At 38.2% G+C, this 122,519-nt stretch overlaps 1 protein-coding gene across 3 annotated transcripts; it reads left to right on the forward strand.

Annotated features, from left to right (window-relative positions):
• Positions 1-434: 434 nt before the first annotated feature.
• PDSS2 (decaprenyl diphosphate synthase subunit 2) lies at positions 435-111,244 on the forward strand. 3 transcript variants are annotated; one of them, XR_007628927.1, is made up of 9 exons: positions 435-849; positions 47,017-47,148; positions 70,871-71,069; positions 87,492-87,566; positions 94,136-94,309; positions 95,925-96,056; positions 99,735-99,770; positions 106,788-106,890; positions 109,036-109,181. XR_007628927.1 is itself a non-coding variant. In XM_050315503.1 (8 exons), exons 1-8 carry the CDS (start codon positions 623-625, stop codon positions 109,192-109,194), a joined length of 1,134 nt encoding a protein of 377 aa, XP_050171460.1. In that variant the 5' UTR covers positions 435-622; the 3' UTR covers positions 109,195-111,244. The 3 variants fall into 3 exon arrangements, 2 of the variants coding, with proteins under 2 accessions (XP_050171460.1, XP_050171462.1); XM_050315503.1 differs by lacking the exon at positions 106,788-106,890 and having other exon boundaries at positions 109,036-111,244; XM_050315505.1 differs by lacking the exons at positions 99,735-99,770; positions 106,788-106,890; positions 109,036-109,181 and adding an exon at positions 96,358-97,437.
• Positions 111,245-122,519: the final 11,275 nt, after the last annotated feature.

The following is a 122,519-nucleotide window of genomic DNA, read 5'->3' on the forward strand; positions in this document are numbered from 1 at the left end:
CCCAGCAGCAGATCCAGACGCCTCTCAAACACCTCCAGGGATGGTCACTCCAACCTATTCCAACGCCTGACCCTAACAGAGAAGAAGTTTTATAGAAAACGTGACTGTGTAGCCAAGGACTACAGGCTGAACACTTCAGGTGTGAACCTGAACTCTCTTCCCCGCCACTCTCTCCACACAGCCCCGGGGCGCAGGCTGAGCACATCTTGTTCTGCGGGACATGCCCAGCCAGCCAGGAGCCAGGCGCGGGCAGCGCTCCCTGCCCAGAGGCTGCGGGAGGCGACAAGCACATAGCGGGGAAGAGAAGCGTTGTCCCTTTCCCCGCCGCGAGGGCCGAGGATGCAGGAAAACCAGAGCCTCTCCCAGCGAGCGCCCAGATCCCTCGCCCGCCCACCCCGCGCTTTACGGCCCGGCGCGGTTTGCGACGCCCAAGATGGCGGCCCCCAGGGCAGAATGAGCCGTCTCCGGCCGCCGCCGCCGCGTGGGACGCGGGCCGGAGGCAGGGCTGGCCGGGGCACAGCCGGGGCGCTGCTTCGCGAGGGGCACTCCTCTGTGCCCGCTCGGCGTGCGGGGCCCCGCCGGGGCTCGTAGCGGGAGAGCGGGGACTCCCCGGGGAGGCGGCATGTGGGGCGCCCTGCTGCGGCGCGGGGTGCGCGGCACCGGCGGGCTGCGGTGCCTGTCGTCGGGCGGCCCGCCCTGGAGCCAGGTGGTGTCGGAGGCAGAGAAGATCGTGGGCTACCCGACGTCCTTCATGAGCCTGCGGTGCCTGCTGAGCGACGAGCTCAGCAACATCGCCATGCAGGTCCGCAAGCTGGTGGGCACCAAGCACCCGCTGCTCGACACCGCCCGGTAAGCGCCGGGGGAGCCGGGGGGGATGGCTCGGCGGGACCGGGGCCGCCCGCAGCCCTGGGAGGCTTGTCAGAGCTCGGGGGAGTTTTAGGCTCTGCTAGCTGTCGGGAGGCGGTGGTCGTCATCGCCGCACGGCGCCCGGAGCCGGGGCCGTGCCGGGGGTGTCCCCGGGGACGCGCTGCCCTGGGGCCGTGAGGGTTCGCCTCCGCTCCGGGATCCTCCTTCTTTCCCTGCCGCAACAGGTTTTCCCTGCGGTTACCCGCTGTCATTCGGAAGTTGCTTCGTTGTGACGCCACGTGCAATACTTCCCCATGCGGTGCAAAAAAAAAAAAAAAAAAGATTTCCTTGAAAGCGGGAAAAGTGCGGCTGCCTCACTAACAGTTGCGCGTTGGGTTGTTTGTTTGTTTGTTTGTTTTTGTTTGGTTGGTTTTTGTTTATTTATTTATTTATTTATTTATTTTCAATATTAAGAACTATATTGCAAGGAAAACGGTGGGGGAAAAGCGTGAGAACTACTCGTCTTAAAAACTCAAAATGGCTCTGGCTCTGAACTGTCTATTTTGTTACCAAGAAAACATTGGAGGAAACATTGTCTGTTTTGGAATATCCAGCTGGGACCTGCGAGTTTTTTTTACGTTGTTGAGAATTTTAGGGTTGTTAAGCTGTTTATCCACTCTTTCAGTTTTTAAAGCAAACTAATGGAAGACTTGCATTCCTGCCAATAAGCGGAAGTGGGGATTGTTGAGCAGTGTTTTCTTCGATTGTAATACAAGAACTGATTGGCAGTGTGTTTTGTTGTTTTGGCTTTTTGTTTGTTTGTTTGTTTTTTATATATATATAAAATTAAACTCCAGAAGCTTACCAAAATGAAGAGAAAAAAAGTGCAATTTTCCAAGGGCTTTTTGGCTGGGGATTTGAGTATTTTGGTTGGTTTTTTTGGTATTTTTGCTTTGATAGAACTGTGTTTGCTGTACCTGCAATTATAGCAAGATTAATAGAATCCAAGTTGAGTATGCACAGTATTTTTGAACAGGTGTAAGACGAAAATTAGCATTTGTTTAAAGCAGATGTTCTACTTTTCTTTTAAAGAACAGACATTGTAGCTGTGTAGTGGTCCTTAGCAACTCCACAATCATGGTGTAATGATACAATACAAAGATTTGTTTTCCAAGCTCTTTGTCTCTAAATCTGGTTGTCTTGAGTGAACAAAATGAGTACGGGGACAAACATAGCTTTTTTAAAGAAACATGGTTTCCAGGAAGGGTGATTTTTATATTTAAGTAGACTTTTCTGGAAAAAACAAATCAACTTGTCAATAAAAATGGAAAATACCTGACTTTAGAAAATGCTAGTGGAGGGGAGTTTGTTAAACTGTTTATAAATGGAGGTTGTGATATTATGATAAAGACGAGGGACAAGAGGAAAATGTTTTTCTGTCTTTGTAAGGTCAGTTGATGGAATGAAGGGAACAGGAGGATCGAAGCACAGTGTATTTGGGCTCTTAAATTTCCACCACAGTCATAGAAGTATCATAGAGACCTGCAGTCCTAAAGTGGAACTTCAGTGTTAGCTTTAGATTGTCTGTTCAATGTGTGGTAGTTGCTGGTTTATTTGTGAATTAAATTTAAATGCAGTATTTTGGGGAATGGTGGGAAGTTTTGTGGTGGAGCTGTGATGTAAGAGTTTATTGGTAGGGTTTTCTTTGGTATTTTAAGTGGGCTACTTCAGGCTTAATTCTGTAAGCCTGTGGCTCTTGGGGCATTGGTAGGAATATAGTCATGCCCAGGGTCAGCAGGATTAAAGCCATTCATTTTTAAATTTAATTTTTAAAATTCATGTATGTCTCAGAGTACACTACTGACTAACCTGATCTGTCATGCTGGAAACAAAAAGTATTTTCTCACATAAAACTGAAACGCTGTGCCCTTACTTTGGATGTTCTTATTTGCTTCACTGGTATTGCCAAAGGCTTCGATGCAGATGTGTTTCCAATGGCTTGACCTTTGTATTATACGAAGAGTTAATGTTCTGCTGACAAGTTTTAGTACACTGATAGCAATGCACAAATTGTACCTCATTCACCTTGTTTTATGGTGTGATTTTGCAATAAGGTGAAATTTGACCTTGTTCTTTCTTATTAATCTTGATATTGTTGACAATCAAATTGTGATTGCTTGCTGTCATGTCTAAACAATATTAATTTTCCTTAACTTTCTTTGACTGGTGGCATTTTGTCATCAGTGGTTTTGTGTCTACCCTCCCTTCCTGCTTAAAGGCTTTGCCAGCCTTTGAAGTCTTCCTGAGACCATTTCTTAAAGCAGAGGGTTTTCTACCAATACTTACCTGCATGGAGTAGGTTCTGATCTGAGAAAACATAAGTAAGTCATAATTGCCACCACACTGAAAGCCTTTGGTGTGATGGGAGTGTTTATGAGTGGTTTTACAATTTTGCTGGGCTTTGGGTCACCAGGGTGTTGCAATGCAATGTCTGTGCTGAGAGCCTCGAAGAAGGCAGCCGAAAGATGAGTAACTGTCCATGTGAGATGGGCCATGTGGAGAAACAGCTGTTGGGCCAGTGTACGTTTCTCTGATGATCCCATCCATTTCTTCCTCTTGTTTGGATGCGGCAGTGGCAGCTCCTGGGTATAAGTGCCTGCCGTGAATCAGGACTGCAGCAGGTGTTGTGCTGGGATGATGTGTGACCCTGATACCTCCGACCGAGCCTGCGCCTGACCAGCAGCTTTAAACCTGTGAGCTATTGCTGACTCTGCTCTTGGGAGGGCACAGATGGGTAACTGAGCCCTGCAGAAGGATTTGGGAGTTCTGTAATTCGTGCAGTGAAGTAAAGGTTTTTTTGTTTTGTTTTGTGGGTTGGTTTTTTGTTTGTTTGTTTGCTTGGGTTTTTTTATTTCTGAGATTTTGGGGTTTTAAAAGTCAACCACAAGTAGTGAACGTCCTTAGTACTGGCTTTGTCAGATTTGTTAGAAAGAGGGTGAAATGTGAGGGAAAGGTTACATTTTGTTTTAGAAAGGCTAATGTCTAGTGGTTAATGGATCATTGGAAGCCGAGCTATCTGGATTAGATTCACAGCTGTGCTTTTGGCGCTCTGACTAGAGCAAGTCACTTAATTTTTCATACTTACATTTACTTATCTGTGAGATGAATAATGTAGCATCTGTTTTCTGGAGATGTTACACTTCATTCATTACAGCCTATATTGATCACTGTGATCTTTGAGTGGAAAATGGTGCATAAGCAATATTAACAAAGAATACTCTAAAGAAATGCTATCATTAAAATATTTGCCTCTAATGGATACTCTGGAAACAAAATTGCAATCTGACTACTTCTGGATCTTTCTGTTTGTAGTCCTGTGAGTCACTGTATGGTTTTTCAGAGCTTTAAGGTTTCTTTCACTATAATGAAGTGTCTTCAGCAGCTACTCAAAACTAGCTTTTTTTTTTTCTTTTCTTTTCTCTTCAGGCATTGCTGGACTAAAGGAAAACTTTTTCAATGTGTGAACGTATGACCCCCTTTTCGGCTGAGAAGCAAACAGATCTCCAGTCTTCTCTTTCCTCTCTCTCTAGGCTAGCACACATCCTTCTTAGTATAGGAAAGAGTCTGTAATTGGCACAGTGATCTACTTTTCTCAAATACATAGTGTGAATAGCGTTTTCTTGATTACTTAATCTCCCTTGAGAAGGGTATAGCTTGCTGCAGATTGTAAACAGTAAATGTTATGGCCAATGCATCACTTTTATAATATCACTAAATGAAATGGAACACTTCATACACGTAAAATTATTATGGGATACCGTTTAGCTCCAGCCATTCCCTCATTAGCCTGCGGGAGGAATGATTATATTTTAGTTCTGTCAGAATTGTTTGTTGGTGATAAATGCTTAAGTAGACTTAGTTATGGTTTTCCTCGATTATTACAGAAATAAAAAGACTGGCTAGACCAGGTTTTTTTCTGTTGAAGCCCGCTCAGTGTAACTCTCTACCCATTTTAAGCACATAAAATGCCATCCAGAGATCGCAAGATTACGTGCTTTTTGTTTAAAATGTCTGATAATGTTGGTTTCCTGGTAATTCTGTTTCTTTGTCAGCTTGAAATGGTTTAGTTCAGTAACAGGTCTTGTAATTTCAGGTGTGGTGTGCATCTGAGTCCCCTATGTGGGTGACCGTTTTCAGAGTGGACCTAGGGATTTGCTCCAGCCTGTTGTTATTGGAATTCTTACTACCAATTTGTATTTTGCCTTAGAAGAACACTGACCTTAAAGATGTCCTTTTTTTTTTTTATAATTGTAGGTGCTGTGATTGACTAGGAGTAGCTTTTTAGCAACTTGTTTCAAATGTTAATTAATTTTTTTTTCTGGACTAGAAAAACCATAGTGTCTGTTTACTTGGCAGTGGCTAATGAGGTACCTTTCTCTGAAAACAACAGGCAGCCGGACACTCAAAGTGACAAGCAGAGGGTCTGGCCAACTTAGAACTACTAAAATTTACTACAACCTTGTAAGTTTTACTGAGTTGCCTAATCTGTAATGGGCCTGTAGTCATAAAGTCTCTCCTGCACTTGCCAGATTAGAAGTTAAAACACATTTGCATTCACTAAATTTTATTATATTTTCAACCTGCTTTAACACTTTGTAAAAAATATTTTTGTGGTAGAGGGTGTGATTTTTATGATTGTGATCAGAATGCCTGTGAAGTCATCTATGGTACAGCAGTTGTGTAATTTCCTATGTTTGCTGCAGAGATCTGTTTAACTTCGTGAAAGCCACAGCTGGCACTTCTGCAGAAAGTAGGGATGTTAGAAATACGGAAATGTTTTTCCTTCTTCGTGTGTTTGATACTACTTACAAAATTACCAAAATACTAGTGGTTATTGGAAGCCTAGCTTTATCTAGGAAGACTTTTTCCTGAAGTATTGTGTATAGCTGATGGAATCAGAGGTTTTTTCAGGAAAGCTCCAGTTGATTGAAGCACTGGAGTTATATTCTTTCTTTGACTCACCTCATCAAGAAATCTTTCTCTTTCAAGAAAGGCTGGTCCCTCTTAGCTAAGTTGGGTTTTGTGAATATCTCCCAGTCAGTTGTGACAGACTTGATTAGTAATTTCAAAAACCTTCATGTTACTTCTCTTGTAAATGTTGGTACTCCCTAGGGGTTTCTGTTACCATGCTCACTATCAAGTAAACCCTTCTTAGAAACAAAAAACAGTTTATTGTGTATTTTGACTGAATGAACTCACAAAGAGCTATTGTGCAAAAGTTAACTTTGGAAGGTAAAAAGACATGGAAGAAGTTAAACCATTGAAGGTTCATATATAGACTGGAACTTCCTTTTGATTACTTCCATATTATTCCTTGTACCTGTGGCTTTCAGTGTGGCTCTTAATACTGTCTCATACACCACTTAATACTGTCTTGTACAGTTGAGAGGAAGAGACAATCCATTTTTGTAGGTCACACTCTCCCTTAATGCTGTAGTAAGGTAGAATGGGATGAATGGTGTGTACTGTTTGTACTTTCTTCCAAATTTTGTTTTTTGTTTCTCTTTTTGCATAAGTTTCACCAGTGTATTTTTTTTATTTTAGTTTTCTCCACCAACAACTTTACATTCATATACTTAAATGCTCATACCTGTCAGTTATTATTACTCTTTTGAAGAGCTGCACCAAAATTTGTACACTTGGGCTTGAGGCTCACAGTTCATGTTTATGAGACCTTAACTGTCTTGGTTTTTGTTATTTTAAACATTACAGTTTTTGGGTTTGGCAGTGGTAATCTCATTGTTGAAGGTAAAATGTATTAGCCAGTTGTGTGTATGCGTGTGAACAGATATATTTAAAAAGAGTATTTACTCAAGTTTGGTGCTTTTATTCTCAAAGACTCATTCCTCTTCCCTCCCCCCCCCATTAGTAAACCCTAGCTCAAGAGGTACAGGCAGTCCTTGTCATACGTGGGTTTACTACAAATGTTGAGAGAGGCTGAACTGATGATTAAACAGCCAGTTTCCACTTCTAGTGGTTCTGAGTTCTTGTCATTCATTGTTGGTATTTGTGTAGAAGATTTTATGTAAAGGATGTTTCATTGTATGGTACAATTTTCTGGTGAATATTTTGCCGCCATGAGCAAAGTAGGATCAAGTAGCTAATCTGCAGTATGGATGTGCAAAAGCTCGGCTGCAAATTAAATTTTCTTGCATTTGAATAATTGCTTTTTTGCGATGATTCTCATTTAAATATCTTTGCAATGGTTCTCATTTAAATATCTATGTTGAATCCAGGCTTCTGTGCTTATGAAGAATGTATTATCTCAGCATATAGGGTGGTCTTTGTAAGCAAAGTGTATTCAGTAGGTGATGATTCTCTTTGGGATTTTCTGATGGAATTATTTATGGTGAAAACTAATATGGTGTCCTGATGTTGGTAAGTTATGGTATTTTTTATAGGGAATATGAATCTGAAGATTTCAGCAGAATTTCATGTACAACTCGGTGTGATTAAGTGAAAGACCATGGAATTTCTTAAGCTTGGGTTTCAAGCATGTGACAAACTGAATGTACAATGAACAGATCCAAGTACCTGTCGATCTTGAACGGATGTAGTATACTACACCTAGAGAAAACTTTGCTTTACTTTGGGCTTGCAGTAACCTAAAATGAAGATAATTTTTGAAGTTCACATCTGGTCTTTCCTGCTTTCAAGTACAATTTGTAATGTATGAGAATATTGAATACCAAGTTTAATGTACTAGTGAATGACTGTCAGGTCAATGTTTGCTCTGTGCAGGAAAAAAATACTGAATAGGTGGAAACAGTTTCAAAGTAATTCCCTCTGTAACACAGCAAAGAGTTGCCAAACATGCCTTTCTATAAAGTGCAAATGAGAACCAATGTCAAAGAGTAACCAAAATTAATATTTCGGTTACTGGAAGTGACTTTCACTCAGTGTATCTTCTATTTGGCTATGATAAGTTAACTTCTTTGCCTTACAAGAATAAGGGGAAAAATACTTTTCCTAGAGTTTTTTCTCTTTCTAAGGTCTATATTTTGTAGCTTGCAAATAGTGTTTTCCCCTGCTCAAGATATTTTCCTGCTCTGCTGCCTTTTTTGTTGATGCTGCCTCCCAGTTGACTTCTTTCCTTGCTTTGGAGGTCCTGGCAGTGAGACCTGGCAGAAGATCCAGTTAACCACGAGCATTTTCAGAGCTCCTCCAAAGACCATGGGTAACACCGTATGCTCTATAGCACTTCCTAATCTATTGAGGAAAATACAAAGCCCACCAAGGACAAATGTAAGCTCAGCAGTTAGATGTTTCCATACTTACACTATTGCTTTCTCCTAGGGGTGGCAGACCACTGTCTTAAATTGTTAATATCTTTCCTTTACCCCACATCTGAGTGTCTTAGTTTCCCTCAGGGTAGGCAGACTGTCTACAGTGCTTGCCCTAAAGGAAGTACTGCTAGAGACAAACCTGACAGACTATAAAGGAACACTATGAATTTAAAAATCCGATCTATTACAAAAAATAAGTTTAAAATCTGTAGCAGCTGCTTTGCTGTCCTTGAATTGTCCCTGCCAATTGTCTGGCATTGACAATCACTTTAGATTAATTTTTTTTTCTTTCTTTCTTGCTGTACAACAGAATTTCATTTAAGGAAAGAAAAACTGATCATATAGGGAAATTGGTGAGACTCATTATATGTGTAAGCTTTTATCAAACATATGCTGTGAACTACCTAGGCTTTACTTATAATGATAAGATAAGGCTTAGAAATCTGACTCAATATGTTACTTAACTGAGAAACTCTAGGACTTCTTCAGCCTACTGGAGGTTCTTCAGGTGAGCCACAGTCATCTTTTCTTCAATGATCAGCTATTCCCAAAGAAACTTCAGGGGCTTTAGCTTTTGCGTTCATCTTTCTCATTTCTTTTCCACTTAAATTACTAGTGATGGTTGTTCCCATTTGCCTTCTTGTTCCCCCAGTTCTTTTCTTCAAAACAACACTAGTTGGTTCTTCATGGCTGCTCTTCCATTTTAGGGAATAACAAAGTCCTACAGGTAATCCTCTGTTTCTTAATTAAATGAAAGTTTATAGTTTGTTTGTTATAGTTTGTTACTTCTAGTTTGTTTTGTTCCCTTCTTCTTCCTAGCTAGGAAAGGGAGTCATACATCTAGGAACTACTGATTCATTATTATTTTTGTAGTTAAAAATATGAACAAGCAAACCCTTTATAACCTTTACTCCCAATTTGTCTCAAAAAGTACTGCCTTTAGAAGGAGCTTTCTTCAAAATCAAGTGGAAATTATTTTTGATTACTTGTTAGTTAAATGATCCTATAAGCATGAATTGATTGACTTGCTAGCATGTCACTAAATGTGCAAAATTAATTCATTTTGTAGAATTTGAACTCTTTAAAGAAAAAATCATTCTCCCTAATTATATTAATATAATAATTATTTCTTTTCTAGATCTTCACACTTACTATGCAAACTTGCTGGAATGACAGGTATCTTTTTCATGAACTACCTGTTCAGCACACTTCACAAAATAATCATAATCAAAGGGTTGATATCTCTATATGTATGTTGTGGTCCTTGAAATAGCTTACATATTTCACCTTAAAAGGTTAAAAAAAAAACAAAAAAAGAAAGAAAGAAAAATTCTATATTTTAGCCACAAGGTCAGTCTGGGTCTATAACAGGATGTGCTTGTGGAGACCCATCCTGCAAATACATAGTCCTGATTAAGGCAATTTGAGAGTGATGGTCCGTGCCAACTTACTTTGTGTCTGGTTTGTATCTGGTTGTCATCAGAATGATTAGCTAGTATAGAAGCACCATAATTAGTTGATTTGGTTAGAATGCTTTTAGCCAAAGTTTACAGAAAAGTTCAACTTGTTAAGAGCTTAATGAAATAATTGTTAGGCCGAATACACAAGTAAAGCCTCAAATGGAAAAATTGTCTCTTTTACTGATTTGAAAAGTGACTGTGCTAGCATACATGTTTTTTTTTCCCATAAAGATGGTTTTTGTTTCTGTTAAATTAGTGTTAAACTTTGACACTGAACATTATGGACCCACTGTGTTTTCCTATTGTGGAAATTTATATGTTCTCACACACTAGAAACTAAAGGTTCCTATAATATGTCAGTGTTCATGCTTTTTTATACAGAGTAAAGTTTTTGCCACTGTAACCTTCCAGTCTCTGATTCTCAACTGCTTTCTATTTAATGTGGCTTGTGAAGATGAAGGTATACTGTGTGCATATTTTAAAAAGATTTCAGTGATGTTAATGCTACGTTATGAATTTCATATTTGGATCACTCTTTTAGAGGTTGAGTTCTGAATGTGATCTGTCTGGTACGACTGTATTTCATTAATTGAAAATTATTGTACAGGAAATCATGTCTTCCCCAAACCTGTGTTGCCTTGTGGAGGTGAAGCTGAAGTGTTAAAGAGCCTGGAGATCAGTTAATCATCTCTTCTTTATCCCTGGTTGTTAAAGCCAGAAATAACAGGGAAGGATTTGTACTCCATGTTTTATTGTCCACGGGAAGAATTTGTCACCTACTGATTATTTGTAAATTTAGATAGTATGGGAGTCATTGACAGGCTCTGGAAGAAATCAGATGACATCTCTCAGTAGGAGTAATAATGTGAAAAGATCCCTTTCAGAAATGAGGCTCAGAAAACTTGAGAAAACTTGAAGTACGGAGACCTTTAGGGCAACCCTTCTTCCAATACACATTTATTTAAGGAATGGAAGGCATTAAAGGAGTTTCTACTCTTAGAATTTACAGTATATTTTATGTGTCTTTTGTCCATAATATAACTTCATAAAACTGAAACAAATAGTCTTGCCAGTTGGAAAGTAGGGAATGAATCCATATAATGACTATAACGTGTCATAGCAACCAAGTTTTAAAATAGTCAGATTCCAAAATAATGTTATAAAAATTACATCAGAGGTGGGAAAAAAAGTACTGTGTTATGTTATAGCAACAGAAACATGGCCTTGCTTGTTTGTTTGTGAATCACTTGAGATCACATTGCTGCCTGAGGATTTTTTGGGAGGAATGGGGCCAGAGTGTATGTCCTAACACATAGTACTCGTTCAAGGGGATGCATGAGGTTATATTTTTTTTGGCCATCCTTGTTCCTGTGACACTTTTGAAAGAGCTGAAGTTAATTTTTCCTGTTTTGAATTTATTTTCAGATAAAGTACTAACTGAATATTCACCTTCTTGATTGCTTTTCTGCTTTTAAGACTTTGAGTTCCCTTCTGTCTTTCTGGGTTTTTTACCAGGGAATGATTAAGTTTTAGTGCAAAACATTAAGAATGAAACTTCAAAAGGTTGTGGGTTTTTTTCTAATTAATGCAAAATAGCATTGTTGGTGGATGCCGTCCTGCAGCGTGACACCTCAGTGCTTCCCAGAGGAACAGCAGTGGATGTTTGTGCTTCTCTCTCCTACCTTGAGCGTGCTCAGGACTCTGAGCCTGGAGGAGCTGCTCCCTGGGGGTGAGCTAGGCTCACTTCCTACCCGAGTGCCAGCTGGACCACAGTCTAATAACTGTGTGCATGTAAGTGGCCAGCAGCACAGCTCTGTGTCGGATGCAAAGCGTGGACCCAGAAATGGCATGGGCTGTCTTGCTCTGCTTGCACAGGTGTAGTTCTTTATGGGATTAGTGCTTGCAGTTAGCTCCTTGGAATATGTTTTCATTTGAGGGCTTTGATTTTAGGGTTTGGCAGGTCTCATTTTCAGTCTCCAGTGTTATTTCAGATATATCTTCGTAATAGTTAATTTATAATTTAGGTTATATTATTTCTATTATATTAATATTATTAAGATATGATTATACTTTTAACATTTATAAGTTAATTTAGTAAAAAAACTTTTTCAGGTAACTGTTAAGAATTAAACATGCATTGCAACTAGAAGTTGAGGTGTCTTCAGAACTAGAATTGTTCCATTCTCTTTCCTTCTTCTGTTGTAATTGCTGGGTGACTTCCTAGAACTATCAAGTCTGGATTAATATATTGTCCCTGGGTGGTACCACTGCTTCAGATTACCTTGGTGTACATGTAGGTATTAAATATTGAAAGCTGTTTTCATGTTGTCATGTGGTGGAGCTCTGTGTAAACAAGTTTTATTTACTGAGCAGTTTGGGAAGCATGTACACACCAGTTTGCCTTAGGAAATCTGCCATTTAAGCCTTCATCCTGATTTTCTTTGGCTATGGTAAATGGAGTGGTAGACAAGGAACCATAGTGTTATTGAGAGGAAGAACCGCTGTCCTGAGGTTGTGAAGAAAATCTGTTTAAGCTCATGAATAACTTAGATGCTTACCAACTACTGTCACTAACCCTCATAAAACATTTTTCAATCCTTTTTTTTTCCCAGAGGAATTCAAAAGCAAAAGTCTCTGATGTTGTATAAAATAGTATCTTTGCTTTAAAAATCTGTAATCTGTGCATTCAGTCTGGAGACAAACAAAGATAAGACCTTCTTATAAATATTAGGAAAGGAAGAAAATATGTTGAAGAAGATTGTAGACATATTAATGCTTTAAGTCTGCATAAGAATTAGTGTTGCCATGCTGTAGAGTGGAATGCAAACATATGAAACCTTTGAATGGTGTTGCTAATTTCTGAGAGTGTAGTTGTATGCTTCACATTTAAAAAAACCCAAAACAACCAGCCAAAAAACCCCACACCACTTCAGAGAGCAATGAAGTGGAAACTTTATTTATTTTCTTATTCCAAATATATATTATTAAGGACAGCAGATGCTCAAACCTTATATATGTTTAACCCTGTCCTGTTATGAATAATTTTAGACATTTTTACGCTTCTGTATCAAGAATTGGAATTCCTTTCCTCATTTGAGTGTTTAACAAACATTTCAGAGCTGGTCTGGCTCTAGAGAGTTAGAGGAAGAAAGAGCAAGCTACCTCTCTTTTAGCTTCAAATTCCCCATTTATGATTTTTATGAATTCACAGATGATTGAATATTTATTTATTTTTACCACTGAGACACAAAAGGCAGAAACCTGCAGGCTGGTTATGGTGTGGATACTCTATTGTGTTTCCATACCTGATGTATTTTATTTAAAAACTGACTTTTGCATTAGATTACCTTAAAAACATCATCATTTGTTGATGCAAATAATTTAAAATTCTTCCCTTCCCTGTGAATGATGAATTATTCTTTCACAAGAGATCTAGATTATTTTAATTAATTACTTTAGGCTTTAAATCTTTAAATTTTAAATTAAGTTACAGGTGAGTTAAGCTGTTCCCTGAGGAGCTTTTACTGTGTTAGCAGTGGAGAAGGATAATATTTGCTGCATAATTCTCTAATGGGCTGTTGTACGCTGCTCCGTTGAACAAGTCTGCTGTTTTGCTTTTGATTTCTGGTCTGTATCCAGCATTTCAGGGATCAACTTGGACAATTAAAAGATATCACCAGAAACATATTTTCCTGTCTGCTGTGGAAGAGAAAGATTAGGACCCACTGAAATATATTGCTTTGTGAAGTTGTTGAGGAGACCGCAGAAATTTAATGTAAAACTAAATGAGGCACTGATAACTGCATATAAGAAAATTTAGTAGACAATGGGCAAAATACAGAGACGGGTTTATTGATGTTAGTTTCATATCCTGATCTCAGTACATATTCCCTTTGCCTGAACTATTTTTTTGTGTACATAATGTAACCATATACAATTACAAAAGGTAACCTAATTGTCGGTTTATGGGCTGTGGGGATTGAACCAATGCTTATTTTCCTCTTCTTGAGTATGATTACTTGTTGAAGATGTGATATATGTAGGTCATATTTGGCATGTATTTAACCTGAGCCCAAGACTGATTTATGAAAATGGGGGAATAACAAACCTAAATTGTGTTTTCCCATGTGTGATTATTGTAGCCAAGCTGCAATTTATTTTGTAGTGTCTTAAATTACAATAAAAAATACATTCATAAAATAAAGTAGGGTAAAGAGTTCAGCCATTAAACTTTTTTATTTTTTAAAGTTAGCTTTCATCACTGTGCCTTTAATTGTGTTAATTACTTCAAAGAATTCTTTTGGAGGCCAGTTGAAGAGCAGAATCAAGAGGGAGGAAAAAGTGCCTTAAGCAAAGACTTTTTTGTGAGAACATTCTTACAGTGTCTTATGGGAGAGATATCACTAAAACAGTCTCTTTTAAAATCCCCCTGTCTGCATACTTTTTTTAAATCTTAATATTTTTGGTTTCCTAGTAATCTTCCAGAATACCAGATTTCAATGCCTGAAGCCAATGGGAGAGAGCAAAATTATCGTGTAATTAAAGTTTTCTCATATATTTTCATTTTTTGTGTCTTTTGAAAGCGGAATGCTGAGTGAGATGAATTCAGTTGTTGAATTTGGTGTGCTCTCCCAGTGCTCAGTGCTTGGAGCGCTACCCTTTCCGCATAGGAGGCCCAGCCTGGGTTCTTCATTCTGCCCGTGTGACTGTTGGCAAGTCTTTTTTCTGGGCAGATGGTGGCAGCTTGATGTGCACAGCACCATTTAGGAGTATGGATTCAGAGCCTGGTAGGAGCATATCACCCCAGGTACCTTGAGTTCAGAACACGGGTGTACGTTCTGCTTCCCACTCCTTGTGTTGTGGAAATCCCCCTGGGGAGGCAAAAAAAAAAAATTGCCCTAGCCTGAAGCCACTGTTTACCAGGGTGAAAGAGCTGAAATATTAACTGAAAAATTTATGAAAAACTTAAATGTGGGTGACTGCAAGTGATTGGAAGTTGACCATGATATTGTGGAACTGATATACTTCAGCTATTGTGAAGTCTTCCATTCAAACACTACAGGCAGGTAATTTGGCAAATGCTTAATTTTTTTCACTACAAATTATATAAAATTGCTTTGGTTATTACAAATTCAATATAGCTGTAAGTTATTAATATAAATGCAGTTTGGGTTGTCGAATAGTGGCAACATTATTTACAGAAATGCTGAAAATCATAATGCTAAGTAAATGGGAACTTTTATTTGGCACCCTGTGATACTGATAAAAAAAAAAAAGTATTTGTTTATTTCATGTGTAAAGAAAGTTACATCCAGCCTGATTTATTTCTTGCTTCATATACAAGTGGTCCTAACGCATTTTTATACTGAGGCAGAAAATAATCTCCAGGTAACAATATTCTATGCTATTTTAAGGATGCATGCCCTACTGATGGTTTTTAAAGCACAAAATAATGATGACATACCGGGCAGAGGTTCTTGCTTGCCTGAGGCAAATGATCTGAATTGCACTAGATGCAGACTTCTGTTTGCTGATGGAAGTGTTGAAAAGGTGCTTGATTTCATTGTTTTGTGGTTCTTTTTTGTGTTTGTTTTTGTTGTTGTTGTTGTTTTTTTAAGTAACATTTATTTCTTTTAATTTGCTATTAATTATACTGCATTCGATTAACAGCTGAAATATTTTATACAGAATAAGAGAAAAAGCGTAAGGTCACCTAGGAAAGAAGTTTGGTGCTTAGTTTTGGCAAAAGTAAGGTTCAGTTGATTGCTTGATAATGGCAAGAATGCCAGGCAGTTTGGATGAAGGGTGCCAAGCCAGGGGCAAGGTAGCTTTTCAGGCAAAGGAAAAGGGTCCTGACAATTTCCCAGCAAGTGGGGAATTGGAGTGTAACCATAACCACTACATTATTAGAGAAACAGTGAGGGAGGGAGGAAGGAGTCGAGAATGCTAAGAAACCCACAGATTTCAGAAGGAAAAAGTAAGGGTGTATGTTACAGAAGTCAGATTAAAGAGGAGTCAGGGTGGAGTGTGTGCATGCTGAGGGCTGATCACAGTGAGGTTGTTAGAAGTGCATGAAACGATTCCAGTTTGCATCCAGAGTCTTGCAGTAGTTTCAAGAGGTTTTTGGCTGTGTAGTGCTTTTGAAAGCTAAGCACCATGTATGCTCTTTTCATCACTTTAAATTGAAAGCAACAGAAAGATGGAGTTCAGCAGACAAGCAGCTCCCCTTATGGACAACAGTTCATGAACTTCATTTGTCTTGCAGTGCATGTCTGCATTGTGCATACACAGTCTGACAGCCTTTTTTCAGTATCAGTGCGTACCTGTCAAGTAAAACTGGAAATACTTGGTGTTCCTAATACTAATCTTCAGGGAATACATGATACATAAAGGAATGTGATGTGGCTCTTTTTAATTGAAGAGGTATGTGAATAATATACTAGTAGAACTACAGGGAGGAAGAACCTTTTTTAATTAAAAATATGGAAGTGATGGTGGTTTTTGAGCAGGCGAATGACTGAGCACTGGCATGTTGCATATGTATTTTTATGCAGGAATAGGAAGTGCTTTCCTAATCTGTTGGGACTTAAAAATATTTAGTGTAACAGATTTCTATTCTGTAGTGAAGTAACTTCAGTTTTAGGCTCATGATTTGCTGAGGGATTTAATACTTCATCTGAAATCTTGCATTGACTCTTGTAACAACTCTTGCAATTTGAATCTCTGGAATAGAGGTATTAAAACTCTGCAAAGCTTTTCCTTTGGCAAGGGAAGTTCTTGGCTATAGTGGGCCCTGATAAGTTTTATTCCTGTTGCCTTAGTTATTACATTCTTACTTCTCAATATTGTGGTTCAAAAAAGCTCTATGGAAGAGGAAGAAACGTGTAGCAAAATGGGAGAGAGCAAGAAAATCCCTAAGATATGTGGATTTCCTTTTCCTGGAGAGCAAATGAAAGCTTACTGAAATTGAGAATTATTTTGGAAAATGATGTTTGTGTCAGACCACTGTGTCTGTCACTGTGCCAGTGACACATAGTCACTAGAGTCCAGAAATAAATCAAACCAATTTTTTTTTCTTTTCCCAGTTTAGTATCAGGATCATTTGTTCTGTATAGGGATAATACAGATATAGGGATAAGATATATATGTTATTGCTGTATTATTGTTATTTGAATTTTAATTGCCTCTTTTGAGAAGAAAAAATTTTAAGGTGGGAAAAAATGTCTTTGTACCTACAAGATGATGACTAATACTTTTGTGAACTTGTTTTTTTAATGATTCAGGAGGAACTTGTAGATAAATTGTTTTATTAACTAAAAATCTTTCTGGATATATTGCATAGTTATTTCAGAAAGCATGAAAGATATCTCCTTATTTTAGTCGACCGTTAAGCGATGCAGTAAGATAGTTTTAACAAGTGGCTTAAGGCTCATTGTGTTGGGTGAAAGATACAAGATGGGCCAGAGATATCTTGGATTGTGGTTTCCCAAGCAGCTGAGTTAGTTTGATGTCTTTTGCCGCTGGAAGGGAGATGATGCTCTTTTCTTCCCTGCTCTTGCCTGTGCCTCCTGTACATTGGCTGTGGTGTGGGTCTGGCCTTTCTGTGAACTATTGCAACTTCTTAGTCCAGGAGAAGAGAAAACCTGATGTTTTCTTTGGTTTTGGTTTGTTTTCTGTTGTGTTGATCTGATTCATTGATATGGAGGTGCTTTAATGTTCACTCTCTTTCAATGCATGATATTTAGGTTCTGTAGTGAGGCTGCCTTGTTGTGGGGAAGTGACTGCTTCCCTCTTTGTGTTGGCAATTTGTAAAGACACTCTTGTTACAGTGTCTGAAGTAGCAGCTGAGCTTCCATGTGGCACCACATGTGGTTCCTCTAGTTCTCTGCTAGTTTCTCCTTTAGCCAAAATGAAAAAAGCTTTAACAGTTCTCAGTTTCTCTCCTTGATTCCAAAATATGGGTGGATGGCCTTGCATATTGCAGTTGTCCTTCTTTGCTGTTACTATTAATATACATGGGTTTCATTTATGAATGTAGTCCTGCAAACAGGCAATGAGGAGTGGTATCAAGCCATGAATTCAGGTTTGTGTTTGGATTTTCTCTATTTACCCGTTCACTTCAGGATTGAGCCAGTAAGGGAGTGGCATCTGGTAGGAGCAATCCTGCTCTATTTCACGATAATTTCATCTTAATACAGAGCTCAGTGTAGGAAAGGATGTGTTTGTCTTCACAGGTTGTCTAGCCTTGTGAGGTGAATACATGTCAAATATGCCTCAAACATTTTAACAACTGATTTTGTCTTGACCATAAGAAGAGAAGGTTACAGATCTATTTTCCTTTTAAGAATAGCCAAGGTCATGCTGAGTCACCTCTATATGTTGTCTGAAATTTAATTTGCCTTAGTAACTGAATGCATTTCAATGCTCTTTTTAAAAACCTTCTCTGAAGAATCTCAGATAAGCTGAGATGAGAATGGCTGCCCTCCCAGACAGGGTAAGTGGGATGCTTAAAATCTTCCAGCTGTTTGTCAGATACTTAACTCTGAAACTGCTGTACCATCTGTCTAGCTAAAAAAGGTGAACTGAGCAAGAAGAAAGTATCTTTCCAATTCAGATGAGTCTGCTGCCTCCTGTGAGATAATCAAGTCACAGATGATTATGGAAACAGTGAATTCTAAATTTTATAGGAATATAAACCATGAAAGATGAAATTGAATGAATTCAGCTTTTGAGTATCTCAAAGGAGCAACATCACACCATTCTAAGTTTAAAGTCACATTTTTGTCTGCTATGAGAGTTTGTTTGTTATTCAACCTTGTGTGTTGACAATAGGTTTTGTTTCCTCTGTTAAATGTGTCATTTTATTTAAATTACTGGTGTTATCCATTCATTATTTTATGTAATCTATTACACATGCCTAATATTTGTTGAATAAAGATTTTTTTTCCTGAAATTTCTGAGAAGAGTTAAAAGGTGCAGTAAGAGGACAGGGTAAACTTTATAGGTTTCAAATAATCAAGATGATTAAAACATGAGTTCTACAGAGTACAATTCAATGAGGAGGAAATGAATGCAGTGTAAAAGGCCTCCGATGAGAAAAATATGAAAGAAATTTCTTGGTCCCTAGTGCCATCTGCAGGATTGCCACTGGAACAGGCAGGGTAAGTAGGGGAACAGAAATTTGGGTGACAGTTTGATGAGAAAACAAGAAAATGTCACCTCCAACAAAACCTGAGAAAATGGAATTTCTTTGTCATGCTAAATTACATAACAATGCACGTGTCACTTTGTTTTCAGCTTGTGAGCAGCATTAGGTTTGTTGGGAATACACCATGTCATGAGGTTTCTCCACACGTTTTCTGCTTCTGCACTAGCAGGTGGCTTAACCAAGCTTGCTTTCTTTACACTTCTTGAAAGAAACATCAGTTATGTAAAACCATACATCCACTGGGAACCATTTCAGAGATAACTGGCCCTTCGGCTATGCTTCCTTTTTGAAAGCTGAGTCCTCAGAGAGGAGGATTGGACCCTAAATATTTTCCTAATATTCCTTCCATAGGCATTTATGTTAAGGTACCTATCAGAAATAATGATGCAGATCTGCAGCTCTCCTGCCACGTCTGTTTTTGTGGTATTAGAAAGGGATTATTTTCTCCAGAGACCAGTCAGCAAGCTGACTGTAGACACGTGTGGTGGCAGTAGGCAAGTGATGTATACGTGAAAGGGCATAAGTAACAACCAGGAAGAATCAAAACAGGGGTTTTGGAAAAGAGGGAGTGAAAGCTGAAACCAAATGTGGGTAAGATGGAGGTGACAATGGTGATGGTATCTAGAAAATTGCTAAGCCCTATGAAGTTGCCATACAGACCTGCTGTTTGGCATGTGGCTCTGTTGGGAGTGTTCCCATCTGCTCTGCAAGAGCTGAGCATTCACCAAGAATGTTTTCTCTTGCCTCTCGCTGACGGGGAAACTCTCCCTTGTCAGAGGCCGACCTGACCTCAATTACCTACCTATTCATCACTTTTCTCCTGACTATTGTAATGTGATACTCCTGGGCACAAAGCCTGCAGTTCCTCTGAAGCTCTAGCTGGTTTAGGGTCTTGTTGTGTGTCATGTCGGCAGCACTGGTTGGCACCAGGGTGAATCTGACCTTTCTTTCTATGTTGACTTTCTGCAAAACAGTGAGCTAAGGTATCTGTCCTTAATATTCAGAGTGCTTGCTGTTTGGGGCTCAGCATGTGTAAGGGGCTGCAAGAAGCTGCAGAGGGAAAGCTGTGGTTGCTTGCTTTGCTTTCTTGCATACTGGAGCCCTTTTGGAGTGAAAATGATATTTAGCAGGACATTGTTCAGGACTGGTCTCTCACCAGAGAGGTAGGTTCCTTTGGGCCTAAGGACCTCTTAAGCCTACATTGGTAATTTTCTGGTATCTGTTGTAATAGGAAGTTAATCATGTAAATTTTTGGAGTATAATGGACTTGGGAACAGAGGCATCAGCCTGTGTGTCCATCAGGAGTTAGTTTTCACTGTGTCAATGTCTGTATAAGAGCTTGTTGCTGTGGACAGCCTTTATAATGAGCATAGGGAAATGAATACTTCAGAAAGCGCCATCTGTGGCATCCTGTACTGTGTTACTAAAGTAAGTTTGATGGATGTCTTTTTGAGGAGCTGTGCAGGAGGGAAGTGAGTGATGCATGCTGACACTGTTTCAGGTCTACAGGCATCGCTACTGAGTCTCTGAAGTTCAGTAGTCACTTTATTTGAATGAGTCTTTGGATCAGTGTAGGGAAGAGACTATTGTGAGGGAAATACCTGAAGTCCATCAAGGACTTTTGGAGATCAGACATATGATGGTAAGTCAGGCATATGAGATTGGTCTTGTGAGAACCTGAATTGAGATATTCTCTTAATATTTCTCTTAAAAAAGGAGAGCAGATTTTTTTCCCCAAATATATGCACCACCAGAGGAGGGGCACCAAGGCTTGCACAACAGAAGCTGGGTTAGTAAAGTGGCTTTAGCACTGAAGGAGTATCTTTTACACATGATGTTGTCCTCACAATGAAAGTCAGCAAAAAGTACTGTAGCAGGACTAGGGATAAGAAGAGGCAAAGGCCTTGCTTTGTAAGGTCCTTCTTACTAAGTAAGCTTTTGCTTGTTTAAAAAAAAAAACCAGAAGAAAAAGCTGTAGTAGAACTATTATGTGTGTGTTATTGAAAAACTATGCCTCTCTGGCCTGATTAACCTGTGTTTTAGAATTCTAAGAATTTTGCAGTTCTGATCAGTTCTTTTACTTGAGCCAGACTAAAACTGAAGTTCTGAAGTGAGTTATTGCTCCTACGAGCCACCAGAGGAAAGTAAACAAATAGAAATCTTAGCTGTTTTGTGCACAGTCTTTGTTAAGATGCACGTTAAAATAGTAGACTCCTGGCCAGGAATGGTTTTTATTCTGTCCTTTTTTTCATGAGTAGTAAAATATGAAAACAAACTTCTGATGTAGAAAAGGCATTATCATAAAGCAAGGATATGTGGAAATGGTACTGATGCTAAATGAACAAATCACAGCAATGTTGCCATTGGGCACTTTGTCATTCTTAGCATTTGAAAGGCAAGTGTCTGCTCATCTGAGCATCTGTGATGTTTCCACACAGAAGGAAGCATCAATCCATTATTTGTGACAGTAGTATTTTAATCTGCAAGATAATGCTGACTCTCCTTGTCACTTGTGTTCTGTTTATTTTGATTCCATCTCTGTTCAGAATGTTATTGGTGTTTAGAAAGCATGCAGGGATAAAGAATGGTCTCAAACAGCAGGTTGTAGTATGTGACATAAGTTCTGCTTCATTTAAAAAGTCCACTCAAATATTTTACAAGTCTGAAACAATCAGTATTTATTTGCTATTGCTTACTAGAATAAGCAGGAATCATAAACAGTTTGAGATCAGTAGACCAGTTTGGGCATAGCAGAAGGTGTTTCGTTTTTTGAGGGTATATGTATTGTTCTTTACTGTTCTTTAGCTGAACATATATGTATATAAATTCTCTCTCAATTTATTTCCGAGGACTTGTGGAGAAGAGGATAATTTCATTAGGCAAGCTCTTGTAATGAAAACATATGTACTTTTGGCCCAGATTCTCCTCTAATTTGAGTTATTTTCTTCAAAAAGAATTTGCCTATAAATGTGTACACACCGAAAGCGAGGTTAGTATGAGTGTAAAAGCAGATGCCAAAGCTGATCCTTGATTAGAAGAGCTTTCCTCTCAGTTTTAACTAACATGATTGCTCCTTCACAATGACACAGTGGGGAAGGTTTTCAGTGCAGCCTGCAAGAGTTCAACAATGAGTTCCTGTTCACACTGGGAATGGTGTAGTTAAATCGTCATGCATCGTGCTGAATGTCTGACACATCACGTCAGTTAAAGGTATGAACCTACTGGGCAAGCTCTGAGAAATTCAGAGGGTTGCTGTAGACATTATTAGGACCAATTACATATTTTGGAAGTGAGCTATACATGTATAGTCATTACTTGTTCTGTGCTGTGCTCGGATTGCAGTGAATGAAGTGGCTTTTTAAAAAAATGCATGCATTTGGATGCTTATGTAGCAGCTTAAATAGTCAACATTTTGATGTCTTTATTTCAAAGCAGGAACATAGAGGAAGATAAGAGCTTTTTTTCTTTAATCCTTGTAAGATAATTTGACCAAAAAAAATTTTTCTTCTTTTCATGGTTGTGGAAGAGACTACCTGCACTGTGAAAACTTTGAGTTCTGGGTTTTGGTTTCATCTTTCTTTTTTTGTCTTTTCTCTATGTGGATTCCTTGTTAAAATGTAAATTAAGGTGCTTCCGTTTCCTCTTACTTTGTCTAGAACCCTTAAAGAGGCCCTGTACTACAGAACTGTGGCTTGATGGGATGATGTTTTCTCCATTTTTGTAAAAAGGTACGTCATTTGAGAGAAGGAATCAACTCTCTTAGGACACCTTTTACTCTTCACTTTTTTTCCCTCTCCTCCTTTCTTTGCTTCTTTCTGCAGCACCTCCTGTGTTCAACAGTTGCATATTGTTCAAAAGGTTTCTGCAACAGCTTTCCAAAAGGAAAAAAATGAAGAGCTCTGACCAGGAGCAGAGGAGATTTTACTGATTGTGGACTACTGTGCCTGTCTTAGGACCTCCAAAGATGTGTATGGATCCATGCAGATTAAAATACTTATAAAATGGACATTTGGATCTGGTAGAGTTGAAGGATGTTCTCTGTAAGAACTGGATCTTTCCAAATGTCATGAAATTAATTTTGGTGTTCGTTTGGATGCAGATTGTAGGAATATCTCACTTGAAATGGTAATCTACACTTACAAAAACAGTGTCATTTTTGTAGCCAATCCAACAACAAAGTTAATTCAAATACTACATGAGAAGAACTGGGAAGATGTTAAGCAGACTCCAGGTGGCCCATAGAGTGAAAATTCTATAAATTCCTTCCATGGTTTTAGTGTGTATTTAGCTGCACAATACTGACCTTTTTTAAAGGACCAGAAAGACAAAACCACGTGCTAAATTTTCAGGTTCTGCCCATTGTATTGCCAGTGGTAGTGTACTGTAATTGTACATTGTCTCAACACGTGATTGAGCCTTAAAACCGAAATTGTGGAATTGTTTATAAAGGGTGTGCAGTGAGGTTAGTGCTCCTAAGATGAACGCTGAATGATGTGCATTCACATAGCCCAAAGCAAATGCAAAATAATGCAATGTAGATTGACCTTTTCTTATTGCAGGTTAACCTGATTCTAATTATCCTGAGTTTGCCTCAGGCTAAAGTGGACAGGAATCACAGTTTGGCTGAGTAGAAACTTTTTAACTCTTAGTAACTTGCTTCGGTGTTTACGTTCTGTGCTCCTAGGGGGGAAGTAAAGGAACTGGGGGTAGAACAAAGGAGGACAAACCAAAAATGCTTGTAGCAGCAGTGGGAGTCACCTACTATAAATCTTAACTGAAATTCCAACACTCAACATCTGCTGGGTGTTGTGCAATCTTCAGTAACTTAAGAGTCCAAACAGTTTTAGGACCAATCCCAAAAATAAAAAGGAATCAGTATCTTTGTATCAACAGCACTGGCGTTTTCTTTGGTGTTTCTTTGGGTGTTGTTTGGTGGGGTTTTGTTTGTTTGTTTTGTTAATTTGTTTGGTTTGGTTTTTGTGGGTTTTGTTGTTGTTTGTTTGTTTTGGTGTGTTTTTTGTTTGTTTTTTTCCCTATTTGAAACTATCAGAAAATTAAGCTAAATTGTAAATGAATAAATTTATACGAGTGTTTAAAGTAAAGATCTGAAGTTTTAATTTTGTTTGGCTTCGTGATATTGGGTGAACTACATCTTAAGTATCACATCTATTTATTTAAATTTGTGTGACTTTTATTAACAATTATGAAAGTGATTTCATTTCATAAGTCTGTTTTCTTCACCGACTCCAAATAAGGTCACTGAACTGTGGATTCGCTGCTTCAGGCTGAAAGTTTAGAACAAAGAAATGCCAGTTTTGAGACATTTGTGTTTTCTGTGTTCTCTAAATTCATAAATTTGTTACTTTGGTCTGAGAGTACTCTAGATAGGGTTAAGAATTAAACTCTCAGTGGTGTGCTGAGGTAGCTGTTTTGGCAACACACTTTTGGAACTTTCCCTTCCAAAATGTGAGTAGTAGGTGTTTTCTTTTTTTTTGAATGGTATGTGCTTTTCTTGCTGTGTGTTCTGCGTGAGAGGTCATTGCAGCTTGAGATACCAGCTGAAAAATTTGTAGCTCATACTATTAAGTCACATCCAGAAGTTCGTGCAAATTGTTGAAGTTCATTTTTGTGCCATGTGTAGCTGAAAAGCAGGAGTTTCACTACCTCATTGCGATTAACATGTAAGGTAATGAAACTAAGAATTATACAGCAACATTCTAAATTGGCAAAATGACATATAGCTCAGCATGAAAATCGATTTCACAAGCTATTAAAAAATTCACTGTGTAAAGCTTAACCCACACTTACAAATACCTTAGTTCAGCTAGTGATGAAATACACTAGGTATTCTCAGTTTGTTCATACCTTTATTTTGAGTGTGGTTCAAAATCCCCCAACACTGCAGTCTAGTTTTTGTAGCTAGGAATAAATACACCAAATAAACAGCCTCCAAATGGGAATGGATTTATGCCATATCTTTTCATGTAGCTGTAACAAAATGAAAAGTGAAGTAGGGAAGTCTTGACTGATAACTGGACTTCAAAATTATGTAACCAAGTTTGCCATGAATTATTTCAAAAGTCTTGTATCTCTAGACATATGAGATTTTTCATAACATGATATGGATGATTTAATGCTACAGTTGGCATGTGTGCAGCAACTACAGCATCCCTGGGGAATTGTTGAAAAGATTCAGAAAAATGTTCTAGCTTTTATTTTTTTACTTTTTTTTTCTTGTAATGTTATGGCAAGCATCCCATCCATGTTATCCCATTTCTTGACTTTACTTTGCAAAAGTAGTTTTGGTCTTGAAAATTACCAGTTTTACCCTGAAGAAATAATGTTTCTGTAAAACTGTAGGTGACGTCTGAATTACAGTACTCTTGCAGTTTTGTTGCACGGTTTTTTTTTCCTTTTAACTCAAAAAACCCAGCCTTCTGTTTTCATCTGAAACAGCTTCACTTGAAAATATTTTCAACACCTCTTGAGACTTATGTAGAGTCTGTAGCTGAAGAAAAAGCAGTGTAGGCCCATATACCCTGACACTTCTAGTAACAATTTGGAGCTAAATTCTGCTTGTAGTTTTTTGGATCAGGAAGGATTCCTGTTGCCCTTTGCAACGGACATAGCAGTGTACAGTACGTCTACTAATACACAGTATTTTGCCCTTGTCCTAGGAGTCAGAAGGATCAGCGTATCCATTGTTGAAGTAAAAAACCTGACCTATTCACAACCCACCCTCCCTGCATAAGGATAAAACAGTAGACCTTGTGCGATGGTGGATTTTTGGTGGGTTTTTAATAGAAACCTACATAGCAATGGCGCCTTGCCCACATACAGCAGTGGACTGGTGTAGCTGTAGCACAAGAAGCTATTCTGGAGCAAGGTGTAGATCCTCTACAGAATAGAAGTGGTTGTATTCCAGAACAACGGTGGTCCTTTCTGAACAGTGCACTTATTTAAAATTGCTCTCTTACGTGGTGTTTGTCTATAGCTGTGGATGTGAATAGTTCAAAGACCTGTAGTTGTGGTCCCCAAGCAGCATCGTGTGTACAATATCTTGCTTATGTGATTCTTTGTACTCCTGGGAAAGGAGAAGTCAAAACTGGTGTTGTTACTGTTATACTGACATGGAGAGCAACTTATTGTCATAACACTTTGCAGACCAGCTTGCTGTACACTTTTCCTGAGTCAGCAAATATTTTGTATCACTGTTCTCTAGCTATTGGGGATAAACTTCATCTTTCAATTTGCTCTGTTTTCTTGTAAGAGAAAACAGTTGACCTTTTTTCAGTTGATGCCTGGTGATACTCAGGACGTGGTATGTAGTTCCCTACACCTAACTGAATTTATCCTTTCTGCATATGTTCCAGTCTAAGAAACCCTGATGAATGGTAGATGCTGTGAATAGGGTTCAGGAAGAAGGCAAGGAAAGACAGTGGAACATCAGCTGTGCCTCCTGGTAGTGGATATCTTGGTCTCCCTTGAAAAAAAATCTGTTTGCCTGACTTCTTGAACAGTAAGGATGGTGACATTCCACACCAGTTGAGCTTAAGAACACACTTAACTGCTGCCCATCTCTAAAAATTTTCATTATTTTGCACAGAAATGGGATTGCTGATCACTGACCTGCAATAGCATGTAACATCCTTGGATGTTCATAACCCTTGGTTTTAGATGAAGGCACTTTTCTAGAGGCATTCAAAATGATTGACTATGAAAGCATGTGAGAGCTCCATGCTCATAGTGCTTACATCTGTGCATAAGTTTGTGAAAGATTATTCAGTTTGCTTGTGGTGGTATGGCAGGAGTGAGTGACTGGCACTGTGGTGGTTTTAATCCTTGTTCTTCAACAGAACCCAGTACAAATGATTTAGAAGCAGTTATTCCTCTGTACTGGGCACCCCAAGGATAGCTTCTGAGCTCTGCTGTGATATTGTGCTTCTTGGAAAGACAGGTGAAAATAGAAACCAAGTGCTGTTAAATGAGATGTTCTTGCTCTGGATCTTCTTGGTGTTCAATTCCAGAGGAGATTTAGGGAAAAATTGGAGTTCTGTTCTTCCTAGACAATAATGGAAACATTTGTTTAAAGATCTTTCCACTGAAAGATTATTAATAAGCATTATCTTTCACTAACCTTAATAGCCAAGGGAGAAAACCTGCCTCTAAATCAGTTGAAAGCAAGGTATATTAATTGGAAAAGGAAAAGGAAGCTTTTCCCAAGCTAAGTTTTACCCTAAATGTAACAGATGCCAGAGACTGAATGTGTTCACATACAGAATTTTCTGTTAATTGCATGTGAGAGGTACAAAAAGTAGTGATGGACCTCAATCACTTATGTGCTATGGTTACTAAAGGAAAATAATACAGTTTTTACCTCTCACCATTTTCCAGTGTGCAGTTTTTTTTTCCGCTTCCCTATATGCTTGATGGAATCATTTTGACTGTAAAACTTAATTGGCTTAATGCAATTTGGCATGACTACTACTTTTTCTGAAAGGAAATAGGATCTTCAGTGCTGTTTCATCAGTCAACCCCCTCCTTTATTTCCAGCTTGTGTGGGACTGGATTGTTTCTGGAGGAGTTGGTGGCTGCTGATCTACCTGCATGTAACTTCTACCTCAAGAAGAGCAGCTTCAGTGGGTGCTGTGACCTGTGACAGCCACCAGCCTAGCTCTACCCTTTCTTTATGCTTTCCTTTCAGTCTTGTCTCCACTCCTTGGGCTAGAAAAGCAAGGACAGGAGTTTTTAGCATGTGTGGCAGTAGGTGGTGCAGCGAGGAGGAACAAGGTTAATATGGTGTGGATGAAAAATGGGGAGGTTGGAAGCCAACATAACTGTGGGATTCACTGGAAAAAAAGTCAGTGAAGGAGTAGCCCAGAGCTCTAATCCAGCCACACAAGTTGGCAAGACTGTGCATTACAAGGACCTCCAAAAAGTGTCTGTAGCCTAGATTAAAAAGCTGTTAACCCTAAACTGGGTTGTAGTATTTCTTAGAGCTTGAGGATGTAATGGAAAGTGATAGTGATGGAAACCTATTTTACCTTCTAAAATAATAATAATAACAATAACAATAGTAATTATTATTAAATAAAAATCAGTTAGACACTGAATCATATTTCCTAGAGCAACACCACCTTGGTATTGGTGGCAATACTACCTGATATTACACAGTAGAAGTGTTCATTCTGTTGTGTATATGATGCTGCATTAGCTATTATTCCTTTATTAGATGTAGATTATGTTGGGTGAGATCTGAATTCGAGTTGCTACGTGCTTTATTACATGTTATTTACAAGAACAGTTTCCTATTGATGTCTATCTCATCCTTCAAAAAAACTCCCTATAATTTTTTTTTGCATAAAAATAAGAGTAAATAGTAAGATACATGATTGGACATTTAACATTCAGGAAGTGCTGATACTGTGTTTGTAGTCTTGTATATATTCCTGGAATAGTCATGGTACCTTCTTAGATGAAGAAATAAAATGCAACAGGTGTTTTTGGTCTTCTTTTTAGCAGCAGACTAATAGTAGGATTGCAGCAGATCCCCGAGAACAAGACAGTCTACCAGAAGCACCAAGTCCTTGCTACTTGAGATAAGAGCTCATTTTCTTTTATTAATGGTACTTTATCCTCTGGTTAAATCAGTCATGCAAAGAAGCACAACTATACAGGCTTCATCATTCTGTTAGAGTTACAGGATGTAGCTACTCTCTCTGCAAAATTGGAAGGAAATTCAAGGTGAGCAAGGGAGTATTTTGTTCCCATCTCTGCTCATCTTGGAAGTTACATTGAAAATTTCACTAAAAAGAGAGATAATTTGAAGAGACTGTTGAAGAACTTCAATTGCACAGTCCTAAAACTGGAAAGTTAATATCACTACAAACCATTTTTCATGTGAAAATGGTGGAAGATCACTGACTCAAAGGAAGAATTGAAGTCCCAAGACAAGTTCTTTTTGCGTTAGCGCACCGTATATTTACTACAGCGGTTTTAATAAGAGAATATAGTGCAAGAGTGAAACTCTATTCTGAGTGTTTATGTTCATGGCTACTATTATATTTGAATATAACAAGCATAGTCTATGTCAATAGAAAAATACTGCATGGTTTCTATATGATAAAAAGGGACATTATTTAAAAAGAAAGACTTTATGGTGCTTTATAAATTATTCAGTTGAAGTAATTTAAGTCATCAGTGTGACCTGTTGATGACTTTGGATATACCTGGAATTACAGATTATATATGTTACTTGTCATTTATACTAGCTCATTTGAATTTTCTGCTTGAGGCGTTGTCTCAAATGCTCCTCAGCTGCAGAGCTAAATCAAAGTGTTACAAATTCTTAAGTCTTTGTTTTTGTGGATTTTGAAGATATGTCTGGTAAATTTGATGCAGCATTGTTGACTGACAAAAAAAAAAAAAGATGTTCAATGTTCAGATGTTATATAAATGCTGTCATATGCTTCTTGTATTATTTTACAGAAAGAATGTTTTAAAATTTTGTGGTTTGACACTTCTGCAAGCGTAATAGATCCAGTAAGAATGGAACACCAGTTCTACAAAATCATTTTCACACATGGTAATGGCAAATACAAGTTAAACACAGTGGAATATTGGGATTATGTTAATATGAAGTCTGGAAAAAAAGGTTTGTCCTAATACATGAATATGTACTGTAACTCTGGTCAAGGGCAGTATATTTTAGTAAGTTTAATCTTAAAATTAGCAGATGAAACACACCACAAATTAGCATGTCCTCTCTTTTATTGCCTGGAAGAAGCATTTACATTAAAACATGACATTGTCATTCAAATTTCTGGACGGCATTAGAAATTTCCTCTGACAAAGTCACTGAATTTCTGTCTGATATGAAGACTAATACACCGTTTTTATTCTTTTATCAAAATAGGCTCCATGGAGTCAGTTCTAAAAAGGTCAATAAAGGGGAGCTAGTTAAACTTTACTTGTCAAGAATTTGCACCAGGATTGACATTTTCTATGTACAGTCTATTAACATTTACAAGTTCTTATTTTTAGATGGCTGACTTACCTATAACTGTCAGATGCACCCTTGACAGTTGAATTGTCTTTTTCAGTCATTAAATCTAGGGAACAAGAATCTGATTACTTAAAGACAACACACTTTGATTTGATCTGAAGTTCTGCTCAGTGACTATAACTAGTAACCACTGTTGTCATTAAATTTAGTTAGCATGTGTCATTTTAGAATCCTACTATAGTGCTAAAGTGCCCTTAGAAGTTACTTTGTTTTCAAAGCAGTGGGTGATTCTGTGTGTATTTGCAGTGGTTGAGAATGTGAAATATTTCTGCTTAAGGACATCATTCTCTGTATATTTGCTCTATTTAAGTTAATGAGACCATAAAGTCCTCTTTGTGAGATAAGATTGTCAGTAAATTGGAATTAGTTCTCTTTCCGAGATGGGCAAAACTGTGGCTCTCTCCAAAGATGTTATTATTGGGAGTTATCCTTCTTACTGAGAAGTGTCTCCAATGTACTGTCATTCTGTCCTGTAGCACTAGTCAGCAGAAGTGTATTTCAGTAGAGAGGACTGTGGTCTTCCAAAAGCGTGCAAATCCCAATGTGGTCTTGAAGGATCCCATTTGATTTTTATCTCCTTCCCTCTCTTGCTTCAGTCCTGAAACAGTAAGAGACCTGACTATGGACTGGCTTCAGAATTTTGGGGGTTGAGGTTTGATTTTTTTTCCCCTTTTTTTCTTGTGGCTTGCTAGTAAGAGCCCACTCTTTTGTAGTTTATAATGTGGTAAAAGAGGAAGCAACTGATTGGTGAGCTTATCAAGGCTGAGGAGGGCACTCCTGGCCTGGCCTCCAATCTGCTGAGTCAATAAAGCTCTTGCAAGTTTGCTCTAGGAGTGAAGACCATTTGAAGTGAGCATGTGCGCAAGAGAAACAAGTTTATTCTTTGAGTTTTTGAAATTCAGTAAAGTTAAGGAAGATGGTAGCCATGAAATCTAGAATAAAGTTTGCTGTAGTGTTATCAGCCTAGAATTAAAGTTGCACTGAAGTACTTTCTAGTGTCTTGGGTGTTGAACTGAAAGCTTGCCTAGCAGGTTGTATAGAAAGGTGAGGCTAAGCCTCAATATACAGTGATGGCCCTTTTTGTCACTGACTTTTGCAGGTTTATCTGAAGAATTATCTGTGTTATAAAAAGACTGTATGTGTGTGTGTGTGTGTGTGTGTGTTCTTGGGTGTTTTTTAAGAGACTGAATTGTGCTTGTGGCAGGAGGTGGTGGATCCACACTTGTCTTTCTACATAAGGACCTCTCCAGAGTCTTGCTATTAAGGATGAGTGTGGAGGGGCAGGAGTGAATATACAGATATTTTTGTCAATTATGTCTTACCTCTGGGTCAGACTGTTCATTGTGCCTGGAGATGTTTTTGGTACAGTTTCTACTTTCTTCAGTGGAGTAAAGTGTTTTCAGTTCCCTCACAGCAGGCTTGCATATCTCTGCAAAAGTTTGCCATGAGAGGAAAGACATTTATGCTTTTTATTTTTTTCTAGAGGAACGAGTAGCCAAAATAGAATAAAGCATAGAAACAGATACTGGTTTTTAGTGGAGAATCCAATATCTTCATTTTCTGCCTTTTCTTTATTTCTCATCACTGGCATTTCACCACAAAATACTAATCACATTTCAGTTTAGAAACCTCAGGATCCGCTGTGGCTGGCCTCATCGACAGAAAGGAGATGTCTGGGCACAAATGCAGAGTCTCTGAAAGGTTGCAGCATTCTAGCTGGCTACCTCCTATTCTGGTGAGGAGAGAAAATGAAATCTCTGCAACTTTTTTTGGAATGGCATCTGACAATGCTAAAGGCAGTATTTGCCAACTGGCAAAAAGCAAAGTTGATAGGTAAAGGAAATTGTTGAGAACACTGTATTATAATTGTAGTGGTACTAGGTTGGTTGCCTTTTCTTTTTTAACGTTCTGTAGGATTCCAGTGGCATGCTTCTTGGATATCTGTACATTTTTCATTTACATTTTGACATTTAAATTTACGATCCTGTAATTTTACAGCTCGTCTTACATACGTTTTTTTCAATGGCAAATTGAAATCACAGATGAGTGCGCTTAACTTGAGTAGAGAAAAAAAAATGTTTAGTGGGATGGGGGAAAAAAAAGAGTTGTAGCATACAAACTCATTCCTTGGCTGCAAGCTTGTATGTGCAAATTAGACTCACTTATGAGAACAACCTTTTTGATTTTTTTTTTTCTGGTGCTAACAAATCCCAAGGAAAGTGCATATGGTTCCTCAAAGTATTAAAATGTATCCCACTGTTGGCATGGTAGGGAACACGGTTTGTAATACTTGAGAACTTGCCAGCAAACTGCAGTAAAAATATAACTGGACTATCGAATTTGTGGTGAAAGTTTAGCAAGTTTACTTAGAAGTACTTTGGCTATGATCTGAAATTAAGTTCTGTCCTTCAGATATAAGGTAACAGAGGAGAAAAACAAAAGTTCTTTAACACTTTTGTCGTGTTCTACCTCTTAATTTTTTAGAAATACATTATTTTTGTAATTCATGTGTCTTAGAAGCATTTTTTTCCTGAAGTATTTATACCCTGATGTTTGTGTTCTAAAAGAAGCTTAGTAATTAGACATCTATACGTTAGAGTTGGTGAGCAGCACTGTTATGTGAAGTGTAGTGTTAAGAAAATTTAGTTTGAATCCATGGTATTGTTTTGACCAAAGACAGACAAATAGAAGAATAGAACAGGGTGGCGTTCATCGTAATTTTAAAATCTTGAGCATGCAATCAATGTTTTTTTTTCCAGACTGAAATTATGTAGAGAGGTTTTTCATTCATCGTATCAAGGGTAAACCCTTCAATTAATCCAGTGATTTTATATGTAAGCAGTACAAAATGGCTATTGCTGAAACCTTACAGAATGATGTAGAAATTGAAGCAGGAGTTCCAAGGCTGTCTGGTTGCGTCGGGATGGCAGTTCTCAAATTCATTCGTATTTTCTTATGGGAACATTTGTAGTTGCATGTCATGAGCAGAATGTAGTTAGCATTGCTGTGGTGATTAATCAAGTCACGGCACATCAGGCAACGTGTATATTGGATTTTGTCTTTTTGACATGGTCTCATGTGAGAGCTCAGTGAGGTCAGGCGTAGTTGGTTTTTAGCTAAAGTAAGAGCTGGAGAACTGGTCTCCAGTGGAGGAAAACCAATTTTAACAGGTAACTTGTTAGCTTATTTCTGCAAGTCAGCACTCTATTAATATTGCTGAAGTATCATTTGGGAAAAACTGTTTCATAGAACCTGATAAATTTGGGGTGAAAATTTAAAAAAGATACTGAAATCTGAGATTTAATTTTTGTATAATTTTTTCCTCAGACAAGACGGAGCACTGCCAGTTCTGTGCATTAGTTGTTACAGGTTTTCTGGAGCATTTTTGGTTTTTTGGAAGGTGGTGGTGGTTTGTCTGAACCACTTTTTTTGCTTTATTTTGTTCTTCTTCTTTTATTCTTAAGGTCTTGCTTTAATTTTTTGAGTGTATTGCAAGCGGTACTCTTGAAATAGTATTTGTAATTCATTCTTATATAACTGGAAAACTAAAAGATAAAATAATTGAATACTGGAAATAATTGCCTTTTTTTTCATAATTGTCTTTGCTCTTTTTTTCTTTCCCTGAAATATCAGTACACTCAGGAGAACAAAAAGCCTAGGAGTTGTCACAGTTTTCAGTGAGTTATAGCTTTACATGGGTGCCTTTTGCCATTGACAATAATAACAGTGTGCTTTTGGTTTAACTAAAGAATATTTGAAATACATGTAGAATTACATCCAGAAGATTTGTTTTCTTTTGTCAGTAGGGTGGTGTTGGTTTGGATAAAGTTACATTGCATGACTGAAAGCAGCATTTTGTTGATCTTCATTCCAGACAAATGAGAAATCTTTAGATTTAAGATTATTAAGAATATTAAGTGGAAACATGCTTTCAAGTCTTTCAAGAAGAAATAGATACTCTTCAAAGTAAGCTGGAGTTCCTGTAGCAATTTGAGTTGACGTTTTTCATGTAACAAATTCTATCATCATTTATTTAAGATTAAGCTGCTGCTGAAAATGCAGGTCCTATTTTGAGTTGCTGTCAGCAGAAACTATTGGTGTTGTGAGCTACATGGCAAGATGTGTGCCAGGTTAGAATAAAATATCAGGTACACCTGGCTAATCTACATAATAATAAAAAACTACATGTAAACTACATGTAAAAAAATTAGTTATCTCCCTGCATGTCACAGGCAAAAGTTTTTCTCTCCTCACTCTCACTGCACTTTGTCTCAGCAAAGGTTTAATATCAGTGCTGTATTCCTTTGTCAGAGCCTGCTATTTTGTTTTTATTTGCCTCTGACCTCTATATCTCTTGGAGGCAGGATCAGATCAGTGACTTAAATTTCCTTCCTTGTGACTCTTACTTCTGGGATAATTTTGCTCCTGGCAGTTTCACCCTGTGCTCTCTTTAGTTTCCCCTGTGTGGTGGCCCTTGGAAAATATTAATTTTTAAATTACCTAAAGAAGATTCCTCTTCTTTCACCTTTCCTGCTGCAGTGTTTTCCAAGGTTGCGCGACTTTTATAGTGAATAACAATTTTCATTGTACTGTAGGTACTGAAGTGGTAGATACACTTCTTCAAAGCAAATTGACAAAGCATGGCATGTCTTTCATTTGTCTTTTCACTCTGGCTTCTACTCCAAGAATGACATTTTCATAAGGTGTTCTCCTTTTCGGCAGTTCTAGAGTGGCTGTGTTACGCCTCTGTTAGCATTGCTGCCTTCCACTTGTTTGCTGTGCAGTCACGGTTGCTCCAGTGGGGAGAAATTAGCATCCTTATTCACATTCCAGCATTACTTCCTCTTGACAGCTTTTTTTTTCTTGTGGACTCCAGCAATTCCTGTGGACTAAGTTTCTTAACTTGCCCTCCAGATTCTTGCACCTGACTGTCTAAGAAAAAACTGAGGTGGGCAGTACCACCAACACCTTTCCTGAGTAACTGTGTAACCTTAGTACAGTAGCTCTGCTCTGCTTTGTTTGTGTTGATGTTTTGAAGTTGGGATCCATCTTTTTGTATAATGTCATATGTAAATAAAGCAGTTGGTGTGAGGGCTGTGTTGTCTTATGTTACCTGTTAAGTCTGGAGTCCTTTGAAATGATAAAAAGCATGTTTTTGCCTTCCACTCCCCACCCTATTCTGAATTTAGTGTTGTTCCATATACTTGCCAAACTGAAGCTCAGGCCCTTCACACACTGCTTGTTCTGGTCTACCACCCCTTTTAAAAGGGCTCTGTTAAATTAAAGCCTCACTTATTTGGAATGCTAATTGAAGGTTATACCCTACCTGCATAGTTTTCGCTGTCTTTGTAGCTTTCCAGCTTCTTTCTTGCCCTTCTTGAGCATGAGTGACATTTGCTTTCTTCCAGTCCTTGGGGACCTCCCCTGATTACCAAGACTTTTCAAAGGTCATAGAATGACCTGTAAATAATATCAGGTAGTTTCTTCAGCACTTTTGGGTGCATCCCATTGACTTGTGCACATCTGACTTGTTTAAGTGTTCCACAGCCTCATGCTCTTCCACCTGCTATTGATCAAGTTTATGTATCAAACATAGAGATTAAACTGGATTTATGTTATCGTGGAGCTAAATCACCTGGAGCATGGAAATGGTGAGTTTTGGTGTAGCCAGTAGGTGAATAGTGTCCTAAAATGAGACTAGTGTATTGGGATTGCTGGAATGTTGATCATGGCAGTGGCCAGTGGATTGATCCTTGAAGGCATAGACAACAACAGGGACTTCTTGTCATGTGAACCTGTACTTCTGAACAGGCTGTGCAAGCAAACCTAGGAATTTTATGCTAAGTAGTGTTTGGTATCTACAGTTTAAGCACTGTTGGAAACTGTTGGGATTTTGGCAGAACAGACCCTGTTCAGACCGCTGTTAAATTGCACTTTTGTGTCATTTGCGTGGTATCAAACAGAAAAACATAAAGCTAAGCAACACAAAAATTTTGTGTGATTATCTATCTCTTGAACGTGTTGCTTAATGCAGTCTCATTTGATGTGCAGGAAGACTTCTCATCCATACCCTAGCACATTTCTGGCTTCTCTGTGCATATTGAATTCTAGTTATCCTCTTGATCTTTGCCAAACGTATTCACATCTTTAGTAGTTCACACGTTTCCAAAATGTATTATTGGTTGTTTTATGAAGTTGAGTGGTTTTTGAGAACTTTGGGTTATGTGGTGATTTTTTTGTATCTCAAGCTTATTAGTGACAACTGCTGTGATTTGGTAGCAGATTGGATAGGAGTGGACCTGCAAATTTATATTTGGGGTAGAGACAAGGTTTTAGATAGTACATTTGTCCTTGAGATACTACTGCTTAGTGAAAAAAACACTAGACCACAAAGTCGCTACAAAAGAGTTAACAAAAATAAGCAATGGACAGTTTATATTTCCTGATGGAAATGGGATGAATTTCAGTGGGTATTGGATCAGAAATACTGATATTTTTATAGTATTTAAATAATAAGGTAATTTGTAATCTGGTTAGAATATAGGTGATATTTCAATCTGAAATGTGTAACTCGGGCTCTTGACATGCAGTGAAAAACTTGATAGGAGTTCTGTTTCCGCCTTTCCTTTCCTTTTTCTTTTTCCCCTCATTTTTTGGCACAAAACTTATTAAGCAGCTAAACCACTGGAGGGATAAGTTGGATTTAGTGGCAAAAATCTATGTTAGCTTGTACTGCCAGTAGTTGGTACTTCAGACTTTTCCAGAGAGGAATCAAATGCCATACCAAATCAAATTCTCTTTATTCTTCAAGACATCTGTGGAAGAAAACCTCCGAAACACTTGTATGTGGTGTACCATAACTACAACTGAAAGATTAAAATTCAAAGAGATTTTCTTTATTTTACAAATCACCTGCAAGAATACTTCTGCTTATTATTACGTAATGAAGATGAATCTACAGTTTGCTACATCTTCTCTGAATAATTCCAAATGCAATACAACAAAAACATAATTCTAAAGTACACTTTGATGCCAGTGGGTGTAAACAGTCACATTTCTATTTCCTGTTTGAATTTATTATTTTAATCCCTGTCAGATTCATATTTGTGGTAGTAATGTACCCTGCATGGCAAGTGCTGAGAAAACATTTCTAAAAAGCTTTGCCAAAAAAATCTGCCTATATAGAGTACAGTGACTTTACTGTTGAGAATGTGTTTATGGAAAAAAACCAACTGACTAGTTGAGCAAGTCTGATTTGCAGATTTTGTTGCTCAAATATCCAAGTTACTTAATAACTCTAATACAAGAGATAGAATAGTACAACAGTTCTATTGATATGTTGGCAAAGAAGCAAACATGACCGGTCTTTACCATCTGTTTATAATGCTATATAAAGAAGACCTTACTGGTTGCCATGGAAACCAGCATTTCCAAAACCACAAGTGTTTGCTTAAAATCTCAGGCCTTCTAAAGTCTTGTATTTTCTGAAGAAAAAAGAATTGAAAATATCTGAAGTTTCCCAGTGATTTTTATTTCCCAACAGTTGTTTTGTTGTACAATGCTTTCAGTACTTTTGCTCTGTATCTTCTTTCAAGACTTGAGAAATTTAAAGCATACCACTGGTAACTTAATGAGCGTATTTGATGCTTAGCAATGATCCAGAAAAAGGAGACAGATACTTGCTGGGTTTTAGGTTGATCTTTGTAAAAGGAGGGGTTTTTTGTTCAGATGAACAAGCCCAAATGTGATATTGACACAGTGGCATGACAAATATGGAATTTGGGTGGAGGTTGCATTGAAAATACTTCTTAGTCTAGTAAAAACCCAGATTCATCTCAGTTATCAGAATCAGCCACCTGGGTCTCACTGAGGAAAAAAAGATTCTCCAGAATCAGAAATCTAGAGAAAAACAGCAAATGAAGCTAATACTGGTAAGAGTTACGGTCTAAGTTTGTCTGTGGTCTTCACTCTCAGCTTGAAATGGATTTTTAAATATAATTTTTTTTCTTCCTTGGAACTATTGAAAAGCCCTCAATTCTAGTATTTGAAAGTATCCACATTTGTCGTAGAATTTGGGAGTATTTATATTTCTACTCATTTGTTACTGTATGTACGTATTGCTGCCTTGTGTTTTATCCTAATTACCCGCTATATTTTAAGGTGATTTTTCTCCCCTATCAGTTACAAAGGGCTTCTGCTATGTATGGACCACTTAACTCTAGTGGGTGGAAGTGCTGCATTTTGAGTAATGGTGCTGATTGGTTTTCAAGCAATTAATTTCTATTTGTAGGTTTTTATTTGTCAGACTGTTGGTGTGTATTTAGGTACTTAAAGTGAGAACAATCCATTGAAGTACAGAACTTGGAACCTCTTTTTACTACTGGTAAAGAGCCTTCAGCACTTTTAAGGAAGAAAGATTTGTAATTAATTCATCTAAATAATGCTGAAAATCAGTGAAGTTGATATCTAGAAATCTTGTTGTGTACAGAAGGTTAAAAGAACTTTTTATATCATTTTGTCATGGCAATACACGTTGCGACATTTTTGCCTTTTTGTGTTTCATCCATTTGTAAAACATGCAGTGAGCATTTTCAGTCTGAGATAATGGCAAGGAGTTGACCTTTTTCATTGTTACATTTTCCTGGTAAAGTTTATTTAATGCAAAATACATTTTTATGACAGGCCCTATAATTACAATATTGCTGAAGTGACACTGGACCTCCAGAGGTGTCTGAATTCATTAGCCTTGTGAAGCTAATCATGTTTTTGTCATTCTTCAAATTCTTCCAGAATATTTGTATTCCTTTCACTTAGCAGAATATTCCTGCATCTGAGAGAGCCTGTTGCCAGAAAGGTAGTCCTGTGCTTGAGTCAACCTGTTGATGTTGGTCGGCAGTGGGGTGCTCGACCTCACACTAAGTTTAAATAAAGCAAATATTGATGGAGAAATCAGACACACAAAAATTAGGCTTCTGTTTAAGTATTTGTGGTTAGAAAAATAAGGGTGCCAGACCTGCAAGCTACTCCTGGTCAGAGTAATTGCATTCAGACACTAACTGCATTTTTTGGTATTAGCTTGCTGCTACCCACATCACATTCCAAGATCAAGTCAAACACTGACTAGGAAAAACAGTGGAGACTGGCAGTTGGTTTAAAACCACATTTTGGTGGTTTGTTTTCTGTGTGGTGTTTTTAGTGTCATCCTTAAGGTGGTCCTTTTTGCCCTACCCCTACCACTTTTGTGATGGGTAGAGGGTAGAATGATTCAAAACAATAATAATAGTAGTAGTAGTAGCAATAAATGATCTTTTTTTCTGAATAATCAATGTCTCTGAGATAAATGTCATATTGATTATAGCTGCCCTTTATTTTCATTGTGTTTTTTTTCAGTATCCATTGTAGGCTGTTTTCAGATCTTAAATGACTATGAAACCTCAAAACAGCTTTTTTCAGCTTTAGTTTCAAACTGTTGCTGTGCATCTCCATCTTCATTCCAATGAAAAAGATGGTGGTTCCCTTTTTTTCACCAAGCAAAACTTTTTTCTCTTCGTCCTTTACTGGTCACAAGTTTTACAGAAAAATAGCTTCTTTGTTTTTGGGGGTTTTTTGGTGTGCTTTTGGGGTTTTTTTGGTTGGTTGCTTTGGCAGTGTGTTTGTGGGTTTTTTAACAGTGACTCTTCCCATTGATCCTAGGGATTATCCTGACCTAAATGAAATTAGTGCATCAAAACCCTGTAAAATAATATGCAACTATGTAGCTGATTTCAATAGGGAATGATTTCAATAACCTCTGCCTCTGGGAAACCAAATAAACCTAGTAGCAGTGGATGGTAGACTGATACGAGTGTCTAAATAGGGTTCTACAGTCTCCAGGGGAAATGTTGTGGTTTCTTATTTCAAGAGTTCAGAGGCTGTATTGATTTCTAGAAGCTGTAAATGCTCAGTTACAATGAACTCCCAAGTTCCCAAGGCCCAGTAACTGTATTTGCTTTGTACCTGCTCAAAAAGCTGTGGTTTCTTAAACTTCATCTTTTGGATAAGGTTTGATTTTTGTGGGATCTTGCCCATTTGAAGCTCCACAATTTTATTTAACCTTCTGGCGTTTGTACTTTCCTAGAAGGTTCTCTCGTTTGTGATCATTGTTGTGTTTTAAAGGTTGTTGGAACTTTCTTCTTGAAAGTAGTGCAATATGTGGGATAGGTACCAAAGCTGGGAGAAATGAGTGCATGTAGCAGCTCCAGGAAGGGATCAGTCTCTCTTGTGATCTTGAAGGGTGCTGTGGCTTTTCCTAGAAATTTATCTTGCTATGAATTATTTCTGGGAATGATGCAATTGACTCCAAATTCTGTGAACCTACACTCCCAGTCCCCATGAAATAAGCAATAGAGTGATGAAATTTTTGAAATTTTTCACCTTTAGTTAAGAAATATTTCTCTTTGTAAGCAACATTCCGTGAAAATTGAGCAGCTGGAGTCACTTAGGTTGGAAAAGACCTTAGGAGCTCACCTCCAGGTTCTTTCTGTTCTAGAAGGTATGCTTTTGTAACCTTCTTCCAAAATAAAGCAATGAAGATTGTTATGTTTCTATTTAGTTTGTGAAGAATATATCCTAATATTTTAAAGACACACTTTATGTGGCTTTCTGGGACTCCTGAATACCTAAATTTCATACAAGCTGTATTTTAAGTGTACATGGAGTGATTTTTAGTCACTCTCTCCAGCTGAGTAGGTGTCTGAGACTTCATAAATGGAAGAAAAGGTACCCAAATTTATGGAGTTCTTTTGTGGAACTGAGCCTTTTGAGGCTTTGGCTTTTCATTGAAGGCCTTGGTTGCAATTCATTCCCCTAAATCTAAGACTAGCCAAATGGAAGCACAGATACCACATTTTCTGTGGAAGTTTTTCTGTGACTCTGCCTGTAGAGATGCGATTGTGAGCCCACAATGTTGAGGCAAGTTCTTTCTCACTGGACTATAATCATTCTTCTGCACATGGCTAAGTTACCATTTTGGCTTAGTTTTAACTATACAAGCATCCGGCTGTGTGGTGGTTGAAAGATATTCAAAAGTTGCTTTGTGTCAAAAGTGAAGGTCACACACTTCTAAATTGTCTTTTTTAATTCTTTTTTTTTTTTTTTTTTTTTTTTTTGGCTTTGGACAAAAAACCAGTGGACAGACAGGCCTCTGTCATCTTTGCACCGGAGTCCTTTTTGGTTTTTTTGGTCTAAAATCTTGTGTTTCTTTGTGATTGGCTTCACAAATTAATGGGGTGAGAGCCTCCTCCTTGCTTGGAGGCAGGGAGAGCAGAAGTGCTATTAAAGACTCCCTTGTAAGCTGCCGTAAGAGCATCTTCCCACAAAGTGGGACAGGAACATCAATTCCTCCAAGCCTGGTCTGACACCTTAGATAAGTCTACTCTTACTGGAAAAAAGCTTTTAATTACCAGGCTGTTACATAATGGTTATGATGATGAGCCCCATCCCCATCACAACACAGTTTTTCAGATAAAGAAATTCCCCCAACCCCAGTACTCATTTTCCATATGCAAAGAAATGTTTGATTGTCCAAGTCTAGGAATAAGTTTCTAAAATACGTGTTTTCTTCTGCTGCCTCCAGTGGGCTTTTAAGATGACGTGGCACATGGGTTGCAGAGCATCCCTCCTTTTGTCCATGCTCAAAGCACATGTCATGTCAAGGCTGATTCTCCTCTACAGATTGGGGTTTTTAATTTGTTCTGGAGATAAGCTTCACAGAAGGGTGTTTAATATATACTCGAAACTTGAGTAGCAGGTGAAAAAGGTCGCTGTAGACTGCTGTTAGCATATACCACATATGTAAAATTGAATGTTCTGAGTCATCATATGTGTGTTTGAGTGTGATCATATGGTCATATGGTGAATCCTGTGTGCATATACAGTGGTTTAACGTCTCTTTAAAAAATTAGTATGTCAGAGAGTTTTCTCTTATTTACTTCTGACAAGTCATTAATGAAGCAAATTGGATAAAAGCCCTTAGGCTGGTATTTCTTGCATTTCTAATGAGGAAGCTGACAATCTTGCTGAGTAGCTCCATGCCTTACCTCTAGTGCTAGATATAGAATTGTCAGTTATAATTGATTTCAAAAAAGTGGGTTGTGTTATTTTTTAAATGTGTCTGCACCTGTAGCCATGAGTACATCCAGATAACCTTTCTGTACTGAGCAAACTAGAAGGTACTTTCCTAAGATGTTACAGATTATTCAAAACTGCATTTATATTGTCACATCTGGGACTGTCAGTTTGAATAGAGGGGTTTCTTTTTTGGAATAGTTTGTATTTCATCCTAGAACTAGCCTGTGTTTTCAGTGACACTGTCCGAGGCTTATAAATCTTCATCAATGTAATTGATTTTGGTTGTGTTACAGACTTTCTCAGCTGCTTTTTGTCAGAGCTGTGTGAACAGGTGATTTTTTTTTTTTCTTCCTTTTGCTTGACAACTGAAGTGGGAATGTAGAGGAATGGAATCTCTCCCTGTTTTGCTTCCTCTTGTACCTACACAGAGCTGAAACAAAATGATTGATCTTGTCAGTGGGACACATTCAATAAAATGCATGGAAAGGAAGGGCAAAAATCACCAGAGGAGGTGAAGAGGACAGTGATCTGTTCACTTCAACCCCTACCAGCAGAGCTGTGGCTAGAGCACACGCCTGGGTGATGATGGAGGGGCTCCTCTGGGGTGACTGAGGACAGAGCTGCAAATCCTGCAGCTCTTGCTTCCTTCGGTCATGAGCAGAACATTTGGTACTAACAACATTTATCTGAGTATCTAACACCCCCTTTATGTCCATTCCAAAATACCTTACCACATCAGTTTTTATGGGAAATTTGTTCTGTATTCTGTATTGTTAAATTTGAGTTAGCACTCTTTTTTTCTTTTTTTCTTTTTTTACTTCCATTTGGTACCGTGAAATTACCCCTGTGTCCAGCTCCTCCTTACAGTAACTGTTGTATTTGCCGTGTTTCCTTTCTATTGTTTAAATTCACAGGTCAATATAATGCAAAAAAACAGTGTTAAGAAGGTAACCTGGCTTTGTCTCATGCAAATAATTCAAAATCTTTGTGGTATTTAAATAAGATTGCTCAAAAATACTGATGATGCTTGCAACGAATAGTTGATTTTTTTTTTTTTTTAATGAAAGAGTAAATTACTGATGGAGTTAAACCTGACAATTATTGGAGGTTAAAATTGCACTGAAATAGCTGCACACGTGGAGCAATACACAAAGCAGAAAGTGAAATGCTCGTGTTTGCTTGATTTATTCTCTGCAGCAGACGGACTCTGGTAGTAGGAGGTGTAATTTGCAGCACATTAGCTATTAGCCATGTCATTGCTTGAGTGGGTGGTGTGAGTCTCTGGTGCACGCACAGTGTCACACTGCGCATGTGTCAGAGCCAGGCGCTTCTCCCCTGTGCTGTAAGATGAATTTTTTGTGAACACTGTTCTGTATTTAAAACTGAGAATCTGCCAGTTTTCAAATGGGCTATTCTGTAACACAGAAAATACCTAGAATAAATGCCTTTACTCCCTTCCTCCCCTCACCCTGCTGTTCCCTCCCCTAATCCTTAATGTTTTGCAAAACTGAATTGTAGAGGTGTTTGACTTTCCTACCTTTTCTGGTATGCAGTCCCCTGAGGATCAAGGATGTCATTTGCAGGATACCCAGCATGTAACTTACAGGAAGCAGAATTGTGCTAATGCTTGGGGTTTTTTTGGGTGCCCTATGCACGCGCTTGTGTTCAGGAGAGGTTTTCCAAAAGTGTCAGCTTGATGCATCTCTTTTTCTGTGCACAATTTCATTTGTCTTGCTTTTAGTTCACTTTTTTTCCCCTGGAGGCACCTGTCTCCTGCCACATACCCATCAAGACTAATTGCACCATCTGGAAGATTTTTGTGTTGCTGTTACTTGTGCAGGGTATCTCTGGGGAGCTTAATTCAGAATGTGAATGTGACCCCTGAAGCCATGTCAAGTAGCTGCAGTAGTTTCTAGTGTCTAAAGGATGATCACCATAGGCTTTATTTGTTTCAAGTCTAATGTGGTTTGCTTTAGTGTGTTACGTGTCAGTAACACAACTTCAGTCATGTTTTGAAAACGGAGTTAGACTTTGACTACTGGTTTGGTAATTCACGGAATATCCTGTCTAAAATTACATCCAAACCATATGTAACATAGGCTGTATGATTAGGTGTAGAAATGATAGACATGTTGCTCCTTATTGTTTGATTTTTATGTCCCGTTCTTCCCCCCCCCCCACAGCTGCACTTCTCATTAACAGTTTTCTGCTAAGAATGCAAGGTGTTCATTGCTAGCTGTGTTGCAAGTCCCCTGAACAGCTCTGAACACTTGGTTTTGCTATTGCTGCGGAACCAAGTATTTTCAGCACAGGTAATTTTCTTCTTCTGTTCCTCACCTAGTTGGAATCAGATAAATGTGCTTCATTTCTAGTGTCTATCTAGGCAGTGGCTTATTTAAAGGCCATAATCCTGTGATGAACACCTTTTTTCTCTACATTGGTTGTTTCCTGTCCTGTGGCAAGCTGTAGAGCATTGGGCATGAAAAACCAAAGTGTTCTGATTGTTAAAAGTATCACTACAATTTACTATGTTTTTTTAAAAGACATTATTAATTTCTCATGGAATCCTGCCTTTAGTAATTCACTCAGATTTTACCAGATAGGTAGGAAAAATTATTTTCCTAAAACCAATTTTCTTTTAAAATGGAGTTGTAAATAGTGTTGAGGAAATATATTTGAATTCAGTGGCATCATCTGTGTACCTTATGTGGCTGTGAGTAATGTGGTCAACTGAAGTTCAAGCCAGAGAAGTACTTACACCACCACAAACAATTATGAGTTCTGTATACAGGATGTGTACACACCATATATTATTCATTATATGTATTTTCTTTTTTTCCTGGGTGGTTTAATGTTCATTGTGGCTCTGACTTTGGAAATCTGTGGAGTTCTAAGTGTATAAGTGTCTTGGCTGCATTCTGTTAACTGTATATTGGAGCACGGTAAGAAAAGAATTATGTATTTATGTGCTTGGTGAGAATAGAGGTATGCAGGTTATAAATTCAGTGTCAAAGGCAAGCAGCTGTCCCCTGCTCCTTAAAGTCCCTCACTACATGTACCCACTAAACAAATAAAGGTGCACATTACAAGATGACAGTGTGTGCCTGTGTGAAGAGATCTGAGCTGTCCAAACTTATGTGGATTTGAGTGGCTAGAAAGTACTGGGGGACTGAACTTAAAAAAAAAAAAAAAAAAAAAAAAGTAATTTCTGCTTGGGGAAGTTATACAGTATCTTGCTTTCACTGCTTTTTGTGCTGTTTTAGTCAGGAGTGCTGTGAGTGTGGGGTGTTGTGCTGCCAGGCTCACAGGGCACACCTGACCTGCCCAGAGCGGGCCAGCCCCTTTAGTCTGCAGGTGAAGCAAATAACACGTGGGCAGATTATAGAGGCACAGAAGTCATGACCTCATTTGGCTAGCTAGGTCTCACCAGAGCTAAAAATGTTGTGGGTTGTGGTAAAAAGCCATATGACCTCCTCTTATCTTAATTGATCATGGCATTTGTAGGGTGCAGCTGCACTGAGTGTGAGCTCAGAAGCTTCTCTGGAGAGAGAAGTATTAGCCTGGAATCAGTATGAGTGTGAAGATCAAGCCCAGTAGCTTTCTAGCACCATCTACCTAGATGGATCTGCTCATTCTCCTCCTTGAGGTTATATTTGGGGCCATTTCTCCATCACTGCTGTGGGCTGTAAAGGCTCAAGAAGTCAGGATTTTATTTGCAGTAGCACAGGAACTTTCACACAGAAGGGTACTATGTAAATAATTATTATTTTCATGTTTGTGTCTGTGTTAATGAAGTACCATACAGAATATATTCTTGCATTGTTGTGTGTAAATGTAATGACAAAACTCCAAATGAAACTTTAGCTTGCATCCACTGTTTTCTTTATTCAAACAAACTTGCAATATGAGCATCTTAGATTTTCATTCAGACTTTTTAAAGACAGTTCTGTTTTGATTTCCTTCAGGTATTAGGGCTAAAATTATACTCTGGTATAAAATGAGTTAAAGTGCTTAGTAATTTGTAATGTGGTTCTTCATATGATTTATTTAATTAATATTTAGATTATATAAGAGGTATGGGTGCTTATTTATTGAAAATTAGTTTACAAATTTAATAGCATCTGGAATGTATTATCCTTTGGTCTAGCTATTTAGCCATATTGATGAATGTAGAGAGTAGAAAGTAGTTTGACAAGAACAGGAAGAATAGAATCGGAGACATTGCAGTCTGAAAGGAAAGCTAAGCTTGCTTTAAAACTAATTAATTTCTGAGGTGGTGTGTCTAAGTGGTCAATTAGAATTGCTCTCAACAAATATGATTTTGTGGGTAGTTTCCTTCTGAACCCAAATTTAAAGTTGTAGCATTTGAAACAGTTCTTTTGTTTAGAACAGCCCATCTGTACTTCATTTATCTCTAACTTTTCTTGTACATATTTAATCAGTTTCTACGAAGTTTATTCCTAATATATTGAAACTTGTTTTATGTGCTGTGCCCTCTGTTCATAACCACTCTGATCTAAACAGTTTTCTTTCAGCAGGTTTTAGATTTTGGTTGTACCATTCCTCCTTTGCCTTTCTTCTCATGAAGTAGAAGGCTTCTTTTGGGTTTTTTGTACTTTAGATGAGAAACTGAAAGCTCTTATGTTCCTGTTAGAGTAGATCACATTGAATTATTTTGAAATACTCCTGTCATGACATGATGTGAAATGCAAGAGACATGCTGCTCCTTGAAAATATTCAAGATTTAATTCAATCCTGAATACTTGTTTTTCTCTGCAATAGCAGTGTTTCACTGTACATGTCAGGGAAGGCTTGACAGAAGATCATGATTCATAATTGCAACTTACTTCTTTGCGAACATGAATATTAAGGACTTGATGAAGCAGTGGTAGCCTGAGGACTGTCTCTTTTTCCACTTTGGTATGACCAGTGAAAATGGATTGTGAAAACATGATTTTTTTTCTTTTCTTTCCTTTTTTCCAGGGGTTTTGTGTATGACAGCCGAAACAATTTACAAATGCGAGGTTTGGTCATATTGCTGATTTCCAAAGCTGCTGGACCCAGCACGGCAGACCTCTCTTTCCAGCACAACATGGTCAGTGGAATTTATTCCAGGTATGTAGTGACTTTCTTCAGCACGATACCCTAAGGTGTATTTGATGGGTGTTTTTGTGGTAGTATCAAAGCATCTTAAGTGGCTGTTCAGCTGTTCAGGAAAATTAGTATTTACCTAATCACAAAACTTGGTTCCTCAGGTTTATTATAAGCTTTCCTCAGTGAAAACCATTTTCTACTGTTTGTGTAGCTCGTATCTTAATTGTGACTTTTGGGTAGAACCAAACTGAGACCATTTGGGTCAAGACAGTTGAAAATTTATGTTAAGAGGTACTTGGAATAAAAAAACCCAAAGATGCTGGAAGAGATTTTTAATTAGAGTATTTTCATTTTGATTTACTCAGATGTTATTTGGGTACACGTGCTTACTAGTAATTTCAGAGTGAGAAGCCAGCCTTGTGGGACACCAGTTGGTTGGACTGAGCACATAAGTTTTAGTATAGCCCATTTGAAGGATATTTTCTCACAAAACAGCAGTATAGAATAAAGTTTTTACTTCTCACATATCACTGCAGATGTACTGAACTTACCACTAATGTTCCTCAGGCTTTCACTGAGATGTTTCCGCTTCATCGTGTTTCTAAATATTTTTTAAGTTTTTAAACTAAATTACTTAATACTTGTAACAACAGCAATCAAAATCAATGGTTGCTGTCCTTTGTATATTGGACAGCAAACTATTCCATTGAAGTAAGTAATGAGATCTGGTTGAAAAATTGTAAAATTTGAATTTTTTAAAATCCTTTGGAAAAATCATGCGTGTTGCTTAGTTGAGGAAATTGTTAATTGTATTTCTGACCACTCTGATATATTAAATGAAGATTCACAAACTTAGTGACATGTTTGTATCCTGATTTGGTTTAAAATGTGGAGGTAGTATTTTAGAATTGAAAAGACCAACCAAATAAAGATGGTAAAATAGTTGTAGTGTCTTAAAATAGCAGAGAAGGAAAATATGTATGAATTGATACAGACAGAAATAACAATAAGTAAGAAAAAGAGGAAGGCTGTAGAAGAGGCTTGTTATGGAAGACTTTGTTGTCCCTTAAGCTGTTTAATTCAATTCTTGTTTTGTTTTGTCTGTAATATCCCCTTAGGGTTGTAAAATTTTATATTTATATGCAAATGATGCTGTATGAAAGCATAATTCTAGCTAGTTAATTATGGCACAGGAGGTATTTCAGTTTGTTTTGTAAATGAATAAAAAAGTTTATCTTAAATGTGCCTCATAGAAGAAGAGAAGTAGCATTATTTTTTTGATAAGTAAGTTCTTGAGTGTGGTGATTCTAACCATGGAGGAAATGTTCAAGCATTTAAAGCTGCCGTTGGGAAGGTGACTAGTGGAAGTGTTCATTAAGGAGCAAATAAGACCTTGAATTAACAATGAGCCATTTGGTGTAAATGGACATAATTGGAATGATGCCAGTTCAACCGGCCGAAAATCTAGCCTAATAATCTGAGTTTGAGCAAGTCAATAGCCATTATAATATCTAGTTCAGAGTTACAAAGGTACTCCAAAAATGAGGCACTTTTGAATACGCCCACACAGGTTCACTTAAGGTTCATTACTGTCTGCAGAAGTGCTAACTATGGAGTTGTTAATTTAAATGGATTTTCAATGACACTTTAAGTCTGCGGAACAGTGTAAATACAAGCAAACTTGCTGCCACGTTGTTTCATTTTGTGCCATAGTGGTCAGTTCTTGCCCTACACTGAAGTCACCGTGGGCTTTGATTTTTTACTTTGTATTTCTTTCTTGAGTGAAAGTACATTTCCAACTACACTTTTAAATGTGAGTCTTACTTCTGATTTTCATTTTTTCCATTGTATAAAGCTAAGATAACAAGCAGCTTGTGAAATTGTCATCTTAAAGGGCTTTTGTGATTTTTTCGTTTGTTTGGTTTTAATGCATTACAAATAGTGTTTTACAAACTACTTTCTCCTGGATAAGAACAAAAGGGTATTGTTTTCCATGAGTACATTTTTGTCTGATATCTTGGTTGCATTGTAATTATATATGGTGTATATATTGGACATATATATCAAAGGCAAACTATATCCCTCAGTGATATGAAGTGAAGAAATACGCTTAATCCTTTATTGTTCAAGTCTCCAACTTTGGAAAGTATTTTTTGGAAATAGATTCTTACAGATTTTCAGCTCAACTGTAAACTATACAGCTCTTTTTGTTGCCATGCCATATAATTACTTCATCTTTATATATAATATTTTACTGGAAATATTATTTCTGGCACTGTAATGAGCATCTTTATTGCCTGATACTAACGTGCTGTGAACATTATATTGTGGACTATTAGCTGGGATATGGCTCACTTGATTTTAGGATACTTAGCAGTGATTAATTAATTACATTTCTGAAATCTGAGCATGAGCTAAGTTGTTCCAATACTTGTCAGTGACTGCACCCGCCTAGTCTTTCTTTTCCCAGTGTTTGTGTTGGAACCACTTCTTGTGCTGTCTTTAAATACTCAGTTCTGCATCAGATAGCTGAGTTACACTGTAACTGGTACTGCAGCCAATGTACAGTGTGTGACCAGGAAGGTGTAACTGTGGGGTCAATTATTTAACTTAGAAAACCACAAAAAAAAACATGGTGGACTTTTTCGTCTTGGATTTTGGCATGTTCTGTGTAACTTCCTTTCCCTATTCTGTATTCTTGAATGGCGATATAAACAAGCAATACGATAACCATAATTAAAACAGAAAGACACTGAGACCTGAATTTGGAATAGCAAAAAACTTTTTTTTCTTACCCTGTTCTCTAGATATGCCAAGTCATGGAACAATTGACCTAAATGTATAAAAATAGATTATCTAGCGGGCATCTGTTGTTCACTTGTACACAATGGAACAGAACTGATGACTGCTACCAGAGAGCCAATGTTTTCCAGAATAATGAGAGTTACAATTTAGGTAGTTACAGGAACAGGGCTAGTGTAGTTAAATGGTGCTGCTGCTGGCCAGCATCGCCTCCAGCTTTAGCACTTCATAATTTGCAGGAGTCGTGATCTGCCTGCATTAAGCTGGGGCCATGGGGGTCATTGTATGCAAGGATATCATGGTAACTGCTGGTTGCCTTGTGAGCCATGCTGAAGATAAGGGAGGAAATGTTATAAAAGCCTGCTTGGCATGCTTTACTCTGTACAGCCACCTCCCTGTCATGTTGGCAGCAACCTGACTTTATTCCTATTGGCGGTGAAAAGAACCTGGCTTTATTTCCAGCTCAGCACCAGTGATCCCAAAAGAGGATGAAGAGAAGTAGCAGAATGATAAACAGCTCTATTTCAGCTGCTGGACAGATTTCCAAAAGTTGAAACTTTCTGCTGGTCTCTTAGCATTAAAGAAAATATTTCCTTGGCTATGGAAGCATTGCAAATATAAGGATGTATTGTAGTGGTTGCTGCAGAATATGCAAGCAGTATCATGTTGATGTCACTGCCTGTACTCAAGCAAAGTATGCATCCCATATTCCCTTGAAACTCCTTACCCCTGTGCTGAAGAGAAAGCAGAACTCCTGTTTGGGTTTAGGCAGAATCAAAGTAACACACTTGCATACTCACTCAAATATGCAGCTTGCTGTTATTTTACTTTGCTGCTGGAAGTGAGGTTTTTAATTGTAACTCCAGGGTCATGTGGTCTCTGAACACTGACAGCTTTATGCTTCATGGTTGGAGCTAGATCCTTACAGTTGAAGATACCAAGACTGGCTTGGATCCTCTCACTAAGTACCCAAAGAGGTATCTTTTTCTTTTCATGTCTGGCACCACCAGACACTGCTGGCTGGATACCGAGGAATCACCTTGGCTTTGTATTGAGTAATGAATTCTTGACACAGCCTCTGTATTGCAGCTTAAAATGAAAGTTACACCAAAGAGCAGGCTTGGGCTGTCTCTTCAGGACTCAGTATCCTTGGCTCTAATACAACAAGTTAGCTTTTTCTCTGTCTCCTATTTTGCCTTTTTTTTTTTTTTTTTTTTTTTGCCATTAGTGCCAATTTCAAAAATACCCTCTGGTACTGACATCCATTGAGTCAGCTCTGCAGATTTCTTTGGATGCTTGTCAGAGATTTAAACCAAAAAAATCCTTTTTTCAGTCAAATCTGCTGGTGCATTGGCAGCAGTGGATCCTGTGGTCATTGAAAAGCAAAGACTTTTTTATTCTACCAGACTGCAAGTTGTGTATCTATCTTTATGTAGATGGGAACATATGAAGTACTATTTCAGTTCTGTACCTGAACCTGGTAAATTCAGTAGGTTGTTGGATTTGGACTATCAGTACTGGACTCTGTCCTTGCCCCTTCTTCAGGATGATGCAGCTGGTCTTTTTAGCTCTGGAAATTCATCTTTTTGCAAGATGAACATGCTTTCCTGCAAGAAGGTACTCACTGGATAAAGTTGTCTCTGAATCAGAATCTTTCCTGCTGCTTAGAAGAGTGGTGGCAATACTGTAGTGACAGGAATCATGAACATAGACTCTTTTTACCTAGTGTTTTAGTAATGATTTTGGAACCAGCATTACTGCTACTTCCAATAAAAGCCTGATTAACTGAAGTTGTAAGGGATATTGGGAGGTCTGTAGACCTGGAAGTGGAGTCAGCAATGAAGTCAGACTCATCTAGCTTTCTTCATGAAGGTCAGGTCTTTCAAGAACATAGTCTTCCCAGGGTGATCATCGAGATGTGTTTTAAACAGATGAGTGAATGTTCTACCACCCTGCCTGTAGCCTCATGCTCTGTGTTTAATGCTACCACTGATGGGCATTCGTGAATATATAGCTCACAAAAGGCCATGCTGGTGTCATTGTAATCTAGCCTGTTAGGTGTCCTTTAGGTCACTTGAAAGCTGAAGTATCCAATGAACTTTCCATCCCAAGATTTTCAGAATTAGAAATGGTGACTGTGTCAAGTCACCATTGTGACTTGTCTGTCTTAGGGATATGCGACTGTGTATTAGGGACAAATTGGTTTGTGTTTTTGGGACACTAGGAATCTCTTCTATTTCTTGAGGTGACAACTCACCATCTGCAGCTCTATCTGTTCTTTCTCCAAAAAACATGCCATAGCAGCTGTAACAGGGGTAATGCTGTGCTTGTTAATGCAGTCTTTATTGCTGTATGCATGAAAGGCACTCAGGCTGTCTCCTGGGAATTGAATTTCACGTGAATGATGGTCCTTGGACAACTTCAGTCTGCAAAGAAAAATATGGACTAGTATAATCAAAAGCTTAGAGGTAATATACTGGTTATAGTGTGCTTTTGAGACTCACAGCCTGCACAAATTTACACAAGTGAACACTGGTTGGTTGACTTTACTTATGTATGTGGCCTGGATTGCTGTTGGACTGTCATTTTATGGTTGAGAAGGATCTGAAATGGCAACGCTCTGTTTTATGTATTTAGCATAACAGCATATGAGGTGTGAGCACACCTTCTCTGGAAATTGAGAAAATGTAAAAGGTGTTCCGTGTTTTGGAATGTAGAATTCCAAAACGCATGAAAAGTAGAATAAATACTACACAAGGATGTGCACCTTGGGCTCTGTGTCCCCTGAGAGCTCAAATTGTTGGCAAGTAGCCTAGGTCCTGTCTTTCTAAATACAACCAAACATCTGATAGATGATAATGCTGTTCTTGACTCAGATGGTTGTTGCATCTCTAGTTGGAATAGATGACTACAATAGCAAAGGGTTACCTTCTGGTTTAGAAACATATCAGTGTTACTCTGGCAAAAGACGTCTTTTACTGTGTAAACTGTGTCTTCACTTGCTCAGCTCACCAGTAAAGTTTTGCCAGCATATTCTTTCTACTGTAGACAAGTTTAAAGATGTTTGTCATTTTAAATAATTGTTTAAATGCTTTCCCACTGAAATTTGTCTCCAGATTATTCATTGGTTCTGTGGAAAGAAATCAGATAGTTCTCCTTTAAAAGAAAGAAAGGAAAAAGTGAATCCATTACAAAACCTCTTAGCTAATAAGCCATGGCAAACATGAGTAAATTTTGGTGCAGATGGTGAAGTTACAGTACAGCAATGCAATAGTATTGCTACAGTGTAAGTGACACTTAGAGGTTGCTTTGACCTCTTTGCTGTTAAATTTTACAAAAGCCTTCTTTTGACCTTATATGGTGTAGGCTTATCTGTGGACAAATTCTATTTGAGAGTTACTGTAAAAGGCAAAACTCAAATGAAGTAACACCAAAGAAGAGCCATACAAATTATGGTTTTGGTACCTACAAAAATACAAAGTGCATAAGTGTGTGACTTTTTACCTCATCTTCAGATCTTGCCTTTCTTTCAGTTTCTGTTCTCTGAACTGTATAGTGTCTTAACTTTGGAGATTGCATTTTACTGTTTCTTACCTTCATATTTTGAAGTAAATAAGTGATTTCTAACTCTCCATGTCTTCTAACTTCCACTCTTCTAACTAACTCATGTCATGTGAAGAGAACTTTCATATTTGTGAGAAGTTGGGTTTTTTCCCATTACTACTTTTCTGAGTTTACTAGTAATGGAAACTAAATTAGGACGTGGTGCAATGCAGAGGGAGTGGCTGTGAACCAGAGTTTGGGAGGCCTCGTGCTTCATTGCACCTGTTCCCATCAATAACATAAATCATAGTGGATGTGTTTGAACAAAACAAAAAGCAAGAAATGAGAAATATGTAGTAAGATAATAGTGTATGTAGGACCTCAAAGAAGGCAAAGCTTTTTTCTTTTGTGTGATATAAGTATTGAAACTGGGAGTTTAGTGCAGAATAGCTGTTGCACTTTAAATTCACACTGGCTTACTGCACACAAGCCCTGGGTCTCAGCTGCAGATATTGCAGAGATTAATCTTATTAATGGAACTGCTAATTGGTGTTTGACTTCTAATTATAGTAACAATAGGCCATAACAATCTATCCTCACCTTTACTGGGGCGCATTAGGACTCTTTATCATAGAAATGATTTCCTCTGGGACTTACTGTTCTTATTCCTATCTTCTGGAAGGCTGGCTTTCAGCAAAGGTACAGTATCCCAACTAGCATGTACTTTGAAAGCTTAGCTAATTAACTGGTAGAGAAAATGCATGATCCTAAAATATTCAATATCTAAGTACATTAAGAAGTACAATGCTCTTGACAAAATTGTTTGAAAGATAATGGGAAAACTATGTCAAAATATGAGCAGTGATGTCTTTTATAATCTTTGAGAAATATATAATTTTGTCTCCCAATCCCTGGTAGCTTTCCCATAGCTTTTAGTGAGAGGAAATCTAAACGGTTATTCTAAATTATTCTATTTAGGTTTTGCTCTCCATGATTAATCCTATGAGATTCTTCATCTCATTTACAAGGCGAGTCTCAGGAGATGAAAAGCACGTACAACTTGATTACATATTCCTATTGATCATCTTGCATCCACAATAATAAAAATCAACTCCAAATACAAATCTAAGAATATTACTAGTTCATTACAACCAGTACTTTTCTTCATTAACTTTTATTGTTTTCAGCATACATGGCATATGCAAATACAGCAATTCTATGTCAAATAGGATAAGGTCCTCTCCTTACGTTGTAGAATAAATAAAAAGGCACTGCATTAGAGCTGATCAAAGATGGTGCCAAGATATAGGCTCAAATCTTGTTCAAAGTCTGTTTAGCAGTAGATAGCTGAGCAATATGTGCATTGCGAAGTGAGTTTGTTTTCTATTTTAAAAAGAAAGTAATTTTCACTATCAAAGAAAGCGCAGTAGGGATGGCTTACCTTGGAGAAATGATAATGCTGCCTCCGTCTGTCTGTCTGTCTAGCCCTCCCTTTTCTTGGAGCTTCTTCCTCCCAGTGCTTGTGAAGTGAGAGCTGCACTGCCATGATGGGCAGCATAGCATACGAAACCAGAACAGCATTGATGGAATTCTGCAGTGGGTCAGGAGCAGCTATGGGAGCAACAAAGCCCTACCTTCACCCTAGTGGGAGCTTTTCAAAGAAGGGCCAGGTGACCTGTGGGTAATAAGATCTTGCACAGCTTTCCTGGGTCGTGGCATCTCCACACACCAGAGCTGTGCTTTGGTGGTTTGCTGTATAATCTTTTCCTTGCCACAATTTTCTACTTAAGAACTTTCACATTTTCTCTAGAAGGAAAAGATAAAATAGCATTTGTGAAGAGAAATTTCCAACTCTCACCTACAGGCAATCCAGAGCTGTTACAAAAGCACACAACAGCTCTAGGGACTGCTTATCCCTCAGAACAATAATATCAGTGTGACCAATTGCTTCACTGCAAGTTCTAAAGTACCTGTACCTATGTAGTTTTTTTGTCCTACAATCCCAAAATATCTCCCATTCTTTTCCACCTGCTGAAGTACTAGCTGTCCTTGTTCCAAACACAACCCATTGACTTCTCCCTTGACAAATTTTACAATGCAATTATGCAGGTTCAATACAATTTTCTACAATACTTAGAAAATTGTAGCAATATGAAGTTAAGTATTATGAGACTTACTGTACCAATTAATTTATTTTCTTCTATGATTCAGTCAGTACTCTGATATAACGTAACTGAAGATATTACAGAATTTTCCATCTTCTGCAGTGGAGTTGAGGAGAAGGTCTTTATTTTACTCCACAGGTACATGTATATTAAAACATGAGACTGTATAAAGACTATACAGCATTCATTCTCTTCCCTTTGCAGTAATGGCATGTTCTGGACCCTGATCCCATTATACATTAAGTGAATGAATATTTCTTACTGCTTCACTGGTATCTGACTTTTAACCTTGAGTGGAATTTGACAGCTCTGAGACACTTCTAGAGCAAACAGTAGGAAAAAATAAGGGCAGCACGTTATTGCAGGTGGTGTAGGCAGGGCGTTGTGTTGCTGGACAGAGAAACTTGGTTATTGGTAGTATTATATTCCAGTACAAAGGTGAGTGTGTGAGTACACAGAGATAGGTAAGGAAAATACAAGGAAAGAGAGAGAAGTTACCACTTGCTGTAGTGTTATAGCCAGGACTGATAAATGCAGTAAAAAATTTGGCATGAAAAAAGGAAGAGAGGCAAGAGAAGTTTTTGTATGGTGGTGGTGTGTCGGTTTTAGTGTTTTGGTTTTTTTTTTTGAAAGTGGGGAGAAAGGATTCGAGGTGGAATTCTAGAAAATAATATAAAATAAAAAATTCCTGACCTGAGAAACTGCATTTTCCTTGGGGGCGACAGTTGAACTGGGAGAAACAAATCTTTGGAGTGACTCGCTTTTAAGTAGACATTGACTGTGAAATAGAAGTTTATGCTGATGTCTTCTTATGGTAGATCTTCATCTTCTCAAGCAAAGTGGGGGTTTTATTTGATGCAGTAGTGCAAGACAAATTAAGGAATAATAGCTAGAACTAACCTGATGGAAATGACTCAATAAACATAAATCATCTTTGCAGAATCATTTTGAATGGGTGTGAGATGGCATTTCAGTAGATTGGAATGGAGAATATTAGTCCTAATTATGTTCCACTTTGGCTATTAGATTAAGAGGAAAGTTAAATTGTTACTTAAGTTAATAAAAGGTTTTAGGTATGGATGGCTTGCAAGACTAGCAAATCCAGATATGGAGATAATGGTTGCATTTTGAGTTTAAGTTACTAGAAGTATGTACAATGGCAGTGATCAGTGATTTGGGAAGAGGAATAAGGAGTTGGAGAATTAGGGATAAAAATTGTAAGAATATGAATACAGTATGTATTCTAACTGTGTTGTATGTGAGAAGGTGCTTATGCAGCCAAAAGATAAATCAAAAAGATATTGGTTTTGTTCTAGAGTTTGTGGCAATTGAAAACTTCTGATCAGCACTGCCAGCATGATTATGGAACATGTTTGGTACATCTGAGATTTTGGGAGCTTGATTGCCCAGCTCTTAAAGTCCATTTAAGTACTTGCAGTTGTAGATTTTAATTTTTCCAAAGACTTGGCCAAATTTGCGTACATTTTTGTGGAAAAAATTGCAGCCAAATAAATTATGCATCTATTATTGTCAGAAAGAGAAGAAATATAACCAAGTTTTATTTTATACTGTATAGTATTTCTGATTTCTTTCTCATAATTGTTGCTTTTCACCAAGACAGTGTTCTGTGGAAAGCTTACTTCAGTCTCTTACAGTTGAAATTTCATTCTGGCTTTTGATATTCATGCAACAACACAGTACCAAAAGTTCAGCTAAATTCTTATGCTGTTCCAGTTGGCAAATTAAATTTTTAGCAAAGCTCTGGTAGTAACTGCAGTCAATAAAGGATCCTATTTTTGTGGACTCATGTAGGAATTCTGCAGAAATAAAGTTTGTTCTTGAAGGTAGCTTATTAGCATATAGCTGTCTCTCTGTCATCACTCGCTTGGGGTTAATGTTGCTTGAATTGCTTGATGTCATTTTATCCCCTATTAAAGTATGTAGATTGAATCAGTTCTGGGATGAAAGAACCAAAAAATGAAAGCATGAGATTTTCAGATACCTTATAGATCTGCTGTTAATAAGGTAAAAATAGATGGAAATTGTACCAATGATGTAATAGTAAGTAATTTTTTTAATCAAAAGACACATTTTTCTCAATATCACATGGTACTCTATTTGCATAAAATATATATGAATAATAATGATAAAACTTTGCAGACCTCAACAGCACCAAATGCTTGTTACTATGCTGATATGGTCCCAGAAGCAGCAGTCTTTGCCTTGCTCCAAAAGGTTTATTATCCTTTCCCTGCTGGCGATTCTGTCAACACACCTGGTGTAAGGGACAAGGTCTCCGAGAAGGCTGCTGTCTCTGTTTAGCTATCAGTCTCTTTCCTTGTACATGGCAGACAATATCCATCTGCTGCATACTTCTGCTTTGTGAAAAGCCAAAGCATTCCCATAATAAACCACTTTAATATATGGTATTAATGTCCCTATCCAGTTTTGAACATGGAAAGTTCAGAGAGGAGAGGAGAGCACCTGTGATAACCATACTTTTAATTGCTGACTAGCAGAAATGCCATTACAGCTGTTCAGAATAGGACAGGTTTCCTTGATAGTATGAGGTATCTGTGGTTGTGCAAGCATATATCTTTTGATAATTTTTCCCCTCTCTATCTTGGATATTTATGGGTATTTCCGAATATATAGTATTTTTATATAAGCCTGATTTTAAAAAAAATAAATTTTTATATATATATATATATATATATAAACTCCAACTCTATTTGGGACACTGTATTCCAGTGATTCATATTTTATTTTTTAGTGCCTTTTTCCTGTACCATTAGACATATGAACAATCTATTCCCTTAACAGGACTGCTCATTTATCAAGTGTTCATTCTTCACCGCATAGAAAAGGTTACCTTCTTTGCTCTCGCATAAAAAGATTCCTTGTATTTCAGATGTCATTAGTACTAGAGATTTAATGTCAAGGTTACTGCACCTTATCTTTCAGCTACATTGAATACAATTACAGACAAATTCTTCAGAGATATTTCAGAGGAAAACTTGGAGTGATAAGTCAAGCTGGTGGTCTCAGCACAGCTGACAGTACACAGGAATGGGAATTTCTGTTATGTTGGATCAAAGTGTCTCCCATAGTCATTGCAAATAAAATGATAGCCATGCTTCAGAGTCTTGGAGGGCTGAGAAACAACTAATTAAAGGTAAGAGGAAGTATGGTCATAAAACTAATTGTTAGTAGCCTGTTTCTTCCATTTATCTGCGAGGTAAATGTGAGGACTTTTATTTCCCTTCACATCCTTGCAGTTAGTTTTAATGCAAGTATTTAAGTATTTTAGTTAAATAAAATGCAGAATAGTCAGTCAGAACTATTTTTAAACCATGATGTGAAATTTTGTTATGGAATAGATGCCTGAGATGTAGTTGGATGATACATGTTGTTGAGGACCTATAGAGCAAATCTGGGTAGTCCTGGGTGGGTGAGCATCCTGGGTGGTGCCCACAAGCAGTCTGGCTGACATATGTTGCCATCATATAGGAAGGAATCTCAGTCATTTCTGAGGTTTAAAATATGTGATTTTCTCCAATCAAAATATAACAAAGTATGTGATTTTCTCCATCGTTGTGTTCTTTTTGGTTTCTGCTTTGGTGATAGCAAAAGCATCTAATCCACAAGTTAATCCTTTAGTTTGTACCTCATCTTTCGAGGTTTCTGGTCATCATACCTTATTCAGTTCTGGGTTTTACTGTCTTTCCTAGTATGGTGTATCCTACCATCACATTCTTTTTCCAAGGCTGTGCTACAGCAGCTGTTGCCAAAGCTTTCGATCACCTCCTATCTTGTCTCTTTTTGACTCTTGTTTACAATACCTGTGACTCGCTCACTTCAGTAAGCCAAAAAGAGGACCTTTTATACTAGCTCCATTGTAAACTCTTCTTTTGACTTGCTCTTCTACCCTCCCCATCACTTTCAAATGCCATATTTTTACCTTTAGTTATTAAAAACATAGTATTGCTGTTTTAAGGAAACAGTGGTTGTTGAGCAGAGGTGGGCTTGTTTGTGATCAGCTTTCTTGGAGCTGGTTATTTGTCTTAATTTTTGAATTGACATTACAGAATTTAAACTTACTCTGAACTGTCTGGAAACTTAGCATGGAAATAACTATATAAAACTAATGCCTGATATTTACCATGTTCTCCTTAGACCTTTAAATTAGCCTGATGCCCTTTGGATTAGATAACGAATCAGGGACTTGGGTTTGTTTCACATTGCACAATATTTTCATATCTGTTGGTGTATGCTTGCAAAAGTGCCACCTTGTTGGGGTAAGTAGTTTTGTCACTAATGAAATCAACTGTAAAAAGGACAGGTAGTAGGATGAACTTGATGCAAAATATTGTTGTTGATAGAAAGCTATTTACCGTATTTCGTTATCAGAGTACCTGTTCAGTTGTCATAGACTGGCATTACCTGGAATTAGTGGAATTCTTTTTAATTTTGTAATCATTTTTCTAAGACCCTCTCAAATAAAACATGTTTTTTGTCTTCCAAACAATTGCAAAACACAGTAGTATTTGTTGATTCGTTTAACTAGAAAATCTTCTGAGTGGATTACCAAACTGGAGATGTGCTGTTAACATTGGTCTGTGTTCTTTAGTCACTGACTAAGCGTTCACTGAGGATGCAGGAAGTCCAGGTTTGGCTTCGTCAAGAATTTTGTAGAATACAAATTTCTAGTACTCCTCTGTCTGAATTTTCAGAACAATCCTCTTCACACAGAGGTATAGGACACCTAGGTCAGGAATGCCCAAGATTGTAAAATTGTTTCTCTCCCAGTAACTTTGTGAAGCAGGATCTGGAGTCCAGGTGTCCCACCTTTCTCTCCTATAGTCTCCTGGAGACAGACCTTTTTCCCTCTTTTGCCATCTGGCTGAATGAATAATTCAACATTTTGTGTAACGGCAGAATTACTCAGCAGGAGTGGCCGAGGCAGGAGGTGTAAGGATGCCCTGGCCTTGAGAGCCGTGTGGCTCCCTGATGCGAGACCCAGATTTCCAAGTGATGCACTGCATGCTTCAAAAGAGGAGCTTAGACTGAAAAGACGGTTCTCTGCAATCGTGCTGTCAGGTGGCACGTCCAGTACTTCCTCTCTCTTACAGTTTTATGACTTCCAAATGCTGGCTGTCACTTGGAGTTTAGGGGACATTGGCATGTTTTTAAGCCATAAACTTGTCCTTGCTTGTGCTGACACATCTTCACATTTGCCTAGTTACATCTTTTCACCCACATACTATCTATAAACACAAAAAGAGAGGAAAATAAATGTCTCCAACAGTAATTTTCTAACTGGAAGTCAGTGTATGCAACTGGGTAGAAAGGTACTTTAAATCATCTTACAGGTGTTTTCTCAGAGATGGCACTTTAGTTGTTTGAGACAACTGTTTTTCTACCTGCTGCGAAGAATTAGTTGCCTTTCAGACACTTAAATATTTCCATGCTGTTAAAGCAGCAAATTGAAAAGCAGATGAGAAAGTTTAAAGCCAAGGCTGAAAGTTCAGCTTCAACTTTTAGTTTTATGACTTTTGTCGCTTTGTGTCACAAGCTAATTGTTGTTTTCACTTTGAGCAAACTCAGTATTACTTAATTAATAACTCTATTAAAAATATCTGTCTTCCTTCATGGCAAATGACAGTTCTTTTTAGTATCCTGTGTTAGATAATAGTTGAGAGAATAATAGATTCAAGAGACCTTTGATCTACCATTACTGTAAAATAAAAATAAAACTGAATTTTTTTTCCCACTGACCATAATGGTTTTAACCTTGTATACTAATTAGAATGGGCTTGTGGGGGCAGAGTCTTAAATGAGATACAAATGAAGGAAAAATTGCTAATGCTGCCACTGTATATCTAATGAGCACTGTGTAATAAACCATAACCTCTTCAACATTTCTGTGGAAAATGGTGTGATTATTTTGGATGGCTGGCCCTTTGTGTATGGCTCATTACCATCTGGCATAATGTGTATTGATATAGCCTGTAATTGTCAACTCTTATTTGACATGCTGCCTTTAATAAATGTGACTTGCATGGCTAGAACCCCCTGATAGTTATATGGAAAACTGTAATTAAAGAAAATATGTATACTTAGATAAAATATACACCCTTGTATCCATAAAATAATTCTGTAGATTGTCTCTGTTTTTCTTTATGTCCTGTTCTTTGTGGGAATACTTGTATGTATTCCCAAGTTAGTACTGCGCCAAGTTACTTGCGTTACCAATGTGGATACCTAAATATGTGAAGACGGACATGAATCTTGAATGTAGGTAATTTTCTCTTGCAGAACTTACTGCAAACAAATGTTGAAATACATGTTTTCTATGTGCTGTAAGATAGAATTAATGTACCTGTGGTAATGGAAGGGTTCCCAGCGTGCTGTTTGCTTTGTATGCACCTGTGCTGGGAATGAGGAGAAACTGTAATGGGCCAAATGGCTCTGGTTTTGATGTTTCTCCTGAAGAAAGTGACTGAAAGTATTTATACCTGTTTAAAAGAAAATGGACTTCTGGCCAATTATAAGTTTCAGATACAGGAAACAGCATTATCTACTACCAAATCTAAGTTATCTGTTGTTTATTTTCTGAAAAGTTTCCTTTACTTGGCTTTATGATTCATTAATGCATGAATAATAGAGACATCATTCTAACAGTCAGAATGTTTGCACTACAAAACGTAGAATTTCCCCAACTTTAATCAGCTTTAATCCTTGTGCAATGTGATATGATCAGATGTTACCTTCAGTTGTGCTGTTGATGGAGAGTCCATCATTGCTCTTTGTAATAGATTTTGGAAGGTGCCTTCACTTTATTCTCTTCTGGATGTGCTTATGTTCAGGCTACTGGATCTTAATTTATGTTTGCTTGATGATCAGCATATTCTCTTGAATTTTTCTGTTGTAGTAGGTACTTAGAGATTCTTTCAATGGCTGTGACCAAATCTACTGATTCAGTATCAGCCTTCTTGCATTAAATAGTTTTGGTTTCTCACTTTGTTTTCTTTGCTTTGACTATTAGTATGACTATTCTCAACCTTTTTCTCTTTTCCCAAATTCTTCCCGAACTAAGTTTCCAAGTTATAATTTTTACTGGTATCAGAAACTCAGGGTTGACCGAAACACTAGTTTTGCTAGTATTCTTCCCTTAAATCATCAGTGGATCCTACTGGTCAATTTGAATACAGTAACATTTTGTATCTTAATTAATTATCTGGGATGGTTGGTTCTTCACCCTCACTCCATCATTTTCCAAACTTTGGGTGTTTTCTTCTTGAAATATCTCCTTGTCCTGTATGTATATGGTCTGCTTTGAGATATTTTGATTGATCTTTTTTTGCTTTGCATATTTTTACTTGAGTAAAGCATATTGAACCAGTTCAGTTGACTCTGTGTTGAGGATGATTCATTCTCTTTGCTCTTTATCAGCTGTGTCATTCCTTTTCTGTTGCCTTCTCTCCTGGGTGCAAGTTCTCTGGACCTACTAACTATAAAATCCACTACTGCTGTTCATAAGCATTACTCACTGTTGGACTAAGAGATATAAGCACCTGCTTGTGTAAATATGTTGCTTAAAAATATAGCAGGTTTTCTAAAATCCCTTGCTTTTATGTGGTTATGTTTCTGCCCAACCTTGCCTAATGGGCCAATGCAGTTCTTAAAGTTCTCCTTGGCTTTTAGGGTTTTTTTAGTATATCCTTTTAAAATTGCCTTTGCTCAGCTCCCAGTCCATCGCTGCGTTTTCTTGTCCAGTCCCTTTATCATTTTTCTTCCTTGACTAGTTTCTCTGGTTTGTTGCTATCAGTTTTCCAGTTTGTCTAAGGTAGATAGGGAAGGAATTGTAGCTGGTTTGGCTTTGTCTAAGCTACGACCTTTTAGCTTTTTGTTTTGTTTTTAATCAGATTAGTCTTTTTGACAGAGGATTTTTGGTTGTTTGGTCATATAGCAAAATATGAAAAAAAATATACTTTTGAGGAGTTTCCAAAAAGTATTCACATTTTTCTCTTTAATTTATCTGACTGATTCAGGTTGTTTTATCAATGAAAATATTGCTCATGTGTGATATTATATGCTTCTCACTATTATCTGTCATATTTGTAAAGAATGTTTTTATCCTGGTTTGGATTATATTGTTTTCATGTAACAAACATTGAGCTCATGTTCACTTGTGCCCATATTTTTAGTTCTGATATGAGCTCTTTGTAGCAAATTGAACTTTTGACGTAGAGAATTTCAAGTTGAACGCAACATTTCTTGAGCAAGCAAAATTCCTTGTTATTACTTGATGTAATATTTGATATGGTCTACATAGCTGTTAATGCAGTCTGTAGCAGATACCAACTGGAATTTCAGCTTGCCTTTTATTAAAAGTTTAAATCTTGATAATTGCCTTATAAAAACACAGTATTGCATTTGACAGCTTGATTTTTGAAATATGAATCTTCCCATAGGGATAACCAGTGATTTTAAAATGGGATTATGATATGTGATTTTATAAATTTGACAATATGCTTATAAATTAGTAGCTCTAAATTTTATTATTTATTTTTGGCATCAGTGTTTAGGTAATCCAAGAAGTCTTTTACCAGATAACCTAATTAATCAAAGCAAAGGAAAAAAAAAAGATTATTCACATGAATGTGTAAAGAAAAAATTATTACATTAAGATAGCCAACCCTCCTTTAAAATATAAAAAAGCCATAAAACCTAAACTGTAAAGCCACTTTTTTTTAACAAAACTTATGTAAGTACTGGCTCACATCTAGAATCTCTTTTTTCTCTAGCAATGTAGGAAAGGTCTCTAAGAAAAGGAAAAGTAATTGATATCTCCCTTTTTAACACTTCTAGTGGTTATGAAACCTGTAATAACTGAAATAAGATACAAAGCTATTCAAGTTTCTCATATCCTGGTCAGTGGGGATTAAAAAACGTACCTAGGCCTACCACCACATCTCAAGTCTGAGCAATGCAAATTTCTTTTAATGCCTGTTCCACGCAGAAAGGACTTTATTAGCAAGAAGGATGCAAAGGGCAAACACAACAAGATTTGTCTTTACAGCGAGTGTATCTGGATTCTTACCTTGTCAGCCCAGCCGGCCTACTCCTCATCTGTTTACACACCTGCATTGTCATTGGTTTCTGGATCTTAAAGTGGCTAGATACTTCCTACTAAGCAGGTTTTCTCTTCATATTCCCTTCTTTATTGATCTAAGTCTACATGCCTGCCTCTGGAAAGCATCGGTTTGACTTAGTGATTCTGGTGGTATTATTCTTCTGGCTTTTCTGATTAACACTTTTTTTAAACTGAATTTGAGATAGTGAGTCTTACCAGGTCTTTGTCTAGATTCTCTCACCTGGTTCCCATAACTGATGCTTTTGCTTCCAGTCTGGGAATATTTTTCTTTTAACCTATGCAATTTGGAAAGGGAATTGCTGTGATAATCCCTATTCTTTGTGGCACTAGTTGGAAACTGATACAGGTTGATTAACAGAAGGGTTTTTGCAGGTCTTGACTTCACTAATTGTTCTTCAGTAGACCTAACAGTGAAGTCAAGACCAGCAATAACCCTTCTTCCTAATTCCTGCACTAAAGAAAGGAACAGGACCCTGACCTCAAGGGCTCTTTTCCCTCTGTTACCAGCCACCCAAACGCTTAGGAAAACTGGCTTTCCAGTCCAGGTGAGTGTCTGCCCAGTAAAAATCAGAAAACATTTTCAAAACCTGTCATAGGCTGAGAGAAGATCTTACTAAGACAAATTATAGTGAAAAGAACCTGAGCAATAATCAGTGGTCTGTGAGGTTCAGAATGAAAATCATATCTTTCCAAAACCAAAGAAGGAAAACACACGAAGGAGTATTAGTAAAAGTTTTACTTCAAAAACTTAGTGATGCTTGGAAGAGAAGGAGATGAAAGAGGTAAGATATGTAGCTGGTTTAAAAACAAACTGGTTGTTAGGAATGCAATTAATCAACATACTCAACAAATTTCCTAGAACTGATGTCTTTCAACTTCATTTATCCCTCAGGTGAAAAACACCCCTAACAGTAGCTTAGTGACCAAGATAGAAGAAACCACAGAAATCTTGGTCTCTGACCTTGTTAAGGGATAACAGTGGGTAGATGTTTTCTGCTGGATAACAGATATATTAGTCATGGTAATGCAGTGAATATTTCGTGCTCTGCTTAAGTCTGCTGCTTTAACCTGAAGATTTTTCCTGTTTGTGAAACCACAGCAGCTGCCACATATGTTGACTGGCTAAACACTCTCCTCCCACTGCACTTTAATTTCTTATAGAAGAGACTATACACACAAGATGAGAATAAGACTTTCCATCACCATGATGCTATTTGTTACTCACTGTTAAGTTGTTCCTCTAATTGTGGTTTAGTAACCATGGCATTGACTTTGACAGGTGAATGGGAAAAACAATTGTAAAAGTCACGACCCTTTCTTGCTGTGTAACTAAGTGGGCTGTCTTGGTGCAGCACCAGATAGTATCCAGAACATACAGGATTAAATTGAATGCAGCGTGTGCACCTTCTTGTCTTTATAGAATTTTTCTTTCTGTTCATTTTTCACAAAACCAATAAAACTGGATATAAAGTTCTTCCCAAATACATTGTCAGTACCTGAGATTATTATTTTAATTCTTTAGTTAATGTTTTTTCATATGTAATTTCCACTAAAGGACTTTTTTTTTTTTTTTTTTTTTCAAATTCATAGGTGTGTATATATAGATTATTATAGTTGTCACTGAAATGGAATGGATGCTGGTAGTTTTAATTTTTTTTAAAAATCCCAAATGTAAGGCTTTTCATCCGAATTAATCCTTTGTGTATTGAAGGGAAACTATTGAATTGACAATCACAAAGAAAACGTTCAAATCTTGGGTGTGTACTGATGATGAGTTCTTAAAGAATTTTTGATCTATCAGTTCCATTATCTTTGTTCATTGCAGTTACTTCAGAAATTTTTGAGTGTGGTTTTTAGTAGCTAATTTAAGTCTTTGGCCCATTTCTGTGAAATATTGTGCCTAGTAATAACATTTTTAATTATTAAATGCTTCTTTGTGTAACTTGTCATCCTTTGAGAGGCCCAGTGTAGTTCTGACAGTTGGCTGATAATGAAAGGTAGACTGACGAAAGTTTTCTTACTGTTACTGAGAACTTCAATTTCTATCACAAATATTGCAGAGGAGTATTTAAACTGAAATTCTCTTTTGTTTACAGCAATACAAACGCACTATTTAATATTTCTGTTTTATCTTATCTTTTACAAAACGCTATTATTTCTTTTTAGAGTAGGGCCTGAAATTAGGAACTGGAGTCATTTATAAGAACTCTTCAAGAGATCATACTGGTTAGTGTTTCATAGCTGCAGGTCTTTAAAAGTAACACAAACAAGAAGGAACCTGTTCAGGATGCCAGGAAGAAATGCTGCAAAATTAATTTTTAGAAGTTACATGGGAAGTTTACAATCAAAACCTACTTTGTTGCCACAGAATTTTATTTCAATATTTTGCCTTTATCATATCATAAATTTTTGTAGGCTTTGACATTTGTGTTGAATTCTGCATGAGATGTTCATCATTGAAGACCATTCCAGTGATACTGTTATGAGGCAGACTCCAAGGCCCTACAGATTGGAAATTTTAATCCAGAACACAATTCCAAATTTTTTTTTTGTTTGGTTTTTTTTTTGGTTTTTTTTGAGATAGAAGTATATCTACAAAGTTTCTCCATTAGTTCCTTATTTTTCTCTGTAGGTGTGCCGCCTGTATGAGTGTGGGATTTCTACAAAACCTGTATTACTTACTTTGGTGTCACAGTTGCAGGTTGTTGCAGCTACTGCCTTAGTTTATGTGGGCTGATATGAAAGACTTCTTCAAGTCTGCTCAGAAGTTTATCAAAGTTCACCAAAACATACTTAAATGTCAGTGATCTGTGTGCTTTCATTGTGGGGTGGGAGCAAAGAGAGGGAATAGAAATTGCACCTGTTTTGTTCATTGCAGGATCCAATTGTCCATATAACTTAATTTTTGTTGTTCTAGTGTTTTCCTGCAAGCTGGTGTTTCACAGTCCTAGAGTCAATATAGCTCCAGCTGATCTTGCTGAAGAGTTTTTTCATTACTTGTGGAGTTAGTTTTTCCGTTGTCTTTCTGGAATGACATTTACAGCTTGAGGAGCCCATAATCTAAGGGATACTTTACAGCAAGCATTTAACAGAGCTTTAGATTATGTTCACTAGTACTGAAAGTGCAGGAACAAGAAGTCAAAAGCATGTGTTCAACCACGATAGCCAGTGAGACTGTGACCCATGAAAATTTCTAAGTAAGGTCCCAGAGGTATTGTCATAGCATCCATACCATTTTCTTTGGAACAACCATTTCTTTGTGTATTTCTGCATGTGGGTTGATTTTTGAAAGGGAGAAAGGAAAGAAGGTTATGGCATGTGTGGAGCTCAAAATAGTATCATCTCTTGAAACTTGATGCCTGGAAGTGGAGTCTCTGGGGCATTTGGTGGTGGTTTGCAGGGACTTCTTGCTTCAGAGGTGAAAGGCGTGGAAGTGTGTTAGCATTTGGTGAAAAAGTTTTCCTGATTCTTGGCCTGCTTTTTTTTGTATTTTGGGATTGTCTGCTTTCAAATACGAAATTATTTAGTCACTGAATTGTGACTACAGATCAAGAAAGCTGTATAGAGTATTGCTTTAACCATTCAGTAGCAATTTGTAATAGCAGTGTTCATTTGTTGGATACTGGCCTTTACAAAGTGTTGTCAAGGATCCCCCTGTATCCGTACCAGCACCGTGGACTTCTTATTCTGCCTGGGTGTTACGGAGATTATCACAAAAAGCATTCAGAAATGCATTGCCTGGGATTTCTTCAATAGCTTTGATTATTGTGTTTTTAGTTTACTAGGGAGAGAGGGTGGAAGAGCAGTTCATAAGACCAGAATTAGACACAGATTATCTGCCTAATATGGTTCTTGTTAGCACAAATAATATGACTACCGTTTGGAGAACAAACGAATTATATAAAAAGAAATGAAAACATCCAGATCCCGAGCATTTGGAAAGCATGACACTGATGTATTTGTGTAACCTTTTCATGAAGAGCGATGCTGAAGTCAAAGAGGGGATTTTTATTTCCTTCATTAAAAGCTTATTAAACGAAGAAATAGGACAGTCATTGTTTTGCTTCAATAGTTGGGGGTCACAGAGGCAGGCCTGGTCTCCTCAGGATATTAATGCCTGCTTTCAGCTGGGGGAAATGAGCCGTCGCCTGAGTTAGCTGCAGCTTTATGTGCTCGTCACTAGGGATCCCCATATGTCCTGGGATCTACAGCAGTCGGAAATGGCAGAGCTCGGCAGCAGGGAGCAGAGGGCTCTCATTGCTATTCGTAACAGGTAGCTCGGCTCAATCTGCCCAGAGCAAGTCTGTTTAATGTTGATCAGCTGTCCATCTGATAAACCGAATTGATATGGACATATCCTCCAAGGGCTGCCCCGACAATGACAGCAGGAGCATCGGGATGTCTTGTTAGTCTTTTTCTTGGAGCTTGAAATTTTATTAACCCTTTGTTAGAGCTGAGGCGAGCATGATTACAATACTGCAGCTGGGTTGTGTGAGTTTCTCTCTCACTGCTTTGAAAAGCAGCATCAACCTTCAGTTTTATTGTCTATATGGAGAATGGCTAGCTGTTTGGTTTTTGGATTGTTTTTCTCCGTGGAGCCAAAAATTGTGAATTATACAGGCAGCTTCGAAAACTGCTTAGTTTTTTTGTGCATGACAAAATACACCAGGAACCTCTATTTATCCTCTCCCCCAAGCTCATCTGCCTTTTGCATGCCTGCCCAGGCCATGTGACTCTCCTGGCTATTCTCTCTTGCTAATTGGCACAGATCACTGGACTGAAACAGTTGCTGCTGGGGCTCTTCACAGGTCACATATATTTGGGGCAGAAGGTTACTTTAGATGAATACGATGTGAGGCAGTTGCAACACATCTGCACTGTCCAGCGGAAGCAGAATCCATTTACTCAGTACTATATTAGTTCTAAGGCAGAATCTTAACCTGAGCATGTATCAGCAGGTATATGCATATGTGAAGGTTAGGAGCAGTTTGGTTACTCAGTGAATCAGCGCTAGGCCACTTTTGAATAAGCACAGGAAGCATAACATGCCTTTGTTCTACGTTGTAATTATTTGGAACTGCCTTTAGTCATCTCTTTAGTTGAGGGCATGGATTGTGTTTTTGCTCATATGTGAAGTCTCCATGGCATAAAGGGAGCTGCTTGAGTCAGAAAAGATGTGAATACGCTGCAGATTTCATAAGGGTGGGGTCCTGTGTGTATCTAGGTTTTCTGTGTTAAAAGGATGCTCCAGTACATGGCTCTGTTTCCCCCCTCTCCTTGTCCCTGCTCAGTTATGTCTGTTCAACACCTCATTGTAGTTCTGAGCTAAGGTCACACCTCTGGGCTCCTTGGAGTGACAGTCACTAACTGTCTGGGGCTACGGGGTTGGACTGTGGGAGGAGATGGCTGTGCTAATAACTCTTTTGATGGCTTTTCCGAAAAATCAAAATAGAGGGCAAGCCTCTATGGAATAACCTCTGTGGAAAGTGTCTCACAGGGATTTGCTGGACAGTTGCTTTAGCTGCTTTTGACTGAAACAACCAGTGAAAAATCATTAGTATGCAGTTCTAAAACGTTCAACTCTTTTTCTTCAGCCTGCACCCTTCCCCCTTGGTCGTATTGAACTGCAAGGTATCCTGTTATTAATTAAATGCTAATTTGAGCAGTCATTGACTGCAGCATTCTTATGGTGTTCATATTGGGTTGCTTGCAACTCCCCTGCTGATACATCCTTTGTTCCTTCCCATCAGTACTTTCTACTTGGCATTTACGTCATGTCAGTGTCCCTCAAGCTTCTGGTAGATAAAACAAAAAAAAGAAAGCACCGCGAGGACTATATTGATTAGTTTGCTTTATTTTGTGAAAGAATTCAAACAAAGGGTAGCTGCTTACCTGGAAATACTTAGTTCTCTATGCTTAACACCTTCCAGTTGTGGCTTCTAGCAGTACATAGAAGAGCTACAAAATAATTCATAAAATACCTGTTTAGTTCATGGGGTTGTTTGTCTGTTTTCATTAAGAATGTCTATTCGTAGCATCAAAAATAATTGTCCTTTTTGTTTCTTTCTTTCAGTCAAAGAAGTCTGGCTGAGATTACAGAACTGATCCACACTGCTTTTCTGGTGCATCGTGGCATAGTAAACATTGGTGAGCTCAAGTCCTGCGATGGCCCGCTGAAGGATATGCAGTTTGGAAATAAAATGGCTGTTTTGAGTGGGGATTTTCTCCTAGCAAATGCTTGCACGAGCCTTGCGCAGTTGCAGAACACGAAGGTAAAAAGAAAAGGATTTTACTGCCAGAGCAAGTAACTAACTATGAGTGAATCTTTTGAAAGAGAGGCCCTTTTAAAGAATCAGCAGTTATGTATGTGTATATGGAGCATCATTTAAAAATCAGCATACTTACAATATAGGTGTAGATGGGTTGACGGGCTGCTGTGAACATGTTTACCACATTCCTATAGAATTACTGTGGTGAGATCTTTAGTATACATTCTGAAGCACTGTAGTAGTGGGTGAGGTTACTTTGGTGAACTGAAGATATATGCAGTGGCAGCTTCATGACAACACCACTGGCAAACTGCCAGTTAAGATATGTTTGGTCTGTTATTTTCTTTTACCTTGTGCTTTGTGAAAGGTTTGCTATCTTAGAGAATTCTTGGGGGAAAAGGCTTTGCTGCTTTGTCTCATGTGACTTTTTGCTCTTAATAACATTATTTTGTTAGGTATTTGGATGTCCCTGAATATTGGACTGCCTTATTATTGTGTATGTACTGGCTTCTAAAGGACAGCTGCAATCCAGTTGCTCATACAAACTGTTTGAAACTTTACAGGGAGGTGTTTTTAATGAGAAACAAATTGTATATATGTATTGTCTTAGAAAATGAGACTGATGGAGACATTAAGAGATCATCTCTCTAGTCGGTTCTTCTTTTCACCAGGTATGATCAGCTACACCAAACCATTCTTGGCATGCAGTTGTCTAGCTTGTTCTTAAAACCTCCCATGGTGTAGAGAATCCTGGGCATCCCTGTGCCAGTCTAGTGTAACAACTAACATGTATGGCTGAAGAGCTTCGTGTGCCATTCCAGTGGAAACAGGAAACAGTACTTCTTTGCAGAGGTACTTTTTATACATTTGAAGATTGCTGCCTTGTCATAATGTAAAATAAATGTTTGTCCTGTAAAATTGTCAATAATCAGCATAGTTGTAATCATGACTTTCAGGAGGTCTATTTTTTGTAGATTCTTAGGCTAAGTCTCTTCATAGTGGTAGTTGAGTATTTCTGCACTCCTCTGATCATGAGTGTGACAGTTTCTCTGAGAAATGGTGTCATTTTCTAACACAGAGCTGAGATTCAAGAGAGGAGAGAGAAAATTAGATGTCAATCTACTGGAATAGTGGGTTAAGCCATTATGGTGACAACTGGTAGTAACTGCTAAAAAAAATAGTATTAAATAGTGCATACCGTAACTAAAATGGGGTGCAGTTGATTTTAGTAATTATTATTGATTTGTATAAATTCATTTTTTTAGTACTTTGTAGGATTGCCAAGACAGACCAAAGGATTTAACCCTACATCCATTTTTTGTTTCAATGTAAGAGGAAACTTTTATAAAACATGGCACCTATTACTTTGCATTTAGTACATCAGTGAGTATTGCAGCAGGAATGTATTATCCCTGAAGACTTGCCAGGAAGCAAGCCTACAGTGAAATGAAGCACAAGAAATAATTTTTTTTTTAAAAAGCAATCATTATACTGCATGTTGGAAAATTCTGCCAAAACATTTTAGCACTTTTTTTTTCATTTTTCTGACATCTAAATACTTTCATAACTTCTACATACGATAAGTGGGATGCCATTATGGAAACTGATTGACTTAGTAAATGATTCTTTTTCATGCGTCTAACCCTACTAGCAAAGTTAGAAAAATTGAAGTACAAGCTATAGAAATTTCTTGACAGGTGCAGTGATTTAAACATACTGTATTTATTCTTTTGTAAATGATGAATTTTCAAATCTGGCATCTGTTTTTTAGCAGTGTGAAATAACTGTGACTTTTTTCCTTCATAATGTTTTGTGTTCTGTGATGTAAAAGGTAAAAATCACAGTACTGCTTTTTTTGCTGGCATTTAGCAAATTGGCTAATGAAGTGAGCGGCATTGTATCGTACATGGTAGTGACCGTGGTATGCCATAACCTCCATAGACATGCATAGCTGTTCTATAGACCAGAATTTAAATTAAAACGGGTTTTAATGTTAACTGAGCTCACTCCTACCTAGATAATTTTATTGTGCTGTTAAACTCGTCTGAGCTTGTGTAAGATGCATTTATCTCTGTGCTTCTCTCGGGGCTGACAATTAGACGTGAAATTCTGTAGTCGTAATGAAATGCAGAGCTATTTTATAATTGCCAAGGGTAAAATTAGCAAAGTCAATTATTTTCCCTTAGGCTTTTCCCTGTAGATATTAAAAGGCTGCAAGGTAATTGCCTTAGGTAACACTTTGATTTTTAAATAACATTAAATATAGGAATTGTTGTTGTTAATTCGTAGTAATTTTCCTCTTCTTGCTACTGTTGTGGAATATAACTGTAATGATATTAACAAGAATCAAGGCTCAGGGTTTGTGATTTTGGGGGTTTTATTTTAAACTAGTGCCCATACCTCTCATATGTTTGCTAAAGTTATGCAAAAGAAGGGTTTGGGGTGGTCTTTTGGGCTTTATGGTTTTTAATCTCTGAGGTACAAGGACTTCAGATTTCTGGAAATGTCAGTTAGGAAGCCTCCTGTAAGATAAATTCTGCAGTAGTACTATTACAATATCATCTCAAAACTTGGTTTTTTTGAATACATAACAATTCAGAAGAAAGCATTCTCATTTTCTACTTTGTAAAGTTATGATACATTAATTGTGAATACAAAGTTGGTGTCCACTGAGGCTTAAAGTATTGACAGGCAGATGCATCCTGCGTGCTATACTTGTTGTAATCATGGCAAAGTTCTACTTTTATTCAGATAATAAAACCCTTTGAAAATTAACAGTAATTTCTTCAAAAACCTTTACAGCTACAAAGCATTAGACCAATCAGGTCACATGTATTTAAAATTCTTTTGTACATTCATGATAACTTTTTTATCACCTTATATAGACTAACATTTGGATGGTGGCTCTTCTTGGCCTGTGGATTGTCGTGATAAATTCTGTTAATGCAAATTATGTGTATAAAACCTTACTTCAGAATTGCATCCTGTAGTAGTTTGGATATTGCTAATCCATGGATTTTAGAACAGAATTGAGCCTAAAGATGAATTGGGTTGGGATCTTTTGGTAGTTGGTATATCAACAGTGGAAGGGGGAGCCTTTGAAAAGGAAAGGCTTGTTTGTGTTTTGCTACTTAACTAACAGTGCCTTAATGCGTGGTAGTGTGATGATTTGTTGAACTGGGGTGTGTTTATATGGGATGACAGGGTTATTTTGGTACGCCTTCTCATTTTGAGGTTGCAGTGTTCTGATACTAGGATCAGGATAAGATACTTGTGAAAGTCATTGTAAACACGTAGGCATGGGAGTGATGGAAAAGTAAATTATGTTTGCCTAACAAAATTGGGTACCTCCTAACTATCTTGTGGGATATGTGAACATAAGCAGTTTGAAATAAATGTGTGAATAAATTATTAAGAAGTGTAAAATGATATGTCTAACGGTGGGTTCTTTGTTGCCATCTGAAGGTAATATATCTTAACATTTGTTATCTTGCTTTGCCTAGACAAGGATATGGGGATGAAGCTGCTAAGAAAAAATTTTTTTGAATGAAAGTCCTTTGACTCTGGTAGCAAAAAGCATTAGTTTTTTCTTTGATTTCTGCTTGAGTAACCTTCACTTCTTATATTATTTTTAGACTGGCTTTCAGATGCAAATGTAACAAAAGTAACAAATATTAATTGGCATTTTTGTCACCTGTCAGCCAGATGTGCGATAGGGGCATTTTACCACAGTGATGTGTGCATAGTGACCGTGATATTATCAAATAATGTGCTTTTTCAGGGTTTATAACAGATACGTTGGAGGAAACCTGTTGCAGCATTAAAGCTGAAGCTTCCTAGCACACCTGAATCATCAGTTGTTTTATGAAACTATGGAGAGGATGCTTAGAAGGTGTAATTATGACCAGTTTTGATGCTTTCACGCTCTGAAGGCCGTGATGCATAGGTTTCAGAAGGCTGAAATAATACCTTTTAGTGCAATGCCTTGCAAATGATTAAAAAAATCTGTAAATGCATTACTTTCAACTCAAGAAATTGATAAGAAGGCATCCCTTTGTATTTGAAGAAAGAAAACCCACATACCAACCAAACAACCAAAATAAAACCATCCAAACCCAGTATATCCAAAACAAAAAATAAAACCCCCAAAAACAAGAAGAAAAAGCCTAGCCCAAAAAACGTGAAATACGTATAGTGCTAGTGTTCTCCATAGTTCTTACTGAAATCTTAAGAACTGACTATTTTTCCCGCCATAATTCAGTGAGATCTAGTTGAAATAATAAAACTCTTCATGGAAACCCTTCAAAATCTGCAGCCTGAAGGCTTAGAATTGAATTTAAGAATCTTGTCTGCCAATGCAGAGCTCTGACAGAACACCACATTATAGAGCATAGGTTTATTAAGTATTATTTGTTTATAAATAAACAGTACCACAGATGTAGTACTTATATAGTTGATGCATTTCCTTATGTTTAGTTCATGTATTCCTAAAAGCATAAATGTGTTGTTTACAAAATAAGCCTTTTGTTTGCATAAACATCAATAATCTATTAATTTAAGTCTTCTCATATCTTCCTATTGCAACAATCTAAATCTACGTTAAACTTCATATAAGAGCTACTTATCTTGAACTATGGTTACAACCTTCAAATTTTTTTATAGAAAACATAATGAAGAGCTTTTCTGAAGTACTTTATCATGGCTGTCTTACTGTACCTTCCTCTGAGGCACTGCTTGATGATGATGATGTATTGGACAAGATAGGGAGTAGGATAGTAGGGAGTGTTTTTATTTTAATTTAGAGTGTCATGGGGGCATGTCTCAAAACCAGACATTACTGAAAAATACAGATAAGTTTCAAGAGCTCTGAACTAATTTATGGAAAGTACACTTAAGAAACACTGCTTTGTCTGGATACTGAGGGAGAAGAAAACCAAGGAAGAAATCATATGTTTTTGAACCTTTAACCTAATATGAAATGCCATAAGGCAACATGATTGAATCATTACATATCAAAGCTCTACTTTGGGCAACTCGAAGTAAACAGTTCTGTATCTTAAAATATTGAGATACATACTGAAAACTGTCATACAACTTAGCATAGATTTCGTTGGAGAATCTAAACACATTTTCAGTACTGACAAATATATAGATGATTCATAATTATATATGAATCATAATGAAGAAAAGTGTTATTTGTTTTAATTATTACTTTTAGACTGCACCAAAATTTACTAATGTGCATACACTTCTGAGAGGTAACTTTAGTTTTAGCTTACTATAAAATAAAACTTAAAAGAGACTGTAATTGAAACAAACTTTATGTCCATTTAATGGACATGTATTGTTTTTTCTGCACAATGTTCTCAAACATTTCTTTTCTGAAGCTTTGTTGAAAGTCATGTGAAGTTCCTTTGGTAGCAAAAAAAAAAAAAGGCACTTTTTTTATAATAGTTGATAAAAGTATTTAAACATTAGGGGAAAAAAAACCTTGTATGTTAGAGATAAAAGGTTAAAATCTTTTGGACTCAATGCTCCAGATTTTTCCTACAGTACTGCTGTAAAACTTTTGTCTAACATTTCTGCTGTCATTAGAAGCAGCAGTTTTTGTGATGATGATAAAATTCTAGAATGATGCCAGTGAAGCTAACGTCGTCTCTTTTGATGCTTGTGTCAGTGGAACAGTTTCTTAGCAAGTGCATCTTCTGCCATTGTTCACAAGAAGTAAATTTATAGCCCCTAAAATAACACCTGAGCAAATTCAGTGTTCTGAATATTTTACAGGGTTTTTTCTATTTCACTTTTGCTATGTATAACTGGTAATATAATTAAATATTTAGAAAATTTCATTACCTTAATGGCTGTTGTTACATGTTTGAAAAGTAATCTTTTAGAGAAGTTAAATTAGAGGATTAGGTGACACAGTTTATTAACTTATTAATTTAATTGAAATTTTAAAAATTATGTTTAATCTGTAATTGTGATAATATGTTAGAAACAGTCTCCATTTAGATCTATAAGAGTTCTGTTGCATTGCAACAAGTGTCAGTTTTGAGATTAAAACTGCTTAACTTTGCATTAATTCCTAATCGCTACATTCCTCGAATAGGTTTATCCTTTACCTTAGTGGCCTGTTGCACCTGTGCTGATTTTTAAAGCTAATACTTATGTTAAGCTTTCCCAAAGTTAGACTCCCCTGGGGTTAGTATAGGTCTGTATTGAAAGAGTATATTTTTCTGTGATCCTTGGCCATGGCACTGCTGGAAAATTTTGTTTAGGTTTCAGTCTGTTTTCTGTCCTTCCACTTCTGCATGAAAAAATAGTTTTTAAAAAAAGAGTGATTTCTGCCACTTCCCTTGTGGACATGTAGGACTTAAAAACAGGGCCTTGAAGCAGAATGACTGCTGCAGAACATGGAAGGACTGAAACTGAGACTGATAGCAGAATACGTAATCACAGATATCACTGAATCATCAGGTCTAGATTAAAGTCTTTACCAAAAGTATACCATGAGAATATTTTTCAAAGGATCAAGGCATGGTGCTATAGAAAACAGAATTGTGAGTGTTTGAGGTTCTGTCTCAATGACATGTTGACTGAGAAAGTAAATGTCTCAGGAAAAATTTTCCACTGAGTTTGGAGGTTTTTTCAGTAGCTTACTTGAGATTTTTATACTGGTTTGCACAAAGTCCATTTAATGATCTTGGCTCTGAATTCTCTCAGTAACAATTCACTCAATTTGTATTTGAATCTGCCTTCCTCATCAGAGCAGACAGGTCTTTCTGCTTCCCTGTTCTGCCCAACAGACCAAAGTCAATGTTACTGCTTGAGTTCTTGAACCAAACACCCATCATTATTCCAGGTAAATATTGTCTTCCTCAGAGGAAAACTGCACTGCTGCTTCTAACATGTAGTTAAGTAGTTCTTTTTCTGAGAGAACTATGGTTTGCCTCATTGAGGTTAACAGAATGGTCTGGAAGATGCTGATATGCTATCTGTGCATGAAAAAGAGAGGGCCTTTCAGAGCTGACTGAGCAACCACGAAGAAGAAAATGAAAACTAATTTAAAGAAACTGAAGAAAGGCTGATTTTGATCAAAGTCAAAAGTCATTCAGCATCTCAAGATGATGATAAATATCTTAGAAGTCAAAATATTTTCAGGCTTTGAGATAAATAGGTGTATATTACGGATGTGTATGTATATGTGAATACATATAAATCAATTTAATTGAATGTTAAGGCCAAATTGTGGAAGAAAGGGGTTTTTGTGCTTTTTGTTGTTGTTGTTGTTGTTGTATTGGGTTTGTAGTTTTTTGGGTTTTTTAGGGGGAACCCCCTCAATTTTCAGAGAAATTACCTTGTTTGAAACAAACAGTAAAAAATGTCTGTATTTAATATTTGTTTAACTGTTAACAAGAGGCTGTATCCAAGATCACTACCAGAATATATAGCAAATGGATATTCAAAAGAAAACAAAATTTATTCTAAGAAATTGAACAAATGAAAACTTTTGGGTATATGATGTTTTATTCTGTATGAGATGCATACTGTAAGAAAGGACTCTCGAGAGCCAGCAGTTCTGCTACTTCATTTACCACTTACTTAGAATAGGTATTGGCACTGCCTGGGTTTCTTAAACAGAGATGTTTGTGGCAGCTTTTTCTTTCACAGCCATGAATAATCGTCAGGGGGAATTAATTGCTAAACAGCTTTCACCCTTACACAAATTATAAAATGATCATGAATTTTCATAAAACAGATACATGAAATGAGTACCAGTGAAATTTCTTCACTAAAAGGATTATGAAGCGTTGGAATTGGCTGCACAGGGAAGTGGTGGAGTCACCATCCATGAAGGTATTTAAAAGCCAGGTAAATGTGACACTTAGGGCCATGGTTTAGTGATGGACTTGGCAGCACTAGGTTTAGTTTGGACTTGATGATCTTGAAGGTCTTTTCTAACCTAAATGATTCTTTGATTCTAAGGTGATGTCTTCCAGGAGTGATATTTGCAATGTCAACTTCATTCTCTTTATAGTTGAAGGAGTGGAAGATCAAAAGTTCAGTTTTCTTGGCTTTACCTGAAGTCTGTTTCTCAAACATAGTAAGATTCCTATGGAGAGTGCATAGTAGGATAATAAGCATTCAGATCTCTCTCAGGTAAAATACTGTCTTGTACTATTTCTAACAGCCTTCTTTTGTGTGTGTGAGGACTTAACACATACTAACATCCATCTTTGAATGGTTGGGGTCTTAGGACATACTTGGTTCTAGAGGTGGACTTTGATGACAAGGCATTTAATATATACAGTTTTACAGAAGGACTGGAAGTCACTTGATTATATAGTCAGCTGTCCACCTGGACTTCAACAGAGAATACAGTTTTAAAAAGCGAAAATGTATTTTATTTTCAGTTGCAATTCAAAGCTGTTATCAGTAGTGATAAGAATCTAAGATTAGTATGGATGGCCTTTCTTAGTCTCCCAAGAACATAAACATTTATCATAGGGAAATCTGTTCCCAGTACAATCGGTAATCTTAACCCTTCTGTACAAGGGTATTTGGCACCAGCTTTGTAGCCTTGATTTTATTATTTCAAAGATGAGACATGTTGTTGTTGTTGTTGTTATTATTACTGGTGCTGTAGATGTCAGTATGTAAAATCATCTGTGTTTGTTCCTCCTCCAGTGGTGCTGGATGTCACAGAATGGTTGAGGTTGTCAGGGACCTTTGGAGATCATCTAATCCAAACCTCCTACTCAAGCAGGGTCAGCTAGAGCAGGTTGGCCAGGGCTACATCCAGATGACTTTTAAATTTTTCCAAAGATGGAGACTTTGCAACTCCTTTGGGCAACCTGATCCATTGTTTGATGCCTTCACAGTAAACTGTTTTCATGTGTCCACATGTAATTTCATGTTTTGATTTGTGCCCATTGCCTTATCCTGTCAGTGGGCACTGCTGAGAAGAATTGGGCTCCCTCTTCTGCATTCCTTCCCATCAGGTGTTGTAGTGGGTTTCTGTGACTGGGTTTTGGTAGCAGGGGGGCTACAGGGGTGGCTTCTGCAAGAAGCTTCCCCTGTCCTGTGGAGCCAATGCCAACTAGCTCCAGGACTGACTTCCTGCTGCTGGCCAAGGCCAAGCCAATTAGGAGTAGTGGTAACGCCTCTGTAATAACATATTTAAGAACAGAAGGTTGTTGTGCAGAAGAAATTCCAGCCAGGCAAGAGCGGAGTGGGAACATGGGAACAACAATGTAGACACCAAGGTCAGTGCAGAAGGAGGGGCAGGAGGTGTTCCAGGCACAGGAGCTGAGGCCCTGCAGCCCGTGGTGCAGACCATGGCGGGGCAGCTGTGCCCCTGCAGCCCATGGAGGGACATCGGGGTGCAGAGACCCACCTGCAGCCCATGCAGGAGACCATGCTGGAGAAGGTGGATATCTGAAGGAGGCTGTGACCCCGTGGGAGGCCCAAGATAGACACGGTCCTGCTGGAGACCTGCAGCCCATGGAGAGGGAAGCCCACACTGGAGCAGGTTTTTCCCGGGTAGGACTTGTGGCCCCTGTGGGGGACCCACGCTGGTACAGCTCATTCGTGAAGGACTGCACCCCATGGAGGAGTGACCCACAGGATAGCAGTTTGGGAAGAACTGCTGCCCACGGGATGGACTCATGCCGGAAAGGTCCATCAAGGACTGTCTCCCATGGGAGGGACCCCACGGGAGCAGGGGAAGGACTCCTCTCCCTGAGCAGCGGCAGAAACAACAACTGACTGTAATCCCCATTCCCTGTCCCTCTGCACTTCTGGGGGGTGAGGAGGGAGAAGATAGAAGGAAGGGTGGGGGAAAGGTGTTTTTTTAAAGACTATTTTATTTTTCACTCTTTGGCTCTTATCCTGTTAGTAATAAATTTAAGTACTAACCCCACTTTGAGTCTGTTTTGGCCATGAAGGTGATCAGTAACTGACCTCTCCCAGCTCTTATCTCAACGCATGAATCCTTAGCTGTTTTTTTTTTTCTTTCCTCTGTCCAGTTGCAGAGGGAGAGTGAGAGAGTAGCTTTAGTAGGTATCTGGCATCCAGCCAGGGTCAACCCACTACAGGTGTTTATACACATTGTACTGTAGGAGAGGTTAAAACAGGTGTATCTTGTAAATAGGGTGATAGATTGTATATCTTCCCCTGTCTTTTAACTACTGTAAAGTTTATCTTTGAAATTAACATTCCCATTGTAAAATTTTTAGTGAAAGTGCCTTTACATCTGGAGTGGTTTCAGTATAATAATATATTATAATGCATAAAATTTTAGCAGAAATGCAGATAAGTTAATTGTATTTTTAAACAAAATGCTGATGTATTTGACTTCTTGTTGGCTGGCAGAAATATTGAGTCTTTGGATGCACTGTAACTGGTTGTTAATATTAGTGTTTTGAAATTCAACAGCATTTCATCTGAAGTCTAGAATCTGATTGCTGCTACCCTGGTTGTCGATTTGTTAACTTAACAAACATCTGCAGCTTCACTTAGTTGATTCCATCTGTCAGATGCTAAGTGATATTACTTCTGATTCACATTTTTTCAGGTAAAGATTGTGCAAAATAGTTAATGCTGCTTGCAGGTACAATTTGTCTTATTCAGTTTAATCCTCAGTTCATTTGTGAACGTATCTTGATTTGATGGTTGTCTACAACTGTGTGAGTGGGAATAGTGTTCTATAGCCATGCTCCTGTGTATCGCTTATTGATGGAGGAGGATTTTGTATCTACAGAACCCTGTAGTCATGATACCTTCTTTGTTTGCTGCTTTGTATAGAGGAAAGATGTAATGAAATTACCCCGTCCAAAAGCGTCAAGCTGAAGAAATCACACATTTCTCTAACCTGGGTCACTCAGCAACAGTTGTTGACTACTTCAGTGCAAGGATCCGCTGCACTGGATCTGCAAAGATATTAATAAACTCTGTAAGGTATCATGTCGAGGTAGACAAGGAAAAAGGGTATTTCGTCTGCTGGTTATGTTGGCATCAAGGAAAATGACTGAATTATGCACTAAAAGTCTTTATACTAATGAAACCCACTTCTGTAGATAGTGCTGCATCAGCACGAAAAGGGTGACTTAACACTGGTGAAAATCCCTAAGGCAGACTGAGCTTAAGGTAGATATTTGACAGTATTAGCAATCTTCAGATTGACTGATGCTGATTATTTTGAAGCATTATTTTTATGTCTAGGGAGTACCTTTTTAACAAGTGAAGCGTTTGAGTGATGCATTTACACTGGACATGGTATTTTGCTGCTAATTCATCATTAACAGAAGAAAAACATAAATGTGCTTTTCTAGACCACTTAAAACATGCTAGAAAACAAATAATTGTAAGGAGTCCTTTCTGTGTGTTTCAACTAAGAGAGGGCCAGCTTCAAAAAATAGTAAAGCTCAAGATGATTTCAAATAGTAAATTCAATAGGATTCAATAAACATTAGATTAAAAAACCCTAAAACATTCTATAGGCTGGCACACTTAGTCATATCCTTGTATCACTAATGATGTTTGAGATTACCAGGAAAGAAAATTAAATTCCACTGTTCTTGGAACTCCTTACAGTTTTTGCTCCCCCCCTTTTTAAATTTTTTTAAGGTATTCCCAATTAATTAAAATCCAGTTTCAGCTGTTTGCTGAGTTTTGTCTTTAGCTTGCTATTGTTACAATATTTCTGTGACAAATGCAGGAGAATATTTATTTTTAAGAGCTTACTGTGTAATTTTTAAGAGTGGAAATATTTCCCAAATTAGTGCTTGTTTGGGGAAGGAATTGAAGCGCAAGTTGTAGGATTTTTTTTTCTGTGTGTTTAATGTTTCCTGACTATTTAATCTTCTTCTTTACTTGTATGGGGAAGTCTTGCTACATTTTCAAGTCTACACATCAGCAGCAAGTATTAGGGTCTGTCATAGCAGATGTGTGAGGAAAGGATATAGTTTCAACATAAGGATGGAAGGAATTACTTGTGGTCCTTCTTGGAAGGAATTTGGCAAAGCTAAGGAAGTTTGTCAAATAGAAATCATGAGGGATGAAGAACAAAGATATACCCATTGCTGTGTTCTTCCTAGTGCTGTTTCCTGTCTTCCTGCAAGAGCTTCATCCTTTCCATGATGTTCCCCTTGAAAATATCCAGTAGAGTCTGGAGAGACACTGTGTTACTACTCTGAAATAGAGTGGTCTGTGTAATAAATTCTACTTCAGCTGCTGAATTTAAAATAAATTGACCATTCTTTGAATGGAACTCAAATTCATTCCTTTTTTTAAAACTAGAAGGAAAACCAGGAAAAGATACATATGCAGTGTTACGTTGCAGTAAACTTTAAAAGAAAATATTTTTAAGACAAGCAAAGGGAACAAAGTGCTTGAGTTACTAAACTGATGGCATCAATGTTGTCCTTTCATCCAGGTTATCTGGAAATCCCATGAAGGATGAGTGGGGCCCAGAATCCATTCTTTTTACTGTGCTTGATGGAATCTGAATCTTACCTTTTAGCTTCAAAGAAAGTATTCTACCAAAATGTCTTATATTCTGTGATTTCCCTGCAGTCTTTCTAGCATAAAGTTTCCCTTTAATTTAAATATGCTTCTTTTTTTATAGATAGAGTTTGATTTTTGCAGGACAGTCAACTGCAGGCATGAACTAGGATGCTGTACCTGCAACACTGAACATATGGCCCTGTTCGGTGTCATCATGTATGATGAATTCTGAACTCTGAATTATCTTATAGAGAAGTCCTCAGTAAACTACATGAAATTCTGATTTCTGGAAAAGGAGGGAGGCATGTGGTTGGTTGAATGTCCTGAGTAATTTTCTGAACAGCTAAGTGAATTACCTTCATTTTGATTTATTTCTTCAATTAATATTTAGAAATTTTGAGCTTGAGAAAGTAGACTTGAAGTAAATTTAAAGAGCCTTGAAGGGCTAAAGCTGTGCATTTTTGACAAATAAGTTAATACCCCAGAAAAGGGTAAATTAAGTTTCACCAAATTTCTGATCTTTAAACCTACAGAACTCTTCTGGCACTGAAACATAGCACAGTCTTTTGGGTATTTCATATTTGAATGAATTGGAGAGGTCAGAGCATGTGTTCTACCTTGCTATGGAATGAGCAATCAAGTGGTTGTATCCAGAATTTACATCATGTTATACACTTAGTCTGCCTAGACAGTAGGAGAGATTTTAACCTTAATAATCTTTTTCTTTTCCCTGTATTCATCCTAAATTGATGGCCTTTGTGTTGACCTTTTAAAAGCAGAAGAGATCACAGCCCTAGAAAGGTGTTGAAATAATACCTCCTTTGGAAAAAAAAAAAAAAAAGATACACTGGTGGAACTGTTGCAAAGGGTGTTTAAAGGCTGTGAAATCACTTTCATGTGCACTTGTCACCTGCAGGTCATCCCCTGGTCCGCTCCCAGCCCTGTGGACACTCTGGGTGGGGAGCAGAAAACACAGAGCTGTGGAAGATGCTGATGCAGAGTGGAAAATGAGAAATAGAGTGGAAGTGTGTTTTCTCTCAATGTGATGTTACTCCTGCTCATCTCGAGTACTCATGAGGAACCAGGCTTCTCAAAAACATATAGAGGAGTAGAAAATAGTGGGAAGAGAGATTATAAATAGCCTGCCTTTGGTGTCTTTTGAGTTACTGCTGTTTTCAAGCATTAATTCTGCTGATCCTTTCTTCTCTTTCACCACCTATGAACTTGTTTAAAATGGAGCTCAACCTTCAAACGAGAAGAGAAGCAATTGAGAGCACTTAATTTTTCATCTGCCTTTCCTGCTTCTCAGACTTGCTTCTCAGCAAGTGGAACAGGGCACTCGTCAGGCAAAAAGGCACTGACAAGAATGGGGATAACTTGGGTACTGTTTTCTGCTCTTCCACTGGCATGCTGCATGGTTTTGTGGAAAATCAGTTCATTGTCACTGTTTTTCCCTTTTATAAACAGTAAGGAATAAGTTTTAAAACAGTTTTCCAGGGATGTTGATTGCTTTCAAATTTTGTGATGGAAAGTGCTACGTAAGAACTAGACAGTGTATCACTGAATTAATACTACTGAATCTGTAATATTTTTTTCTTCCTCTGTACCATTTTGGGATGCAGAGGAAAATTGCCTGGTATCCTCATTTCTTGTTTCTTTCCCCAGCGCTCAGGACCCCAGGCCATTGATGCTGAGCAGCAGATGCTTTTCATAGATCAGATTAAGGATTGGTGAGGTAACAGAGCCTCATGCAAGCATCCCACTGTGCTCTTGAAACTAGAATTTCATTCCTGGTAGTGAATTGTATGGCCTTACATTTACCTTAAAAAATACTCTTTAAAATATATATATATTTGCAAAGAAGGGAGGTAATATTAAGTTCTCACTAACATACAGTGCTCAATAAGTCACTAAAGGCCTGATGATATTTAATATGAGGATTCTTCTAAATAGCTGATCTGTAATTCTCCTAAGATGTTTTATAAACTCGTAAGAGGAAGAGGTACAGTTGTTCACAAATGTTTCACTAAGCTTGTTTTAAGACATTTAAAATTGCCTTTGAGAGTAGAGTTGCACTAAAAAGAAGGAGGAGAGATGGAAAAAAGAAACCCCAAAACAGGGTTCTGCTCAGTCTAGAGTTTCAGGCAAGAGAGGAAAAGGTCTAGTTATCCAGAGCCAGCTGCATTGTTAAAAGTTCATACTATCACTTTGACATTTAGAGTAGGACTCAGTGTCTTTGTAAATTCCTCTTCGTATTACCAATGTAGGTCTCTGAGCTCAGACCATTTCACAAACCATAACATTTTTTAGTGAGTGATTGATCTGTATTATGTGTCCTAGCCATCAGAAGAATCTTGGGATGTTGCTTGTATAAACTGTAATACAATCTGATCCTGGGCATTTAGTTACAGACTTTCATAGACCTACTGGCGATACTCAGTCCTCCTGGATTTGGGAATAAGGCTTATCTGATACCTTAAAAAAAAAGGGGGGGGGGGGGACGGGTTGTTTAAAAAAAAAAAAAGTCCCTCATTTTCTCTGTTCCCCACTTAAATAACTCAACACATCTGGTAACACTGTAGGATCATTGTCCTTTCAGTTCCTTAGCAGCTCATATTGCTACAATATTTCTTCGGTATCTAATTTCCTAAAGGGCAATGTGATTTTTTTTCCTGGCTGTTTTTGTAGGTCTTGCAAATTAACCCATATGCATTGCAAGAAAAAACATGACTTTTAATCAGCACCATTTCTAAAGTTAGCACTTGCTGTGTGTATATGAATATGTATATGAACCAGTGTTTTAAAAAAAAAAGAAAGAAAACACAACCTTTCTGCTAGTGCTCAAAACTAGCATACAAATGTGTTTTTATTATCAAATAAAGCATGCCTAAATGTTAGAATATCTTTCCGTTAGGGGGTTTATCATTTGACTTCTTGTCTTCGGTTACAGGAGTGATAAAAATTGAAACTAAATCTTTTAATTCAATAAGAGCTATGTTGAATTTTAGGAAGCAAAAAGAGGAATCAGATATAGACTCATATGCATAGGAAATTAAACATTCAAGGAATTAAAACTTTGTGAGCAACCAAAGAGGTAGCCTTAAGGTGTGCTTATTTGAAATGCCTGCATTTAATTTTACAATAAATCTGAGTATTTTGTTCCAATTAAGACAGTTCATGTGCACAACTTTAAATTGTACAGTAGTTCCAGGGAGACCGAGGACTGCTTGTTTTACATTCTGGATCAAGTTCAAATTTTTAGGCTTTGCTTGAATAAAATAAAAAGTCTGAACCCTGAAGATAATACAGATTGATAAATCTGATTTAAACATTCCCGTGTTGCAGACTTTCAGTGTATGTGGTACAGCTGAGCCTCAGGCCATGCACTAAATACATCCACAGTGCATTCCCAGGGCACCCGAATACCAAATGATCACATTTGAAAGGTTACCTTTCTATGGATTCTGACTTTTCTGTATTAGCCACGAAGATTAGAATTTTAACAGCTCCCAAGGAGAGGTATTGTGAAGTATTTACTTGGCAGGAAAAAAACAAAACAAAACAAAGCCCAGATGAGGTACTGTCTCATATTCATGAACTGGGATTTATTAGTTCTGTGAACGTCCTTTTGAGAATACACTCCATAGTTCACACTTTAGGAAAAACAAGTCTTGCTTTTCATTTATATTAACTTAAAACTTTGATAGAAGAGTTACTGTTGTAGAGGTTTTAGCAGAGACACGGCATCATGCTTGTGCAGAACTAATCTTAGTAAGTCCTGCAGTCTTTCACAAGTAGCTTTCTGCAAGGAATGTTATTGTGGTTTGTCTCTCTGGAAGTAGCAGTATCTGGCAGTAGCTTTGTTAGTGAATTTGGTGATAGTTAAAGATGCAAGTTTTTTCTCCTTTTCTTTTACAGGTTGTGGAACTCATTTCAAGTGCTATTGGTGACTTAGTTCAAGGTATCTATTATGAAAACTCAAAATCATCTGAGGTAAGAATTTCAGTAGATTTATATACCCAAGGCATTTTGTGATATTAATGTGTGACTGCAATAAACATGATTACTTTCTCATCTGTTTAAATGGAGGGAGAAGGAGGAATAGAATTAGTTGTAGTCCTAGTGAATGTCATCGTTATGATGTCTGTAAGCTCTGATGGAATTTTCCAGAAATGTTCAAGGAGGGACTATTTTATTTCTGTGAGTGCTTAATAAGATAATGTTGTGTCATTACTAGGCACTCTAGACACATCTTACTACAGGCTTTCCAAACACGTCCAGAGGTTTCTAGTAAAGGTTCCGTTAGAGGCATTTATTGCAATGTTTCCAACATCATTAATATTTCCGTGTCAAACCTATCATTTCTAAGCCCAAAGATGTTTACAAAATGCTTCATCCTGAACTTACATCATTTCATTTCTTCTGAGTTTTGTCCTGAAGTGTTAGGAGTGTAGCAGTGTATTCTTCTTCATCAGAAGTCACCATGCATGTATTGTCTTTACTGGAATATTGAAGGAAACTTCTAGAGAGCACTCATGAAGTAGGCTTGCTTGGGCAGAGTTTTGGCCAAAAAAAGGAGTTGGTTTTTTTTTTTTTTTATTTACTATGGCTGTGTCTTAACACATGCAATAAAGTCAACAATTTGAAGTTGCCATGACTTCTACAGGTTTTATGGTAGCAACTTTTCAGTCACCGATGAGCACTGTGTATATGTGAATATCAATCTTGAAAGCCACTGAGGTAGATAAATTCACTTGTAGTGGCGTTGTCTCGTGCCCCTGGTTCGCCTCAGAGACCCGAATCTTACGGTTCAGTAGGTGTTGTGTATTTAAATTGCAGCTCTGGTTTGATGTTACTCAGTTGTATTATGTAGCAAAATTAATACCTTAGTGGAAGCCCATGATGCTGGGCTTCATGGTTACTGCTACAGTAGATGCCTGCCCTGATGCCCCTGTCCCAAACAAACCCCTGTGGGCAAGTGGAGAGTGCCTACCAGTGGCTGGCCTCCAGAGGGTGCTCCCTTGGTCGGTGTCTGTCTCTCCTGCTCTGCAGCAGCAACAACAACATGCCACTAAAACTAACCTTATTCAAATGTATCCCTCTCATTTTGATGGAAGCAATCACACGAGCTGAGGGAGAGCCTCCAGCAGGACAGCAGTAGTGGCTCACTCAGGAACTGCCTGGGGCCTGCGGCTCACTGGGCTGTGCACAGAGGAGGGCCATGTGCCCAGCATCCTCTGGCACCTCTCAGGAGGGGACCCTGGGTGGAAGCGTGGCAGGAGTGCAATGTTGGGAACTTGGCAGTGCTTCTGCATCTGCTGTGTTTTACCTGAGGATAAACCAACTTCAGCCTTCATTGTTGCTCCAAGGACTTTTTAAGTTAGTTTTGCTAACTCAGAGAATATTGTTGTACTTTAAAAAACATTCTGTTTTAATATTCCAGATCATTTAACAAATATTAATGAAGGTTGCTTTAATATCCTTGTTGGTCCACTGAACAAGGACAAGAGATACAGGGAAGTTCAAGGTCAGACTGTAGAATCAAGAGTGGGACTTGAGTGTTGGCTCTTGCTGGCTTTACCTGCCAGACTGTTCTTGCAATCTTAAAGCATTAGGGACTCTCATGGGAAATGACGTGGTTGGTTTTTGGTTTCTTTTTTTTTTCCTCGTCTCCAGAGTATCTAGCTGCTGCTAAATGTGCATTGCCAAAACTCCTGTTAGTGTCAGAATGGGATATTACATAAGACAAGTCCATTTTCAACATGTTCCACTGGTGACCAGAAGAGCTGTTAGGTGTTTTTGATGCAGTGGTGTGAAAGTTGTGCATAACTAACGTGTAAAACTAGTTTAAAAAGAAATACATTAGTGGCAAAATACTTATTGTACCAATTAGTGAATTAACAGGTATTTCTAATAAATGTGTTTTCTGGGGAAGGACAGGCTACATGTAGTGAGTGGTACCAATTCATTGATATTTGGTCACTAGTCCTGCTTTGAGAAGTAATGTTTTGGAATACTGCACATGTCCATCAACTGGACTGCTATGAGTGTGTTAAAGGTAAAGGATTTGTTCATAATTTTACCATAAGAAGTAAACCAAGTGCATTTTGAAACATGTAAATCACCTTTTAGCACTGCAGCAGTTGAGTTTTCACTTTTTTTAAACAAATGTTTCTGTTGCAAGACAAAAGGGAAGGATAAAATATGGAATTTGAGTAAAGAGCATCTGTGAAAAGAATGGGTAAATGTGTCAGAGGGGAAAAAAGCATAGCTAGAAAGAAGGCCAATGCTGTTTGTTTACTGCTTTTGTTCTTTTAAATACTAAGCTTTTCCAGAGAGATTTAAAATAACAGATGTGAAGAGATATTTAAATTTATTATAAGTTTTCAAATTTTTTTTTAAGTTGTGTGTGGGGTTTTTTTTAGTGTCATGATAGAAGTACTTGGTGTCATGCTTTGTCGACTCATTTACAGACACCCTTGTTCCTCCAAAAGCAGTGAAGATGTATTAATAGACCAATAAAACATGCCCTGTCATGTTCAGCAAGCATGAATACATCTGTTGAAAGCTTATGTGAACCATGTGCAGGATGTTTTGCAGGGTCTCGCTACTGGTAGAATGATTCGTAGTTACATTGGATTTTATTTTTGTAAAATAGAAGTTCTTGAACTATCTAATGTAAAACTTGAATATGCAATTTAAAATTATTTCTGTGGGTTTCTGTGGATTATTTGCCCATTGAGAACTAAACTAAAGTTTCATATAAGTGATTCAGACATTTCAACCATTTTGTGCAACAGCAGATGGCTAGGAAAGAGCTGCCATGGTATGGAAATAAATTAAGTTTTCCCTTACAAACTGTAGCTGAAGTTTTACGTCGAAGAGTCTCTGATTTCTACTCCTTTCTGGTTTTGCAAATGGGTTTTTGCACTTTGAAGACAGGTTTTTTCATGTGTATTTCCTTAATATGTTTTCATCTGAACCACATATGAGCATCTTCTTTAGTGCGATAAATCAAAATGAGTTAAGTGCTGCTTTTGTATTGGGGGTCCTTGTTGCCACCACTAAAAGCTGTCCTTCCTGATGGTTATGTTTGCATATTTTGTCCCGCAGTTTCATTTTCTAAAAGTTTTTTTGTTTCCTACTTCCTGAGATGATTGTTTCAGATATAGTTTAAAATTATGGAAGTAGCTTTATTAAAAAAAAAATAAAATCTCAATTAGACAATTTCCAACAAAACAGTAACTGACTTGCTGGTAGTAAAATAGGAGCACCCTCAGCTGTTCTTAATTTCCCATGGGAAATGATGATCGACAGAGCTGGATTTGTATATTTTCTATGCTGACGTTATGCAAACTGTATCTGGAGTTGGCTGTTTTCTTCTGATGATGGTGAGGGGTTTGGCTCTCTTCATCCAGCTTCTGCCACCCAGACAGCCTCAGGAATGGTTGTGATCTGGACCAATTTCTTGACGACAGAACTTGTGAATGAGATCCCAGGCATTAGTTAATCGATTGTCTGAGCACTGTCAACTACAACTGGAATTCATTTGAGTTTGAAAAGGTTTTTATATGAAGGACTGAGGAGTCTTCTGGACCTGTTAATGTCCGCTTTTATACCCACTGCTGACAAAACAAAACACAGCTTACAAAGCAGTGAAAATTTCTCTAAAAGTAGTAAGCACTGTCATGATGTCAGATTTTACAGCTTTTGCAATCTAGAACTAGTTTTGGTTCTCCCTTGATGTTTTTACAATAGTGTTTTACACTTGCCCTACGTACCCTTGTATGAATATAGTGTGGTTGGTGAACACTTCATGAACAACATGAGTTAAGCTTGGGGAAAGAAAACTTCTTTTTTTCCTTCTTTGCTGAAGAAAGGTTATGTCTGCCTTCTTAAGCAACAGAAGCTTTAGGGGTGTGTGGTGATAAGAGGTTCTGTGATTAAAATCGGCTGTATTCTGTCATACAAGTTCATATGCTAAGGCACATCCATATGGACATAATGCTTTTTTACAACTGGCTTGTTTCTGTAACCCAGGGATTTACAGTAGTTATGTTTTTTTAAGATTTCAATACTATGTCTTCAAATATGTGTCCAATTTTGTCTTTTTTTTTTTTTTTTCCAAGTTCAATTCTTATTTTAGATGCTTGAAACTTCTCCATAATGTTCATCTAGTGGACAGTAACTTTTTGCCATCACTTTCAATCCAGTTATGAAATTCAAACTTGTTTAAGAATGTAATTTTGTAACCAATCATAGAATAATTTCCTTAAATACGTTGAGTTGCATAATTGTTTAAGCTTCTTCAGTTCCTACAGTTGATATCTGATAATGTTTGCATTTCTCTTCCTGCTCAAAGGCTCCATCAAGCAAATATTTTCAACTTAGGGGTCTTTTGAAAGATATTTTTTTTTTAATTTAAAATTGTTTCAGGGTACTTTTCTGGAGTATTTTTGTCTTATTTGGATTCGGAACAAATGATTATAAAAATCACTGCCAATTTTCAATATCATCCTGCGAATTTTAGTAAATACTGTTTTTTTCACTGAGCAGATTGGTTGTTAAGGAAAAGATTGTGTTTCGTCTTCCAAGAGCTCCTGATTTTAAATTTCAAATAAATTGATCTATATCTGAGTGGGGAAAAAAGAGACTTGATATATGCGGAACTACTTGAATTAAATGCTCATTTTGACATTTTGCCAGTCATGGGAATTTGCACATGCTCTGGGATGAGTTAAGATATTAAAACAAAAATACTGAAACACGAGGAAAGTTTAGGCTTGACTTTGTAAGTTGTCATATGCATAATAGCAAACATGTGGTTTCTCTGTTCTTCACTTTCCTTGTATAACTTAATAGCATGTCTGAAAGCAAAGACGTTTTGATACAGCTCTGTGTTACTTGGCGTTGCAGAATTCTCCTACTTCTTCCATTAGTCTCAAATTATCCTCTCCCTTGTAACACAGCACTTCTGGGTGATACCCATAAGGGAGGAAAATTAGAGCTGAGCAGATGGATTCTATTTCATTTGTTACTGATTTCACGACAGATAATACCTCACAAGAAAACTATAGGGTCACACAGAATTACTTCTTGCTCATTTCTAAGTAATTTAGTTGACATCACTTTGAGGGAAAAAGCTTGTTATATAAAAGGGGTTTTTATATCAGTCTTTTAAAGAATATCTTTTGGCTTGGTGTATGCTGCAGGTTTAGCTGAACTGAAAAATTACAGAATTTATATGCTTGAAATTTTTTTTCTGTTGCTTCTCATTGCTGATTTTATTTTTTTTCCAAGTAAAAGACCACAACTGTGGTCTTTTCAGGTTTTGGTCTTTTGTTTTTTACTCTCTTTAGAGAGTACCTAAAGGTGTGACAGTATCACCTAGGTGAGACAGATGTCTAGCTTTGAAGACCCATTAGTGAAGTAGTGCAATATTAACACCTTATAAGTCTAAGAAGTGGCAGTTGAACTTGGATTTGGGGAGAAAGTATTTTATTTGTGTTAATTAAAAAATACTTTGTGGAAAGTAATCCAAATTAATATTTTGGATTAATATAAAAGGTTTCGAGAATGGTTGAGCATTTCTGACCTTACACTCAAGGTGATAAAGTTCAATAGAGGCATCACTGAGATCTCTATCAGTCCCTGAGAAAGTTAATACCTGACACTTCTAAATTGCAACTTTACTACATTCAGTCATTCTTCATCCTTAATGTGGCAGTAGAAGAGGTACAAGTCATCCATTGCAGTCCTTCATTTTTCCAATGCAGTCTATAAGGATATTTAATACCTTTTGTAATGCATTTTTGGCCTGGAGACACACCATCTATAACGCTGCTGCTGCTTTTGAGAACACACGCAGGATCACTCTCGAGGAGAAAAGACAACGCAGAAAGAATCGCGTCTCGTCTGTATCACCTGGGGAGTCTTTCTGCTGTGCCTTCTGCAACCAGACTTGTCTATCTTGCATTGGCCTTTTTAGCCATCAGCGCGCTTGTAGCAAGCGTGGGTAGAGCCCTTTCAAATCTTCGTTCGCGAAGCCTAGCCATGATGATTTTTTCTTGACCACAAAGGAGAAATTGTAGGGACTTCTCAAGTTTGTTTGGGATTGTTGGTTCTTGGTAACTGGCAAGGGGCTGAAGTGTAGGTGTACTTTTTTGTGGAGTTTTACTTTTGGGATTTGTTTTGTTATTGTTTTGGAGTTTTGTTTGGGTTTTTTAACTCCCCAGTCCCTCATGAAGGATGCAGTTGGCTGTTAATGTTCAGTGTAATGATACAACATTAAGAAAATATTTGTACTGAATCTGTTGACAACTCTGTGTATTTTGCATTTGAGCAGAAAATGAAAAAGGTTTTTGTTTGAAGGTGCTAGCATATTTATTCTGATACTTTTCTCTAATCATCCCTAAAAACCACCCTTCTTTAACTGGCACCACGGCACCCAGAATTTTGATTGTTTTGTTGCTTACCACGTTACTCACCTGTGCCACGCTATTCCGTGAGCTGACACATCTGCAGTTTTGGTGTTTTCATGTTAGTCTTTGTTTCATTTTCAGGAGAACTGTCTTACAGATGATATTGGCATCTCTCGGTGGAAGGAGCAGGTTTTCCTGTCACACAGTGCCTTGCTGGCAAAGAGCTGCCAGGCTGCAATGGAGCTAGCAAAGCACAGCACTGAGATTCAGGACATGGCATTCCAGTATGGGAAGCATATGTCTATGAGCCATAAGGTATGCTTTTTCCTTTGATTCTGGGATCTTAAATACAGCAAGGCTTGTAAGATGTGTAGATCTTGGGCTCTGTTGTGTACTGCCACTATGCTGTAGACTTTTGCCAGCAGGTCATTGTTGAGAGATTTAACTGCTGCCTGGTGTGAAGATGTTTGCGGAAACTGCTGGTATGAACAGTGCTTGTGAACTGGCAAAATCACACTACTGACAAAGTAACTCATTACATTCAAGCTTCTGTTCATGTCCCTCTAGCACATCTTTCTGCAGGAGCTTAAAACTTTACCTTCTCTGCTCCTACATTTTTCCTAAAGCCACAGCCCCAGCAGAGCGGGACAATCACGTCCTTTGACCAGCTGGCGATGCTTTGCCTGATGGGCAAAGAAAAAAAACCCTGGGCATGGTTGGCCCTCCTGGCTGCCAGGGCACTGCTGACTCATATCCAACTTGCCGTCAAACACCCAGATCAGCAGTGCTGACCTCCAGCCTCTTGTTTCCCAGTATGTACATCATGTGTTGGGCCTTGACTGCCACCATGCAGAGATTTGTACTTGAGGCTCAACTGCCTGCAGCAGCACACGGGCTGAGGCACAAGCTGCAGTGGCAGAAGGACCTGCTTACATTCCCTTCTGAATAACCTGCTGTGGAGGTAACTTCCAGAGGGGGCAGCTCGAGGATAAGGAGGGAGGCCGCCAGATCTGGACAGGAGCAGCTCACACCTTTACAACAGTAGGATTTCCCATAGAAGATTTCCGACCTCCACTAGAAGACTTTCGGTCTACAGCTAGAGCTAGTCCAAAGGAAAACACACAGTGGGGAACTCGGATCCTTGGCACTCTTGTTTTGCCCTAAAGATCTGTTCTTGTTGTATTGCACCACTTGCGAGGTTGGATGTAGCTTGAGACAGGCAGACAGGCCTCTCATGTACTTCAGCTGAGTTGATTTAGATAGTTTCTAGTTCCTACAGGAGAAGGAAGTGGTTTTATAAAGCACAGTTTTACTGCCATAGAAATGCCACTGTATGCTATTACTAGGTACAATTCCACCAGAAAATTGCTTCTAGTGCAGCTATAGCCTTAATGTTTTGTGAATGCTTTAATATTAATGTATTCACTATTGACACATAGTTGTGTATAAAGGATTGCATAATTTTCATAGAAAACTCCTAGCTATGTAGCATTTCCTTTGTCAGAAGGAAGGTCATACTGCATCAGCTTCCTCAGGTACTGTAAAGTACAATGTATTACCCTGCACAGATTAAAAACTGATATTCTTCCCACCAAAGATTGGATCATTTATATTTTTTTATGCTTCCTGACACTCCACAGTTTCCTGCATGGGTGTGTCCTGTGGTTTGCCCAGCTCTGTAAGCTGTCCTTTACCCATGTCTTTGCAGACTCTATACATGTTTCTCTTGTACCACAACTTTCCACCCCTGCAATGATTTTGCAACATCTTTCTGTCCTTCCCCCAAACTTGAAAAAGTGCAACCAAAGTACGAGTGTCAAAGCAGAATGTGGTGAGTAGGTATAGAACCAGGATATGGACCTCAGTTTGATGCATGTGTGGATATGTAGACTGTTCCTGGGAACTGAAGAAATGTGTTCTTCTCTTTCAGCTACATTCAGACCTTCAGCCATTTGTTAAAGAAAGTTCGAGTGACACAATGGCCTTCAGTTTGAATTCTGCTCCTGCAATCCTTCATCAGGAATTCCTTGGAAGGGAGGCATGGATTAAGCAGATTAGAGAGGTAAATTCAAGCATTGTTTAGAATTTCCTGGGTTTGCTGTTTATTTTCTCTTCCTATCTCTACTTTTAATCTTCAGAGAAACTTAGAAATTAACAACAGGTTTACCTATGCTCTCCAATGCTTACTATCTCTCTCTTCCATGCTTTCAAGAGGTGGGGGAAATGTAGAGACCTGACAGTCAAGCTCTGTCAAACTTCTGTGTGTCAGTGTAACAAACATTCATTTATGTGGAGCTTACATCTGTTCCTCTGCAATACTTGTGCAGTCCCACATCTTAATTTAAAGCTACTCTCCCTGGCAGCTTAAAGCAGAGAACTTCAACCATCACAGTGCTTGAAAGGTAAGCACGTTTCCTTCTGCCAACTTGACTCTGGGAGCAGTAATTTTGAGTGAAGGGAGGAAGATTTGGGGGACTTGGCTTTTTGATTACTACAAAAAATTTGTGAGATCTCGCTCTCTGATATCCTTATCCTTTATTCTCTTATTCAGCTATTTTTTTCCTCTAACCCTTAGATGAGGAAGGCAATAAGATAGCTACGTGGTAGCTGTCTAGTGCCACAGCAGGAATCAGGTCCATGAATAGCTTTCCTGGGTGTTTCTGAAACACAAATAGGTAACTGTAGAAGACAGCAAGAAGGGAAAGGAGGGAGAAGGACCGAAATGGCCAAAATTAAACATTCATCAGTTGGACATGTTTTGTCTGTCTAAACAACAGTCATGACTGCCATTTGGAAATTCCTGCTTGTAGTTACACAGATTTTTTGTTAAAAAGGCTGCTGCCTTCAATAAGAAACTGGCTCTGTGCAAGCATATTCATTCAAGATGTGTTGGCTGAATGGCTCCTTTCCTTGCTGGTTTAAAAGCAAGACTCTTGGGTACAGGGCATGGAGTCTGAGCCTTTGCCTCATTCTGCATTCATGATGGCCAGGTTGCAGCCTGCCTTCACATACTGAAAGCAAGGGGCATAGTCTCTTCAGCAGCAAAATCCTGGGAAGTCTATGCACAATCTACAGCCATACAGTGGTATGGAGTTGGGGGATTTTAAAGTGAAGCAAACCTATTGTCATTTTGAAGCTAGGGTCTGGTAGTTCACAATGAGTGACAAAGAATTTTGGAATCCTACAGTCACAACGCAAGGCTCATATGAGAGTTGAATGTAAATGGATTTGGATTATTGCAGTTGGAAAATAATAGTATTTCCACAGCATGGTGTATAAAAGCTTTGAAACAATTTCCCATCTGCAGAATCTAGAGGAGGTTGCAGGACTCCAGGAGTACTGTCTGTCTGCTTACTGAATTTTCATACCAAAAATGGGCATTATAGAAACAATGAAGCAGTTCTCTGTGAAGGGAGCTGGGGTGCAAAGTGACATGTACTGTGCAGAATTATTTGCTATCTACTGCTACTTCATACATTTATACATATGCATGTGTATACTTTATACATGGTATTTATTATACTACTGCAACTAACTACTCACTACAACATGGAACATCTTGCTCAGGAGCCGTTCTTGACTTGTGTTGGTTTAGAAAGGAAAATTATCTTTCATGAACTACAAGCTCTTTGAGATATCATCCATAGTCACATTCACTGTGTGACATTCAGTGTTGGCCAAGCACTCAAACCAGAGACTTCATCATATTGGCAGTGCTCATAAGCCGCCCTCTTGCGCAATGTCATTTGTACAGTTTAAATAGATAAAGCACATGCAGTCCACTCAGACCCTGTCAGAAGTTTAACCTGTTGAGCAAGTCTGATGTAAAAGGTAAAAAAGATCTGTGTGTCTGAGATGAGGGTCAGAAAAAGTCAGATTCAGACTACTGTGAGGATTAAAAAACAAAACAAAACAAAAAAAAAGGCAGAAAGCAAAGTTTGTTTACTACAACATGCAGTTGTAGTAAAGAGGGCTCAGGAGACAGATTGGGTAAGATTTCTGTTGGTAATAAGAGCAGGAGGAGGCAGGCTGAGCACACCTCTTCTGGTATTGCTGAGACCAAAAAGCATCTTCCTCAAACATGTTGTCAGATGCTCTGCTGCAGTGTGAATCTGCATATAGGTAGTCACTTGTTCAGGAACGTACGTCTGGTGTGTACTGATATACAGTATAACTACGAGATATATTTTGAAGAAGCTGAAAGATCCAGCCAGGTGAATAAAAGTTGGCAAATCAAAGTGATGGGAATACACGAATAAGGAAGCAGTTATTGGCAGTAGTTTTTGCTACTCGCGAATTCTATCAGGCTTTTTTCTTAATATGCATTCCAGAAAAGCTGCTTCTTGAGAAGATTAAAGCGAGAAGCAAAGAGATTTGGTGGATCAGTCCTCTTTCTTCTTCAGAGGAATCAGCTCTGTTATCTACTGTTTTCCTTCATTTTCCATTTGCTTAGTCTCTCGTGGGTTCTTTTATCTATTTTATTATTCCTCCCATAAAAAAATTAATTTATTTTTCAAATCTATACCATCTTGGCAACATTTCTTTAAAGCTGTGCTTGCCACATAGTGTTCCTCTTCAGTGTGGGTCTCAGCTCTTCTCCTTGTGCGGGTTGGTCTGCTCCTTTTGGCTCATCTCTCAAGTGTCCACAGAGGACATGGAGAGATAGTGGTCCTAAACTACATCTTTTCAGGAGGCACGTTCCAGTAGAACTGAGGTTTGTGATCTTTCCTTCTGGAAGCTAGAGGGAAAGAAACAGGTGATTTTTTTTTTTCTTTAATGTGCCTGAAAAAAGAAGAGCTGTGGTTGAATGAAGTGATAATGACACAGCTGGATCTGACCTCAGGGAAGGGCTTTCAGGGTGGTTAAGCAGGAATACTCTGGTTCTGTCAGAGTACTGCCACTGAGTGAGAAAGACATCTTGTTGTCTACATCATCCTATGACAAAACTGAGGAGGTTGGATCTCTGTAAATATTCATCAGGATCTATGTATTCTGAGTTGGGAGGGACCCACAAGGATGATAGAGTCCAACTCTTAAGTGAATGACCTGTATGAGGATCAAACCCACAACCGTGGGTGTTACTAGCACCATGCTCTAAGTAACTGAGCTATCTCAGGGTCTGCTATGTACTTGCCTGCATCTGGGCAAGATGAAATTTAAAGTTTATTCATATTTCTTTCTGAATGTGTTAGGAGTTACAGGTTGTATGTCTCTCTCTCTCTTACTAAAAGGGTGATGCTGATGTTGAAATACATTGCTAAACTAAAAGCACTTCTAACCCAGGTGTAAGAGCACTGACAGCATCCAACATCCCCTTTTGAGAGCTGTAGACTATTACCTAATGCAAATCACTACGGATATACAGAGTTCCCTTTTAAGAAAATATGTCCTGTTATTGCTGATATGGTGTATAGCTTGTTTCAAAATCTCATGGGAGAGATTAATTAATGCAAACAGCAAGATCTCTTAAGACCAAAACATTTTGGATTCAACAAATGTTTAACTACAAGTCGTAATAAAAAAGTTTTAAAATTACTTTAAGTATCTGCAGCTCTCATCTGAAAAATAACCATGTTGTATAAGCTGGTAACATATTTAGTTGTATTTTAGGGTTTTCTGTATCAGATTCCTAAAGAAAGTCAGTTATGTTTAAAGTAGTAGCTCTTTAATTGCATTGTTTATTCTTGCAACTCTAGTTTGTAGTATATAATGTCTTATATAAAATCTCTTTCTTTTAAAGGCACAAGGAAAAGGAAACATGATGGACTACAAAAAGGTTGGTAAATTATAATTAATTTTTAATATTTTTTAAACATTTTCAAGGATATTCTTGACAATTGAAGGAAACTTCCTTATTGAAATTAGGCTATAATTTGTGCATGTGTATATGAAGGGAGAGAAAGTGGTCATGCAATTTCTTGATTTTAAAAAGCCAGTAGCAGCTATACTGTAACTATCAAATGTAGCTATTTAATAATAGAATTTTAATAATGTATTTAATAATTAGTAGATAGTGAATAATCATTTTTGCTGTTATTTCTCCAATTTACTTCCTCAAACTCAGTTTTGAAACCAGGATTCTGATGGCTTTTTCTGTAGTTTTTTCTTAGAATCAGTTGCAGGTTAGACCCTGTCACTGGTCCCTATATTGGTAGAGTATGCTGCTAATTTCTTTTTAATCTTGCCTTAGTTCCAAACCATCTATTAAAAAATGTATAAACACAATTTATAATGATTTGTGTTTCTTCCTGTCCCCATTACAACTTTTAACTAAGTCACCTCTATATTTGGCTACTCCTCTATAATAAAGGCAGACCTGACTAAGTAGCTGGAAGTAGCTGGGACACCCTAGAGCTCTTAGAGAGCTGCAGGAGATGGCTGAGAAGGTTCCCCTGGTTAAATATTTGAGCACAGCATGCGTGTGGTAGAGAGAGATGATGATATTGTGTCCCCAACTCACTGACTTATTCTGAGGCTTAAGTAGATTGTGAAGGCCCAGTCAGTTATCTCCAACATCAGTGGGAAATAATATATAAATTACTGAGCCACATGCATGATTGAGAATTGACTTCTTGAACTGGGGCCTGAAGAGTGTTACAGCTCTGACTGATTGCTGCTAGTATGGAAGGCTAAAACACAAGTACAGGTCAGATTATTTAAATTATTCTGTATTAAGAAAAATCGTGATTTGGATTATTAGAAAAACTCTGTCCTTCCTTCCTCTTAGAACTTAAAAAGGACCTTAACCTTACCTTGCTATTTAAAATCATTGTGCTTTTAGGTTTTTCTCTACAACAGTCACAGTTATATCAGGTTTGGGTTTTTTTCTAAATCACCACTGAGAGCACTAAATTTATTCTTCAAATATGTCTGTGAGGCACTTCTATGAATGTTTAAGCCAGGGTACTTGGTTTTGTAAGTCCAGAATGGGTTTTCTCCTTTTAATTGTTACAATTGTGCTCCATACAGTGTCATTTCCATACTTTAAAAAAAAGAAGGGGGAACAAAAGCATCTAAAATTGCTTTACTACATTAAACATTTGTCAGTGTATTCTCTATTTTGACTGAAATTATTTCATATCTTGGATCCTACACATGAAATTTAAAAACTTATAGTATGCTTAGGCAACTTTGACACTTGAATAAAATGTAAGGAAGGAGAAAAAACCCTTTGAGTTTTGTATTTTGAGCAACTGACTTCTGACAGAAAGCGTGTGGTTTTTACTAATTTTGGGTAATCATCTCTTGCACAAGCACAGCTATTATGAGTTTATAATGATAGTGAAAAATTCTACATGGTCTTTGTGAGCTCAAACAATAATCAACTTTGGGTTTTGCAGAAGTCAGCTTTAAAGCTATGATGTCAAATCCTTCTTTTCTATGTTTCTTTGTTTAATATAAGAGTTGTCATTAGTTACATCCATGCTAAATGAAGTCAGTAGCCTGTAGGTCACCCCAGCAGAGTAACTTGGCCGGTACATAGAGGGCATGTGCAGTACAAAGCAGTATTTATTCTTTTGCTCTTTGCTGTGTTGCCTTTTCTCCTTGTGTTTTGCACATTGCTCAGTCTTTTCTTCCCAGCGTCACAGTCCTTTCTCATCTTTCTATTCAGTTGCTGGAATTACTTTAACATTCCTAATCAAATCTGGGGACTTGTTTTTCATTGAGTTTCCAAAATATGTCAAATTCGAGACTGGATTTTGAATTGTTCTTTTGATGCATGTTATTTTAAAGTAGTATCCATTATTTTGTCACAGACAAAAAAATCTACATTGTCCTAACAAGTTTAGTGAAGTCTCTGACACAAATGTAGAAGTGAAATACTTTGTATGAATTTCATTATGATCTGAGAATGTCGTGTCAATAAGTCCACTGTGTTCTGCAAATTTTTTAGTAATTTTTTCTCCCAGCTTTGCTCAATCTTTTTGTCAGAAGGACTTTGCTATCACAAAAGGATTAAGGTCTGTGTTTCTGAATGTATTTTCTCACATTAGTATCTGAATATTTCACTCTGCTTTTCCTACACCACTCACACCACATCCAGGCAAATTATTGATCCGTCATTGTGGTGTTTGAAAGTCTCTTACAGAGATGAAAAAGTAGTTTCAGTTGTTTTAGTGGGGTGTCTCAGATAACAAAAGGGAAAGTACCAATGTATGGCAGGGACGAAATTCATGTGTGTAATTGAAAGAAACAGCAACTTTCCTGTAACCCTCATTTGTATGTGGCAAATATTTCAGACTTTTTAAAGTTAAAAAGCTTTTACCCATTTTACATCTACTTTGCATGCAAGATAAGATGTGTAATTCTGAAACAATAAACTGAGATTATCAATTTAATTGTTACCATTTGATAATATTGGTTTAAAATTTCACTAAAGTCAAGGCCTTAATAGTGGTTGGCATTATAGAGATTTGTAAATGAGTGTGAAAAGGGCACAACTAGTAGCAGAAGTGAGAAAGCCAGGAATAATTCTTGGTGTATGGCCAAGGCTCTAGAAAAATTATAAGATTATACTAAATAACAAAATTAATCCTGGGTTTTGCAGCCGGTGAGTGTGTATGCAAGGATTTGTTATTTTTCTAAATGCAATATTCAGAAAAGATAAATTAAGTGAAAGAGGATGTAGCAAAACTTTTTTCTTTCACTGTAGCTTGTCCATTTGCTTTGCTGTCTGTTATAGAGGCAAACTGGCATGGGAAATACTATGTAGTGTGCTGTGACATACTTTCTTGATTTGTATATGAAATATTGTGCATGACACCAACACAGGAAGCAGAGTTTGTACAGTGCTGGAAGAGCACAAGTCAGGAAGGGGTAGATCCAGCTGTTCACACACTGCGTGGCAACAAAGTCTTGACTTCCCATTTGGCAGGAAAGAGAAGAAAAATGTGAGAGGTCACGTTTGGAAACAAGGAGGTTTCTCAGTGGTGGCCTACTGTCGTGCAGCTAATGAATAACACTAACACAGAGTACCATCCAGTTGTGTTAGCCAGAGGTGCATGACTGCCCTTCCCCCACTTCACTGCTGACCACCACGGTGAGTGCATTCATCCTGCTGCACTGCAGCCCATGCTCTAAATACATGACAGTGGTCCCATGGTTTTGTTTAAATGCCAGAGAATCATCATGAGGTGTGTCATGGGACCATAGGCCATAGACTATTCACTCTCTTGCTCCTGAAATGCAGCAAGAGAGTTAAAGACAGAGGGTTGTTGTTTGCAGGTGCTTTTGAGCTGTGTTGGTTTTCCATGAAGATTTGTCGTCTTTGTTTTAGGAGCAACCTCTGCCATTGCATCTTTTCTTACATATAATGAAAAAACAGTGATTTAATGAAGATGGGTTTTTTTAAAATGTGTTAGTAATATTACAAAAGCAAGCAAAACCACTCAGATGAAGCAATTTTCTTATTTTTTGGAATTAATGTCTGAATTCTCAAGGTGTACATCCAATACCAACAATCAGTTGCATCTTTTTAGTCAGTGGATCTTTTCCCACTTCTTTCGGATGAGAGTCCAGCACAACTTTTGTTTCACTAAAGCAAACAACCATCACATTTTTTAACATAAACATGAAATTGATTGCTTGTGTATGCTAAGATGACATTGCCAGTCACTATTTGCATTAATGGGATTTAAGGAAGTTACACTTTTTGGTAAAAAGTCATCACAAGTACCATTGTTTAGATTTAAAAGCTAGTGGGTCTTGTTCAAAAGTTCGTTGTGAAAGACACAGAAAGGTGTAAGGAGGAGGAGTTGGTATCTCTCCTAAAATAACAAAGAGTCTGTACAATCAGTCAGTGTCTCAGGATGACTTGTAACTTTTTGGCCAAGTGTAAAGTAAGAAGTGTTTAACAGCAGTGCTCCTTGTAAGCAGACCATCTTTTCTCTGCTGGTGGGGGCAACCCTCACCAGATGTGGTCTCATCCTGTTTGTAACGTGGGTTTTAGTTTGAAGTAAAAAGAAAATTCTTCTGTTTGTCAGATGAGTAAGGAAAATAAATCCTACTCTACTTATGGAAGTTTCTGCAGGGTGTTTGGGCCCTTTGAAGATGCATTTATTTACCTTTGTACAGAAGAAATTTCTAAGAGAATATTGGATAAATACTGCCCCAGTTTCAGCTGACATATGCTGCATGTAGCCAACAAAGATTTAAAAAAAAAAAGTTAAAATCTTATGACATTACAAAGTGATGCAGATAAGTGATTGTCCAGCCCATTTTGAGAACGTAGAGCACAAGTGTATGTCCAGCCACAAAAACTCCAAGAGTGGTTGCTGAAACATTCCAAAATAATTAGAAAAGAATAGAAAAAAATTGACAAAATTAATCAACTACCTGTGAAACATGTTGATACCTTTCTGAAGTAGCATTTCAGCAGTCTAAAGCACTGGTGCATATTGAGCATGCTGTTCCCACAAAAGAGAAAACAAATTTAGAAAAGCCAGTGCAAAACACTGCATACACTTACAGCATTATTCAGTTACTCAGCCACAGATCAATTTAGATTTTGGGGTTTGGGTTTTCTTTTTGTTTCGGCAAGTACTGTGCACTGCAAAAATGCAGAATGTTTTAGCTCACTTCAAGATCAGAGAAAATGCATGATGTTTGAAGATTTTGGTATATAATAAATCAAGCTGGTTTAGGATCATTCTTCTAAAATAACAACATCCAAAAATTCTGAAGTTACTTGTTGATATCTTGCCAGTGAAATAATTAATCCTAAATTTGAGTATTGCAAAGTAAAATTCGGAATTTCAGTGTTCTCATTCTCCTATTGCACATAAAGTCTAGTACAGCCAGTATACTCACCATATATTCAAGGAATCTCTCCACCCCCAATTTGTTGTTCCCTACAGGTAGCACTGTCTGAAAGGAATCTTCTTTCCTTTGGCTAGTGAGGCAGAAATGTCTCAGCAGAGAATTTGAAATTAGTTCTCTTTGTACTTGAACACCTGCTTAGTTTTTGACTCCTTTAATTCTTCAGTCTCCCAAAATCCAGCAGTTCTTAGTTTTCCCCTTTGACCTCTTGCTGCCCTCAGACCAGCCATTCTGTCCAACAGCAATCCCGAGCAGTTGGTCTGAAAGGCAAATACTTAACTGCTGTAGTGCGGATGAGAAATCATCTCTTTGCCTTTTTGAAACAAATGGACTGGGAACATAGTATTTTGAACTCTACTTTATTCACAGAATCATACAATAATTTAAGTTGGAAGGGACCTCTGAGGGTTGTCTGGTCCAGCCTCTTGCTCAAAGCAGAGCCAGTATGGGTTTGCTCAGTTAACTTTGAGTATCTGCAAGGACAGAGATTGCACAGTCAACCTGAACAACCTGTTCCAGCACCAAATAGGGACAATAGTTACTTGCTGAATACACAGCCTGAGAAGTGCTTTATGATCTTTACTTTAAGGACACACTGCTTCAAGAAAAAAAAAAAAGAAGTGTGTCAATAACTAAATATGAAGGAAAAGGAGTGTAGCTGAAACATCAGAAAAATAGCTTGTGGTGTGTGTTGGTCATTGATTTGAATCTAGTGGAGTGTGGTAAAGCCTGGTAAGGGGCGGATTCTTTTGGATGTTGATATGTGCCCTATGTGAAATTAGCAGTTGGTTTGAGTTTCAACATCACCTTTTAATTACTTTTGTTATATTTGTAACAAACCTGTAGAATCTAAAAGCTGTGTAGACCCTATCAAGATTGTTAATCCAAATGCAGAATATCCCTTAGGAATGTGCCTAAATACTTAATAAAAGACTTCCAAACATTAGTGGTGCAAAGCAGGAGCAGAAATGTGAATCCACTACAATTTTATGTATCGTATGATCTAGGCAGTTTTTTTCATTATCTTAAGACACTGAAGATTATGATGATGCTGGGTTTTTTAGTTCTTGGAGTCATAGGGCAACATTCAGAGGTAAAACTTTGGGTTCTGAGCTTCATGTGTATGAGGCAAAACTGTCAAGCCTGGTCAGAATCTGAATGTATTGAGAAGAAGAGAAGGTGCAGAAAAAAACTGTGCTGATATATTGGGGAGGAGATCACTTCTTATCTGAGTTTAAACCTGGCTATGCTATTGCAAGACTATTCTGTAAGCTGAATTTAAATAACCAATCACCAGTTGGTGATTTTTTTTTGTGTCTTGGCACCTTTAGAACAAAGTAGGGCTGTAGTGCCAATGGTTTGAACAAAAGCTTACAAATAAGAATGGAGTATTCCAGCATATCTCACTGTTCAACGGAAGAAAAGTGTAGCTAAGCAATCTATATTTTGACTTGTATTTGGTTTTAATTACTGAATGTCATTCTGAAGAAGGTTGTGTGGATTAAATTGTTCCTACAAGTGGAAATATGCACAAAATGATGCCATGTAAGTAGACACTTAAAGAACAGAGTCTTTTATTTCAAAGAAATTAATGAAGCAGCTTAATTAAAGTTAATAAAGTAACAATTAAAAGCAGTAATTTTGCTTTTCTGGGTATTTGCTGCAGAAATCAGCTGCTCCTATCCAAATGAAGCTTTAAAATAATACCTTTATACTGGATACACTGATTTTTTTATTCTGTGTTCTTAGTTTGTGAAGTTCATTACATAAAACTATTGAAGCTCAAAATTTGAGTCTGCAAGTGTAACTGTAATGCAGTGGAGAGTACACCTAAAGTCTTAAATTAGGGGGGGTTTGCATATAGCAGAGCTACTGAAGCCTTGTTTTTTATGGAGTTATTTCCTGTATTTCTTTAATAACTATCCTATTACCAAAAGCCAAATTTGTACTTCTCTTTTTTCTTTTACAACCCCAGCTGAGATAGAGGTAGCATGCAGTCTGGTTAGTTTAGACTGCTTTGCCTCTGTGTCTGCTCGTTTGAGTTGACCAGCCGCTTCTCCAAATGGAATATAAAATAGGTAAGTTTTTAAGGACTGTAAATTGCTCATTTCGTACAGTGATCTTTAGCTGAAAACCTGGGGAAGGATCTGCCATAGGAGTGGGTATTTTTTGTTTTGACGTTCCTTGAACTTTGCTTGGAAACATTCAATAGCGAATTAGTCTGATTTTTGTATAGTGACTTCTCTGCGTATCGTTTCGACACGAGCTTTGCGATTGTACAGGCTTCAAAGCAGTACGTGTGTCTAAGGGCTTACACAAGACAAGCGTGTAAATGGATTGCATGCTTGTGTTAGGATTCTCCCCCTTTACAGATTGTGCTGTTTCAGCTAAGTCATGGTACATATGTGTGATCATACGTATGCCTAAACTAAGCTCCTCTGACCTTTGACCAATTTGAAGACTTTCTAGGGCTATTTTCTTTGCTGTTTACATCCCAGTATATACTTACATGAGCATTAGGAGGCGTGCTAATCCTTTTTAATAAGCTTTAGCAAATCAGCAGAGTTTGCTTCACGATGTGTGGGTTCTGCTATCTCGCAAGGCTGTGCCTCAAAGGAAGGGGAAGAGACACCTTTTCACGCTGATCGCACACCTCATCTCACTCATCCCCACCTTTGCCGCAGAGCCGTGGATATGTGGCTGATTCTCGTTCATTAGAAGACATGTCGAATTAGCTGTGCAGTGCATTTATGCCTCAGGGCAAGTTCCGTTCCAGCACACAGTGCAGGAAGATTCTAGCTGAAGTGAGAATAAAATTTTTATGAACTGGGACTTGAACACTCAAGTGCTGTAATATGCTTTCAGCTAATTTCATCTTTAAATACAGATAATGAATCCACTTCAGTTTGTATTCAGATAAGAAGTGTCTTTCATTCTGTATGAATGCAAGTATGTATAGAAAGCGGGTGACTTACCATTTGGTCAACTCTTAGGGTTTTTTTATTTTTACATGATTTTAACTATATAGGTAAGGTCATACTGATGTATTTTTAAACTAAGCAATGAGCTGTCTATTGGTGGAAAACATGACTTAGAAAACCTTGTGTAGTTTGTTACTGTAGATACCTTATGTGCAAGAAAGGCCCCTCTTTTGAAAGCTGGTACAGTGAAGTAAGATGGCTGTGAAAACCAGGTGGGGCACATTAAAGATCATGAAGTGCTGTAATGCTTTTGGAATAATCAAATCCCAGAGATCCACCTGGCCTTGATTCCCAGGCTCTGTCTGGCATGAGGCATCAGGCTAGAGTTGGCCTGGGAGCACCTGTATTTTAGAGTGGAAAACGTAACCGTGTTTTGTGGCAGTCTCTTGATGCTGTTCAAGAAAATATAATAACTAAAAATAAAAAAGCCCTTAATAAGAGTGTTTGCTGTTTAGAGCTTTTGCTAAGTTCAGGTATTGGGAAGAAAGCATGTTTTGTTTGTAATTTTTATTTGTGTTATTTCATAAGAAATTTAATCTGGTTTTTTAATCTTTCCAGCAGCTTGCCATGAAATGTCTGTTATTCCATGAAAATATTTTCTTTCTCATATGGCGCATCACCAAACCTTTGTCAAATTCCATAGCCTTAGTTAGAAGGTGGAGTTTGCATGGATGTAGTTCAGTATGACAGTTTAACACATTTTAGTGACAAAATTTCCTTTTGTCCACTGTGACACATGTAATCACGTGGTCTTTAAATAGAAACCCGTATTACAAAAGACACGCGCATTCAACGTGTGTCATCCTATGCCAGCTTCCGAAAACAGGTGATAAGATGGGTGTTCATGAAAAACAGGTTTTGACTGCAGAAAACTAGAGTGTGAGCAAGCGGCTGGTTTGCCAGTTCTGCACAAAAGCTCTCAGGCAGTGGCTGAGGTATGAAATTCCCAGCTATTTAAAAATTTTAATTTTTTTTATTTTTTATTCAAGTGTGCCCTTTGGAGAGCCAGCATCTCTCAGGTGATGAAGTAATGGGTGATGTAGTTTAAATTGCGCACAGTTTAGCTGTAGTTGGGAGCCAAACAGAGCAGCTGAGAGGATTTAAGAGCTTTGTCTGATGGCTTCGGTTTTGCCTTTACCTCGGAAGGGGTGGTGGAAGCCCTGTGCTCCCAGAGATAGTTGTGTGCGCTGGCACTGCTACTGCCGATCCACCCCCACCCATTGTGCCTGTGTTTTCTGACAGCTGCAGGAAGCGATCAAGGCTGGAAAAGGTGTGACTTCGGCCATCGACCTCTGCCGCTGCCACGGAAACAGAGCACTGGCAGCCCTGGAGCATTTCCCTCCCTCCGAGGCCAGGGACGCCTTGGCCAACATTGTCTGCGCCGTGACCAGGTTTCCCTGACCTGCCGCTCCAGGGGGAGCGTCTCTCCCTCCACAAGTGGAAGCAGCCTGGCGGGGACACCGACAATGCCTCACGCCTCTGTTCGGCTCATCGTCCCATCCCGACAGAGGAATGTGTGCCGGTCTGCCGCCACCACCAGCAAAATTCGGGAGCGGAAAGAAAAAAGGTCACAAAAGGCTTTCGCTTGTCGTGCCAGAAGCGCACTTGAGGCTGCACCGGTAGAAATAATTAATGAGTCCCGTTTCCGTGACCTCAGCAAATGGACAGGAAATAAGTTGGTATTGATTGGGTACCAGTGGGGACGGCGCCAGGGCGGAGGCTGGTGGTTTTCCTGCCAGAGGGGAGGGATGGAAGACGGGAGGGATGGAAGGGCGTGAAGATCCAGGTGTCACAAGAAGCTCGTTTAAACCTGCCCAGAGAGAGTGAGCTGCCGAAGCTGGGAATTAACATACCCGCTTATCCAAGGAGAAGGGCAGATTGGAGGATTAATGGGGAAAAATCCTCTCTCTGTCTGTGTGCAGTCATGTCTCCTCACGCTGTTTTTATGTATTAAAACATAAAATTACCCTGTGCCTAATGATTTCTGTATTTGAGAAACTTGCTGAGAAAATGTGTCAAGCATGGTAAGTAGGAGCTTTAAAATATTTAATCAAATATTAATTTGGCTCTGTTAAGGGAACTGATTGCCTGGGGTTTATACTGTGCCTGTGTAATATGTTGCTCTGGGTCAAAGAATGAGGTTTTTCCAACTCTTCTGAGGGAGGGAATATCCCTCTCTCAGATCCAGCAATTTGTTTCAACAGTCTTACACAAAAGAATTTCCTATGTTTGTGACACTTGTGTTAATTTAAGCCAAATAAATTTTAATTTGTAAGGCTAGACATCATCCTTTGGCATAAAGAAAGCAGGAATGCTCCTCTGTGAGTAGTCACCGCACTGAATAAAATGCAGAAAATATTGGAGAAGTTTTGAACCTCAGTGTGTTGAATTTTCAAGTCCAATTACAGACAGCATATAAGGTGTATCAGAAGCCTGCAATTTGAGACCGTCTCTGTTTTGTACATAGGAGATGATTTTTGTGGTTTGCACGCGTGCAATCTGAGAATGCCGTTGACAAGAAGGCTGAGTTTACATAAATGATCTAGATTGAGACTCAGCTACCTTTCTTCCTTCTGTGGTGTAATTACAGCCCAATCTGGAGACAGCTAGCACAGCAAACATATTTCATTACATCCCTCACTCAAACACTAAGTGGAGTTACTTCTGTTAAATTCTCTCCTCCCTCCTTTTCTCCCTGCACTCACTCCCCCTGTCACACAGCTTGTTTGTCATAGACCAGTGTGTTGCACTCCACCAAATGCAAAATGTAAATAAAAACTCTATCCCCTAAAAATATACTGAAAATACGTCCCATGTGATGTACTCTGTGTACATTCTGCCCACATTATACCATAATATTTAATATATAATAAGCAACCTTGAGTCGCAACCTTTCTTTAGGAGCAACATCCAGAACTCAGGACTCGCTTTGTTCTGGAGAAGGGCTTCAATACCAGACCTCTTCTTGCTTGCACTTCCTCTTTTACCTGCCCTTTCTTACCTGCATTTTCTCTCTTCCTGAGACTCTGGCACTCCTCCATGAGTTGGTGCTGTTACGCAGCAGGAAGGCTGGAGACAGAAGAGAAGCACTGAGAAGTGTGGATTATCCCAGGCAGTTACCTATGAAGTTCCCTGAAGTTCTGCTAACATAAAACATTCTTTAAATAAGTACTTAAATTCAAACAGAGTTGTATTTCAGTTTTCTTTGTCTCTGTTTTTTATGTATTACATATAGTAAGAGCCATACATCATCTTGTCTTTGTCTTACATCTATGTTAATTGGGTCATAATGATTTAGGGCTGCAAGAAACTTGGGTATGCTGGAAATATTGAGTCGCCTCACCTCAGTTGTGTGAAAGAAATATCAAACATGCACCTGGTTTATTTTTTGATGAAAGTACAAGTTTTTATTTGTAGCTGTTAGCAATAAAGGGGAATAACAAAAAATAAATTACCTCCTTTTTTGTATTTTTTATCACCAGAATGTTCTCATTGCTTTTATATGATTCAACCTTAATTTAAAGAAAAAAAAGAATGTGAATTATCCCCTATCAGTATTATTAATTACTCTTATAATTAATGAAGATATTTATCTATAATTCTTCAGAAATGTTTGTTTTCTTGTTTCCTCCAGGTAAACTACAAGCAAACTATTATAGCCACCTGTCAAACTCTGAGTGAATTAGTTATTGCTGTGTACTAATATACTCCTCACACATCGTATAATTTCTGAGCAGTGGTGTAACTTTGGGGCTGTTCTGGTCTTATTTTTGTCCCTTGGTTCCTTTTCCCCACCAACCTCTAAAAGGTGATCAAGGAGAGGGAGACCTGTGGTCTGAGGGGTAGATGAGGAAGGCTGTCACACCATTTACTTCAGTCAACCAGCTACTGAAGCAGACATACCTGTTGGCTGCTTCTCTGAATTTATCCCAGATGTGGAATTGCTGGACCACTCCACTGGTGCACAAAATACAGGACATGGTTTCAACTGGTTTTTAAACCAGACTAAATAAAAAATAAAAATAAAAAAACAACTAGCCCAGCGTACTGGGTCTTACTGTGATGGAATTAATTTTCTTTGTAGCATGCTCTACAGTGCATGTTTTGGATGTGTAGCTAAAACAGCATTGCCAGCCTTCTGATGCTTTAGCTTCAGATGCTTCTGATGTTCAACAGTGGTTGCACTGGGTTTTTCTGCTCCTCACTCCGATACCCAGTGAGGTTGTGGGCAGGGGCAGGGAGGGGGCACAGCTGGGATAGCTGACCTCAACTGACCTCAGGGATAGTCTGCACCATGTAAGATCATGCTCAGCAATAAAAACTGGGGTGCTGGGGATGTTCCAGGGGCTCTGTTGCCTGGGGACTGTTTGAACATCAGTCAGCTGGTGCTGATTGCTTTGTGTCATTTGTTTTTCATTGCTTTGTATTCATTTTTTCCCCCTTTAATCTATTAAACTGTCTTTAATTCAACCCACAAATTTTCTAACTGTTGCCCTGCTCTGGAGAAGAGTCTGGAGACACTACCCGATCTGTTAATGGTTATGGATTTTTAGAAGAATCTACTAAAAATGTGTCTTTTATTGGTGGCATCAATTTCAGGTTCCCACAGTATTTTTGACCTTCAGGAAGGTCAAAAGCTACCTTTATTAGCTTCAAACTGTTCAAGGAACAGAAGTAGTTCAGTACAGAGCTCTCTCTCTTCTGGTCTGAGAGTCTCCTTACCCTCACCCATGCTTGCTGAGCTGAAGCACTAGCAAATACCAAGTACCTTACGTTATTAAAAAAATCTCTTTTTAGCCTCCAGGTCCCCTTATCTGCTTTTAAACACTCTTTGAATGGTTTTGTACATTTAGTATATTTTAGTAAGGGAGGAAGTTGTGTTCTAACCTCCATCCTCCCTCAGTTGGAAGGAGAGGAATGCTGCTCACTGTTCCTCTGTGCTGGGCACAGAGGGTGGGATGTACCAGAGCTAAGTTGGTTAGATGTGTGTAACACCAGATATGCTTCATTTCATCCCAGAAAATACCTCTACAAGGGACTGTATCCATCCTTTGACTACACAGAACTAAAATGTATGGTGCACTCCACTGCCAGGGGCAGTGAGTGAGCAGCTGTGAGATGCTTAGCTGCCAGCCACCACAGTCCTTTTTGGTACCTTTGTAGGGCTCAAGACAATGAGACATTTGGCTGGAGTGTGCTAGGGGGAACTTACTATACCTGTTTAGCTATTGCTGGTCGTGATGTTCACTTACTCATTCTCACCGCAGGCTTATTTGTTTCCTTACCTACTCCTTGTCGTGCTCAAGAGTGAGCTTGACAATTTGAGAGCTTGTTGAAGACTGGTTTTGTCTTCTGCAGTTTGCTGTGCTCTGTGGCACTCAGATGTGTTTTGCGTTGGAGAACTGATTAAAACACTGGCCCTGAGCCTAATTTGGTATTTGGGCTCTGCATTGCTGCTGTCCCAGTACTTTGGGAACCATCTCGTGGCGATAATTAACAACTACACCTTTTCCCTCTTTTCCTCTGAGAGACAGTTTGTAAAGGAAACAAAGAATGGCACCCTCCCCTTCACATCCCTGCAGAGTGGTTGTTTTCCACCTTGTTGCAATGACTCTCCAGTATTTTGAACACCCCTGGGTAATCAGAATGGTCACATCAGTGTGTCTCAGGAATCTGTATCCAGCTTTTCTTAGGATTAACTGAATATTTAGGAGTGTCACACAGGGATGTGCCCTGAGGCTGTGTGGTCGTGGGTGGCAAGGTATCTAGATCAGTTTTTCTATCTGATGGTGTAGGACTTGACCCCCAAACAAGTGCAGGATCCTGATAACATGACAGAACATTTGAAAAAAGGATGCCCTTGCTAGCTAAAGAGACAACTTCTCACACTGTGCTGGGCCTGGACTAAACCTACCAACAACTGTTCAGCATCCTTAGAGGGGAGAGACGGTCTCTGGGTCTGAAGACATACAAACAGGCACCATGGCTAAGCCAGAGACCCAACTCTCAGCTGTATCAGTTGCCCCTGTAGTCAGGAAGAAACAGTGGAGGCAGAAGTCAATTTGTTCAGTCAGGAAGGAAGCTTCTCCCAAGAGGGAACAGGAGGAGGAGGATTGGAGAGGCAGCGAGCCGTGTAGCAGAACAGTCACAAGAACAGGAGGAGAAAGAGAGAGAAATCATGAGCAAGCCAGAAATCACCAGCTCCTTATCCCTGAGTAAGCTTCAAGATACACACAAAGATTATAGGCATTAGCCCGGTGAGGTAATTACCAGCTGGCTGCTGCGGTGCTGGGATGCTGTAGCCAGCAGTCAGGAACTGGAGAGCAAGGAAGCCCAGCAGCTGTGGTCCATTACAAAGGACTGTGGCATCAACAAAGGAGCAAAAAGCAGCACCCTCTGGAGACAGCTCCTGTTGAGTGCCAAGGAAAAGTATCCCCTCAAGGAAGATCTTATAAACTCTTGAGGGAAGAGTGGACAACTACTGAGAGTGGTTTCCAGTGTCTGAAGGAATTAGTGGCAGAGGTGATCTGAGGTAGCCTGAACAACAACCAGGCATCAAAAGGCCCAGATAAAGTCCAGTGCCTGTGGTCCATGCAGTGGAAGTTTGTATGGAGCACATGGTCATCATATGCCAGCACCTGGTGCTAATGACTTGGCCAGACATCTCTCTTCCACCCCAACCCTGCAGGTCTGTGTCTCAGATGGGAAGAGACTGTCCCAAGAGTTCCAGCTATTCAAAGACAGTATGTCTTCCTCCTTGTCCATGCGAGCCATCATCTAGGCCAACAGGTGAGCTTTCTCTGCTCAAAGGGGAGGCTACCATCTGCACATTTATGTGCCACCCTCTGGTTCTGTCTGCATGACCACAAGAACATGAGGAATTGGGATGCCTCAAACATGGAAGCTGGGGTATGTGAATTACAAGGAATAACAGTGACCAAAAAGCAGGAAAATGGTGCTGTTGGGCAGTTCCCCGGACAGCATAGAAGGACTGATACTCCCTCTGACCCGAATGAGGAACTTCTAGAGTTTGCAGTTAGAAGAATCAGGCAATGAATACACTGTCCAGGAATAGAGGGGCCCAACCTCTGGCCAGGTGAAGGAAAGGGATTACCAGGTTTATTGGGCTGCATGGATTTGATGGCCTGGCTATGCTTCATTTAATGTAAACCTGCATGTGCCATGTCTTATTTGCAATAAAGAGTGCAGAGGTGGCCCATATTTGATTTAGTGTCAAACTTGATAGAAGGTGATAAAATTTTGAAAACCTCTTTTTGATTTAATGGAAACATTAAGGAAATATTCTCTGGAGCTGCTGGGGAGTGCTTCTTGCCCCAAGCAGTGTTAAAGATGCCAGACCAGTGTCCTCAGGGATAAACCTGCTGGTGAGATCTCCCTGTGCCTTTTTCTTCTGAGCAGATAGTGTTTGAATTTTCATCAGCACAAAAGGCTAACTCAGGCAACTGTGCCATGCTGCAGATTTGCCAAGGAAGTAGCTTCTGGGTCATATGACTAGCTGTCACTGCTCTTATCAGCTGCTTCAATCTCAGAACAGTAAGGCATCAAACTTTTTTTTATTCTTTGTAGTCTTCAAAGTACTTTTACCTGCACGGTGTCTTACAGAAAATAAAGAGAGCAAGCTTTTCAGTCTCTCAATGCAGTTCAAAGGAAAGAATATTTCTGATTGTGGAAGTCATCTATTCTGACAGTCTTTGCATTAAATTATCTTCTTTTTTTTTTCCCTTTTAGAAATCAATCCCTAAAATTAATTAATTATTTACATAATTAGCATTCACATGTTTCTCTTTTAGACTAAGCCTGTTTTTCTAAAGCTAAGAGAAAGTAGCCATTAGGCTACAATTCTGATAGCAAATACCTTTAAAAGAACCAAAAAGATAAAGTACTAATTTTGCTTTGAGTTGTGAAGGGCAGAAAAGGGTGACAAACAAGTTGGCAATCGATCCACCAAAGCCTCATGCAATCACCTTTGTCCACCCCTTCATGCATTGGCACTTGTGCGTGACTCTGCTCGCAGCTCCCGGCGTTGCTGCCGTATTCCCAGCCCCCGACAGCAGCCGGAGAATGCTCGGGCTCCCCCCTGTGTAGGAGATTCCTTCTTTGCAGCGCGTGAAGTTGACTTTAATTCATGCTTATTTGCAAAATGCTTTTGTCAGCGTGCATCTCCTGAGGAAAGGCAACCCTTTTCTTCAAAATAGAAATAGCAACAAGACAACTTACTTACTAAACTGGGAAGCAGTGTTCTACGGATTTCACATGGTGAAATGGCAAGTTTATCTGCAGGAGAAAGGAGCAAACGTATCATACAAGAACATTGCTCTTGGCTAACAGTGACAGGCAGGTGTCCATCTGATAACTAAAACAGTAGTTCTCAGATTTGTCTGGTTGCTAAGAAATTTTTAAATAAAATTCCATTTGAGGCATATTTTTATATGATTGTATAGGAGAATTGCAATTTTGCAGCAACATGATAAAAAATCTTGCTTTGAAATTTTCTTTTTTTACCCTACTCCACTACTATACTTTGTATTCCTCCCTTCATCCCTTCCCCCAAATATCAGAGACTGAAAATACTCTGCTTTGTTATTAGAACAGTGGTCAACATTTTTAAAGTCATACACAAAAGTAAGTATTTTACTTGCAAAAAAAACCCAGTGTCTTAAAACTAGACTTTTTTATACCTTCAATGTTTACAGCAAATGACTTGTTTCAACTGCAAGGTTCAAAATTTAGCATTTATTAAATGTCAAATAAAAAAATTTAAATGTTACGCAGGAGTAATTAGAAAAATCTAAACCAAGTACCAATAGATTAGATTAGGTTAGGGGTATATTTTCCTCCAGAAAAAATATAAACACTCATTTTAGAAGGCTTTACTCTCTGCAGATGAGCGTGACGCTTATTTGAAACACAGCGTGGTTAGGAAATGAGCCATTTTTCTCTCTTGGCTAGTTTTGATGAAAGCTCTCCAAGTTGCACATTGTGTCTGAACATTTCTTCATTCATAGCATGTGTCCATCGAAAACTGTTTTCTGTTTGCAGCGTTTCAGCTGTACTATTTATAAGCTGGTTGAACAATGCTACTAGAGGCTGTAAAAGGTGTGTGTTTCATATGCAAATCATCAGCAATAATTTTCTACAATTACACTTAGTTGCTTGCATCATTATTTTCATAAAAAATGGGTTTAGCGGGAGAACATCACAGAACAAGTGTCTATATTAGTAAGACTTATTTTTAATCAAACAATTTTGTTGCTTTTGTCAACCTATGGAAGTTAATATGTTAACACTTTATATCGAAGGATAAAAGCTATGAATGTCCCTGCCTCTGCTCACATGCTGTATGCCCACAAGAAATATATGTGGCTTTTAGTTGTAATATCTTAGGATATCTTTGCAGAAAAATAAACAGGGTTTAAACATCTTTCTTAAAGATGACTGCTCCTGCTAAAAATGGTCACATTATCTAATGATTGGAAGTATTTCTTGCATCAACTTTCATGAAAAGTAATTGCTTTCAATCACATTCTACTGTAGTAATAACCACTAAGCAGGTGGGTTTTCTCTGTTATTCTTGTAAACCCAGGTCTCCAAACATACAGTTTTCATTAAAAATCCAGATCAGACTAAATTTTCACCAGTTTCAAAGGGAAATTTCTGTTGGATAAAATGCCTTTTAAATTCAGGATTGTTCTCAAAGTCATCACTGTAGAGTATGACTGGGTTATACTAGATGGGTTATAACTAGGTGGATTAAGGCATCTGGTAGCCACGAACCAGAGATCCGTGTTAATGCAAATTCAGAAGGGAAGGTTGCCATCCACTCAAAAAATAAGGTTCAGGAGTAGCTTCTCAACAGTAGTGAGGGTAAAAAATCAAGAAGGGAGGATAGTTGGCTGCTTCTAAGACAGTGACTTTTTTGTGAAAAGGACTACATAATACATTGACCATGACAGAAGCAGCTGAAACTCAAAAAACCTAGAAAGGCTGTTTCAGTTTCAGAACCTGAAATGAAGAGGATTCCCACAGTCCGAATATTGCTACTTCCATTTAAAAAAAACCCCACAAGTTCAGCCAGCTGAATTCCCAGAGAAACCTAGTTTTCTACGTTGCTTCACAGATTATTTTGTTTTCTGTTATTTTTGCAAACATTTGAACTTACATATCCTAATGAGGTATGAGACTATGCAACAGGTCCAAAATATTCTTTATATAATAGGCAAGATATGGAATTGAGTGTTAAGCACACAAAGCAGTGTGCTATTTGCATTTGATTGGGAGATGTGGACCTCTTTGAGAGAAAGGACTTTCCAGGCTGTATTTACCTCTTTTGGATGTAAAACAGAACTTGGCAAACAGACCTTTATGGGATAAATGCTTGATCGTTCAGAGTCAGTTATGGTGTCGATAATAGGATGACTGTGCATTAAGTGAGCATTACTCTTTTTAAATGCAAAGCTGTGAAATAGCGTACAATGGCACAGTTCTTGGCTGAACTAGCGCAAAGAGAACTGCAATTCCATTGCCAAGAGATTAAAAGAGGCTTATGCTTCCAAGAGTGAAGTTGCTCAGTTTTTAAACAGTTATGGATGCGGCTGATGTCTAAGTAAACTGCTGCAGCATAGAAGGAGAATTTAGGTTGTGCACTGGGTTAAGTTACTCTATTCTTGAAACTCCTTTACTTTTCTTTTCTACTCCATCTTCCACTGCAGCTTTGATGTGACTTTTTTTAAGCTTTTATATCAAATTCTTCTTCCTTTGGTACTCAACTGTTACATATCTGCTGTCTTGCCAGTGTAGTCTGGTGCTACTTCAGGCTGGAAAAGTGATTTCTTATAATGACTGTTCATTTTTTTGGAACTTTGTGATCTAAACTCTTAGTATTTCTAACCTGCATGCACTTGAAGATGAATTGGTTTGTTTTTAAAATCCAAAGATGCCATTTGGATTCTGTATTTTGATATCCTTGATTCAGCAAGCAACACAATTATGATACTTCTTGCCCATTTCCATGAAGTCTAGCTAAACAGCAATTTTGAAGTGTCCAATCATTGTACCTATAAATAAGAAGCAGTGTTGCAATAAAACTTTAAAAAGGGTGTCATGTAACAATTCTGTTTCTCGAGAAAAAACAAAAGCAATTATATTAACTGGCACTCCAAACCAGGGTTTCACAACTAGTGTAGTATGTTGCTGGCAGAACCCTCCAACACTGCTTGCAGCCGTAGGAAGTTTAAAAATATAAATGAAGTTCAGGTGTCTGCTACTGCTCATTTCTGCTTGGGTTACAGCAATGTATGGATATTGCCAGCAGCATGTTGCTTGTTCAGTATTGTTGCCTGTGGGCCGACAGAGGTTCCAGATATTCCTCTGCAATACATGTCCTTTCAGTCTGACTGGCAGTGAAGAGCATGAAGGTATGCAAATTTTGTTATCAAGTTACCTTATTTGCCATTAAATATTTCAGTTTTTATAAACTTGGAAATGTAGAATACGTTTTACTGCAAATCAGATGAGTTAATTGGACTGATTTTTTTTTTAATGGTGCCTTTCAGACCCTTTAAATTTTAATCTAAGGCAGAAGATTTCAGAACTTGCACTTTCTTCCCCCCCCCCCCAACATATTCAGTCTCTTTGAAGTTTATTTATATCAAATACACACCTAAATAATTTAGAGTGAATTCCAAGCTGCCTAATTTAAGTACCTGCCCAGTTTCTCTGAGTCAGTGCCTGACTCCTGACATCGTGCACACAGTTGGTGTTCGGAGTCCAGCTGCACCCCTGCCGCGGGGTGGGGGCCAGCCTCCTTGACGTCCCTCTAGAGGGCAATCCAGCCCATTCCATCCGGCCCATTTGAGCCCAAGCCAGCCCGCAGGAACCCGCAGTAAACATGAGACACTCAGATTAGGAAATTGCTCTGTATTCCCAGAAAACAGCTGCTGGATTCTGGGCTGCCTTATAAGAGGGGCGCCTGCCCCACCTGCTGCACACACAGCAACACAGTGGCCAGCAACACAAGAGTTGCTGCAAGTCGTCCCAAGGGCAGGCAGAAAGAAGTCTGGTTACCAGTGGGGGCTTGTCTTTCTGGGCGCGGGGCTTGTTTTCCCATTAGGGTCTTAAAGTGTATATAAGTTTCAAGGAACTGGCTCCGTACACCACCGTTTCTCATCTGCTTTCCTTCTGGACTCTGTGACTCTTGTGTTTGGCTGCAAGGTGGCCTAGTTTCAAGACATGTGGTGGAGAAAAGTGATAGACGATGTACTGGTACCATAGCAATACTTTTTGCAGAATGAAACTGCCAAAATTAGTTGCTGCTGAAAGTGCTTTCGACATCTCATGCCACATCTCTGCCTACTGAGTGCTGTAGGCTATTGCAAGGATTTACAAGAAGGAAGCCTTGCTGAGGGTTTTTAGTTGGATTCTTGCTTATCCCAAACATTTGCAGCACAGGAAGCAAAAAGGCTTCTAAATTTAGGATTATACTTCTGCTCCTTGTTGTTGTACCAACCCTCAGCACACTGAGATGCTCAGGGCCTGCCACAGAGTCAAGCACTGCCAGCCACCCTGGTTCTTCACCCCTGCCCAGGGAATCTCTAGCTGACCAGATCCTTTGAACTAACTCAGATAGGGCATTCTCCGGAGGAGGGCCTGGCGCCTTAGAGTGCATAAAAGTCTAAGGAGCTGCCCATAGTCCACCCTTACAGAACTCCATACGACTGGAAACAGGGCTTTCAGTTCCCCAGGGGTTCTGAGCAGATCTGTGTTGGTGGCACGGCTGAAATCTAGTTGCAATTTGGTCAAGTCACCAATGGCCCCTTGTACTCGAGAGCAGGGGTGATTTTTTTACTAAAGAGTTCTCTTGCTAGAGCAGCACAGCTCCCCTCCCCCGTGACCTGAAATTTTTCAGAAATTGCCGCAGTGTCACAGAGTGGCTTTTGAGCCAAAGGCACGAAGTGGGGGAAAAATGAACATTTGAATAAATGACGTGTGTAGCACAAGTTCAGATGGTGAAAAAAAACGGGACTTGTCTGGCTGGGAAGCCAATCTAGGCTTGCTACCTGCATTGCCTGGAGACAACTTGACTCGCTCCCTTTCCATTAAATACTGTTATTGCAACAATATGCTCGTGCTTCTTTATGCTTAGCTGAGGCCCTTCAGGTCTCCTCCTGGGCTTGGGTCCCTAGTAGCTACAGTGCCTCAGGCCAGCACTATAGAGCAGAAATGAGGTGGAGTTCAAACTGGCAAGTGTTTTCTCAAGGGCTCTGAAATTGAGTTTGGGATTCCACTGGCTTGCTCTTGCCTTATGGTTGCCTTTCCTTAATCCCACTAAGTAAAGCATTCAAGTAAAATCTAAGCACTACTTAGCAGCTGGGCCAGGTGTTAAAACATGGTACCCTTTAAGAAAACCTTCAGTTAGCCTTACAATAAAGGGAGGGGGCAAAGCATATTGTAAACTTAAGTCTTCATAGTGCTGACAGACTCAGAAAGGTTAGCTGGACGTGCTCTTATCTCCGAGGAGAGAAAGAACCGCTAACTGCAGACCACTTGTCTTGTTAACAAAATGTATCCCTCATTCAGTGGTTCTTAGGAGGAGTTTCAGTGCTGGTAGGTCCTGCTTTTAAGGGCTCCTTTTTACAGTTGTCTATCAATGGCAATAATAAAAAGAGCAGTCATACTACTATCTGTTAGGATTATTCATGGAATATGACACTGTAAATACACCAAAAGTCCCAGATGCTAAATTAAGAAGAGCGACATAAGTGGAAGAACAAAATTTTAGAGAACTGCTTCTAAAGGAAGAGACAAAAATCTGAAATGGTGAGGATTTTTTAAGAGTCACGTTTTGTATTGTTCAATTCTCAGGAAACAGCAAGTGTCTAGGAAAGTGCTGAGTTACGGGGCAGAAGATTTATCTGAATTTTTTTTTTTCAGTTATTTCTCAGTTGACTTACATGGTTTTGTATTCGCTTTAAATTTTAAAAAAAAAGTTTCAGGGATAACAAACAGAAGATTTATTTATATGTGGTACATTCACATCCGTGCTCAGAGGTCACGTGTTCTACCTTCACATTTACTTGCTGCTTGCCTGGTGTGTAACTTACCTTGTAATTTCTGTCGGATACATCCTTCACGCTGGATGCAATCCATCACCCTTCATGGCAGTTTATTTTATATTAAACACCTTTTATACACATCCTTACACTTAACTTCTGACACTTTGGAGGAAAAAAAAAGTAAAGCAATTACAATATAATCAAAGCACTTGGCTGTGTACTTTCATTCACAGGAAAATGAATCTATGTATTAGGAACAGCAGCACTGGCCGAGTTTATTGTGCAAGTAAAACATTTCATGCCAAGCTGCCAAGTTCCAGAGGTATGTTACATATAGCCAAAAAATGTAATCGCCATAACTAGCCATAGGTTACTAAAACAGATTTTGCTCTCCCACTTTTTTTTAATTTTTTTAATCTGTGGGAATCGGTTTGGTTTTCTACAAGCTGTTAGTAGAAAGGGCACGTATAATTTGGCAGACTAATGTAATGTCTTATGTGCTCCTGTCAATTTCAGGGAAGATAAAATCTACAAGGATACTTAATTAAAAAAGAATGCGATGTCTGTTTTATAAATCACTGCTGCCATCTGCCCCCCAAACGCGGAGCATGGAAACGGTCTCGTGTTAAACCGGCGTGGGAAAAAGCTTGGATG

The sequence above is a fragment of the Myiozetetes cayanensis genome, unplaced genomic scaffold (genome assembly GCF_022539395.1).
Source record: "Myiozetetes cayanensis isolate MyiCay16 unplaced genomic scaffold, myiCay2020 scf2-11, whole genome shotgun sequence".
In the NCBI taxonomy this organism is placed as follows: Eukaryota; Metazoa; Chordata; class Aves; order Passeriformes; family Tyrannidae; genus Myiozetetes; species Myiozetetes cayanensis.

Coding starts and splice junctions, on each gene's coding strand:
- PDSS2 (XM_050315503.1), top strand. CDS start 623: ATGTGGGGCGCCCTGCTGCGGCGCGGGGTGCGCGGCACCGGCGGGCTG. Junction 71,070..87,491: donor CGCAGTTGCAGAACACGAAG/GTAAAAAGAAAA, acceptor TTTCTTTTACAG/GTTGTGGAACTCATTTCAAG. Junction 99,771..109,035: donor ACATGATGGACTACAAAAAG/GTTGGTAAATTA, acceptor GTTTTCTGACAG/CTGCAGGAAGCGATCAAGGC.